The sequence below is a fragment of the Henckelia pumila genome, chromosome 1 (genome assembly GCF_033568475.1).
Source record: "Henckelia pumila isolate YLH828 chromosome 1, ASM3356847v2, whole genome shotgun sequence".
NCBI classification, from domain to species: Eukaryota; Viridiplantae; Streptophyta; class Magnoliopsida; order Lamiales; family Gesneriaceae; genus Henckelia; species Henckelia pumila.
The window spans coordinates 124,455,106-124,590,901 of record NC_133120.1 but is presented as its reverse complement, the minus strand read 5'-3'; the positions used below and the strand labels follow the sequence as shown (position 1 = coordinate 124,590,901).

The window sequence follows — 135,796 nt, the reverse complement described above, 5'->3', positions numbered from 1 at the left end:
GCAGATTCTGTTCGATCGCATATATCCAAGACTAGAAGCCTTCAAAATAGATCTTACCATTCAGAACTTAATTCATGATAATTCGAATCCATGGTATAAATTTCAAAGCAATCCAACGGTTATAGTCTTCGCAACTGCTTTTTCAAGAAGGCCACACAGAAATCATGAGAGAAAAATAACGAACTATGTTCGGCCATAAATTTTTGCGCCTACAAGAATTAAATAACTGTCTTAACCATTCAGAATTTGAGACCTGATGTTCCAAACACACGGTGTAAATTTTGTATAAATCCAACTGTTAGATTTTCCGCAATTGCTTGTGCAATCAGGACGCGCAGAAACCTTGTGAGCTATGCAGCTTGTGTTCAACGGTCAGAATCTGGTCCTACGAGTAACCAATTACGATCTCCACCGTCCATAATTTAGATCACATAACTATAAACATCCATATTAAATTTTAACTTGATCCAACGGTTCAAAGAGTCCAAGTTGTTTTCGCATTTTGGCTGATGTGTAAGAATATGTTAAAATCCGAAAATTCTTCCTTCTCTTTTCCGTTCTTCAGTCAACCATGAAGAGTAATCGTGAGTTTAGTTTTCGTTCCCACGAACGGTACCAAACTACCAATTGATGCGTTCAAAAATTTCATATCAAATAAATTACCTTGAACCGATAATCAACGAACCAATTTCTTCAATAAACCGAGTCGAATGATCCCAAAATATTTCTGTATATCATAGAAAACATGTGAGATGGCTCGCCCGGAGGCGAAGCCACTCCGACGCTCAAGTTAGTATAAAATTCAATAAAAAATGTATGGAAATTGCAAGATATAAGTATGAAAAAGACATATATGAAATGTATAGAAAAGACATATATGAGATGTGTAAGAGACATATAGAAAGCATGTAAAAACATATAGGAAGCGTATAGAAGAGTATAAAAAAACATAAAAGACATTTCGTAATAAGGGTTAGAGACTCCTTATTTATAGGAAAGAGTTTCAGTATATATAGAATTTTTAGTGCATAAGGAAACTAGATTCATGCATATCCATGCAGTACTCTAATATATCTCTAAAATATAAATAAATATATGATAGTATTTTTATCATATCATCAAAATTAATCCAAACTTTATACCTTAAAAAATCGAAAAAAATCCGTAGTTAATAAAACAAATAGTACCTATCACAAAAAAAAAAGTTGTTACTAAAATAAATATGTGTAAGCACGTAACCCGTGAACAAGACGCTAATCATTTAGTACTATAAAAGAATAAAAGTTGAATTTTAAAGAATATTTGTACATATATTAATATCTTTTTAAAAAATAAAAAAATATTAATATCATTGAGTTTTTCTTTCCCATTCTCTCTTTTTAAAAATGGTAATAGATCGGGTTTATACTCAGTTAGTGAGACAGGTTGGACCCAATTTAACGGATCTGCATACTACAAGCGGATCCAAACAGGTCATAGAATTTAATGAACCCACTCCATATTTTAACTTGTGATAATATATTTTTATTCTTTAAATATTATTAATATAATATTTGAAATAAAAAGTATTGATATATTAAATTCATTTTTTTTTGTTGAATTTATTCTAAATTATATAAATTTTGTTGGTAACTTTGTTTTGCGGAATGATTCGAAGATGACAGAAATCAGAAACGAAATGAATCAAGTTGAGCTCGTGTTGAACACGATAATATTAAGAAGTTTTTCGTCCCACTCCTGGTGATAACGATATTTGGTAAACTTTTGTCAAGATACAACACTACGACTTGTGATAATAGTACAATAAATCACAAGTTCAATAAACCAGAAATGATATGAACTCTCTATGCATAATAATAAGAAAAAAAACAAGATGAATGCAAGTGCCATTTTCAAAAAAAAAAAAAACGAATGAATCAATCAAAATGAACTTTAATATGATATTTAATGTTGTTTGTATGCAGGAACATATCGTTTCATCATTTGGTGTGTCTCTTGGGTCAACATAACCACCAAAAACCGTCAACAAGATGAAAAGACATCAGAAAAAACTCAAAAAAAAATCATACTAGTTCTTGAAACAGCACTATCGATGTTGAGGCACAACTTTTCGTGCGCTGTCTGGATTTTTATACAATATAACTCGACGCCCTGTGGTGCACTATCCTGCACGCCCTAGCTCACCCCTTGCTGCCTAGAAATGAATGCAGCCTCTTGGCGCTGAGGCGTCTCTTTTTTGGCGCCCTAGCGTGTCCCATGCTATTTTGAAGCACATGTTGTTTTCCACTATTTTCATTTCGAGTTTAGTTTGCTTAATTTCAATTCATTAAGTCTCAAAAAATTCCAAAAAAATTTAATGGATCTAAAGCCATCAGTTTCAACCCCAATTGGATCCGCAAGGTTACGGATAAGGGACGAGACTGATATTTTGTGAAACGAGACGGGTCCTAGATTTAACCAAAAATAGTTGCTCGAGCGAGGAAGCTAAACCTATACCCAACCAATCTTTTAAGGGTTTTTTTTAAAATAAATATTATAAATTTTTTAAAAAAAATTAAATAAATATAACAAAAACAAAAATGTTTAAAATGTATAATAAAATGGGGCCTCCAACCCCGTTTTATTGAGGAATCGGGGTCTCAGATCCCGACTCCTCATTTTTTTTGTTTTCAAGGAGCCGGGTTTCAAACCCAACCCCTTGATTTGTGTGATTGGCATGCTAGCCGCTAGCATTTTTTGTGTGTGTGTGTGTGTCTTTTAAACATTTTTTTATGAATATAATTTTACATAACTATCTGATAGGATCGGTTTGGGTGTGCAGAGAGGGTGACTACACATTTTAAAATATTTTGAGCTAAAATAGCTCAATTCTTGAAATATTCAAAAATGAACCGAGAACCGAAATATTATATCGAGTTCGATTTTAAACCGAGCGATAATCACTCAAAATAATCCATCTAAAAAATAAAAACTGATTTAAACAATTGAAAATTGTTTGAAAAAAATGCACGTTGAAATGATAAAAACAGTTTGGTTGAAGCATTTTATCAAACACTATGTAAGCATATTTTGGTATTTTATCAAACACATAAAATGTTTCAACAATGCAATCCAAAATAGTAGAAATAGTATAGTAAATGCGATAAATAAATAGACATGAATTTGTTTATGGATGTTCGGAGATAAAACTCATACGTCACCTCTTCTTCCCCTTGGAAGGATCCACTAGAAGATTTTAATTTATACAACCCATTTGTACAAACTCAATCTGGTTTAGAACTTACCCACTGCCTAAACAAGAACTCCTGGTCACTCGATTGTACGCATCAATCTCACAATCCACATAATATTTAATGTCTCTTATGCCAAGACTACAAACACAATCTTTAACGTCTTTGTGCTAAGACTCTCACTCAACTAATATTCCAAAGCACATATTTCGTATATGTGTGAGTGACCTCTCTTAAACTGATATTTAACAATATTAGGATGTGAAAGAGTGTTTTATAAACTTTATTTGGTGTGGAGGATTTAACTTTGAAAGATCATCTTTCTTCTTGTTCCCCACACCTCACTTTCTTGGGTTTGCTCTTATTCTAGCTTGTTTTTCTCCAAGAATCTGCCCATGCTTTTAATTCCCATCAAAAACTGTTGTTTGATCTTAAAACTTTTGTATTTATAGCCTCCAACAATGATATGAACGTTAGATTCAAGAATAAGACCATTTGGGAAGTTTCTAGATACTTTTTGGTGTTGAAACGGTCATATTTGAGTTGCTGGTAATTTTTTGAAGTTGAGATTATTTTACCGTTCATCGGTCAAGTTTGATTGATCTGGTCCGGTCCAACTTTGATCTGGTATAGTCCAACTTTGATCTTGTTTGGTCCAATTTATCTAGTTTGGTCCAACTGATCTGGTATGGTTCAATTGATATGGTATGGTCCAATTGATTATAGCTCTTGATTCACTGATTTTTGGACAAAGTGATGAATATGAAAATTGTAGCTCTTTATCTTGAATTTCCATGGAATCAAGAAAAACTCAATTTTGAGTTCGTACGAGAAAGATAAGCTCAAGATACTCAGCTATGCTAGAAATTCTGCTTTGCAGAATTTCAGTGCAAAACCATAAATTTCATCATTATTTATCAGCTTTGTAAACTCCGACTCGGACTTAGACTTGTGAATATGATTTGAAGATCATTGTCTTAGCTTTGTAACACATACTGAATCATTTCATTTGGATAAGCAAGGTGGAAGATATGACCAAAATACTAGAGTTGGTCATGTTTGATCTGGTTGCTGTATCAATTGCATTCAGCTTGATATTGCGACCATCATTTCATCTGGATAACGTCCGAACGGACTGATCTGGTCTGAAACATAACATGTAGATATTTTAGTATTCTTTCCAAATGTTTTGACCTCTAGTCATTTGATCATCGAGTTATGAGATATGTTTGAATCAATCAACTGTGCCAGAATTCCATCTTGAATAAATTTGAGTTCCAACTCAAAACTTCCAACTTTGATCCACCAACTACACACTTGATTAAATATGTTAGAAACACAATAACACGTTTTGTTATTATCAAAAAATCAAAATTACTTGTGTTTCACAATCCAACCCTATCTATATTTTGTGTAACGTGAATAGAGATGATATATCGTATCGTACCGAAAATTATATATTGTATACCATACCGAAAATTTTATAATGAAACTGTTAACATACCGATTTTTGATACATATAACTAGCATAACGATATATTGAGATTTCGGTACGGTGTCGATATATAACGTTTTATACTGTAAAAAGCTTATATTTTTTAAAATTTATAAATTTATTGTTTAAAAATATTATATATTTTTTATTTTTTATATATTACTTCAGAATTCCAGTGTACACTGAAATTTTCAAATTTCATACCGTTGGTATCGTTACGTTACTATACTGTACCAAAAATTCGATATTTTTTCATTACGATAATTTCGGTATACTGAAAATTCGGTATTTTTTTCTTCCCCTAAACATGAATAAATAGAATCAGTAACAATATTATGCCATAATTTATAGAAAACTTAAAGTTTAATTTCAAATAAATTCGTATTCGAACTCAAATTCATATTTAAAATTATTATATATCTGAAAATATCACACGATATCACATGATCATTTTAGTTTCTATTGTTTCTATAGAATATATTGAACCACATAATCAATTTTTTTTTAATAAGTATCAGTTTTTTAATATTCGAGTTTTATTATAATTAATAAAAATATATTGTTAGAACAAATTTTCAAAAAAATTGGTTAATTCACATACAACCTGAAAGAATTTTTTTTAATACAGTTCAATTTGTTTTGTTTTAAATTAAAAAATAATTAATAGGTTTTGGTCTAGTAAAAAATGAATATAATTTCTATATATAAATTTTAAATTATTATAATTTTATTTAAATAATTTATACAAAAATTAAATAGGAAAACATTGAATTTTATTTTCGAAGTCGGTTTAACCGATATTTGTAAAATAACTAAACCTAAAACAAATTAAACGATCTTCTAAAAAGAAAAAAACATTAATTAATAAAACTAAATTCTCCAACTAAATCAATTGTGCTGGTGATTTTCTTAGTCACCAATGAACTCATTGTGGTTGTTTTAATTAGCACTAAGTATTAAGTAAAATACTCAAACCAATTCAAAACTCATTATTATAACTAGCATAATCGCACACACTCCTTGCGTGTGTATACAATCATATAATATATTTAATATTGTATGGTATGTATAAATATTATTTTTTCGATAATATTAAATTTATTTCTTTTTCATTTATAAAATAATATAAAAATAAATTTAAAATTTATTTATCAATTTGTCTTATCTATAATGTTTAGTTGAGAAAAATACGGAAATTTAAAATATTGAATTTAAAAAAACAAATAAGAATAAAAGTGTAATATTTATATCACATAAGAACAATTTAGACAAATGAAAAGATGTTGTCTAAGGGGGATATTTTTTATATATAGGGAGAGATTATTAAAATTAATAAAAATAGATTTAAAAATACTTAATGCTTAAATGGTAGTCAATTATAAAATTTTATAATGAAATAAAATAATATTGTGAAATTTCAAACTAAATTGCAATTAACCATATATCATTTTTTTTAAACATATTAAACAACAAATGCTTTGATTAAAGAAAAAAAATTGGGGCATGAGAGAAACCGAGGCTTCCAAAAGGCAAAAGTAACACTCCTGTGAGACGGTCTCATCCGTGAGATGGGTTAACCTTACCCATATTTATAATAATAAGTAATATTTTTGGCATAAATTGTAATATTTTTTAATGGATAACACATACAAGAGATCCGTTTCATAAAAATAACCCTTGAGACCGTTTTATAGGAGTTTTTGCCAAAGGCAAAAGCACAAGTAAGAAGTCGGGGTCTGGGACCTGACTACTCAATAAAGCGGGGTTTAAAACCTCGTTTTATTATATATTTTTTAATATTTAAGTTTTGTTATTTTTGTTTAAAATTTTTAATTTTATAATAATTTAAATAACCCGTCTTTTAAGTATTACCATCTCTATAATCCTTTCTACATGTTTTTTTTTTTTTTTTGAAACATCCTTATTCCTTTCTACATGTTCTATTACAGACAAATATAAACAAACAATTACGCCCGCCCAAATCTCAACATAGAAGAATTGACACATATAACTTATTAATTTATTATGAGATACGGAACTTCAATTTCGAGCCGGCTAAGTTTGTGAACTTCTTTTAAGATATCATGAGACTCTGAGAGTCTGTAAAATATTATTAAATTTCTTTTCAAATATTATTTTAAAGATGCATCTATAAATTGGACATGAATATTTACATTAGTAATATTTTAAAGTTTTACTAAAATATTGTAAGATTTTGTATTCAATTTATAAAAAAAAAATTGATAAATTTTTCTGTGATGTAATTATGATGTCACTTGACATATAAACTACGTATTGTGATTAGATACGATTTTGTTAATTAAAAATCAAGAAATTTCAAATCATTTTTGAAGTCGTATATGTTGGAGAAAATTCATATAAAGTTAAATCCAGAATCATCATGTTAAATCATAAAAAATAAAGCTGTAAACTTAATCGAAAGCGTACCTTAATTCTTAACAATTGATACCGATGTAGATCTGCATGGTTTGGCCTTCCAGATCAACACGGTTTGCTTTGAGAGTTCCTTCAGTTTTCTCACGCTCTCTAACTGTCGATGGGAATAGAATAGAACAGAATGACAGTGTCGTCAACGTCGTGTGATCTGGGAACCATAACCCTATATTTATATTTTGGGATTATATTTAAGCCCATCAATCAAATAATAAATTCCACTAGTATCTACATATTAAAGGTCACACCCTATTAGATACATTAAAGCCCAAATAAACCGAAACCTTATTTAGATCACTTTTATGGGCTAACTTAATTTGACAGTCCACAATACATAATTATTTACATATAAGCCCAACGTTGGATTTATGATCCAACAATCTCCCACTGGGCTATATGTGAAACTTTATAATTATGTTTCGCAAAAAAAAAAAAAACCAAATGAGTTCAACTTCGCTGTCATTACCGAAATGTATCTACTGCTAATCTGGTCCATCAATCATACTAACATAGGATCAAAGAGGTCTTTGTCACATTCATCGTAACTCGGCCCATCAGTGGTCACATATGCCAGACAACTGAACGACATGGATTATGATGTGGATGTGTAGTATGGAAATTTCATGTAGCGTGATCTTAGCATGCCTATTTTTAACTGGTCCACCCTTAAACCTTATTGAGATCAACCATAATAGAGTCAGAGTGTGAATAAATCAAAACCTTTATTTCTGCAGAAATAACCTTCCCTTTTGTATCCATAAACCAAAAACCGAATCGCTTAAACATGTCTCTAAAAAAATTTAAAATTACAAACTCCCACAAAACCTGAATATCCTTAAATGACGAAACACACATACAAATAATGTGCACACAAAACCTTCTGGGTGATAGTCCCTTAGCAAGTGGATCCACAACTATAGAGTTTGTACCTATGTGCTTTATAGACATTATTCCCACTAAAATCTTACTTCAATAATCAAAAACTTGATTGGATGCCTTATAACACATTATAAAATCTACTGTCATGACAAAAGAGACTATAACAAGTGACTTTTTAGTACTCTTTTGTTAGATGACACCTTTTGACAGTAGATTTAAATAGTCCAACATAGTTTTCACACTATCTAAGAATCCCATAAATCAGAGTCAGTATACCCAATGATCTCAAAACCTATCTGACCTCTGATATGTGAGCATATAATTCCTTATTTTCTGTAAATTTCATAATACGTAATTGACTATTTTTCAATAGCCTACTCCTGAATTATTCAAATATTTGTACAACATCCCAGTCACGTATATAAAGACTTTACGTGTATATACCTTAGCAATACATTAGATTCTCCACTGCTAAGTCATAAAGAATCTTTTGCATTTCTTTTCTTTAAATCATTGTTAGGGCACTGATTGAGACTAAATTGTTTCCCTTAAGTAAGGGGTATAACCTGATTTACAATCTTACATCCCATATCGCTTGAGAACTTTCTCGATATAGCTTTTCTATGATAATCCTAGAATACACCGTGAGAGATCTCGATGTATTTGGATACCCAGTACAAAATAATGCATTACCAAGATCTTTCATCTCAAAATCTTAGCTAGAAATCTCTTTGTATCATGCAACTTATCTATATCATTGCCAGCGAGTAGTCTATCATTACATACAAAACTAGATAAAGATATTTACTCCCACAGACCTTATGATATATATAATCATCGACCAAATTCATCTCAAAACCGAACGAGATGATCACATGATGAAATGTAAAAATATCATTTATTAATTGAAATTCAGTACTATGTCAATATATTCCTGAAGAGTCTTTCAAAGAAACCAAAGAGAAAGACTTTTACAATTATATCCTCTTACTGTGTAAAACCTCATTAATGACAAGACGAGCCTTATTTCTTTCCATACTACCTTTTGAGTACTCATGATTTTAAATATCCATTTAGAACCAATGAACTTCACACTTTAGGCAATGAGACAAGATATCAAATGTCATTGTCTTTCATAGATTTTATCTCTTTAAATTGACATCAATCCATTTCGAGAGTTATAATTTTTCATGACTTAACCTTATTCTCTTGGAGAAATAAAATCAAATTATCTAAGACTGTATTTCTTCTATCTCGAGTGGAACTCCATAATGACGAGGTTATTGAGATGTAAGATTTTTTTTCTTTTAGAATATTTTTTGAATGAGAGATTTTCTTAAATTGTCTTACTGTATTGTGTTTTAAACAAAGTCAAAATAGAATTTTGATCAATGTCAATAACAACTGTGAGAATATTAAAATATTATTCCTTAAAGACAATTTTCATAATTTTATCTCCCCCCACAAACTCGATATCCTCAAAAACCAAGCATTTTCCTTCAAAATAATTGTGGGACCATAAAGCTTTTACCTCTTAGATCTTTAAGAATCACTTTAATCAAACTTTGTTAAGGATATATGTGAGACCTCGATTCTAAAAAACTAATCTCGGATTAAACAACAATTAAGCATACAAGATCCAAGATTAAAAGCAAAGAATTTTTTTAAAGGGGGTGCCGCGCTCGGTCGGTAGAAAACTACCGATCGGGCGCGGCCCAAACAGCAACCTGCTATTTGGTTTTCTACCGATCGGGCGCGGCCCAAACAACAACCTGTTGTTTGGCTCAAAGGGGGGTGCGCTCGGTCTGCTAAAAACTGCAGACCGAGCGCCTCCTACATAGAACACAAAATGGCAGAAGAGCTCAATTCAAACCACCCAACTCAAAATCTCATCCATTCAACATGCATAACTCACTCCAATCAACAAGCATAAACAAAAACAAGATAATTCTAGAGTTATGCAATCTTGAACTAATAGAACATGCTTCTGTCTAGCTTATTCAATACAATACAACAACACGAGTTTGAATACAATCTAAGTTCGATTACAAATACGACTTCCAAAACACCAAGTCTCACTTCTAATCGATTCAACCCTTAGCCATGCTGCCTCTGACTCGGTCCTGTCCCACCTGTCGCCAAGCACACATAAAAAGACAAGACAGCAGCCGGATAAATTCGGTGATAATACAATTCCCAATAAAAGAGACAAAACATGCATATCAATTAATATATCAACACATGATATATATATATATATATATATATATATATATATATATATATATATATACAAGACAAGCAATTCCAAAAGCATGTCTAAACTCAATTCAAATGCATAAAATGCAATGCATGTCTTTAAAAATCTGAGATTATCAAGTCTGGATAATCCCAAGGTAAAGGTTCTCTGCTCTTTTCCTCTATTGGGATCCCGAAGATGAAGTATCACACAAATCACACCGACTCTCCCCTCGAGGTGGATAGTGCATATTTCAATCTTCTAGACTCTGAAGCAACTATATAGAGTTAATTCGGTCATTGCAGTAAATCGCCTGCCAATGCGCCCTACTATAGTTCTCAGAACGTCTAACTCAAAATGAAATAAAAACCATTGACTCAATATGAATGCAAGTGCAAGGCATAGCTCATTCAATAATCCAAGTAAACATTAACATGCAAGTATGTGATTTCTCCGGAACACTCGAATCAAGTCGGATTCGAGATAAACGTTCCATTCCACTCTAAGTCGTCTTATACCTCTTCTCAAGACGTCGATGCTCCAACCTGGAAACAACAACAATATACTCATTCAAGATTCAATCAAAATTCCTAGTCGATAATAAGAGAATCGATACTATACCGACTACAATCTCTAAAATGATACAATTCCTGCAACCTCGAAAATCAACGATCTTCAAACGAATCTGCAGAAAAAAGTAATAAAGGCTCGAGATCAATATCGACAATCCAACTCGACTGAGAACGGTTCAATTCAATTCAAACCAAACTATAGCCCAAAAACTCAAACCGGTGGCAAAACGGCTATATTCTGATCAAACCGGAAACATAGACAACAGTAGTATAACGATACCCACTCATAGCAATGCTAATACAAACAAAATGGCTCAAACTCAACAAATCTCAAAACTCAAATTTTGAATAATCTTCCAAAAATCAAAACAATTCCGAACGACGCTCTATTACAAAACCGACAGAGAATAAACGATCAGAACTCTGCCAAGAACAATATACTCGCAACTTAATCGATTCTAACGACATCCAAAAAATAGAACGAATCTAATCAGAGAAAAACTTACGATAGAACAGAGCTCTCGCAGCCGTGATCGCTAAACTGCCTTTAGAAATAAATTCCAGCGGACGGATCGACCAGAAACTGAAATCACAAAGCTTGGAAAATGGTTTGGGCGCCTTCAATGGATGAGACGGCTAAAGGGGAAGAGGATGGAGTGAAGGAGAAGCTAAAACAAGCTATAAATATCTATTAAAGTCCAAAATTGTGTTTTAGTCCCTGAAATTTCCGAAATTTGCAAAATAGACCCTAATCAAAATCAAGTCGGCTCTTGAACTCTGTAATATCCGATTATCTCAAATAAGCTCAATTAAGATAAAATCAGGGCGTTACAATTCTCCTCTTCTAAGAAAAGATTTCGTCCTCGAAATCAAACACGGTTCCAACACGAACTCTGTCTCTCAAATTACTCCTTCAAGTCTGTCAATCAAAAGTCGACTCATTCTCGTCAGAAAATCCTTCTAAGCTCGGTCACAATCGAATCATCTCTGGTTTCAACTCAAGGCATAACATCTAAAGTTCGACTCGTCTGACCTGGCTGTCCGCCGTTCTGAGGATATTGAACTGAAATAAGTTGTAATCAAATAACAAAAGTCTCTTCGAAGTCTATGCCGAAAGAACGAGTGCAACGCGGATCTCTATCTAAACTGACGGACTCCGGTAAAACAAGACATCTGACGACCTCTGACAAAATATCAATCCTCTGGTCTTGACTAAAATTCATTCTATACGGAATACGGTAGCAGATTTCATCAATCAAACAACCATAAACAGATAGTAGATAAAATAAGATCAAGTCCTACGGTTCAAGACATCAGCTGTTGCATTTAATTCTTCAAATAAAGATTCGCAGTCAGAAATCTCATACAATCTAATCCTCTTCTCTGCCTCCAAATCAATTCTGTCTGCGCAAACAAATACTCCAACTCTTAAGATTAGAAAATATCACGGAAATCTCCTCATAAGACAATAGATAACAGATCCTCTAATCAATAAGATCGCTGCGAGCTCAAAGTCCAGATTCAGACCTTGAGTCTCGAGCGTCTTCAGCTGTCTCGATGGCTAGACTAGCGCGCGATTCCTCTGAATAAGAATACATCCCAAAATCTCGATAAGAAGAAGTCAAGTACTGAAAGATCATCAGTATTGAAAATCAGTATACTGGAGTGCTGATCGACCGAATTTCCATCACCAGATCATAAAATCGAGGAAGACAACTCGATCCAAAAAGAATTCAGACATCAAAGAATAGCATACAACTGCTCGGCACCACAATCTGCTAAAAGCTTCTCCAAAGCTCTGAATGATCAGTACAATTCTTAACCCAAAAAGATAAGAAATCATCGATAAGAATTCCTAGTCCCAACTAATTCTTCTGAAATATCCGGTTAATAGAAATTTAACAACACTACAGGAGTGTTCGTCAATTCGAACGACTCAACCAAAGTTAAGGAGCACGATAAACATTAAACAGATTCTTCGATAAGAAGGCAAGAGACTCACCAGTATCTATCAGTCAATAAAAATAGGAAAATCAAAATCGAACATTTACCTAATATGTCATTCTCGGGTGCAGCCTGAGTCTGTGGATCCTCAGACAGAGCAAAAACTCGTGCCTGCTGCCTGGGAAGCTAGTTTGCATACTGATTACCTTCCTGTCTATTCTGCTGCTGAGGTTGGAAAGAGTTGACAGTAGATGCTTGCCTCTGAGGCTGAGCTGACTGTCTCGAAGAACTTCCACTTTGTGCTTGCTCAGGGACACGTTGAGGACACGCTCTGGCAAAGTGCCCCACCTGGTTACAAATATAACAGCTGCCAAAAATACCTCAACACTGATCACTGGAGTGACGACCTCCGCAATTGGCACAAGACATGCCTGACTGACCCGAACTCTGTCTCGATCCATACTTCCTCGAGCCACTAGAGCTCGAAGAACTGCTTCCATGCTTCTTAAACTGTTTCCCCTTCGGAAGATAGTAATCCTTCTTATTACCTCCACTGCTACCACTGGTATCGCTTAGTCGTGTCGCGCCCAAATTAACCCAAATCAGATTAAACAATGAAAAATGTAGTAGTGAGAGTAGGGATCGTTCCCACGAGGAAATGTAAATTTAATGTGTTCTAAATAAACAAAAAAAGGGGTTTTGAGATTTGATATTTGAGATTAACTACTGAAAACTTTAAACAATTAAAAATTGATAAAATCACTAACATGCAAGAATGAAAATTAAATTGGAGAAATCAATAAGAGACGAGACTTGGTATTGGTCGACTACACCCTTGATATTCATTCATTCAATCATCGATTCCCTAAAAATAATTAATCCTATTAAATATTCGTTATTGAAAATCAAATTCCTGTTTTCCCTTAATTTTATTTAATTAGAAAACAGCATTCTAAATTAACCCTTACCAATAAATTAACCCAGATTCCAGCGATCTAGATTTAAATCCACGGTAGCATTCAAACGAGTAAAATTGACGAATCTAGACAACACAAACACCTGCAGTTGTATTTAGCCTAGTCAATAGTTGATCCTACGAATTAATAAATTCAACAGCAGAAAATATCACACGTAGTCGCTTTGCAAATTAGTTAATTCAAACAATTACGGATTTGAATTCTAATTTAGCTATAGTTTATATAAAAAAAAATCCTAAGATGGCCAGTTTAAGAAATTCACATACAAACATGAGATAGAACATATCAAATATTGATACTTAATAAAAATTAAACACTGCAAACCGAATCTCATGAATAAATTATATCAAGGTTTCGTCTCCCTTAATCAAGTATAAAAGTTTAGCTACAACGATTCATCACAAACTCAAGAAAAATTCAAAAGAAGAGAAGAAAACTTGAGAGAGAGATGAAAAATAAAACCTAGCCGCCAAGAGAGATGTCCAAGTCTGATAATTTTTCTCAAAAACGGAATTAAAAACCTAATAAAGCCTAGAGTCCAAAATAAAAGAGTTTCCAAAATTAAAATAAATATTTCCGAACAGACAAGCACGCTCGAGCGCATGAGTACGTCCGCTCGAGCGCACTAAAATATGCGATCTCGTTGTCTTGAAATTCCTTGGCCGCGCTCGATCGCGTGAATTCTTCCGCTCGAGTGCGCTAAAAATTGCTATCCCACTGCCTTGTTTCTCCAGATGCTGCGCTCGATCCTATGAGTTCGTGTGATCGAGCGCATGAAAATTCACCAACATTTTGCCTTTCTTTCTTCAAATTTATATCTCTTACATATTAAACCCGGGAGTATGTTAAGAATGTAAATGCATGCAAAAGACAAAACTAAGATAAAACATGAACAAAAACAAATAAATGCATGCAAACTACTAACAAAATAACATCAAAATATGCAAACAAAACACGACTATCAAATGCCCCCACACTTAATCCTTGCTCGCCCTCGAGCAAGTCATGCAAAAACAGAATGAAACAACAAACAAACACATAAGTAAGGACGATCATGCTTAATATAGCCTCAGAGAAAACCACTGTCATAAAATAAGTTCATAGCTACTCTCAATCATCAATGATACCCCTTCAGTCGAATGCGAACGTGTGTGTGTGTCATGTTTCCCCGGTTACATGCAACTTCAAAAGACAAAGTTTCAAGACTGTTCGCCAACCTAAAACAATTCAGTGCAAGCCTCACCATCAAGAACTATCCTCCCAATAATCCTTCAACACAACACAACTTCCTTGAGAATAATTACGCACCATCGGATTTTGCACCCGACATTTTTAAAGTCCCAATAATTACCCGCATACTTAGCTATAACTAGATAGGATTCGAATTTCAATCCCCTTATCTATAGCCCGGATGGAACTACAAACCCATTAGGTCCGCAAACTTAGCTATGAAATAATGAACAGAATTTCATTCACATTCAAGCCCGGATGGAATTAAAATGTTATTTTTTTTTTTCAAAAGATTAACCACATGTAATCCGCATACTTAGCCACAAACAAGATGAATAGAATTTCAAACATCTCGCTCGCAACCCGGATGGAGTTAATTGGTTTCCAAAAATTGTTTTTTTTTTTTCATAAAACAAAAAATTTTGAGGTGCGCCCAAGAAAGTGTATGCCATATAAAAAAAATCATCAAGATTCAAGCACTATCAAGTTCCACAAACACCTATTGTCATGCAATGGTCCAACAGACCTCCACAATATCTAATACATCGCTACACTTTACTGGTTTAACATGCGTGCTTAAAAATATTCAACAAACAACCAACGGTTTCTCATATCCAATCAAGAGTAAATTTTTTTCAAAATTCATTATTTTTCAAATACCTCGTCATAGGCTAACAATTATCATCCTATTTATGTATACGAACAAATGAATAACGACACAACAAATCACAAACTAAATGCAATAACAAAACAAAACAAATGCAACAATATGAATACATCCCCCCACACTTAAATTAAGCATTGCCCTCAATGTGTCAAAACACAAAACGCAAACAAACAACTAAACACAATGCAATGCAAAAATGTAAAACGAAACTCCCCTGGTTTAAGTGTTGACACTGTCCTCTTCAACGTCTGACAGCATCACGGAAGAATAATATTGAAACTTTGACTGTGGAGGTGGCGGCATTCGGTTTCTGAAAACAACAAAAATAAACGCAAAAACAAAATGAAAGATAAAAACTAAAGAAAAGAAAAAAAACACTGGGTTGCATCCCAATCAGCGCCTCTTTTTACAGTCTTCGGCCTGACTGAATGCTTCAGTTCATCAAGGTGGTTCATATATAGTTCCCTTGTCCACCTTCACCCACTTGCGCAGCTTTGTAGTGATATTTGGTCTTTGCTTCCTCTGCTTGGATTTCCTGGGTGCCTGCAGTTCAGATTTCAGTAGTAAAATTCTCCATAGGTCTTACAATAACTTCCTTAACTTTATCCCCATTCACAACTTTCTTGTGTTCTTGCGACAAGTTATTAATGACATCAAGATTATTAACAATACTTTCACAATCAGAGATTTGCAGGGTATCAAAAATATGAAACTTAACAACCTCCCTATCAAACTCCATAGTGAGAGTACCATTATTCACATCTATAACAGACTTTAAAGTTTTCAAAAATAGTCTTCCTAGTAAAATTGGACTATTCAAATCATTATTTTTCATATCAAACACATAAAAATCAGCAGGAAAGACCAAATTGTCAACTTGAACAAGAACATCTTCTAGCACTCCTCTTGGAAAAATTGTAGATTTATCAGCCATTTGAATAACAATTGAATTTTCAGTCAAAGGCCCTAGTTTTAAGGAAGCATACACAAAATATGGCATGACATTGATCGACGCTCCTAAATCTAGCATGGCCGTATCAAGCTGAACATTTCCTATTTTACAAGGAATTGAGAACATACCTGGATCCTTGAATTTTGTAGGTATTTTTCTTTGAATTACGACAGAGACCTGTTCTCCCAATTCAACTTTCTGACATCCCCTCAGTTTTTGTTTTCTCTTCACAGTACACAACTCTTTCAAAAATTTAGCATAGCGAGGCACTTGTTTAATGACATCTAACAGTGGAATATTTATATCACATCTACGAAAGGTTTCATACAACCCCTTAATTCCATCATCTTTTCTAGACTCTTTCAATTCTAAAGGAAAAGGGGCTACAGGTTTATACTCGAAAAAAGGAGGGAACTTACCTCTAGGTGCCTCTTCATTCTGTACTGGCTCTTTCTCTACTTCTTCATTCTTTGTCGGTACTTGCGCCACCCTTTCATGAACCTTCAACTCTCTGCTACTCCTCAAAGTTATGGTACTCACGTTCTCTCTTGGGTTCACCACAGTTTGGGATGGCAAAGCGCTGGAATGCTGTGCTTCCAACTTATTGATTGCGGTGGCGAGCTGTCCCATCTGGGTATTCAATTGCTGGATACTTGCTCGAGTTTCCTGTTGAAAAGCGGCAGTATTAGTAGCAAGATCCTTAAAAATGTTTTCTAGAAACTCGCCAGGTGTGGGAATTTGAGGATGCTGTGGTTGTTGGGGATACGGCGGCCTATAAGCTGGATTGTGCGGTGGTTCTTGAATTGCTTGCGGGTTCCCATATCTTAGGTTTGGATGATCCTTCCAACCAGGATTGTATGTGTTGGAGTATGGATCATACTTCCGTTGCGGTGGTTCGGGAAATCCTCCTGCTGCATTGAATTGCTCAGCCGATCATCCTTCTTGAAGTGTGGGACACATGTCAGTTGCATGTCCCCTTGCAATGCAAATTCCACAAACCTTCATATTTTGTCCATTCCCTACAGCCATTTGACGCACAAGAGACTTCAGATCAATCAGTGTTGTTCAAGGGAAGAAACATTTACCTCATTATTCCTTCCGGGTGCTGGATCACTCCTGATAGTGCCATATTGCTGAGAATTGGCAGCCATATTCTCGATTAAATTCCTTGCTTGGACTGGAGTTTTATCCACAAAAACTCCTCCATTGGCGGCATCTAGAATACTTCTGTCATGAGGCAACAAACCTTCATAGCATAATTGAATTAACTAATTTTCACTTATCTGGTATTGCGGACAGCTAGCACAAAGCTTCTTGAACCTCTCCCAATATTCATGCAGTGATTCCCCTGAGTATTGCTTGATTCCATAGATTTCCTTTCGGATGTTCGCAACTCTAGAGGCTGGTAAATACTTTTCCAGAAAGATTCTTTTCATCTCCGTCCACGTCGTGATAGAACCAGAGGGGAAGTAATATATCCAATCCTTAGCAGCACTCTTCAAAGAGAAAGGAAAAGCTCTCAGCTGAATCTGCTCCTCTGTCACTCCATGGGGTTTCATACTCGTGCAAACCACGTGGAATTCCATTAAGTGTTTATTCGGGTCCTTACCTGCAAGACCATGAAAAGCAGGTAGTAAGTGAATCAATCCAGATTTAAGCTCGAAAGTTGCATTATTTTCTAAAGTAGGAAAATTAATGTATAAAGGTTGTTGATTAGGATAAGGAGTGCCCAATTGTCTAAGGCTCAGGTTCGCATTAGCAGCCATCTCTTCTTCTGGAAAAGCAGCTCGAGCAGCTGCCTCTTGTTGTTGCCTACGAAGTTCTCTCCTTTGCATGTGTAAGGTCCTTTCAATCTCGGGTCGTAGAGAAAGTCTTCTTCAGCAAAATCACCTGCAAGCATGAACGAGAGGGAACTAGAAACAAAGAAAATAGAAGAGAGTAAGTTTAAACAAAATAAAACAAAAAAAAAGTAGAACATAATAAATTAAACACCGTTTCCCGGCAACAACGCCAAAATTTGGTATCGCTTAGTCGTGTCGCACCCAAATTAACCCAACTCAGATTAACCAATGAAAAATGTAGTAGTGCGAGTAGGGATCGTTCCCACGAGAAAAGATAAATTTAATGTGTTCGAAATAAACAAAAAGGGGGTTTTGAGATTTGAGATTAACTACTGAAAACTTTAAGCAATTAAAAATTGATAAAATCACTAACATGCAAGAATGAAAATTAAATTGGAGAAATCAATAAGAGACGAGACTTGGTATTGGTCGACTACACCCTTGATATTCATTCATTCAATCATCGATTCCCTAAAAATAATTAATCATATTAAATATTCGTCATTGAAAATCAAATTCCTATTTTACCTTAATTTTAGTTAATTAGAAAACAGCATTCTAAATTAACCCTTACCAATAAATTAACCCGGATTCCAGTGATCTAGATTTAAATCCACGGACCACGGTAGCATTCAAACGAGTAAAACTGACGAATCTAGACAACACAAACACCAGCAGTTGTATTTAGCCTAATCAATAGTTGATCCTAGGAATTAATAAATTCAACAGCAGAAAATATCACACGTAGTCGCTTTGCAAATTAATTAATTCAAACAATTACGGATTTGAATTCTAATTTCGCTATAGTTTATATAACAAAATCCTAAGATGGCCAGTCTAAGAAATTCATATACAAACATGAGATAGAACAGATCAAATATTGATACTTAATAAGAATTAAACACTGCAAACCGAATCTCATGAATAAATTATATCAAGGTTTCGTCTCCCTCAACCAAGTATAAGAGTTTAGCTACAACGATTCATCACAAACTCAAGAAAAATTCAAAATAAGAGAAGAAAACTTGAGAGAGAGATGGAAAATAAAACCTAGCCGCCAAGAGAGAATGTCCAAGTCTGATAATTTTTCTCAAAAACGGAATTAAAAACCTAATAAAGCCTAGAGTCCAAAATAAAAGAGTTTCCAAAATTAAAATAAATATTCCCAAACAGACAAGCGCACTCGAGCGCATGAGTACGTTCGCTCGAGCGCACTAAAATATGCGATCTAACTGTCTTGAAATTCCTTGGCCGCGCTCGATCGCGTGAATTCGTTCGCTCGAATGCGCTAAAAATTGCTATCCCACTGCCTTGTTTCTCCAGATGCTGCGCTCGATCCTATGAGTTCGTGCGATCGAGCGCATGAAAATTCACCAACATTCTGTCTTTTTTTTTTCAACTTGATATCTCCTACACATTAAACCCGGGAGTATGTTAAGTATGTAAATGCATGGAAAAGACAAAACTAAAATAAAACATGAACAAAAGCAAATAAATGCATGCAAACTACTAACAAAATAACATCAAAATATGCAAACAAAACACGACTATCAACCACCCCCATAACTCGGTGGTTGATTCTGAAATTGAAAAGATTGATTCTGATAATGAGACGGTTGGTTCTGAAACTGACTAGGCTGCTGAGACGCAACTGGAGCTCCTCTCAGTCTCCACAAACTTGCTTCAGCTCCTTTTGCATGATTCATGGCATCCGCAAAATTATCAGTCCTAGCGGTGTTTACCAATGTGAAGATATCAGGGTTCATCCCATTAATGAACTGATCAGCTTTTGCTTCTTCGTTGTCGGCAATGTGCGGTGCAAATCTCAGCAAACTATCAAATTTGGCCACATACTCCTCAATATTCAGATTCCCCTGCCTCAGATTGGCAAACTCGGATCCCTTGTCCTTTCGGTACGAAACTGGGAAAAACCGCTTATAAAACTCAGATTTAAAGAGAGTCCAAGTGATGACTATACCTCGATTCTCCATGGATCTCTTCGTCGTGATCCACCAGTTCTTAGCAACACCACGAAGCTGATGAATGACTAACCTAGTTCGGCGATCGTCAGAGTAATCAAGGGAATCGAACAACTGATCAATGTCGTCCAACCAGCTCTCACAGTCAACAGGATTCTATGTACCCAGCAACTAATGCGGGTTAAATGACTGAAACCTCTTCAGCAAGGTTTCCATAGGCGTCGCTGTGACATCCATATGATCTGTTTCTGTACTAGCTTGCTCATTCGGAGGAGTAACTGCTGGTCGTTCTCTGTTCAAAACTCTACGAGGTGCCATTTCTGATAATCAAAGGGTTAGGAAACAAAGAAAACTCAATCTCTACACTTCGGTGCCCCTACAACCTCTCAGAATTTCGAATACCATTCGATAACAAAACATTTATATCTCAAGTAGTCCATGCTTTATAAATTTAACTCACCTATTCATGTAATTCAATAATTCTCAATAATAAAGCATGCTCACATGAAATTAAATAATCGAATAAAATAACTCAAACACACGCGAGAATTCAATTTATGCGGACTCGATCTACCCCGCTCACTTCTAGTTCAACCAAGAACTTATCGCTCTGATACCACTTAATGTGAGACCTCGATTCTAATCAATTAATCTCGGATTAAACAACAATTAAGCATACAAGATCCAAGATTAAAAGCAAATATTTTTTTTAAAGGGGGTGCCGCGCTCGGTCGATAGAAAACTACCGATCGGGCGCGGCCCAAACAGCAACCTGCTATTTGGCTCAAAGGGGGGTGCGCTCGGTCTGCTAAAAACTGCAGACCGAGCGCCTCCTGCACATAACACAAAATGGCAGAAGAGCTCAATTCAAACCCAACTCAAAATCTCATCCATTCAACATGCATAACTCACTCCAATCAACAAGCATAAACCAAAACAGGATATTTCTAGAGCTATACAATCTTGAACTAATAGAACATGCTTCCGTCTAGCTTATTCAATACAATAAAACAACATGAGTTTGAATACAATCTAAGTTCGATTAAAAATACGACTTCCAAAACACCAAGTTTCACTTCTAATCGACTCAACCCTTAGCCATGCTGCCTCTGACTCGGTCCTGCCCCACCTGTCGCCAAGCACACATACAAAGACAAGACAACAGCCGGATAAATCCGGTGAGAATACAATTCTCAGTAAAAGTGACAAAACATGCATATCAATTAATATATCAACACATGATATATATATACAAGACAAGCAATTCCAAAATCATGTCTAAACTCAATTCAAATGCATAAAATGCAATGCATGTCTTAAAAAATCTGGGATTATCAAGTCTGGATAATCCCAAGGTAAAGGTTCTCTGCTCTTTTCCTCTATTGGGATCCCGAAGATGAAGTATCACACAAATCACACCGACTCTCCCCTCGAGGTGGATAGTGCATATTTCAATCCTCAAGACTCTGAAACAACTATATAAAGTTAAGTCGGTCATTGCAGTAAATCGCCTGCAAATGCCCCCTACTATAGTTCTCAGAACGTCTAACTCAAAATGAAATAAAAACCATTGCCTCAATATGAATGCATGTGCAAGGCATAGCTCATTCAATAATCCAAGTAAACATTAACATGCAAGTATGTAATTTCTCCGAAACACTCGAATCAAGTTGATTCGAGATAAACGTTCCATTCCACTCTAAGTCGTCTCATACCTCTTCTCAAGACGTCAATGCTCCAACCTGGAAACAACAACAATATACTCATTCAAGATTCAATCAAACTTCCTAGTCGATAATAAGAGAATCGATACTATACCGGCTACAATCTCTAAAATGATACAATTCCTGCAACCTTGCAAATCAACGGCCTGCAAAAGAATCTGCAAAAATAAGTAATAAGGGATCGAGATCAATATCGACAATCTAACTCGACTGAAAACGGTTCAATTCAATTCAAACCAAACTATAGCCCAAAAACTCAAACCGGCGACAAAACGGCTATATTCTGATCAAACTGGAAACACAGACATCAGTAGTATAACGATACCCACTCATAGCAATGTTAATACAACCAAAATGGCTCAAACTCAACAAATCTCAAAACTCAAATTTTGAATAATCTTCCAAAAATCAAAACAATTCCGAACGACGCTCTATTACAAAACCGACAGAGAATAAACAATCAGAACTCTGCCAAGAACAACATACTCGCAACTCAATCGATTCTAACGACATCCGAAAAATAGAACGAATCTAATCGGAGAAAAACTTGCGATAGAACGGAGCTCTCGCATCCGTGATCGCTAAACTGCCTTCAAAAATAAATTCCAGGGGACGGATCGACCGGATACTGAAATCACAATGCTTGGAAAATGGTTTGAGCGCCTTAAATGGATGAGACGGCTAAAGGGGAAGAGGATGGAGTGAAGGAGAAGCTAAAACAAGCTATACATATCTATTAAAGTCCAAAATTGCGTTTTAGTCCCTGAAATTTCCGAAATTTGTAAAATAGACTCTAATCAAAATCAAGTCGGCTCTTGAACTCTGTAATCTCCGATTATCTCAAATAAGCTCAATTAAGATAAAATCGGGGCGTTACAATATATGCTGCAGTCATTAGTGTTTTTCCATTAAGGAAATATAAGAAGTCATATCTTAAAGAATCATTTATGAACATTATAAATTATTGTTGATCATTTTAAAAAATCATATGGAAGACCCCCAAATATCCGTATTTATAAGTTCAAAGATGTCCAAATTCTTGTTGACTTCAAATCTCCTTTAATTTTTTTTTTCCATTTATACATTTAACACAAATATCAAAATATGTTAAATTTAAAGATTGAGTTTTTTGTCACACATAAGTTTCTTTATTTTCCATCCGGAAATATAACATAATATCTCATGTCACGACGTAACTGAATTCTCATTTACTGGAATTTTATCTTTGAGACTTTTAAATTTAATTGCAGGGACTCATTAAATGAAACTGTTGTATCAACCGAAGAAATATTATTGTAACAAGATGAAGAGTCATAGCCAACCAATTTTGAATCATGAAACTAAAAGAGTTGATGCCCGGCTAGCCAACTTGTGGCTAAGGGCTTTGAGAGTCTCTTATTGTAAACAATCTTTGTTTAATATAATTTACATTCATTATTGGCGTTTTCTTTATCTTTCTTCATATTGTTATATTGTGATATACTATTGTTGTTTTTATAAAGACCTTGAATATACTTTAGTGTAAGTAAGATGATATAGTGAATATAGGGAGATCACTATCATGAAACACATTTTATAGTCACTGTATATTCTAAATAGTTTCTAGTCAATTGAGCCGTCCGCAATAAGGATAAGGATCGCTCGAGATTGAGACTAGCATTTGCGATGCCGAGTACCACGTTTCATTGGTATGGAACATAGAGATGTTCAAAGCATGCAAATGGATATTCATTAGATGGATGATCGAACTACCCTATTCGGACTATCCAAGTGGTTTTCACTAATTGAGTGGATAAGTCCGCGGTTTTGGTTGTACACCATTAGTCCTTACTACTTGAAACATCATGGAGACTCTATATGCTAGTACTGTACTTTGACTCGTTTACCGACTCTATGAGGGTCATCAGGTGTCGAGATTGGGCACAGTTACAACACATATAGGAGTCAATGCTTTGTTGTCAAGGATTCACCACACGCTTACGAGTGTGGATATCCTATGCGATCTGAGAAGATATTAGTGTGATAAATATCTGGACAGAGTACACAATGTGTTTTAGGTTACTTGGTTTCCTAGTTGCACATGCGATGTCACTATTTGATCTTCAAGATGTATTGCATAGTTATCGAATCTCGAACAATTCTTGATGTACCAATGGTTGTTGATTCGATCGGGATATATGGATGAAGGGATCGTACTGTACGCTAACCAAAACCTACTGGTTCTTGCAGGCACTATCAGTGATACCTAGGGAATCATGGGGCGATGTTGCTAGGCGCTTTTACCATGATACGATAGGCAAGTCGGAAATCGTTGTTCCGAGTCACAAGGAGTTGTGAGCCCACGGCTAGCTGTATCCCTGAACTATTGAGGGTCACACAAGTAATAGATTTCTAATCCCCGTTGAGATAATTAAATTTAATGAGTTAAATTTAGCATATGAGAAGTAGGACTTTTTATTATAGAGTAGAGGGAGTGAGACTTCCTAAAAATGACATAGGGATGCCATTTTCGGAAATCACTGAATTCGGATTCAGAAAATTTATCTTGACTTCAAAATATGCAGAAAAGGATTCTATGCACAATGGTGAAATTGGTTTATCATTCTGAGTCACGATGAATTTTATATTAATTTCTGAACATGCGGGCTTTGCTTGTCAAACTTGAACTTATGACTAATGGGCCCTAAGCTGTTAGCAGCCCATGTTATAAATAAATTATTGCAGTACAGAAATTACACACAATCACTCACAAAATTTTCGAAAACCCTAGAGTTCTCTCTATGAGGTGGCCGTCCCCCTTCTCTCCTCTGTATTCGAATTTTCAGTCTGCAAATTTCGAATTTGCAGTCTGATTTAACAGATCAAATCTGTTAATTCTCTTCGTAGAAAACTTCTGATAGACTTTCTAGTGCAATCTGTCAGAGGGATTAAGAATTCTGTTTGTAGACCTAATTCAGGAGTTGATCGAGCGAGTTATCAGTTCCTGGGATATACAAGAAGAGCAGAGAAATCTGTTGGAGTCCATAACCTCATGTTGAGACTTGAGAGGTAAAATTTAATTGTTATTTTATTTTACTTGTTTGTTTTAATCGTTAGGATTTGATACCCAAGATCTGGAATCGTTCCAAATCAAAAATAAAAATTTTTAAACTTCCGCTGCTATTGGTATCACATCTGATTGATCCGAGAACGTGTTCCAACAGTGGTATCAGAGCCAGGTTGCTCTTGGATCTAACGATTAAAATTAATCGATAGTACAAAATTTTGGCCTCGATTTTTGAGAAACGAAACAAATTTTTTTTTTTGAAAAACAAATTTTAATTTTTTGGGCAACGGGCAGCGATTGTCGCTGCCCAAGGGCGGCGATGCGATCGCTGCCCAGGGCTGCCCAGGACCCACGTGGGGGCTGCCCAGCCCCACATGGTGGGCTACCCGGGAACGTCCCGGGCAGCCCGGAAAAGAAAAAAAATTAAAATTTTGATTTTTTTAAGAATTTTAAATTTATGAAATTTAAGTTTTTGGTCCAATCAAAAATTATTTTTGATTAGACCACGAGGCATCGGGTCAAATTGTTTGAGCCCGAATTTTTAAGAAAATTAATTTTTGGATAAATTTGAATTTTTGGAAAATTTATAAATTTATCCGTTAAATTGAATTTTATAAAAAATTAATAATTTTTGGTACTAATGATCATAAAATATGATTTTATGAAGATATTCGATATATGATAAAATATGATTTTATCAACTTATGAATATGTGATAAAATATAATTTTATTAGTATATGGATATGAGATAAAATATGATTTTATCTGTTTAAAGATTTTGCCACTTTAAATTGCATGTTATCCAATCATTTAATTGATTTAAATAATTAGATAAAAAGATGATCGATTGTCATGCCCAATTTTTTAGGTGTATGCTAGGTTATTTACATTTTCTTTATTATTGTTGTTGGAAATTTATTGATGGGCCTGGTTTATGGCCCAACTATGATTTGTCATATGAAATAAAAGTGGGTCTGGTTTATGGCTCGTTCCCAACCCTAAAAATGTATCCCTTTATTTGTCATAGAAATTTATTGTAAATTCACTAGAAATATTGGGAGAAATGTTGAAGATGGAGGTGGGACCAGCAAGCAATGATAAAGAATGAAAAAATGTAAATTGGAAGCTCAATGTAATAGGATTGCATTGCATACTTGCATATCACCTAGGATTGGACTTAAACTCGTGATTGGAAACCACGTGTCGATTAGATCAAGACATCGATCATCTTTTAATATTTGATATTATTGTTGTATGCATGTTTAGACTAAATTGAATGAATCCTGCAAGCATACAAATTTATTAAATGATGAGACAAATTTTTCAAAATTAAAAATCTCTCATTTTAAATATGATTTAAAACTGATATCAAGATTAACAAAAGAGAATTTAAATATTGTTTAAATGTTCCTACCTTCCATCAACGATCAATGTATGAGATGCTGCCCGCGGACATGGTCCGGCTCATATTATTGAGAGGGGGGGCCGTTCGTCGGAAAGCTGTACATTGGATCGACACATGTTGTAAGTTGGGTGGAACTCCCATGAGATTGGCTCATATTATTGGGGATCCACATGGCGACCGTTCATCACAACTTAATATTGATGGGTAATCTTGACATGTCACAAATAATGGTGTCATATTATTGGGCCCTTATTGGACATGAGGTAAAAACATGAGGTTGCTTTGGAAGCAATTGGACTCTACCTTTTTAAAATTATAATTGGCTGATTTTATTCGGGACTATAATTTGTAAATTGGGCTCCATGTTCCCACTAAAAAAAAATAGTTTTCTCGTTTTCACTAGAGGGTGGTGAAATCGTTAAAATAGTGGGAGTGTAATTCATAAAATTAATATCGCCTTATTTTATGTCTTAGTAAATTAATTAAACAATCACTGATTATTGTCTGTTTCTTTTCAGTATTTCATTATGAATTCGCGCAATCCACTATTTTCAATTCTCGAACAACACAAACTGATGGCGCAAACTATATGGAATGGTTCCGTAAGTTGAAGATTGTTTTGTCCTCGGAGAAGATTTTCTACGTGTTAGAAAAGTCTCCTCCGAAGGAAGCACCGGCTAATGTAAGTCCGGAAAAATTGACCAAACTTGATCAATGGTGGGACCATGATATCAAGGCCAAATGCTACATGCAAGCTTCAATGTCTGATGAACTCCAGAGGCGATTTGAGGATGCCGTGAATGCTGCTGACATACACATGCACCTCAAGGAACTTTTTGGGGCTCAATCTAGAGCTGAGAGATACTCCACGGTCAAGGATCTAATCACGTGCCACATGCGAGAAGTGACTTTGGTCCGTGAGCATGGGGTGCGCATGATTTGGCAAATTGAAAAATTGGTGACCCTCGAGTTGACATTGGAGCACGAATTGTGTGTAGACTTACTGCTTCTTTCACTTCCTTCGTCGTTTGATGGCTTTGTGGTGAACTTCAATATGAACAAGCTAGAGGCCACCCTTGAAGAGATGGTCAATATGCTTGTCACTTATGAGGCCACATTAAAGAAGGATAAACTGGTTCTTGGTGGGCTCCTCTTCTTCTGCTAAGAAGGGGACAAATGCAAAGGGTAAGAAGCGTTCTGCCCCACCCAAGAAAACATGGCCTAAGAAGAAGAACAAGACAAAGGCTTCAAATATGGACAAACATGAAGATGTTTGCCATCAATGCAAGAAACCCGGTCACTGGAAGCGTAACTGCAAAGAATATCTCGAGCAGTTGCGAACTGCAAAGGGTATGTTCTATATTGAAATAAATGTTTCACTTAATAATACTTCTTTGGTATTGGATACCGAATGTGGATCTTACATTTGCAATGATTTGCAGGTGATGACAAGAAATCGTAAGCTGAGGATGGGTGAGACCCAGTTAAGGCTCGGAAATGGTTCCAGAGTTGAAGCCAAAGCTGTGGGAGATGTTTATTTAATTTTGCAGAACAATTTTAATTTACTTTTGAGAGATGTTTTATTTGTTCCAGATTTGGTTAAAAACATTATTTCTATTTGTATGCTTGATAGAGATGGTTTTTCTTGCAATTTTGTGAATGAGATTTGCAATATTTACAAGAATGAATGTTTAATTGGATGTGGACAACTAGAAAACTATCTATATAACTTAAAATTAAAAGGCGTACCAATGAATTATGTTGATAAACCGGCAACAACAATCAAAAGGAAAAACGATAGTCAAAACCCGGCAAACCTATGGCATGCTAGGCTAGGTCATATTTCCTCACGAAGGATGAACAAGCTAGTGGGAGAGGGCATGTTTGATATGTCTGATATAAACTCTCTACCTACTTGTGAGTCCTGTCTGAAAGGAAAAATGACTAAAACACCTTTTAAAGGAAAGCCTGAGCGTAGTCAAAATCTATTGGATTTGATCCATACAGATGTTTGTGGCCCTTTTAGCATCGGTACTAAATATGGTCACACATATTTTATTACCTTTACTGATAATTATTCTAGGTATGGGTATTTATATTTAATGAAATATAAATTTGAATCATTTGAAAGGTTCAAAGAATTCAAGAATGAAGTAGAAAACCAGCTAAGTAAAAGTATTAAAGCACTTCGATCTGATCGAGGCGGTGAATACTTGAGTACCGAGTTTTTGGACTATCTGAAAGAAAATGGAATTCTTTGTCAGTGGACTCCTCCTGCCACACCTCAGCTTAATGGTGTAGCAGAGCGTCGTAATCGAACTCTGTTGGACATGGTTCGATCTATGATGAGCTTCACTGAACTCCCACCCTCGTTTTGGGGCTATGCACTTGAAACGGCGGTATTGTTGTTGAACAATGTCCACACTAAAGCAGTGAACAAAACTCCATATGAATTATGGACTGGCAAAACTCCTAAGTATTCGTACTTGAGGATTTGGGGTTGTCCTGCTTATGTGAATCAGACAGCGGGAGATAAGTTGGATAGTCGATCCACTTTATGTTATTTTGTAGGGTATCCAAAGAATTCGATCGGATATTATTTCTATCATCCTACTGAAACAAAAGTGTTTGTTTCTAGGAATGCCACCTTCCTTGAGAAGGAATTCTTACTTGACAAAAAGGGCAAAAATGATGGAACTCGAAGAAGTTCGAGAAGAACCCGAAATACAAAATAACGACCCCACACTTCAGGAACCATTAATTGACACGCCACCTCTTAGAAGATCTGAAAGGACTTCTAGACCTCCTATTCGATATGGTCTTCTTCTTGAAGGGGATCAAAGTGAACCCGACATTGGATGTGATCCAAGAAACTTCAAGGAAGCAATTTCTGATGCTGATTCGAATTTATGGCTTGAAGACATGCAGTCTGAAATAGACTCCATGCATGCAAATGAAGTTTGGTCTTTAGTAGATCCTCCCGATGGAATTGTTCCTATAGGGTGTAAATGGATCTACAAGAGAAAACTAGGGCCTGATGGTAAGGTACTGACCTACAAGGCACGATTGGTTGCAAAAGGTTATACTCAAAGACAAGGTTTTGACTATGATAAAACCTTTTCACCAGTCGCAATGTTCAAGTCCATAAGAATCCTAATTGCCATAGCAGCTTGGTATGACTATGAGATATGGCAAATGGATGTGAAGACTGCATTCCTTAATGAAAACATTAAGGAAGAGATCTATATGATGCAGCCCGAGGGATTCACATCCATGGGAAGCGAGCATAAGGTATGCAAGCTTCAGAGATCAATTTATGGTCTCAAACAGGCATCAAGAAGTTGGAACCAGAAATTTGATGAAACAATAAAGGACTTTGGTTTCATCAAGAACCTGGAGGAACCATTCGTGTACAAGAAAGTAGTTAAGGATGCTGTGACATTTTTAGTACTTTATGTTGATGACATCCTACTCATTGGGAATGATGTAGGAATGTTGCAGTCAACAAAGATATGGTTATCAGGTAGATTTTCGATGAAGGACTTGGGTGAGGCGTCCTATATTCTAGGAATACAGATCTATAGAGATAGATCTAAGAGAATGATAGGACTTACTCAAGCAACCTACATCGAAACCATATTAAAGATGTTCTCTATGGATGAGTCCAAGAGAGGACATCTACCTATGTGTCATGGAGTTTCTCTATCCAAGTTCATGTCTTCCAAGACTGACGAAGAGATAGAGAAAATGACGCACGTACCATATGCGTCAGCCATAGGTAGTATCATGTATGGGATGATATCTACCAGACCGGATGTAGCCTTTGCTCTGAGTGTCACGAGCAGATATCAAGCCAACCCCGGTCAAATGCATTGGAAAGCTGTGAAGGATATTCTTAAATACTTAAAGGACTAAGAGTATATTCATGGTTTATGGGGGAAGAGAATTGAAATTGGAAGGCTATACCGACTCTAGCTTCCAAAGCGACGTGGATAAATCAACCTCTGGATTTGTATTCATGCTCAATGGCGGTGCTGTCTCTTGGAAAAGTTCCAAGCAGGACACCACAGCGGATTCCACCACTGAGGCAGAGTACATTGCAGCATCAGCTGCTGCTAAAGAGGCCGTTTGGATGAGGAATTTCGTCCAAGAGTTGGGGGTCATTCCTGAAGTTGTTGGTCCAGTCCCGGTGTACTGTGACAACACTGGTGCCGTTGCTCAGGCAAAGGAACCAAGGTCTCATCAAAGATCCAAACACATACTGAGGAAATACCACATCATCTGGGAGATCGTGGAAAGAGGAGACATTACTGTCGAGAGAGTGGCCTCTGCAGACAATATCGCTGATCCACTTACTAAGCCCTTGCCAGGACCCTTGTTTGACAAACATCGCGAAGCAATGGGACTACGTAGTATGACTAGTTGGCTTTAGGGCAAGTGGAAGATTGAAAGAGTTGATGCCCCGCTAGCCAACTTGTGGCTAAGGGCTTTGAGAGTCTCTTATTGTAAACAATCTTTGTTTAATATAATTTACATTCATTATTGGTGTTTTCTTTATCTTTCTTCATATTGTTATATTGTGATATACTATTGTTGTTTTGATAAAGACCTTGAATATACTTTAGTGTAAGTAAGATGAGATAGTGAATATAGAGAGATCACTATCATGAAACACATCTTATAGTCACTGTATATTCTAAATAGTTCCTAGTCAATTGAGCCATCCGCAATAAGGATAAGGATCGCTCGAGATTGAGACTAGCATTTGCGATGCCGAGTACCACGTTTCATTGGTATGGAACATAGAGATGTTCAAAGCATGCAAATGGATATTCATTGGATGGATGATCGAACTACCCTATTCGGAATATCCAAGTGGTTTTCACTAATTGAGTGGATAAGTCCGTGGTTTTGGTTGTACATCATTAGTCCTTACTACTTGAAACATCATGGAGACTCTATATGCTAGTACTGTACTTTGACTCGTTTACCGACTCTATGAGGGTCATCAGATGTCGAGATTGGGCACAGTTACGACACATATAGGAGTCAATGCTTTGTTGTCAAGGATTCACCACACGCTTGCAAGAGTGGATATCCTATGCGATCTGAGGAGATATTAGTGTGACAAATCTCTAGCCAGAGTACACGATGTGTTTTAGGTTACTTGGTTTTCTAGTTGCACATGTGATGTCACTATTTGATCTTCAAGATGTATTGCATAGTTATCGAATCTCGAACAACTCTCGATGTACCAATGGTTGTTGATTCGATCCGGATATATGGATGAAGAGACCGTACTGTACGCTAACCAAAACCTACTGGTTCTTGCAGTCACTATCAGTGATACCTAGGAAATCATGGGGCGATGTTGCTAGGCGCTTTTACCATGATACGATAGGCAAGTCGGAAATCGTTGTTCCGAGTCACAAGGAGTTGTGAGCCCACGGCTAGCTGTATCCCTGAACTATTGAGGGTCACACAAGTAATAGATTTCTAATCCCCGTTGAGATAATTAAATTTAATGAGTTAAATTTAGCATATGAGAAGTAGGACTTTTTATTATAGAGTAGAGGGAGTGAGACTTCCTAAAAATGACATAGGGATGCCATTTTCGGAAATCACTGAATTCGGATTCAGAAAATTTATCTTGACTTCAAAATATGCAGAAAAGGATTCTATGCACAATGGTGAAATTGGTTTATCATTCTGAGTCACGATGAATTTTATATTAATTTCTGAACATGCGGGCTTTGCTTGTCAAACTTGAACTTATGACTAATGGGCCCTAAGCTGTTAGCAGCCCATGTTATAAATAAATTATTGCAGTACAGAAATTACACACAATCACTCACAAAATTTTCGAAAACCCTAGAGTTCTCTCTATGAGGTGGCCGTCCCCCTTCTCTCCTCTGTATTCGAATTTTCAGTCTGCAAATTTCGAATTTGCAGTCTGATTTAACAGATCAAATCTGTTAATTCTCTTCGTAGAAAACTTCTGATAGACTTTCTAGTGCAATCTGTCAGAGGGATTAAGAATTCTGTTTGTAGACCTAATTCAGGAGTTGATCGAGCGAGTCATCAGTTCCTGGGATATACAAGAAGAGCAGAGAAATCTGTTGGAGTCCATAACCTCAAGTTGAGACTTGAGAGGTAAAATTTAATTGTTATTTTATTTTACTTGTTTGTTTTAATCGTTAGGATTTGATACCCACGATCAGGAATCGTTCCAAATCAAAAATAAATTTTTTTAAACTTCCGCTGCTACGGGTATCACATCTGATTGATCCGAGAACGTGTTCCAACAGAAACAACCTAAATTTTTATTTTCAAATGAGCAAGAGGAATCGAATTTGCCCAAAATAAAAATAAAAATTATTCCGCCTGAAAGTCGGTACAATGAATGTTTCATATAGATTCAAATAAAACTCGGCCTTAACAATAATCTAAAATTTTCAATCATTTCAAATTTAACTGTTTTGTCATTGTACACCGATGAATCTTTCATCATCATTTGAACTTAACCAATAATAATAGCCCCGAATAGACACACTGATGTTAGCACCAAAATCTATCCACCACATGTGTTTAGACATCAAAGAAAAATTAACCTTAAAACAAACCAAATTTAAAAACATTATTTTCATGAGCCTTTTAGCTCCACATAAGAAACAACTATTACTTTTCGATTAACTCGGTTTTTTTTGTTGTTCCTTTTGAGGTGCTATATCTGCAGCTTACTTTATCTTTAATCATTTATCTTTATACCTCATTGAAAGTGAAGTTGTCAAAAATGTACAAAATTCACCCTGTCATTCTTGGAAAACCTAATTTTCAATATTTTTAAGGTGATTCTTAACTGTAATTATATCTTTTCGACATATTGCCCTAAGAATTCCTGAATGACTTATCTTAATGATCATTAGATATGCAATTTAATTTCTCCTACATTTCCATCTTCCTCCTTTCAAAAGAGGTAATCTACTTCATAAAGGTAAACTTGAATCAATCGTTATTGCAATATCTTTGATCATTATTCCAAGAACTATCAAGATGTTAACTTTTCCATCACTTGAAGTAACGAGCATCTTTGAAAGTAAGAATAAATTTGTGGACAGTAAAACTAGCAAGAATATTCAAATAATAACTGAACAAAAAAGTATCAATAAATTAAATATGCTCACAAAAATGCCCAAATAAGTAATATTAAATTCAAATAAAGGCAATCCTCATCTCAAGATACCGGACACTCCATTAATATTCCATCTTTGGACAAAATATTAACTTGTAAATGATATCTTGGTGTAGTAATCAAATGTTGATCATAAGAACATATCAAATAATAAATCTTCCTTTGGGCCGATTTATTATTCATATGTAAAACTGAATAATGATAACGTATTTATTACCACAACTGCACATATAATTCTGTTAAATAATAATCTTCCTTTGGGCCGATTAATTATTTACATAAGTTACATGTACAAACTTTTTATATTCCAAAACAAATTAATTTCCACAATAAAGGTCACTTTGGTGACATGTTGTTTCAATAAATTTATCCCAAAATATATATACCTTAAATGTTCCTTTATTCAAATTTAATATCAAAGAAAATTGACCCTTTTCTTAAAAAATAAATTTTAAGTATTTTGGTCAAATTCAATTATTTAACCATTGATCGTAAGATCAATGCCGAATGGCGGGAAAATCAGGCAATTTACTGGTCATGGGTGATCTTTTCGGGTTGGGTTCCCGTATATTCAAAAATTAAATGACCCATGTATATTAACCGATAAACTTAATCCATAGAAAATAATCAATTAATTCAAATAATGCAAACCTCATAAGGGATACCGAAAATTGATAGTAAATAACATGCCAAAAATAATAATCTTCCTTTGGGCAGATTATTATTCACATGAAAATCGAATAACTATCACTTTTTACCCTTCTAAAACGCATATGTAACTATATAAAATATTAACATTCCTTTGGGCCGATTAATACTCATAAAATTACATATACAAAACTTTTTATATTTCAAAATAAATTTATTTTAATCAACTCATTTTAAAATATATAAAAATAACCTTATCATTATTTGAATAATTGAAAATTTAAACCTTTAAGCCAAATTATCCTTAAAACCCAAAACAAAATGGGTTTATAACCGAATTAATCTTTATCCAAAATTATGTGATGGGTCATAAAATTTTCTTAAATCTAAAAATACTGTAATTTTAAAAAAAAAATTATTAAATTTTTTGAATTTTCGAAAATATACTTTAAAAAATGAAAACCCTAACCCATCTCATCTTCCTTCCTCCATGCCGCCGCCGCCGTCCTTTCCTTCGGCCAATCACCACCGACCGATGATAGACCACAGCGAGGAGACCACAACTGCACCATCACCGGTCCCGATCGTCCAGAAGAAGGTCTGAAGAATGACCTGATTTTCTCTGTTTCGCGCAAAAAATTTGGCCGCGAGTTTCCTTTGAAATCAGACCATTTTGGCAACGATTTTCGGCAAGAAACCTGTACTATGTGAGGCTCCTTAATGTGGGCAACAAAACGCCTCATCCAATTTTGCCGAAAACGGCCCATATATTGGCCGATCGGCCCTTAATCCGGTGGCTTGAAACCCTTAATTCGAATTTTTGAATTTTTCCAGTTTTTTTTAATCCGAAAATAAATAAAAACTAGACTGGAAATTTGATTTTGATTTTATGTTTTCGATTAGACCAAATCGAATATAAATTGTATTTCAATGATTTAAACATGAGTGGCTCTGATACCACTTGTTGGATAAAATCCATATAAACTTAAATCCAGAATCATCAAGTTAAATCATAAAGAATAAAACTGTAAACTTAATCGGAATCGTACCTTAATTCTTAACAATTGATACCGATGTAGATCTGCATGGTTTGGTCTTCCAGGTCAACACGATTTGCTTTGAGAGTTCCTTCAGTTCTCTCACGCTCTCTAATTATCGATGAGAATAGAATAGAACAGAATGACAGTGTCGTCAACGTCGTGTGATATGGGGACCATAACCCTATATTTATATTTTGGGATTCTATTTAAGTTCATCAATCAAATAAAAAAGCCCACTAGTATCTACACATTAAAGACCACACCATATTAGATACATTAAAGCCCAAATAAACCGAAACCTTATTTAGATCACTTTTATGGGCTAACTTAATTTGACAGTCCAAAATACATAATTATTTACATATAAGCCCAACATTGGATTTATGATCCTACAGTATAAACTTCATACGACAGAGAAATAAAAAATCAAGAAATTTCAAATAATTTTCGAATTCGTAGAAACTTCACACGACATATTCTCTTTTGGTGGTGCATGCAGTCATCGTGTTAAGATCGTAATCGTGTGTAGAGAAGAGAGTGAATACATACTTTAAAATAATATTGATAACTTGAGCTGATCTAACAGCTTTTTTTGAAAAATAATTTGCTTAAACACGATTTTGCTTGAAAAAACTGATCTGATCAAACAGAATGTTTCTTCCTCGCAAAATTGAACTGTAAAGCTTAAGGCAGATCCAATATGTAAATGCAGTAAGTAAAGATAAGGAACGAGAGATTTTTATGGAAGTTTGAAGCTAACTTCTACGCCTCCCCTTTTTCTGTTTTCAGGAGAATTTCACTAGAAGAGTTGATTTACACAACTTGTACAAATCCGATCCGATCAACCCTTGAAAGGAACTCCTAGTATCAACTTCTCAATACAGATCACTATCTGTTTGAGTTACAACTTTGAATGCAAAGTAAGATAAGCTTCAACAAGCTGGTCTAAGTGTCACAGAGTGATCTTGATCAATCAATCTAGTATAAGCAGTAAGCTTGAACTCTGTGTATTGAGATTTGATCTGCTACTTGTCTGATTGTATGAAATTCACAAAAGAAGGCTTGATAATCTTTTAAGCTTAGAATCACGAGAGCAAAAAATGTAGATCTTCGAGTATCATCGAGTATTTATAGTAGCTCCTTATGCAACGTTAAAAAATAGCCGGTATAATATTTGTATATGTTCATCCGACATTGAACCAAAAGATTACACGTGTCCTCGCACTTTTAGAAATATATTGGAGAATTTGAATCAGTGTCGAGTACGGAGACTAACGTTTATATCTCTAACAACTTCCCTTGTCTTTTAGCTTGCTAGCTTACTGCGTAGCTTTGATCTGGTGTGATTGTTTGATCTGATCTCATCTTCTTTTCATATCTGTTTAGACGAAGGCTTTTCAGGAGAAAGTTTTGTTATGGTCTTTATGTATCCAAATCGATACATTGATTAGTCTTGATATATCCAGATCGATATATTTATTTGTCTTGATACTTGGTTTTGTTCTAATTGATCTGCTCGTTAATCACCAAAATTATGAAGTCGTCTTTATCACACCGGCTCAAGTGAAGATCTGGGCTATGCTGGAATTTGTGCCTCAGAGATAAAGGAGCTATTAGTGCAATCGAGCGTTATTGAACTCAGCCATATTCGACGATCAGCTAATCGAGTTGCTCATTCTTTAGCTGCTTTTGTTTTTCTTGATTTTTTTTATCCTTTTGTTGGGTAAATGGGTCTTTTCTCGCTTGGCTTGTAAACCTTGTAATGACATACTCTTAATAAATAGATTTACAGGTTGTTTGTCAAAATAATATTAATAATATTAACGTGAATAGCGTCCATGAAAAATTTTTAAATCACTCTCCCGACTTGTCTTGTGTTGGCCCCTCCAAGCTCAAAAAAAAAAAAAAAAAAGTAATATTCATTTTGTTATATTAATTATTGATAAAATTTTAAATTGATACATGAACTATTGTAAATGTTTAAATTGATATATTATCTAATTAAAAAGTCAAGTTTACCATTAATCTAAATTGATATCGAGTCCAATTATTATTATTAAAAATTTATTAGGTACATAATTTTATTTTCAAATTAATTAATTTTAAAAATATCATGTTTATTTTAAATTATATCATGATAAATAATTGTCAACTCAAATTATTCAACAACAAATATTGTAATATATTTATGAAATAATAAAATGAACATAATAACCATTTTAGTTTTTTTGAAATCTGATATTATTCTGTTAGAATTCAAAAAAATATTCAACATTAAAATTTTAAATCACGAATAAAAAAAGAAATTTCATTGAAAAAAATATAATTCAGTTTCTCGATATACGTAATTCTAATAACTTGAAATTTCTCCACTTATATTTTTCTATTGTGCTTGAATTTAAATATAAATAAATATTAATTTATTTTATTATATTTTTATCGACATTAAATATATTTTAATCACATATATGATTTGTTTATTGAGTGTAATTATAAAATAGATGTAAAAATACTATTTTATTATATATATATAGATATATTTATTAATGTTTTAAAATATATTATATTTAAATAAATAATTTAATAGTAAAATATAAATGTATTATAACAATAGTAAGATATTTATTTCTTATAATTTTTAAATTAATATAAATTTATTTTTATGATTTTAATTGATAAAAATTACTTTGAAAAATAAAATTTGCACTTAATTGAATTTACTAAAATAATTGGACTTAAAAAAAGATTTATCAAAATATAAAATTGACTTTTTATTTGGATATCGTTCATTCAATTTTCAATAGTGTATACTTATATGAATTTTATTACAAAAAATACACACACGTATATACATCAAGAACAAAAATCACACACACGTATATAAATCAAGAGCAAAAATCACTGTTAAAACTTAAAACTGCTTTTCATAAATCTCTTTTCAAACAAATTTACCGACGGCGACGAAAATGCTGTTTCTAAAATCATCGCAACACAATGTTCTGAAATATAATGACTCTGTTTGGGCCAAATATTCATAAAATATTTTTATGAAATATTTAAAATATAGTTTTAAAAATAAATATGTATTAAAATAACTATTTTATAAACACTTTGAGCCTAATTATTATGTTTTGATTTTCATCATTACACATTCAATTTTAAAAATTACAAATAACACATTTCAAATTTTTTTTTAAAAGCTATTACCAGATAACATTTTTTAAAAATATTTTTCAAAACCTTTAAAAAAATCCCATCAAAACACATTTTAATTTATTTTTAAATTTATAAAACACTAAAAAAACTTTTTTAAAATAAACGAACGATTATTCCTCATGCATAATTAAAAACTGTTGGCATGACCCAAAAGACCTTAATTGAATGAAATACACACTCAAAAAAAAGGTCGTCAATTTGTAGATAAAATATGACTGGAACCATATATGTAACAAGACGGTATTAATTAACAAGCAACGCAACAAAACTAAAGAAGTTGCTGCCAAATCCAATTCACTCCCTCACATTATAACAAACAAGATAAAATTCAAACAGCTCTGGAAAAAAATAAAAATAAAAACAAGGGATGTAATAAAAAAGACAAGCAGAGTCACAAGACGAACCCAGGAATAGGAAAAGGTAGTCACTTAATAGTCGAGGGCACAAACCATCATCGTTTCGGTCTCCATAATTCCAAACGTGATGACTCGATTGTCCTCCCATCATTTACTAATCTGTAATATAACGTCTATTTCATTGTAGATTAAAAACCATGGATCAATCCCAGTTAGCGAACAGGCTACTTGGGACCAATATCCTTGAGGGCACAGATCTGCTCCTCTCCCATGGCGGACATAACACTCACAACAAGATCCTTCCCCTCAGAAAACCCCTCTTTAATCTGTCCGTCAGTATAAATAGAAAATAATAACTAGAGATTAAAAATAATATATTTTCTTATAACAGAAAAATTACACATAAAATTTTCAAAATGTCTTTATCTGATCCACCCCAGCACATCAAAGGTCAGTGCAGTACAAGACTTATGGTCCCAACACAAGTATTTGGTGTCAAATGTTCGATAATTGATAAAAGGAGATTTGTTAGACATCAAATAACAGCTTGAAATAAATCTAACCTGGGTAAGGAGACTGTCATCGGTTGGAAGCCTAAGGTCATCCTTAGTGTTACCATTCTCAGTGAGCAAGCTCACCTACACCATCATTTTATCAAGATATTAAACAATGTTTGCTGGCATAATAAAGTGACATAAATATTAGAAAGGTAATCACATACAAATCCATCCTCAGAGATATCAATAAGCTGGTAGTCAGTGCGATTGACGTGTGGCACCTGTAGTCCAGTATAAATCACTTTCAACATCTCTCCAGAACAAATAACAGAATCACATTAACAAAGTGAATAAGCTTACGTCACAGTTATGGGAGGAGGGGACAATATCTTCGAGCTTCTTAGAAGTAAAGATGTCAATTGCAACAAAGTGACACTTAGCATGACCGTGCTTTCCAGTTTTGGAGGTCGAAACTTCCACAACCTGACAAAAAACACGCATACCGTAAGCAATCAATAGATTACTACGGTAAGCAATCAATAGACTCCCTACATAATTACCAGATGCAAAGACATTGAAAATGACGAAAGCAATCATAACAAGTTCATGAATAACCTTAACCACAATCTCAAACCAAATTATTCCACACAAGCAAGTGTATTATTTGGTTTGTTAAATAGGGTAACAAATATTTTTCCACTCCATGTCCTAAATTGCACGAACCTATTTTCTTTTTAGAGCGTGCACTCGGAACAAAAAGTCCTCAATTTTCTAAATTGAACATCTACTTTCCTCCAAACCCCTTAATGAAGGGGCAGATGGGCTCACCCCTCAAAAGAAGGAACAAAAAGTCAAACTTTGGTTACGATTTTACCAAAAATGCAATCTTCAACATCCCCACCTCTCTAAATTTCTTATGCCAATCCCGAGATGCAAACTTAGAGGTTTTCAAAACTAGTGCTAGAAACACCGAAATTAACTTCGAGCCAAATCATACGATCATACAATTCAGAAGATCTAAAAGGTACATATCAAGTAACACAAACCAACAAAAGTGAAACTTTGCCCAAAATTGTTGTTGGAAATAAATCAGAAAATTCAAAAGCAACAGTAACAATCATAACGCCCAAATACAACAATCGACAAACAAAACTAAACAGTTCTCCCCATCAGTATACGACAACATAATTACTCAGATCTAAAAACACAAATAAAGACACGCACGGGAGCACAGCAAAATCACACACGTGAATAAAACACAATAATCACATCTTCAATTGCATAAAACGAATGAAAGAAACAAAAAAATCGAACCTTGCAAGGGCGGCCTTTGATGACTATGTAACCGTTCTTACGGATGGTTCCAGCCTGCTGAGGATACGTCTTCGATGCGCCGGCGTCGGCCTTGGACTCAAAATGATGCTCCTCGTCCGACATCCTCGGCGGCGAAGGTCAATCGGAGAAGCTAGCAGATATTTAAAGGGAGAGGAATCGGGGAGATAAAGCAGAGAGCCGGGGCTGGGGGCGAAAAAGCTGGGGTATGCTTTATATAGGGATTGTGGATGCAGGGGGATGGAGAATTTAGGGCTTTTTGGGAAGGAGGGGGATTTAGAGCCGTTGATTGAGATTGACGGATGAGATCTTTTTCTAGCTGCTCGCGTCAAAACGACGCTGTGTTTGAAGGGATATTTTAGTTTATCTATTTAAGCCGCCTCGGGCGACTTTATTTTATTCCGAAAGGCAATTTTCAGGGTGCGAACGCGTGCTGGATTGTAACGGTGGACCCCATGGTGTAGGAATGACAACGGGGCGGGTCTGGGGCGGGTTTAGCTAAACTCGGGACCGGTCCCGCCTCTCTTTGGACCCGTCTCGCCCCGCGAACTCGGCGGGTTCAATTCGGATTAGACTCGTTGGACCCGTCATAAATTAAATAATTTTTTTGATTTATTAAAATAAAAAATAAAAAGTTTAAAAATTAAAAAATATCATTAAATTTAATTTCAAATATAGATTTATAATATTTAAGACAAAAAAGAAATTATTCTCACAAGTTTAAATTTATTAACTTGTAATTAATTAATATTTACTAGCTAAAAAACATTATAATGATTTATTTTTATACTAAACATATCATAATAAAATAAATTAATTTCAATCCAATAATATACAACATTCAAATTATGGATAAAATATTAATTATTTAGTATAATAATATAATTATATATTATTAATATTACATATATATTTTATATTTATATATATACGTGAATATTTTAAATTTTTATATATATAATACTTTGGCGGGGCGGGTTTAGCCAAACCCGAAACCCGCCCCGGACCCGCTTGTGGACCCGCTTAGGCGGGTCGACAGGGCGGGTTTGATGCGGGGGCGGGTTTAAACCCGCCCCACTGCCATCCCTACCCATGCGGACCATTGAAAAGTGTCATTTATTTCATTTTAAATATTTGGAATTACAGAACTAAGGGCATTCACAGTTGGAGAAGGGGAAAAACTTCTCCCACTAACAAAGCGCCTCTTGATTGTCTTTAAATTTTTTTTATATAATTTTTTTATTATTTATATAGAGAAGGGGAAAAACTTCTCCCAATAACAAAGGGCTCAGCAAGAGCGGCTTTTGTGTTTAAATTTTTTTTATATAATTTTTTTATTATTTAAATATATATAAATATAACCGTTATTATATATATATATATTATATTTACATACAAATACTTTTCTTTTTGTTATATCCGTTGCTTTCTTTCTTTTTTTTTTAAATTTTTTTATTTAATAATAATACACATTACACACACATATTACCATTTGTTTCTGTTGTTTTTATTTTCAATTTTCATCCAACGTTAAAAAAAATTAAAATTGATTTTTTTAATTAAAACTAGTCATTAAAATTTTTCTATAAATACACAACACATTTTCATTTTTCATGCTACAATTCTGTCACACAAAATCACTAAAAGTCACTCCATCAATTTATCTAAAATGGATAAAAAAAAATTTGTGTCTTTTAGAAAATATTTGCATTCTCAAAATATCGAAGAAAATACCGCAAAAAATTATCAAAATCGTCCTAACAGCCAATTTATTGCTCCCACACAACACCCTCATAATTTTCCAAACCCTTCACAATATCCGCTTAATTTTCAAAGCTCTCAAAGCTTGCCTACTTTTCCGAGCAATATCCACCCTCAAGCTCCATTTTATGCGTGTCCACCTGAATATTGGCGAGCCCTGGCTAGTCAATTTGCAATGTCAACACCCCCTTATGCATTTTCTTCACAACAACCACCGGTCATACCTTCGAATGAATCAAGGACTACAGATGCAAACAAGAAACCCACAACACCATCCTCAATTCCAGGTTCTCAATTTTCTACTTTTTAAACACAACTAGGACTAGACAACATTGTTCTCGATAAAGATAATGAGATGGATGGAAAACGAGCACCTTGGTTAGTTGATGAAGACAAGCTCCTTGCAAAGTCATGGGTCACCATTAGCACCGACCCAATTATCGATAATGACCAGAAGGATCAAGCATTCTGGAAGCGAATTACAAACTACTACAACAAACATCGCGCTATCGGATCTAAGAAAAGAGACTGGAAGAAGGTAAAATCACATTTCTATTTATTTCATCCTTTGGTAAATGAGTTTTCTGGTGTATACAATCAAGGGCGGATCCAGGATTTCCGATATGGGGGGCCGCCTACAAGCTAGAGACAAGATTAAAAGAGAAATGAAAAATTACAGTACTAGTTATATTCAACTAATTAAGGGGTTAATTGCATGCGGACCCCCTGTGAAAGTTCTAATTGGCGTAAAACCCCCTGTGATAAATTAATAGGCTCCAAGCTTCTCGTGATTTTAAAACGTTGGCACACTTGCCCCTTTGTCTATTTTAATTAAATTCAATTATCAAATGTCTGTTATACCCTCATATATAAACAAATAATACGTTACCGTATTCAATACCAACATACAGAAGCGGGGAGTGGCGATTCTCTTATCGCGAACCCTAATTTTGAACCAGCAGAATTTTGAAGAGAAATCGAGACGTTGATGTGATTCAGATTATGGAATAGGTGAAGGTATTTTTTTCTCTTCTTTCTAGTATCATGGATTTAGCAATCGATTTTGACGTTTGGTATGGAGGTGTGTTCAAGGTAAAATTTGAAGGCGAACATCCAAGAATTTCTTATGTTGGGGGGATAAAACATCAGTTCAAGAGAGTGAACTTTGATAGGTTTAATATGAGAGATTTGCGTGCTCTTTATAAACTCTGTGGTGGTAACAAGTTGAATGTTCGATTTTATTATAGGATTCCGGGGTGGGTAATAGAACAGGGTCTGATAGAAATTAAGGGGGATAAAGAAGTCAGTGATATGTATGACTGGTATAAGGAATTAGAATTGGTAACTGTCTGGATTGAGGAGACAATGCCATTGCCTGACATGGTTTTAGACCCAGATGGAAATGTAGTTGATGCAGAGGAGTTTTTGCACTCAAATCCAGTAGGTTATATAGAATATCACAAGGAATCTGTAGCTGCCCCTAAACCAACTGAGAATGTTAGCTTAGATGATGAATCCCCTGCTGATAATACCCAAGTCCATGAGACTTTTTCTTGCTCTGGTCCGAATTTATCTGAATTTGAACCAAATCCTACTGAAAATGTTGGAGACAATGCTTCCAATCAACAACAACCTAACTTTGATGATGATTACAATGACATTCATGAAGGGATTAGTGATGGCAGTGAATTTGATGATTCTTCAGATGAAAACTATTCAATTGGAGTTGAGAAGTCAGAATCTGATGATGATTCAATAGATAAAATGTTGAAAGGTGTTATTGGGAGTGATGAAGAGGATATTTTTGCTGAAGTGGGTGTTGGATGAGAAGGGATGAGTGAGCATACGATTAGGAAAAACAACAAAGGCAAGAGCAAGGTTTGTGAGAAGAGAAAGAGAAATGAAGATTCAAATAGTGCAGCTAACTGGGCAAGTGATGATGTTGAGTAAGATGACCTCATAAGTCTTGATGGATTCGATAATGATGGCCCTAAGCATCCAACTTATAAGGAGGGGCAAAATATGAAGAATTTCAAACTTGTGGTTGGTATGAAATTCAAAAGTGCAATAGAGTTCAGGGAGGTTCTTAGAGATTGCATGGTTAGAATGGGTTATGAGTTGGTGTTGAAAAATAATGAGAAAAGTAGGATAACCGTTGTTTGTAAAAAAGGTTGTGATTGGAGGATTCATGCTTCACTGGTTCAAGGTAGGCCAACATTCCAAATCAAAACAATCAAAGGAGCTCACACTTGTGCGAGACCTCATACCAACAGATTTGCTAACTACAAGTACTTGGGCAAAAGGATTGAAAAAATTGTTAGAGATAATCCAGATATCAAGATTGATCAACTACAGAATATAATATTGAGAAAATGTGCAGTTTATGTTGGTTATTGTAAAGTTTTAAGGGCAAAGAAGGCTGCTGTTCAGAAGATAAGAGGGGTTGATGGTGTCCAGTACCAGCTACTTGGAGATTATTGTGAGACAGTGTTGAAATATAATCCAGGCAGCAAGATTATAATTAGGAGGAGAGAAGATTTTGAGCCACCAACCTTTGATAAGCTGTATTACAGTTTGCAAGCAGTGAAAGACAGTTTTTTGTCAGGGTGTAGACCCATTATTGGACTTGATGGTTGTTTTCTGAAAACAGTACATGGTGGACAACTATTAGTTGTTGTTGGTAGGGATGGTAATGACAACATGGTTTCTATTGCATTGGCTGTATTGCAAGTAGAGAACAGAGAAAACTGGACTTGGTTTATAAGGAAGTTGCTAGAAGATATAGGAGGTTTGGGTGAAGATAGATGGACTTTTATCTCAGATAGACAAAAGGGTCTTATTGAAGCTTTGAAGGATTTGGTGCCTAATTCTCAGCATAGGTATTGCTTACGACACATGTACCAAAACTTCAAAAAAAAAAATACAAGGGAGTAGAGTTGAAGGGTCTATTTTGGAAAGCTGGTACTACCGCAAACAAAAATGATTTTGATGTTCACATGAAGAAGATTTCTGAAATTGATCCGAAGATAAATGCTACATATGAGAAAGCTTGTGAATGGCTCAAAAACATTCCACCGATTCATTGGGCTAGAAGTCATTTTCCCACTGTTTGTTTGTCAGATGTAGTAGTGAACAATTTGTGTGAATCCTTCAATAGCTACATCTTGGAAGCTAGGGACAAACCAATAATAACAATGTTGGAGTGTATAAGAAATAAAATGATGAAGAGGATTCAACAGAAAAAAATTGGAATGGAGAGATATATTGGTGAGATTTGTCCCAATATAATGAGAAGAATCAATAAGAATAAAAAAATTCTCCAGCAATTTCTTTGCAATATACTGTGGGGAGAATGAATTCCAAATTCAGTGCTTGTCTTCTCAAGGAGTACTTAGTCAATATGTGGTTGATTTGAACAAGAAGACATGTACATGTGGTATGTTTCAGCTTTGTGGGTATCCTTGCGCTCATGCATGCACTGCCAACGGTGAAAATAGAAAAAAAATTGGAGGATTTTGTTGATAAATACTATGGCAAGAGTGAATATTTGAGGATTTATTCACACATGATACATGTCGTGCCTGGACAAGGTGATTAGTGCAAAACATAAAGTGAACCATTGAATGCACCAATATATAAGAGAAAGAAAGGAAGACCTCAAAGAATGAGAAGAAGAGAAGCAGATGAGGGTGGCAGTAGCATGTCTACAAGAAAGGGACTCACTCATACATGTTCAAAGTGCTTGGAGCTTGGACACAACCGAGCAACTTGTAAAAATCTAGTTCATCCAAAATAAAAAAATGTACAAGGTAAAAATCTATTCAAAAATTTCAATACCATGTTTCTCAAACATTTTGACCAAACTTTCAACTATAGGGGGTTGCTGGACAAAGAACTGAAGGCCCAGAAACACAGGCATCTGCAACACCAAGACTGCCACCAAGGAGGCCAGCAAGCCAAGTTCCAAATACAAATCCTCAGGTAACTATCAAATGCACTTGTGTTCATGTATTTATGTATATAAGTTTTAAAATTTATGGCAGAAAACACAAGAAACTGAAAGCTTTCCTCAAGCATCTTCAACAAGAGCATCAAACAACCATCCAAGGGTAAGAATACTTTTTGTATTACTATTTTCAAGATTTATATAAATACATAAATATTTTCTTATTCTTAGGACATGGAGCATGCTGCAACAAGGGTGCGGATGAGCAATTATACCAGAGGAGCCAGTACTCAATCCAGTGCAATGGACAGTCTACATAGAAATGTCAGGGCAAGTGCAAGTGCAAGTGCTAGTGATGGTGCTAATGCTAGTGCTAGTGCTAGTGCAAGTTCAAGAGCCAGAGCTAGAGCCACTGCAATTGGAAAAGATAGCTCTAAAGCAGCTGCAACCGCTACTATCCATGGTTAAACTCAAGGAAGAAGTGCAAGCTCAAGTGCAACAACTCATGTTGGAGGAAAAAATGCAAGCTCCAGTGCAAGTGCTTTAAGATGAAAAATTCAGACCTAAATCTTCTTGTTTGTCTGGAATAATTGGTAGTATAGTTTTGGAATTGAAGAATTCTGGCTAGTTTTTTATATATGTTTTGGAACAGAGGTGGATATGCTAGTTTTTTTAGATGGGATGGAAACATGATGCAAGTTTTTTTATTTTAGTTTTTGGTGTATTTTTGGTACTTTATGAATTGCGGGCTACCATTTTGATCCATGATCAAGATTGTTATATTTGGTGTCATTTTGTGTTGTTATCATTATATTATGATCCTACCATTTTAATTGAAATCTTATTTCTAAATCCAGATTAAGTTACCTTAACAAATGAAATACAAAATATTGATTACCACAATCAAACATTCTTCATTTATAGCAACAAAATATGGCAGGAATTTACTACATTACATTTATCTGCCTAATTCAAATTGACAGAAACTAAAGAGTACAAACACCATTCAAATACAATACACGCTTCACTTGAACAAGAGAACGATGAGCACCAGGAGGAAGAAAATCGCAGCAACCCAACTAACATGAACATATCCAGTGGAAAGTGAAGCACTTGTAGTGGAAAGTGAATCGTTCGTGATATCTTGCACCTTGGACAGAACTTCTGCTTCTTCAGGCTGCCTCTCAACACCATAGCTACTGTAACTTGCATCTATGTCACCAAATGATTCATCTTCACCTCCATTTGGTAGCAAAATATAGCTTTGGGGTTTACACCAACGAAAAAATTCACAATGATTCTTCGCACAACAGTAATACAACGTTCCTTTTGATTTATTTTTTTTTTTTTCTGAAATCACAACCCTAATATCGGCCAAAATCTTGCAGAAACAAGTTGGTGTGTTCGGATACCTTAAATCCAAGTTGGGCTTTGTCGTGGATTTTCTGCATCTTCTTTGAGATTGAGATTTCATTGCTACTGTCTTCAATTACTATTCCTGCTCTGATACAGCCAAACAAACCAACGACTTGTTTGTGAAAGAAAAGACAATAAAAAAATATAATAAAGGTCAATTAAGTCAGACCATGTGCAAGAAGTACCAAAATTCAATAAAAATTCGCAGCTATAACGCGTGTTCTCACACCACCAGTTGCAGGGGTGACGTGTGCCAACGTTTTAAAATCATGAGGAGCTTGGAGCCTATTAATTTATCACAGAGGGTTTTACGCCAATTAGAACTTTCACAGGGGGTGCGCATGCAATTAACCCATTAATTAATCATCAACTATATGTTTCGAACAAAATATTATAAATTATAACATCAAGACAAATATTTTTAGCAATTTCTCTATACATGTAATCAATACATTCAAAAAAAAATTAAAACATCCCTCATTTTGCTCTGAAGCCTAGATTTGTTAATATTCATGGTTGAAAATGACTTTTTTCTATAGTAATTGTAGAAACTGAAAGAGTAACCACAAACACGATATCTAAAAACAAGATCATATATCTCTATTCTTTCATATCCTCTTTTATTTATTTTAAATATTTTTTATTTACTGTTAAAATATATATTTCTATCTTCAAATATATATATATATATATATATATATATATATATAAATATGTTATTTTATTTTATACTCAATTCGTGCAACATATTTATAGTTACTTTTTTTCACACATATTAATAATTTTGGAAATGTCAATTGGTAAATAATTTTCTAAGTTTACCTTTATTTAATGAGTAGTTATATGGTGTAAAAAATTATTGAAATAATCAATATATTTATTGACAAGCCTAATTAAATATGAGCATATTCGTAAAAAATTAGAAAAAAATATTACTTATTATCGTACAAATCTATATATTTTGGACCCAAAAAAATAAAAATTGGTTTATATATGAGACAGAGAGATAGTATAATTTTAGAGAATAAATTTTAAAAATCTCAATAAATATATAAATATTTTAGATATTTGGAGTTGTCTCTTCGATTAATATTTTTCTTCCATTTTATTTGTTATTATAATATCATTTAATTTTATATAATTTTAGAGAATAAATTTTAAAAATTTCAGTAAATAAATAATTTATCATTAATTAAAACATAATAATAATAATATAGATATTTGGTGACATTAAAGAACAAAAGAGAAAAAAGAAAACAAAATCCGGAAGAAGAGAGGCAAAAAATAAAATAAAATTCAAAAGAGAGAGACTGAGAAGGAAAAAATAGAATAAAATTCAAAAGAGAGGATCAAGAATCGAACCCTTGAACCCCATGTGTGTGTTAAGGAACCTTTTACCTACAAGCTACAAGTTCTTTACGCTCATTTCTGGGGCAATGTATTTATATTAAATTTTGTAAAAATATTACTTATATAATACTAAAAAAAAATTATTTTTGGGGAGGCGATCCTATTGTGGATCCGCCTCTATATACAATAATTTGTACAATCATCGTCCGAGTGGATGGAGCGATGAGGATGTACTTTTTAGAGCTCATGAAATGTGGAAGACAAATCATAACAGTAAACCTTTCAAGAATGAACATGTATGGAGAATTCTTAGAGAGTGTGAAAATATACTCCGCAACATCATCACGCTAATAAGAAAGCTCGAACCTCTGATTCGGGGGGACATACAACCTCATCCAATCTGGATACGAGCATTGACGTAGATGACTGTGAAGTTCGTATTCGTCCGATGGGACAGAAAGCTGCAAAGATAAAGGGCAAAATGAAAGCCGTAAATGTCGAAAAATGGGAAGAGAAAATGGATCTTAGGTGGAAAAAGTTGGAAGAACTTCATATGGAAAAAATGGAACTTCAAAAAAATGAGGTGGCGACCCGAAAGGCTGAGGCCCTTCATAAGGATTATGAAATCCTTATGAAAGATACTAGTGACATGACACCGAAACAACTTAACATACATCTTAAAATATGCGCAAAGCTTAAAAGGAAGCATGGAATAGAGTAGATGTATTTTAGTTATTTTTAATATCGATTGTAATTTCTATATTTTTTTATTTACTAAAGCATTATGTAATTGAAATTTTAATTATTGATTAATGTTTAATATTTTCACTATCATATATTGAATATTATGACTTATTTGTAATAAATAACTATATAAAATAAATTGTTAGTTGTTTTTTTAATTAAACTATTTATATAAATTATGTATATAAATATATAAAATAAAATGGTAGTTGAGATATTTTAATTGAGTGTGTGATCCATAAAAAAGTTGTTTGAGTTTTTTGTTATAGTGGAGATTTGAATGAAGTTTTTTGTTTTTGTTGTGACAATTATGTGGCGGAGCGGGGACCACAAAAAAGTGGTAAGAGAGGTTTTGGCATTGGATGTCCTAATTAGAGAGTTTTTATATATTTATAAACTTTAAGAAAATATGATATAAACGATAATTGTTATTAAAAATATTTTCAAAAACTGTACCTGATGTTGAATTATCCATCTGAATATCTGATATCATATGTTGTCTCATGTACGTGATTTTTAACTTGAATATCTCACAAATTAAAAAATATAATGAACTGTGTTGTGTTGAGAGATTAACACTTCATATTAAGAATGACTTATCATCATGTAAAAGATAAATTTTGAAAATATTTCATGTGTCGCACAAATCTTGCTCAATGCAATTTATCTAACTAGCATAATTTATTGGCTATTGCGATAGTTCGAGAGTTTATCCAGTACGCACCAAAAGATAGAAGCTGCGGATTCCAACGTCATAAAAGATAAAATAGATCAAAGAGTCTAAATCTTCCAAAACCATTATTGTCAAGTTCTTAATTGTTTTTATAAGAAACCATTCTCTAATTTTTATACGAAGATGGGGAAAAAAGAAAACATTAATCAAAATTTCCAAGAGATAAGTAAACAAAGATGTGACATTCATCTTTACCTACAAAAACGTGGCATTCAAGTGAGGCTCAGGTATCACCTAATTTTAAACACTAAAATCTTGAAATTTGTCATTCGGGATATAGAAATCAAACTTCACATCAACAGAACCAGTACTCTCTTCAGTCTCTTTGTATTCAATATTTGTTATCATTCCAGTTTCATCGTCCATTTGATACTCCGACCTCACCCTTCGAACTGGCACGGTTACCGAGTAAATGGTGCCATGATCTGGATCCGTTGACACACTGAGCTAAACTTTGTCTTGTGATTCTATCTCGACAAAATCAGATAGTGAATTCACGACATTGCTTACGATATTCTGTTTTGCCACTTCACTAACGTCACATCTATCGGAGAAAAGAATCATCTTGAGACGTTGCTTAGCAATGTTGGCGTTTGAATTCTTTCTTGACGTAGTTGATGGAAATATTATCTTCCAAGCCAAGTTTATACGCTCAAAGAGGTTGAGATTAATAGCATTGAGGAGGAAGCTCTCCAACTCCTCGCTCATGGGATTTTGGGAAATCTTGTATTCTGGGAGAATTCCAAGCGGATGCTTAGAATGACAACGAAGGCTATGGCCATCAAAAGCTGAGGGAGAAGCATTGGAAGTGGAATTTAAGAACACGCTGCTATTGACCTACAATACATGTTTACAATACATGTCCTCGATATACAGATAATGATGCAATACTATGCTCAGACACAAAATTAGACTAGATACTTCAAATTCATAATATCACTTAAAAAGAATAAACCTTTGACGTTGAAACCAAATATATGCACTCCATGAAGCAGGCTAAAAATGTTCGCTAAATAGACAATTTCAAAATATAGTAAGCATTCAGCACCAGCTAATGGAATTGATCAGATGCTATCTCAAACCTGAAATATGAGAAGTCTGATTTCAACACGAAAAGGGTAGACATTTTCCACAATAATACAAGTATTCAAATTCAACCTAATTTTCAGTGCAAAACATTCAATTACGCAACAAAAATTCTTTTTTCACGTGGCAAAGTACCGTGCAGATTTTGTAATATAGTATAAACAAAAGGTTTGATTCACAATATGTATTGAACCACAACCACGACCTTTAGTTCATTTAATATTAAACAAGTTCTGAATACGGATTATCCCAGATTAGAATTCCAATACAAGCATAGTCCCCCAACAATACCAGCAATTAGCCTGTTGGAAATGCAAGAAATATCCAAGATTCAAGCATGGATATCATCAAACAACGCGGAAAAAATGAGACAAAAAGAAATAAGCTTGATTTCGGGTAAAAACCCTCCAACACAATTGATAACTAAAACTCAGTCCAACCAAAGAAAAATCTTCACCACAAAGAAGATTACAATTAAACCTTACGACCTCGTTAAACAAATGTATACTAATAATGCAAACACAAACATAAAACTATGTTTCTCGAAAAAATTATTGCCGTAATCGAGTCTCCGAAGAAATCCCCAAACTACATTTAAATAAAAATGAATATCCCCTAGCCAGAAACAACTAGAATTTCTTCGATGGAAAGAAAATTCTGGAAATGCGTGAAACCTAAGATAGCAGAAATCTGAAACAAACCTTACTAGGGGGGAAATGCGTAGAAGCGCGCAGAGAATTGAACTTGTGAGAACTCAGAGATGCAGAAACCCTAATATCTCCTGAAATCGCCATAATTTCCAGATTCTAGCTCACTCTATGGAGAAATATTTCCCAAAAGGGTTCGCTCGCCTCGATTTCAGGTGCATTCAAATCATCGCGCTTGTGGATGCTTAAAGCGACGTCGTTTCCGTTGAGTTGTTTACTTTCGTGAAATCGTTAATTTGGGTCAAATTGGTAATTTGATTATATATTTTTTGATAAATTGATTGTTAATTATATAATTTATAAATATAGTAATTACATGTTTACATTGGAGTGAGCTTTCAAAAGACTATAAATTATATATAACGATATCGTGCGTGTATAAAATGTTTCTATTACAAAAAACTTTACTTGGGGTAACTTAATGGCTATATAATATACACATACTACATTACATTTCTTATTCCACGTATTATTGAAACAGTGTAGCTTGTTTACTTTTATAAATTTATTGATATTAGCATATGATCATTTAATTACACACACACTGTGTGGGAGTGATATTTTACACGTGTGTGTCAATCAATAGAAAGGCAATTCTTCGATCTAAAAATGCACCATTCTTTTTGCTGCAGCCAACTTACAATTATGTTCCTAGAACATATTCTTTGCTAGCAAATACCAGTAAGATATCAATACCAACTCAAAACATAAACTGACGGAATATGTGTCGTTCTTATCTCAAAATCACTCAAAATTCTTCTACTGTGACACCTTCTTGAGGTATGTAATATGCATCCTTCGGCCGCGATTTCTTGACACCGGCAGTGAAGCAAACTTTTTCCCCTCTGTTGCCTTCAATCGCCACATTTGTTACCTTGACCCATACTAACACCTTCTTCTTCATGCCTTCCACACCTATGAGCTTACCCTTTAGGAGAATGCATTTGACACGCGGGGAGTATCTTACCACTGAGGAGTCCTTGAAGTTTATTTCACAAAGAAACGGCAAATGAACAGTTAGCCTTGAATTCGGCTCGTCAAATTCATAACATGCAATGTTTTGAGGGAAAAGGCCCCATGGCAATTTTTATTCTCGCAGCAGATCAGGCAAAGTTCTTGGCGGAGTCCCTGCAGAATGAGAAGGTGACAGAAGGGATGTGTTGAGCTTTTTTTTTTCAAATTTTATGCGCAAGTTTCCTAATTTTTGAGTGGTAGTCAAAATATATATTAGCATAAGAAAAAAGAGTCCCGTAGTGAAACAAAGAGCAAGGAAATATGTCCATTAAAGAATTGGAGCTTGTAACTGTGGGCTGTTTTATCCAAGGTATGTGTTTTAGTGAGTCATAATGAAGTTCAAGACGGAGCCACGATGTAGTAGAAGATGAAAAACTCTTGAAACAAATGGATGCTAAGAATGATGCTCATATTCCAAAATGAATGTGAAATCAAAGTTCTACAAACATATAATGGATATCGGATTTCGTAAGTTTTAACTCATACTGCATCGAGCAGGTTTTCGAGGCAATCTTACCATAGGTGTGACAGGAGTAAAAATTGATCTTCTTCAATGCATCAAAACTCAAAAAGTGAGATATACAAGCACTAATGGAGCCTCTCAACTTAGAAACAGTATAGAGTTCTCCAAAACATTCAAGTGCTTTAATAAAAATCATTTTTTTCCGACAGATGGGATGATGGTTAACAACACATAGTTTATCTTTGAATTTGTAAAAATTCAGAATTATAAAGTGAAACGCAATCACATCTGTGAGAAGACTCCCATTATGGTAGTTGTTGAGACTTGATAATGTGACTTATATTTACAATTGAGAGAGGATTTAAAGTGCATGTCCTGAATAAAAATAGTTTGTCAAATCATAAGCTCCAGAGAGGACCCTGAACCCAAAAACAGCCTTCTACATGAAAAGCCCCCTGAAATTATTTGAAACTCGACCATTGCTTGTGAAACCCACGTGGGGCATGACATAAATGTTATGGCTCTACAAATAACAGGTTACATGTAGAATGGTAAATAAGGTTGAAATTTTTTTTTCCATGTAGATTTGGGCTCCCCTCATTAGCTCATGCAACAAGAGAATCACAACTTCGCCGTATCTCTACTGAAAACCAGGAGTGCAAGTATATACAAAGTTTGTGATATCTACTTTAGAATCAAAAGAATTGTTGCTTATAATACAGTAAACTGACCTTTGAGCTTGTCGAATATCCATTTTGCTTTGTCCTCGACAACATTTGAAAGAATCTGCAATAACAGGCAAGTTTTCCAGTCAGATCTAAGCCGAAATGGAAAGTGAATAATAATAAAGTATTGTGTTTGTGAGGGCTTATGGAAAGAACTTCTCAACTTTTCTATAACAAAATTTTGAAAAATGTTTAAACTTCCAAGCCAAAACCAGAAAAGGTAAAAGAAATTGATATTCAAACTGTGTGTTGTGTAAAAATTCATTGACAAATATAATGAAATGTTCATAATATAAGGGTCTAACCAAACTCACTGAAACCAATTATCCCATTTTTCATTTAGAATCAAAAAGCTATTCCCTGTTTCTTTGGTTTATTTTCCACCTCTGTTCTCACAGTTTAAACACGCATGACTAGCAAAAAAAAAAGGGGTAAAAGAAAAGAGAAAACCTAGAGCAAATAAAGGGAAAAAGTTTGAACCCATTTCCAGCTTCCATAAAGTTGAATCAATAATCATTTCAACTCAAAAATATTAAACACACAAATGTAAGGAACAAAACCAACAAAAATTTATCCCTCTACTTAAATCCTGCAGGAAGCCATACGAAACAGCATATCCCATCCCTCACTAGCAATAAACAAAAAACCAACCAAGAATACATTTATCAAAGAACAAATAGATCGACAAACAACACAATTTTATTTCAGAATACCAAGACATCGGATACATTAGTAAAAGTAAACAGAGTACATACACTGAGATCTTGAGAAATGTTGTTGAACTCTTCCTTAGCTTTCTACGAAAGCCAAAAGCTTCCAGCTTTAGTGCTTCCCACTTTCACCAATGCCTTCTCCATTCTTCTTCTTATTCTCTCTGGCACAGAAAAGCTCTTGAATTTTGGTTAAAGCCCTTGATACCCAATGCAGAAAAGTGGTTTTGCTTTATGGATAGTTTAAAGAAAACCCATTATCAAAAAGCTTAGAAGCAATGGAAAACGAGGACAAAAATTCAATGCGACGCAAAAAGTAGCAGAAAATAGGAAACAACCCTACACACGACTCCCTGTAATGAGTTGGAATTCTCGGCTTATTGTGGAAATGTGGTATCGGATTCGGCTCCACTCAGATTTGAATAATTGTGTAGAAGAACGTGAAATTTGATTTAAAGAGATGGTTTTAGAAATTTTACTCAAACATCATGTGACCATGTTCTGATAATTTTACCCCAAAAATATTGTTTAAAAAATTCAAAGAGATGAGCAAATAAAGTCTGAATGCATATTTTAGGATGTTATTGGCTTGTAGAATGGATACAACCGTCAATTTGAGTCAATTTGAGTTACGTCCGTCGGATCGGTCTATCACGCCGCATAATTTAAGTGGGTTGGGTTGAAATTTGTTCAACCCAACTAAAGGTGGGCCAACTCATGCCCGTTGCGGGCCTAGATGGGTCAGCCCGCGGCGGGCCTGGGTTAGCCCGCGGGTTGTAGAATAGTTTTATTTTTATTTTAATTTTATTGTGATATATATTTTTTAAATAAAATTTGTGAATTTTTTTGTATTAATTACTTTATATAAAATTTACACAAATTAAATCAATAATTAGAAATTTTATTAATATGTTTTTATTAATATTCATGAAATGAAATGAAATTTTTAATTAATTATAATTATTTTTGTTGTAACTTTTAGAGTCAACCGATCAAAACCAATGCAACATCAGTTTATACTAATGAACAATCGATATATATAACAGCAAGATTTCGGTTGAATGATATGCAATCAAGATGATCAAGAATATAAAGAACACAATCAAGATTACGTGGTTCGGCCTTGAAGAGCCTACGTCCACGGAGAACAACAGAAGTCTTTATTGATTCAAGAAGCACACCAAGAGAGTCCTAATACAAGATATTTAAAGATAAGATTTTACAATAAAGAAAACACACGGATGATGTTTCCTTATTACACAAGGACTCTAATTCCTTCTCCTATTAGACTTCTTTATATTTCCTTTACTTGGTCTTTATAGATGATGAAACACTCCTTATTTCCTTCCACAGATCCTTACTCCAAGATCTGTGATTAACATCAAATCTGATCAACTAGATTTGATCTTATCTTTGAGAGACACATTCCTCATCAGTTCTCCACCTTGTCTCTAAAGATAATCTGCTGTCCTCATCCCCTTTCGGGTTACTTCTTTGGTACTATGTTTACTAGGTTCAAGAAATGCTTGAACTTCATTTGGGGTAACACTTTTGTCATCACGTCAGCTGGATTGTCAAGTGTTGAAATCTTTATCACCTTGATCTTGCCTCCTGTTGTGATATCTCTTACAAAATGCAGCTTTATGTCAATGTGTTTGCATCTTTCATGGAATATCTGATGTTTGGTGAGGTGTATTGCACTCTGACTATCACAATACACTGCTAAAATCTCTTGTTCCACACCGAATTCTGTCAAGATACCTTTAAGCCACATTGCTTCTTTAATGCCTTCGGTTAGTGCTATATATTGTTCTTCTGTTGTTGACAGAGCGACCACTGACTGAAGAGAAGCTTTCCAGCTTATGGTTGTGCCATATAGAGTGAACACAAAACCAGTTAGAGATTTCCTTGTGTCTAGATTTCCAGCAAAATCCGAGTCAACAAAACCAGCTAAGGGAGTTGTCAAATTGTCTTGCTGCTTGAACAAAAGTCCTATGTCTGATGATCCTTTCAAGTATCTCATCACCCATTTCAGAGCCTCCCAGTGTAGCTTTCCTGGATTAGCCATGAATCTTGATACAACACTCATTGCATATGACAGATCTGGTCTGGTACAGACCATCCCATACATCACACTACCCACTCCACTAGCATAAGGTATATCTTTCATAAGATCCCTCTCTTCATTATTTGTTGGTGATTGTTCACTTGAGAGTTTAAAATGTTGTCCCAATGGAGTAGTAACCTCTTTAGATTCATGCATCATGAACCGATGGAGTACCTTTCTGATGTATGCTCTTTGACTTAGGAATAGAGTTCCATTATTCATGTTTCTGTTTATTTCCATTCCTAACATTTTTCTGGCTCCTCAATTCTTTCATGTCAAACTCAGATTTCAACAGTCCATTAAGAGCTAGAAGTTCTGTCTTATGCTTGCTGGCAATTAGCATATCATCGACATACAACAGCAAGAACGTTCTTGATTTGTTTTCTTCTTCTTTCATGTATATACAACTATCATAACTACTTATTTTGTAGTTGATGTGTGTCATGAATTCGTCAAATCTCCTATACCATTGCCTTGGACTTTGTTTAAGGCCATATAGAGATTTCTTCAACAAGCATACCTTACGTGAATTTTCAGCAGCTGTATATCCTTGAGGTTGCTCCATGTAGATGGTTTCTTCAAGTTCTCCATGAAGAAAAAAAGTTTTAACATCGAGCTGTTCTAATTCTAAGTTTAGTTGAGTGACCAAAGCTAGCATTATTCTTATAGATGCATGTTTTACAACTAGAGAATATATTTCATTGAAATCAATTCCCTCTTGTTGTAAGAAACCCTTTGCCATCAACCTTGCTTTATATTTTAACTTAGCATGCTCTGATCCACCTTATTTAACCTTGAAGACCCATTTACACCCTACAACCCTTTGTCATGTAGGCCTTTTTACCAACTCCCAAGTGTTGTTCTTATGTAATGAATCAATCTCTTCATTCATTGCTTCCAACCACCTGTCTCTGTTCTTACAGTTCATGGCTTCCTTATAGGATGATGGTTCTTCACACTCCACTTGTTCTGATATTTTAAGAGCAAAAGAGATCATATCAGCCTCTGCATACCTTTGAGGCGGTGTGATCTATCTTCTTTTCCTATCCCTTGCCAACATGTATTGACTAATGTCCTCTTCAGTGCCAGTTTCTGTTTGAGTTTCTTCTTTTCTTTGTGCAGATTCATCTGTGTGAGTTGAGTCTTTTCCTTCATGCCTTAGGCTCTCCACCTCAACTTGTGAATCAGGGATAGTTCTTTCTGTCACTTGTATATTTTATTTTGGCAAAGAATAAGCCATTTTACTTTCATCGAAAGTGACATCTCTGGTGTTAAAACACCTAGGTCCATTCTGTTCCAAATTCCAGACTTTATAGCCCTTTACCCCTGAAGGATACCCAATGAAGATGCATCTTAAAGCTCTTGGTTCTAATTTGTCTTGTCTAAAATGTGCATATGCTAAGCATCCAAACACCTTCAGTTTTGAGTAATCAGCTGGTCTTCCATTCCACATTTCCATTAGAGTCTTAAAATTTATTACACTTGATGGGCATCTGTTAATCAAGTAACAGGCTGTTGTTACAGCCTCACCCCAAAAGGTCTTAGGAAGATAAGCACTCAAGATCATTGATCTCACTCTTTCTAGCAAAGTCCGATTCATGCGTTCTGCCAACCCATTCTGTTGTGGAGTTCTTGGTACAGTCTTGTGCCTGATTATCCCCTTTGATTTGCACAGCTCATTGAATTGTTGAAAAAAATAAAAGGCCATTGTCTGTTCTAAGATGCTTCAATCTCTTGTCTAGTTGATTTTCAGTTTGAATTAACCATTCTCTAAACTTAGAGAATGCTTCATCCTTTGATTTAAGCACATATACCCAAAGTCTCCTTGAGTAGTCATCCACAATAGTCATAAAATATCTTCCTCCTCCATGATTAGTTGTTCTAGAAGGCCCCCAAAGATCTGAACGTACATATTGAAAAGGGCTAGAGGTGTTGTGCTTTCCAGTTTCAAATTTGACCCTTTTTGCTTTGCCTAAAATGCAAGATTCACAAGTTTCCAGTCCTTGTAGTTTATCATTACACAACAGCCCTTGTTTTGATAATTCTTGCAAACCTTTCTCACTGACATGGCCGAGTCTAAGATGCAAAAGATTAGACTTATTCAGTCGATTTTCAATGTTGGAAGTTCCTCCTAACAATGTGCTTCCAATAAGAATGTATAGTGAGTTTCTTCTGATGGCTTTCATCACTACCAATGACCCTTTAATCACTTTCATGGATCCATTTTCAGATTTGAATGAATATCCATTAGATTCCAGTGTGCCTAAGGAAATTAGGTTGCGTTTAAGTTCAGGAACATATCTTACATGTTGAAGTAATCTGTCATTCCCATCATGCATCACCAATCTGATGCTGCCGATTCCTTTTACTCTACATGACTTGTTATTGCCTAACACAACTGATCCCAAGTCAAATTCTTGTAGAGTCTCAAACCATGATCTGTTAGGACACATATGAAATGTGCATCCAGAATCTAGAATCCACTCATTCTGCATTCCATGATCAGATACATTCAACACTTCGGCTGACTCATAACCATCTGATGCCACAGATGCTTCTCCATCATTCTTCTCTTTATTTTGGACGTACAACTTTCTTTATTTCAGGACAGTCATGTGAAACACTTATATTTTGTGTGCCCCTTTGATTTGGATCTGCTTCTAAAACCTTTTTGCTGTCTTTTCTCTAATCGGCCTCTTGTATTGAGACTTTCTCCTTGACCTTGGCTCTGTGGATTCATCTTCTTCTGTAGTTCCTTGGAATTTAAGGCTGACTGCACTTCTTCAAGCGTAATAGTTTGTTCCCTACCATATAACAATGCATCTCGAAAATTCTCATAAAATCTTGGAAGGGAGTTCAACAGAATCAGTGCCTTATCTTCCTCTTCCATCTTGACTTCAATGTTTTCTAAATCATCCAAGATCTTGGTCAAATCATCTATTTGATCTGAGACGCTCTTGTCATCACTGATCTTGTATGAGTACAATCTCTGCTTCATATACAATCTATTAGCCAGAGATTGAGTCATATACAAGTTCTCCAGTTTGATCCACATGGCTGCTGGTGTGTTTTCCTTAGAAACTTCACGAAGTGGTTTATCTCCTGAGCATAAGATAATTGCGCTCAGTGCCTTTGCCATGATAGTTGGTTTCTCTTTTGAGTCTCCAGCCATAGCTTCTTCTCCTTGCAGCGCTTCTACCAATCCTTGCTGAACAAGAATTGCTCGCATCTTAATTCTCCATAGCCCGAATCATTGTTACCTGTGAACTTTTTGATATCGAATTTCATTGTACCCATGTTCTTGGCTTGATTGTCGATCGTGGACTTGTTTCCCACAGACGGCGCCAATTGTTGTAACTTTTAGAGCCAACCGATCAAAACCAATGCAACACCAGTTTATACTAATGAACAATCGATATATATATAACAACAAGATTTTGGTTGAATGATATGCAATCAAGATGATCAAAAATATAAAGAACACAATCAAGATTACGTGGTTCGACCTTGAAGAGCCTACGTCCACGAAGAACAGCAGAAGTCTTTATTGATTCAAGAAGCACACCAAGAGAGTCCTAATACAAGATATTTAAAGAGAAGATTTTACAATAAAGAAAACACACGGATGATGTTTCCTTATTACACAAGGACTCTAATTCCTTCTCCTATTAGACTTCTTTATATTTCCTTTACTTGGTCTTTATAGATGATGAAACTCTCCTTATTTCCTTCCACAGATCCTTACTCCAAGATCTGTGCTTAACATCAAATCTGATCAACTAGATTTGATCTTATCTTTGAGAGACACATTTCTCATCAATTTTTATTTATTTTTATTTTTAGTGAGCCAACCCGCGGTGCGGCCCGCCTAACCCACAACCCACCTTGAGTTGGGTTGGGTTGGGTTGAGAATTTTCAGCCCATCAGGATGGTGGGCTGGCTCACCCTCGATCCGCCAAATTGTGGGTTTTTGGTGTGCCGTCTCACTCTATCATGAATTGGCCCGTATGACAGCTCTAAAAATGAAAAGTTAACCATAATATATAACTTGAAAATTTTAATCATTCTTTTTCAATAAATTGTAAATTTATATCACTTAATACTATTAAGGCTTCGCTTGGTAGGTGTATGAGATTAATAATATATAATAACATATTTCAAATATTTATATGTTACTCATAAATAAATTATATACTCAAATTTAATATAATTTCAAAATTATAAAAAATATTTTTTTTCTATTTATGTTAAACTTTATAATGATATATTAATAAATCAAATACAACCCATAATATATATGACTAAAATATATAAAATATATCGATAAAAATATAAATAAAACAAATATATTTTACTTATACCGGAAAAACTAGTAAAAAAACACGAAATTATCATAAATGTTAAATCAATTGCAAAAATTTTAGGTTATCATAATCACGCAAAAAAGACAATGAATGAGATATTTTTTATTATAAAATTTATCTTTTTATAATCTACAAATTTAATGTTAAATATTGTTCAAATTATAAAGTATAAACATATCTACACCAGAATTTGAAAAGGTAAAGTGGAGTTCTGCCAACAAGGGCATAAGTGAGTTGGTAAGGTCTGAGGTGATGTTGGAAGAAATTTCCAGCGTTGCGGGTTCGATCCTTTTATGGAGTATATTTTCTGCTGAAATATTATGGGGGTTTGCTCTGGGGGTTGGTCATGTTGCTCCCTCCCACAAGTCCCTGTCGCTCGTGCACATCCCTCGATTTAACCACCGCATTAGCCAATGAGCCTTCGACTCATGTGGGATGGAGTCCCCTTCAGGGTCAACCCTTTTAAAAGTAAAGTGGAGTTCTCTAACAAACTAAAAACAGTATAACCACACTCCGATGACATATATTTAATTTATTATATTTAAACATTTAAATATTTATTTATTATTTATATATAATTTGAGTTGATAATTATTTATCATTATATAATTTTAAATAAAATAATATTTTTAAAATTAATCAATAAAATAATATTGAAGTCGATCATCCTAAATATAATATTTGATATTATAGTTGTATGCATGTTTAGAACTAAATTGTATGAATCCCGCAAGCATACAAATGTTGATTGATGAGACGAATTTTTCAAAATTAAAAATCCCTCATTTTAAATATGATTTAAAATTGATATCAAGATTAACAAAAGGGAATTTAAATATTGTTTAAATGTTCCTACCTTCCATCAACTATCAATGTATGAGATGCTACCCGCGGGCACGATCCGGCTCATATTATTGGGGGGGCCCGTTCGTCGGAAAGCTGTACATTGAATCGACACATGTTGTAAGTTGGGTGGAACTCCCATGGGATTGACTCATATTATTGGGGATCCACATGGCGACCGTCCATCACAACTTAATATTGATGGGTTATCTTGACATGTCACAATAAACGGCATCATATTATTGGGCCCTTATTGGACATGAGGTAAAAACATGGGGATTGCTTTGGAAGCAATTGGGCTCTACCTTTTGAAAATTATGGTTGGCTGATATTATTCGGGACTATAGTTTGTCAATTGGACTCCATGTTCCCACTAAGGAAACAAGTTTCCCGTTTTCACTAGAGGGTAGTGAAATCGTTAAAATAGTGGGAGTGAAATTCATAAAATTAAATCTCGCCATATTTTATGTCTTAGTAAATTAATTAAACAATCACTGATTATTGTCTGTTTCTTTTCAGTATTTCATTACAATGAATTCGCGCAATCCACTATACTCAATTCTCGAACAAAACAAATTGACTGGCGCAAACTATACGAAATGGTTTCGTAAATTAAAGATTGTTCTAAACTCGGAGAAAATTTTCTACGTGTTAGAAAAGAATCCTCCAAAGGAAGCACCGACTAATATAAGTCCGGAAGAATTGGCAAAACTTGATCAATGGTGAGACCATGATATCAAGGCTAAATGCTATATGCAAGCTTCAATGTCTGATGAACTCCAGAGGCGATTTGAGGATGCCGTGAATGCTGCTGACATACACATGCACCTCAAGGAACTTTTTGGAGCTCAATCAAGGTCGGAGAGGTATGCCACCGTCAAAGAGCTCATGACACGCCGCATGCGAGATGGAACTTCTGTCAGTGAGCATGAGGTACACATGATTGGGCTAATTGAGAAGTTGGTAACACTCGATTTGACATTGGAGCATGAATTGAATACGGACTTATTGCTTCTTTCACTTCCTTCGTCGTTTGACGGATTTGTGATGAACTTCAATATGAACAAGATAGAGGCCACCCTTGAAGAGATGGTCAATATGCTTGTGTCTTATGAGGCCACATTAAAGAAGGAAAAACCGGTACTCTTGGTTGGCTCCTCTTCTTACTCCAAGAAGGGGCCAAGTGGAAATGGTAAGAAACGTTCTGCCCTACCCAAGAAAATTGTACCAAAGAAGAAGGGCAAGACAAAAGCTTCAAACGTGAACATATCTGGAGATGTTTGCCATCACTGCAAAAAACCCGGTCATTGGAAACGTAACTGCAAGGAATACCTCGAGCAGTTGCGAACTGCAAAGGGTATGTTTTACATTGAAATAAATGTTTCACTTAATACTACTTCTTGGGTATTGGATACCGGATGTGGATCTCACATTTGCAATGATTTGCAGGTGATGTCAAGAAGTCGTAAGCTTAGGATGGGTGAGACCCAGCTGAGGCTCGGAAATGGTTCCAGAGTTGAAGCCAAAGCAGTGGGAGACGTTTATTTAGTTTTGCAGAACGATTTTAAGTTACTTTTAAGAGATGTTTTATTTGTTCCAGATTTGATTAAAAACATTATTTCTGTTTCTATGCTTGATAGAGATGGTTTTTCTTGCAATTTTGTGAATGGGATTTGCAATATTTACAAGAATGAATGTTTAATTGGAAATTGACAACTTGAAAACGATCTATATAACTTAAAATTAAAGGACGTTCCAATTAATTATGTTGATAAACCGGTAACAACAAATAAAAGGAAAAACGATAGTCAAAACCCAGCAAACCTTTGGCATGCTAGGCTAGGTCACATTTCCTCAAGGAGGATGAACAAGCTAGTGGGAGAGTGCATGTTTGATATGTCTGATATTAACTCTCTACCTACTTGTGAGTCCTGCCTAAAAGGAAAAATGACTAAATCTCCTTTTAAAGGAAAACCTGAGCGTAGTCAAAATCTGTTGGATTTGATCCATACAGATGTTTGTGGTCCATTTAGTATTGGTACTAAATTTGGACACACCTACTTCATTACCTTTACTGATGATTTTTTTAGGTATGGGTATTTATATTTGATGAAATATAAGTCTGAAGCATTTGAAAAGTTCAAAGAATTCAAGGCTGAAGTAGAGAACAAACTAGAAAAATTATTAAAGCACTTCAATCGGATCGAGGTGGAGAATACTTAAGTACCGAGTTTTTGGACTATCTATGTAGTGACCCTGCATGGTATCACCTACTAACTGGCAACTAATAGCATGCATTAAACTTAATACAGCAAAATAACTTAACAGAGTAAAACATGCGGAAACAAAACCATAATTTACATATCAGCTTAGTAACATAATCCAGGCTTAAATCTGTAGTGATACAACCAAATCGAAAACTTAAACAGTAAACATTATACAGCTATATCGAATCCTGTTGTATAATAAAATCCTCAAGGCTCCTGCTCCCTAGTCCTGCCTTGAACTACCAGCTCCGTCCATCCTGCGACCTGTCCCATGGAATAGGGTGTCCAAGATAACAACTAGGACGTGAGCACTAACGCCCAGTACATAGACATGAGTAAACATATGTATATAATGCATGCAACATGATGACTGGTACAGGGTCATCTGAAAAATCATGCTCAAAACCGGCGCCACATGAGTGCTGCCACCGCACGGATCAACCTCTGGGTGCAACCACACTCGTCTAGTACACCAGAGTAGACAGACATAAATACCCCCGCCGTCGCGGTACTCTCAGTGATAGACTATCGAGTATAGAGCTGAGCGGCTCTATAGTCAGGTGTAACAAGGTATAGGCTCAACGTGTATATGCACATGACATATGAATATAAAAAGCGATAAATCATATATCATGCCATATAATAATGCCAAATAAATGCAACATATAAACATGTATACTCGCTGGAAATCTCAGTCAGTGTGTACGTACCTCTAGGCTAGTTCAAGTATAGTAAGATCCTAGGTTCCAAGCCTATATTCAAAAGCTCACCGTATCACTACATAAATTCTATAAGCCTTAACTAAGCTAATAAGTACTTCCAAAACTTAAACAGATTCCCGGACCATACCTTCGTCCGTAGTTAGCCCTTTGGAGTCGCTAGTCCCGGATGACTATAACCACACCTTGGTTATTCCAGAACCTCTATTATAACCGATAGGGCCCTCAAGTGTATAACTCACACTATATAACTGAAGAAGAAAACTCGGGAATTCGTATTTAGAAATGAATCTGGGAAGCCCTATTTATAGGCAAAATTCCCGGCCAGGATCGGAACTTCCGATTTCAGGATCGGAGCTTCCGATCCAGCTCATTGCATGCATGTGTGACACGTCGGGATCGGAACTTCCGATCGGGCGATCGAAGCTTCCGATCTGCTCTACGTTCAACACTTAACAAAACTCGTGGCTGAGTCATCGAGCATTGCTGGCAGCTGTAGATCGGAACGTCCGTTCCAGGATCGGAGCTTCCGATCTCTGTGCTTCCGATGAGGTTCCGAAGTGGTTGGGATCGGAGCTTCCGATCCGGCCCAAAGTCAAAAGCCCATATTCTCTTCCGAAGTCCAATAACACTCCGAAATTGATTAATTACCAACCCTTTATCATATTATTATCTTAAAATGAAATCTGGGTTACTACATTCTCCCCACCTTTAGATATTTCGTCCGCGAAATAACATCTAAAGACAAATTGAGATAACAATATGAAACATCAAACCATGTTTTATTACAACAATTGTAATTACAACTACATGGTAATAAAAAATACAAAGCAAATAACTCAGGATATTCTGCTTGCATACTACTCTCAGTTTCCCAAGTTGCTTCTTCAACGTCTCGGCGCTGCCACTGTACCATCACAAGTGGTATAGTCTTGTTCCGAAGAACTTTCTCCTTCCTGTCTAGGATACAGATTGGTCGTTCAACAAAAGATAGATCTGGCTCTAGCTGAATATCAGTAGACTGAATCACATGAGATTCATCAGCTATATAATGTCGAAGTAAAGACACATGAAAAACATTATGTATACTGGAAAGATTTGGCGGTAACGCCAAACGATATGCAACATCTCCGATCTTCTTCAGTATCTGGAAAGGCCCAATGAAACGAGGAGATAACTTGCCTTTCATACCGAATCTCATCACCTTCCTGAAAGGTGATACTCGTAAAAACACATATTCACCAGGCTCAAACTGAAGTGGCATGCGACGAATATTAGCATAGCTGGCTTGTCTATCTTGAGCAACTTTGATCCTATGCTTGATCAAATCTACCTTGTCTACAATCAGCTGCACCAATTCAGGACCCTCGACTTGTCGTTCCCCGACTTCATCCCAGAATAACGGAGTAAGACACCGTCGACCGTACAATGCCTCGAAAGGTGTCATATCGATACTACGATGATAACTGTTATTGTAGGCAAATTCGATCAAAGGTAACTGATCCTGCCAAGATAAGCCAAAATCCATGATAGAAGAACGTAGCATATCCTCCAACGTACGAATCGTCCGCTCTGACTGCCCGTCAGTCTCCGGATGATATGCAGTGCTCAAACTCAGAGTGGTACCCAACGCCTCCTGAAAACTACCCCAAAAACATGAGGTAAATCGCGGGTCTCTATCACTAACTATGCTCACTGGAATCCCATGCAATCGCACTATCTCCTGGATGTATAAACGTGTCATGCGATCATACGAATACTCCCGGTTATAAGGAATAAAATATGCTGATTTCGTCAAACGGTCAACAACGACCCAGATAGCATCACACTGACGTGAAGTCATAGGTAAGTGGGTAACAAAGTCCATAGTCACGTGCTCCCACTTACATTCGGGAATCTCAAGATTCTGCAGTAATCCACCTGGTCGTCGGTGTTCAGCCTTGACCTGTTGACAAACCAAACATCTTGAAACAAATTGATACACACTTCGCTTCATCCCTTTCCACCAGAATCGAGTTCGCAAGTCCTTATATATTTTCATGCTTCCAGGATGAACAGATAATCGACTCCTGTGAGCTTGAGAAAGAATATCGTTCCTGAGCTCCGCAACATTAGGTACAACCACTCGATTAGATAAGCACAATAAACCATCTGCCTGAAAATGAAATCCAGATGTATTAACTCCATTGGCTAAACGTGCCAAACGCTGAGTCTTAACATCAGATATTTGAGCATCTCTGATCCGAGAATACAATGCTGGCTCAGAAAAAATAGTATACAACCGAATCCCATTTCTCCCTTTCTTGTGCTTGAGCGTAAAACTCAATGAACAGCACTCTTGAATCATATGAGATATTTCATTAGTCTGAAGTGCAGAAAGTCTCACCTGCCGACTCAAGGCATCAGCAGTAAGATTGGCAGAACCTGGATGATATTTGATTTCACAATCATAATCTTTCAGAAGATCCATCCAGCGTCTCTGTCGCATATTCAACTCCGCCTGAGTGAATAAATACTTCAAACTCTTGTGATCCGTGAATATCTCAAATTTCTCGCCATAAAGATAATGCCTCCAAATCTTGAGCGCAAATACAATGGCGGCTAACTCGAGATCATGCACTGGATAATTACTCTCATGCGTCTTCAACTGTCGAGAAGCATAGGCAATAACATGTCCATGCTGTGTCAGAACACATCCTAACCCCTGACCAGAGGCATCAGTATAGACAACATAACCTCCTGATCCAGAAGATAGAGCTAGCACAGGTGCAGTAGTAAGACGTCTACGCAGCTCGTGAAATGACTCCTCACATTCCGAGGACCATATGAAGGAAACATCTTTCCGAGTAATCTGAGTCAAAGGCCTGGCCAACTGTGAAAAATTCTCGATGAACCGACGGTAATATCCAGTTAGACCCAAGAAACTACGAATCTCAGCAACCGTCATCGGACGAGACCAGTTCAGCACTGCCTCTATCTTACTAGGATCAACAGATATCCCTTCATTAGAAATCACATGACCGAGAAACACTACCCGATCAAGCCAAAATTCACACTTGCTCAATTTCGCATACAGCTGCTTATCTCGTAACATCTGTAAAACAATCCTTAGATGCTGTGCATGCTCATCCTTGTCATGAGAGTAGACAAGAATATCATCAATGAAGACGATGACAAATCTATCCAGATACTCTCGAAATATCAGATTCATCAGATTCATAAAGACTGCCGGTGCATTCGTCAAACCGAATGGCATCACCAGAAATTCATAATTCCCGTATCTGGTCCTGAAAGCAGTCGTAGATATATCTGAGTCTCGTACCCGCATCTGATGGTATCCAGATCTCAGATCTATCTTTGAGTAAACAGAAGTACCCTGTAATTGATCGAACAGATCATCAATCCGCGACAAAGGATACTTATTCTTGATGGTGACACGATTCAACTGTCTGTATTCAATACATAATCGCATCGATCCATCCTTCTTTTTGACAAATAAAACAGGTGCTCCCCACGGAAAAACACTCGGACGAATATATCCCTTATCAAGCAGATCCTGTAACTGCTGTTTCAATTCCCTCATCTCTGACGGTGCCAGACGATAAGGTGCTCGGGATATAGGCGTAGTTCCTGGTACTAAATCAATACCAAATTCAACCTCTCGCACCGGAGGAAAACCAGGAATCTCATCAGGGAATACATCAGGAAACTCGCTGACAACCGGTAACTGATCAATACCCGTACTACTCGTGGACATATCAACTGCATAGATGAGGTAGCCCTCCCCACCTGACTCCAAGACATGACATGCCTTCAGAGCCGAAACAAGTGGCATCGGAGGTTGCGCACCCTCACCATAAAAAAACCAGCTATCACCCTCAACCGGATGAAACTGTACCAGAAGCTGATAACAATCCACAGTAGTGTGAAACTAGTTGGCTTTAGGGCAAGTGGGAGATTGAAAGAGTGGGTGCCCGGTTAGCCAACTTGTGGCTAAAGGCTTTTATGACTCTATATATAAACAATCTTTGTTTAATATAATTTACATTAATTAATGGCATTTTCTTTATCTTTCTTCATATTGTTATATTGTGATATACTATTGTTGTTTTGATAAAGACCTTGAATATACTATAGTGTAAGTAAAATGAGATAGTGAATAAAGAGAGATCACTATTATGAAACACATCTTATAGTCAATGTATATTCTAAACAGTTCCTAGTCAATTGAGTCATCCGCTAATAAGGATAAGGATTGCTCGAGATTGAGACTAGCATTTGTGATGCCAAGTACCACGTTTCATTGGTAATGGACATGAAGATGTTCAAAGCATGCAAATGGATATTCATATGATGAATGATCGAACTACCCTATTCGGACTTTTCAAGTGGTTATTATTATTTGAGTGGATAAGTCCGCGGTTTTGGTTGTACACCATTAGTCCTTACTACTTGAAACATCATTGAGACTCTATATGCTAGTACTGTACTTTGACTCGTTTACCGACTCTATGGGGGGTCATCAGGTGTCGGGATTGGGTACAGTTACGACACATATAGGAGTCGATGCTTTGTTGTCAAGGATTCACCACACGCATGCGAGTGTGGATATCCTATGCGATCTGAGGAGATATTAGTGTGACAAATCTCTGGCCAGAGTACTCGATGTGATTTAGGTTACTTGGTTTCCTAGTAGCACATGCGATGTCACTATTTGATCTTCAAGATGCATTGCATAGTTATCGAATCTCGAACGACTCTCGATGTACCAATGGTTGTTGATTCGATCGGGATATATGAATGAAGGGACTTTACTGTACGCTAACCAAAACTTACTGGTTCTTGCAGGCACTATCAGTGATACCTAGGGAATCATGGGGCGATGTTGCTAGACGCTCTTACCATGATTCGTTGGGTAAGTCGAAAATCGTTGTTCTGAGTCACAAGGAGTTGTGAGCCCGCGACTAGCTGTATCCCTGAACCATTGAGGGTCACACAAGTAATGGATTACTAAACCCCGTTGAGATAGTTAAATTTAAAGAGTTAAATTTAATAAAAGAGAAGTTGGACTTCTTAACTAAAGAGAGTGGAATTTCCTAAAATAACATAGGGATGGACATTTTTGGAAATCACTGAATTCGGATTCAGAAAAAATTATCTTGACTTTAAAAGGTGCAGAAATGGTTTCTGTGCACATTGGTGAAATCGGTTTATCAATCGGAGTCATGATGAATTTTATATTAATTTCTATAATAACGGGATTGGCTTGTTGGGCTTAAGTTATGGATTGTGGGCACAAGGAGTTAGTGTCCTAATACAATTATAACTTAATCCAGTCTAGAAATTATATATAAATACACGTGTAGGGTTCGAAAATATCACTTTTTCTCATCTTGGATTTTCGAAAACACATATATTATTTTAAGGGAAATTTTCGAATTCTCCTACTATTTTTTGAGAAAATTCAGTCTGTGATTTTTCCGAAAAGTCACTTTCTGAATTGACAGATCAAATTTGTTTATTCTCTACGATAAACATCTGATTGATTTCTAGTGCAATCAATCAGAGGGTTTCTATTTTCTATTCGTGGACCTGATTCCGGAGATTGATCGAGCGATTCATCGGTTCCCGGGATTTACAACAAGAGCAGATTAAATCTGTTGGAGTCCATAATCAAGCCTTAGCTTGAAGAGGTAAAAATATTTAATTGTGATTTTTTATTTTTACTTGCAATATTTTAATCATTTGGTTTTGATACCCACGATATGGAATCGTTCCATATCGAAAAATAAAATTTTTAAACTTTCGCTGCTCCGGGTATCACATACGTGTGATCAGATAACACGTGTTCCAACATAATCTAATAGGAATTTTGGTAGGTAATCCTCATGGACAGAATTAAGAAAAGTCCGGATAAAAAAATCATGGCGAGAGGATGAGTTTTTTTTTTTTTGGGGAACTTGATAGAACCAAGTAAGATAATTAAGTAAATTGGGTTCAACTAATAGATATATGCCAATAAAGAAACTTTTTATGGAGATTAATTGTATCAAAATTATTTTTGGGTTTAAATAAGATCGGATACAAAATAATTTATTAGTCTCTAAAAAAAATATATTCATCTTTCTGAAGTTATTTCCCCCCTCTCAACTAACCTATTAAATTGATTTTTATTTTCATCTTGCCCAAAAGTTTAGATATTGTATCTGTCTATACCATATTTTGTATACATTTTTATTTTTGTTTTCTTTCGCCTCTGATTATACATTTTGAGTAACACTTCTATTTTGCCAAGTTATCATTCATCTTGATTCAATAAGTCCGTTTGACAATATAGTCTTTTTTAGTTTTCATGTTACAGTCTACATAAATCATTTCAGTTTTATCTCTGATATTCATATCAAAATTTTATAATTTCTGACTTGCATTTTTTTTAGAATATATCCCTTTTGAATGTTATTATTTTACACAACCATGTTATCCAGTCATATGATAAACTTTATATGATTATCAGCCTCACATATTTGCTAATATATTCTTTCACTCATAGTCTAGATAACCCAATATTTTTTTATTATTAAATATATTTATCATCCTAATTTTATTTGTTTGATTGGATTATTCTGGCATTTTGTTTGAGCTACAAAGTTTTGTAGATCGATTTTCAACTAGATTTATCTCCTCACAATTGACTACATTTTTTACGTAGCTGATTCAGTTGTTTAACCTATATGGTTAATTTTGTTTTTGATAATTCACTTGTCCGAGCTTTTCAGAGTCACTGCACATCTACATGGTAAAATCCACAACGCACTTCTATTATCCAAATTATTTTACTTAGTTTCCATAATCATATTGGTTATACTAAGTTAAATTAATTTTTATTTTTTTTTCTATCGTTAATTTGTTTCAAATATCAAAATCCTTGGTTTATGATAAAATAATCATAAATACAATCAATATTCTATTATTATTATTATTATTATTCCATGATGGAAAATCTATTCAATTCCCTTCCATCATTGTCACTTCTGAAAACTAAGGTTCGAAAGTGTAGACTAGAATCCATTAATATTTTAAGGGGATATTATGAAATTAGGATATATATTAGAATTATAGTTGTATTTCAATTTAGAATTTAAAAAATACGTAAATCATGGTTTTATTTAGTTTAAGTTAATATCATAGTTTTCCAATAAAAAAGTACCTATAAGGACGAATGTTAGTCCAATTAGGTAACGAGATCGATCAAGAATATGATCCAACAAATATTAAGTTCCAACCTCGTATCAACCTCAAATCAAGATTTGATATATTACAAAATTTGGAATAGTTTCCAACAAGAGATGGATTCCATGGTCAATATTCGTTTTATATCAATGACAATTCAATAGGAAGACGGGATACATTTAGGCCATCGAGATTATACTACTATCACGAGCCTTAGATTTCGACGCAATTGGAATGAAATGAAGAAATACTTCATTAATTGTTGCTGAATGTCAAATGTGTGGACAAAGAAAATTAGAATTCAAAGACTCGAAGAACTTCTTCAACAACTAGAACTCATGAGATGGAAATGAGAAAATATTTCCATGACCTTATAGTACTAAATCATGGGTGATCGTTGATAGACTCATAAAATTCGTGCATCATCACATGAATTTATTCTAGACAATTTGGCTACCCTATACATGGACAATATGGTGCCATTATGAGGAATCATGACAGACATACTATCTTATAGAGATCTAAGTCAAATTCTTGAAATTGGACCACTTGTGATTAAAGAAGACTTGAACGAAGCTGAAGTATGAAGAAATTCCAATTCGAATTGTGGATAAAAAAGACCAAGTAATGAGGCGACGGACCATTCTCTACGTCAAAGTGCAGTGGTTTAATCATTCCGAAAGAGAAGCCACGTGGAAACTCGAAGAGAAGATGCGGAAACAGGATTATTATCTTTTTTAAGGCAATTCAACTCAAGTTTCAAAGACGAAACTCTCAATAAGGAGGGTGGGATCGATGTGAAGACTCAAATTTCAGCAGCTCAAATTCAAAATTCAAGAGGCAATAATCAGCTGAAAGCCAAGAGTTATAACAACCAAAAAGCCAAGAGTTGTAACAACCAAAACAAAAGGGGAATGATGGCTGTTAAGTGGATTTATTGACCATGAATGGGAGGTCTTTCAGCTGCCATTTCCCAGCCTATAAATAATGGATCAAGCTGATGGAAAAGCATGCAATTCAAGCACCACAATCCCACACATCCATCTGCCTTTTTCGAGCACCAAAACTGAGTGAAACTCTGCCCAAGGTCGAGATCCAGCAGTAGCCAAACTCTATTTATTTTCGAGCACAACTTGGTTCCTGTTTCGGAGAAGTTTTCTATCCAATACTCGAGCCGACTTACTGCCTATGTTCCAGCAAACTTTCTATCCAAGTTTGGAGCAATCACCTATAGCAGCCAAAGCCAGAAAGTTGTCTGAGGTTGATCCAAGAAGCAGCTCCAAAGTCGATCAAGGAGCTGCATTTTTCTGTTCGAAACCAAGCATCTTAGTCCCCTAAGGTTGAGCAGATTCTGACCTTCACTTCAGTTTGATATTTATTCGAGTTCGAGGTTTCCAACAACACCTACCCCTACACGATTTTTTTGGAAAGCAATTACTGTAATTGGGCTTCATATTTCTGTTTCGTGATATAAGTCTTTATACTTATATACAAATCTTGTGTGAGTTAATTTTTTCTAAAATAATTACATATGCTTTTGAAAATTTCGATCGGCATGATACGTATATCCGTTTCATTTTGATATGCTATTTTGAATTCGTTGGCTATTCATTATATTATTCGAAGCATGTTAGAGTTATTTGGATTGTACTGTTAAGAGTCGATTTAGAAATGGTTAAAGAATTTTCTATGATTTGATTTGATATGGCCCTGATGCGGTGGGTTATAATAATTGTTCATTTGGCCACGCCCCTTAGAGGAGTAACATATAGGAGACTGATCAGTAAACCATGGAAAATGAGATAATTATCTGTAACGACCCACGTCCTTCCACCGCATCCCTCCCCAGCCTATAGCATGGGCTCGGACCGCATGGTTCGACGGGCATCGCACTTCATGACCTCCCCACTCCTGGCAGTGGGTTTTATGTCCTCCCCAACACTTGAACCTTGCACCTCCAGGACTAGCCCAATTGGTACCAACACTTTAAGAATCTTTGTACTTATCCTGGAGGTGCAAGGTTCAAGTGTTGGGGAGGGCATAAAACCCACTGCCAGGAGTGGGGAGGTTATGAAGTGCGATGCCCGTCGAACCATGCGGTCCGAGCCCATGTTATAGGCCGAGGAGGGATGCGGTGAAAAGACGTGGGTCGTTACATAAAAGGACGCCCTTTTTTGTAACGACCCACGTCCTTCCACCGCATCCCTCCCCAGCCTATAGCATGGGCTCGGACCGCATGGTTCGACGGGCATCGCACTCATGACCTCCCCACTCCTGGCAGTGGGTTTTTTGCCCTCCCCAGGGATTGAACCTTGCACCTCTAGGCTTAAGTACAAGTTCTTATCATCTTTGGTACCAATTGAGCTACCCTTTTTTGTAACGACCCACGTCCTTCCACCGCATCCCTCCCCAGCCTATAGCATGGGCTCGGACCGCATGGTTTGACGGGCATCGCACTCATGACCTCCCCACTCCTGGCAGTGGGTTTTTGCCCTCCCTAGGGATAAAACCTTGCATCTCCAGGCTTAAGTACAAGTTCTTATCATCTCTGGTATCAATTGAGCTAAGCCTAGAGGTGCAAGGTTCTATCCCTGGGGAGGGCAAAAACCCACTGCCAGGAGTGGGGAGGTCATGAGTGCGATGCCCGTCGAACCATGCAGTCCGAGCCCATGCTATAGGCTGGGGAGGGATGCGGTGAAGGACGTGGGTCGTTACATTATCAGTTTAATGTTTGCTTCGTATTTGTGTCAGATTTAGCATGCTTAATTTGTTTCGAGATTATAATATGTACATGTGTATATTTTGGTGTTTATCATGTCCGATCGGCCCCCACCTGCTGAGTGTTTACCAAAACACTCACTCATTTACCTTCCTCCCCAGATAATGAAGAAGATCAGCTAGAAGAGGATCATGAACAACAACTGTTTTGGGATTGGTGATTAAGTTGAGACACGAAGAATTAAGAATTTATTTCAGTTTTATTTCTTACTACGTTATCGCTTCTGCACTCTCTGTCAAAACAGTTATAGTTTGTGAAATAGACTGGTTTTTGAAAAATAGTTTATGGTTTGTGAAATACACTGGTTTTTGGAAAGTTTTGTACTATGAAACTTGTTGTTTTAATGTTAAATTGTTAAACAATGTCAATGTCAACTAGACCCGATTTTGAGGTGTGACAAGTGTTAAAGAAAAATTTATATTTTAGTATTTTCAATGACGATCTCGTGTCGATAAGTTTCAATGATTTTAAATTGTGATCTTTTTAATTGATTATTTCATTTGATACTTTATGTTTGGTTTTCACGAATGTTTTATAAATTATTTTTCCGCACTAAGTTTATTTTTTGGCACTCGTTTTTCGTCTATATTTTTAAGATTTTAAGTTGTATGTTCAGATTTGCTCTTTTAGTAGTAGTTTCTGGTGTGTCCGTAAGAGAGAACCAGTCATTGTCTGTAGAGTTGCATCTTAATTCATCTAAATGTATAAAAATACGGGACGTCACACAAATTGGATCGGATATCTATCTTACAAAATTGGCATGTGAGATCGACTAAAATAAGTTTATGTGTTAATTATGGACATTTTCTTAATATTTCTTTTTTCTTATTTAATAAATAAAATAAGCTCATAAGCACATTTAATGAATGTTTCATGCATCAAAGTATCAAACTAATCCCTTGAAAATAATGTGTAAAATAATTTTTTTTTCACGTGTAGATAACACATGAGCGATGCCTAAATTATCAAAGATGACGTTTAGGTGAGAGAATTTGGATCTGAAAGGTATTTGAATAGGAATTTTTGAAATTACTTCATTAAGGGGTATTTGAAATTCAATCAAATGAATCAAAAAAATAACTAGTTACGATTTGAAATATATTATCAAGTAGATTTTGTCAAACAAATAAATGCAACTTAAGATTATATATGGAATGATGAATTTAATTTGGATGAAAAACTTTGATTTGATGAATGTATTTCAAATGGCAATTTTGAGTGTATTAGAAACTCATCACAATCACTCTCGAAATTGATTAACTTGATATATAGCGACTTCAAAATTTTACCTAAATTTTGATAATCTAAACAAGTTAGTGAATTTAAAGTCGTAATCGATCCCATCACGAGTTGAATTAAATTTGTTAAAATAAAATTTCAATTTTGGAGTGCATTTTGCAAATTTCATCACCATCATCGTTCACCAGTTTGTTTTCAAGTTCATTTATATAACTTTCAAGAACTATATGTGAGACACCCCAAGAATGAACATATGAAGCGTTGAGACATTAACGAGTGTCTCAACTATGAATAGTCTAGCACATAACGTTGGGTTTGGACTCATCATGTTCAGGAATAAACACTTGGAGCGTTGAGACATTAATGAGTGGCCTAACTATAGACAAGTTCACACATAATGGTGGATATGAGTCTGACTCTAATATCACGTTAAGATTGTGAACTTATATATATCTAATTCAAACTCAAAAAGTTAGTTAAAAAAAGAGGATTATCCAATTCTATTTATATTATTTCTAAAAAATCTATCTAACCTACGTCCACGACATTCATTTTTGTCATATGGTGGGTAATGCGTATCATGAGACAAATGTGAATTTTGCCCACAGGGACATAGGCGAGTTGGTAAGGACTGAGGTGACGTGGAAAGAAATTTCACAGCGTTGCGGATTCGATCCTCGTATAGAGCATATTTCCTGCTGAAATATTGTGGGGGTATGCTCTGGGGATTGGGTCATGTGCTCTTCCTTCAGGTCCCTGCCGCTCGTGCACATCCCTCGATTTACCCTCCGCATGAGCCAATGGGCCTCTGACTCATGTGAAATGGGGTCCCCTTCGGAGTCAACCCTTTTTTTTAAAGATAAATGGGAATTTTGGTGATCCATCATCCTTTTACCTTATCCACTTCTTTGTCTATCGTACATTTTATCTTATACTAGCATCCGAGCACACACTTTGCGTGTGTAAAAATCTTGTGTGATATAATATATAAATATTATATATTTATTTTATTTTAAATATTTGATTTGAAAAAACAAAGATAGTGAGAAAAGATGGTGAGAGATGAAGATAGTGGGTTAAATCGTTTGATTTGAAAAAATAAAGATAGTGGGAGAAGATAGTGGGAGATAAAGATAGTGAGGTTGAATTGTTTTTGTCCATTTTATCCAACAACAATGAAAAGACAAAGGTATTTTCGAGGGCATATTATAATGGTGTCATCATTTGCATAACAAAACAGTTTTTAAAGGATAGAGAAGTATTTTAATATAGTAAAGATTTTATTTATTTTTTCTGCTGTAACATCACCTTTGATTATAGTAATGACGTCAGAAAAAGACAAATGAGGCGATCCCTCGAGTCTTGATAATTAAACGTCATAAATGGAATGCCTTTGCATCAACGTACAAATAAAAAAAAACTCTAAAAAGTATATATATTACTTTGTTACATTTGAACATTAAAATAAAATAATAACGTTACCAAATATATTTTTCCCAAAAATATTGAGCATGTTGAAAATTATCAACAATATTCATATAACATACTCGTTTCCGGAAATTCGGAGACATGCAGCATGCTACATGCACACATATACATATATATGTTAGAATATTATGTAATAAAGTTTATGTAGAGCAGATAGTTGAAACATGAAAGACCGTTCACACGAAGTTTGACCTTCTAACTTATATTTTGATCCGTTCATCAATGGTTGCCAAGTCTTTTAAGTTAAAATCATTTTCACCTAATATTTTTTGGAGATCGCTATATGATAAATATTAATAATCAATGTTCTAAAAATCGTTTGGCGGTAAGTAGACGGTCACTAACCGTCTAGCGTCTATACGTTTAGGCAGCCGCTTAGACAGAGCCTAGGAGGGTTTTTTTTAGGCTAAATATCTGATTATTCTAGTCCGATCCATCTTAAAATTTCTCCAATAATTCGTCTTTATCGAATTCATCTGCTTAAGTGGTGTTTTTTAGTTTAAATATCTAACTATTTTTGTTCAACTTAATATTTTTTTAATAATTTTTCTTTATCGAATTCAAATTGAAATACATGACATATTTTTCATCTTTATCTGCCACAAATTGATGGGCAAATATGTCAAATAATATTTTTTTTTAAAAGTAAAATAAAAAAGTTATATATATATTGAGCTAGGCGGATTTTGAGACGTCTAGGTGGTGATTAGATGATTTAGACGGTCAATTAATGCAATAATTCCCAGAAACTTCAACTGTTTAAAAATTGAGACGATAGGAAATATCTAGCACCACCTGTTAAAACACTGCTGATAATCAGCCCTTCAAAATTAATCAAGATTCCGCAAAAATACACAAAAGAGACAAACATTCGGATCCCAACGGAATTTTAATTTGGAGTTCCATGGTGGGGCAGTTGGAGGGCAAATCTGTCATAGGACTTCGTAGGATGGCATTTTGGGGGATTCAAGTAGGGATAAAGGAGATTTAGGTAATTTGCAAACCAAAGATTCGTGGATGTGAATCGACCTCGGGATTTGAAAAGGAAACAGTAGCCGAAATGTTGGGAGTTGTGTACGGAATGGGAAAAAATGTCCCATCCATCTTGGCCCATGTTTACTTTTACGGAATTACGCTTCTACCCTTGAGGCATGCATACTTAAGTTGAATAAAATAAGAGATTACTTCATTTAATATTTAAATTACTTTTTTTCCTCGTATATTCTAATTTATTTATTTAAACAAAAAAAAAATTATCATTGAACTCGTTACAATCTCTCTTTCACACGATTCACGTGCGCCCTTTAACAGAGTAGATTTTAGGTTCCTTATATTTTAATAGAAATATATGGAATACCGATTGAAACATACGCACTTGAACACTTGTATGAATGCATACATATGTAATAAATGAATAACATCGAACGTCATTTATTTATATTTTTAGATATCGTTTGGTTTGTTAGATAAGATAAATAACATAGAGATAAGTAATATAATTTAATAAAAAATAAATAAAAATGATAATTAAAATATTATTTGATTTGATTGATAGATTATAGTTTATTTGATTTGATTGATTAAATTTTAACTAAAATGATAAAATTATAATTTTGTCCTTTTAAAAATTAAAAAAGTATGAATAATATTATTTATAAAGGATAATATAGTAATTTAAATTTGATGTAAAATAATTAATTAATGATTTGATTGATGTAAGATAAAAAAATTAGTAGATGGATAAATAATATGATAAAAAAAACGTGAAATTGGATAAGATAAGTTATACATAGATTATTAATATGCAAAGCAAACGGACCCTTTTGTTACACACGATGTTTGATATCAAAGAGCAAAGATCCAAAACATTGTATTTTTTACACAAATCGTTGGGTTTTTTTTATTTTTAATTTAAAAAAATAAACATATTTCAAAATTAAGGTGTGCCACATTGGATTGCAAGAATACTTGCAATCTTGCAATCCGCTGTGGCTAAGAGTGTATGCTGCAATTATTTGCAGCATCCACTCATGCTGGCAGCGGCACATTTTGTTTTTTAATTAGTTATATAATTAATTATATTTTGTAAAATTATTATTTATTTAATATTAGTATGATAAATTTTTCTCAAAAATTTAAATTTTAATTCTAATTTTCAAATTTGATGACAGGGCTGAAAAATTATTTAAAAAACAAAACAAAAAATTTACGTTAAAAAAATTAGATTGATTAAATAAATTTTTTTATTAGATATATTTATTAAAAAAATTAGTTAACCTAAATAAACATATTTTCATTAAATTTATTTTATATTATATTTTTAAATATAAATTATATTTTTAACTTAAATTTTGGGTAGCAAAGTTATATATTTATTTTAATTAGTTTGAATTTATGAAAGTCCCTCGGTTCTTTGGATAAACTTAGAATAGTTAATTCAAATTTACTTGGGCCGAATTGATGCAAAAATGCTATTAAAAAATTTCTCAACCCGAACTCAAGACGAAATGAAATCATTTCGAAAATTGCGAATTTGAACCGACCCAAATAGGGATGTAAACGAGCCGAGCCGAGCTTTTGAGTGTTCAAGCTCGGCTCCTTTATAAACGAGCCGAGCCCGAGCTTATTTAACGAATATATTCATGGCTCACGAGCTTATTCGAGCTTTTATCGAGCCTAAACGAGCTTAATATATTTAAACTATAAATTTAAATATTCATTAAATTAATTAAAAACTAAATTATATATTTGAAAAAATATAATATTATTATTAAAATTTGTAAATTTATTCTAATAAATTAATTTTTATAGATTTTTCAATATTTTTCATAAGTAAAGTGTAAATTTATAAATTATAAATCAATACTATTATTTTTTCGTCTAAGAGATTACTTACGAGCTTGTAACGAGCCTGTTAACGAGCATGTTCACGAGCTAACGAGCATAATATTGTAAAGCTCGAGCTTGACTTGTTTGCCTTAACGAGCCTCATTAAACGAGCCCGAACGAGCTTTTAACGAGCCGAGACCCGAACAGTTCGCGAACTGTTCGTCTCATTTACATCCCTAGACCCAAATATATCCGAATTAATCATCTAGGTCTATCCATAACTGAAGGATTTGCAGATATCCAAACGAATTAAAATAAGTCAATAACTCCGCTAACCAATTGTTTAATAAAAAAATTATGTTAAAAAATGATATACTTTTTTTTTTATAAATATGTTTATTTAGTTTTATTAAATAAAATTTATATTAAAAAATATGAAATAAAATAAATTTATCAAAATATGTTTATTTAGGTTAAATAATTTTTCTATAAATATAACTTATTACAAACAAATTTATTTTATATAATAATTTTTAATTTAAATTTATTTAATAAACCTAAATAAACATATTTATATAAATTATTTTATATCATATTTTTTAATATTAATTTTTTTGTTTTATTAAAAATTTGTTTAGCGGAGTTATTGACTTATTTTAATTCGTTTGGATATCTGCAAGTCCTTTAGTTCTATGGATAGACCTAGAGGATTAATTTAGATATATTCTGGTCGGTTCGAGTTCATAATTTCTGAGATGATTTTGTTTCGACTCGAGTTCGGGTTGAAAAATTTTCTAATAGCATTTTTGCATCAATTCGACCCGAATTGATATGAATTAACTCCTCTAAATTTATTCGCAGAACCGATGGACCTCCACAAATCCAAATGAGTTAAAATAAATATATAACTTTGCTAACCAAAATTTAAGTTAAAAAAAGAATTTATATTTTAAAAATATAATATAAAATAAATTTAATGAAAATATGTTTATTTAGATTAACTAATATTTTTATAAATATATCTGATCAAAAAAATTTATTTAATCAATCTAATTTTTTTAACCATAAATTTTTTGTTTTGTTTTTTAATAATTTCTCAGCCCGGTCATCAAATTCAAAAATTAAAATTAAAATTTTTGAGAAAAAAATTATCATACTAATACTAAATAAATAATAATTTTACAAAATATAATTAATTATATAACTAATTTAAAAACAAAAAAGACGAAAAAAATAAAATAAAATTTGCACATATGGACTTGCAATTTGCAAGTCACATGTGCTATGCTGGTAGCGTCCGTTGCGAGCACGAGCGGACACTGCAAATAATTGCAGCGTCCGATCTTAGCCACATCGGATTACAGTATTCTTGTAATTCGCTGGGGCACACCTTAATTTTGAAATAAGTTTATTTTTTAAAATTAAAAATAAAAAAAAACCCCAAATCGTTTGATATTACAAAATCAAAATAGTAGTTTTAACTAAGCGTTTTATCTATGAGTGTATACCCCCGACGTACGTACAAACGCATGCGCACACACACTCACACATATATAATAGCAATATTGGCACACACATTGCGTGTGTAAAGAAAAATGTGATAAAACGTTTGCGTGTAATTTAATACGTCTTTCATATAATGTTCCAAAAATAAATTTCAAGCTGCAAAATAAGATACCTAAAATACTTAAAACACATATATACACATCATAAACTTAAACTTCTTTCACGATCGCATGTATAGATTTTTGTTGTGTGAACCTAGCTATAGTCCTTATAGAAACGGAATCGTTGTTGCTACATAAATTCAATGTTATGATATTATAATTTCTAGCAAAATAATAGATTAAAACATTAACATACTCGCATGTAGTACGAATATTAAATTTGCAAGATAAAAGATTCGTGAAAAGTAATTCTCACCAATTTAAAAAGAAACTTGAGAACATAAATTAGGCTACCAATAAGAAGAAAACATCAAATCAGGTAGTCATCAGCCTTATCCAAAAACTTGGAACGAAGAAACTACGAAAGAGAAGCACACAAAAAATATTAAAATTTGTAGATAAAGTCAAATCATGGCGAAACTAAAAATAATAAGAATTTTATTTTAAACTAAATAATATTTATAGTATCTAGCAATTCTGAAAAATATACAAATAAATTTTTATTTATAAGTTAGCTTCAACTTTGCGCAATCATTACAAATTTTAATTTAAACTAGCAAGATTTCGAACTAACATGATATATTAATATGCTCATCAATCCAGATTTCAATTTAAAACACAATAAAGTTCAATTTGAAAATAAAAAATGCATAAATATATTATAAATATTAATTAAGCCAATTATGACCAATGTTTGACAAACAAATTCAATCTATAAAAACAAAAAAATATATATACATAACCACTCATCAAATAAAAAAAGGACCAAAATATCACCTAAATGTCACAACCAAAAGAGTGTTAATTAATAAACCTGGGCAACAAAATTGTGAGCAATCCACAAAATCATTCGCTTTGTAAGAACCTAAAACTAAAGCAAGTTTTAAGCCAAGAAGAGGTTGAATAAATAAAAGAAAAAAAATTTAGAATATAATTCGATTTAAACACAGTTGCATGTCATATCTACATTTAAATACACTGCAATCATTATTTCCCTCCAAAAATACACAAACAATTACACTTTATATATATATTTTAAATAAGATAAAATTTCACTCTCTCTGCATTACAAATAAAAACATAATTTTATAAATCATACAAAGTATTGCATCATAGATAGTACTTTGAAATTATTTAAAGGTAAATTTGTCTAATTGTCTCTCCGTGCAACTGCATCACACATAAATTTTCAAATTGCGTATATAAAAAATACTTTAATAATAAAAGTTACTAAATTTTTAACGAAAATATAATTAGTTTAATAATAAAATATAAAAACATTTTTCACAATGTACTTTATGTAGAGTAAAAATTTATGGTAAAAAGTAAAAACTACAAAACTCAAAATATATCAAACTCTACACTTTATAATATTTTTCTCTCAGATTTTTTTACACAAATGGAGAGACCTATTTATAGATCTCATTTGGAGATTAGTCCAAAAATTAAAACATCATCATCTACATAATCACACACTAATTTTCAACATTTTACAACTCAATATTCAATATTCAATATTCAACATAATAATAATATATTTTTCAACACTCCCCCTTGTGATGATGATCGTGATATGATGACTGTCTTCATTACGTGTTTTATACTGCCTCGTTAAAAACCTTACTAGAAAAAACCCAGTGGGATAAAAACCATAGCAAGGGAAAAAGAGTGCAGCCACGTAAACTCCCCCTCATGTTAACACAAGTGATTCTTCACATATTCCGTAGATTGCGCATCCCAATGTTATATATATGCTTTCTGAATATTGTCGTAGGAAGTGCCTTTGTGAAGAGATCTGATGAGTTCTCACTTGATTGAATGTAACAGATATCAATATCTTTGTTCTTCTCAAGTTCTTGAGTGTAGGCAAAGAACTTTGGAGGGATATGTTTGGTTATGTCACTTTTGATGTATCATTCTTTCATTTGAGCAATACATGCAGCATTATCTTCATACAACGTCACAGGCTTCTTGTCTACTGATAATCCACAAGAAATTTGGATATGTTGTGTCATTGATTTTAGCCAAACACATTCACGGCTTGCTTCATGTAGCGCAATAATCTCAGCGTGATTTGATGAAGTTGTTACGAGTATTTGTTTCTGTGAACGCCAAGAAATTGTGGTGCCTCCACAAGTAAATACATATCCGGTTTGGAAACGTGCCTTATGTGGATCAGATAAATATCCAGCATCAGCATAACAAATGATACTTTGATTGATGTCTTTTGAGTACAAAAGTCCCAAATCTGTTGTTCCTCGTAGATAACGAAATATATGTTTAATTCCGTTCCAGTGCCTCTTTGTTGGATATGAACTGAATCTTGCCAATAAATTTACAGCAAAATATATATCAGGTCTAGTGCAATTTGCAAGATACATAAGGGCACCAATGACACTTTAGATATGGTACTTCTGGACCAAGAATAACTTCATCATCTTCACATGGACGAAATTGATCCTTTTCTATGTTTAATGATCTTACAACCATTGGAGTACTTAATGGATTTGATTTATCCATATTAAAACGTTTAAGGATCTTTTCTGTATAATTTTTCTGGTGAACAAAAATTCCACATTCTTTTTGTTCGATTTGCAAACCCAGACAGTACTTGGTTTTTCCAAGATCCTTCATTTCGAATTCTTCCTTCAAGTACATCATAACTTCTTGAATTTCTTTATTCGTTCCAATGATGTTAAAATCATCAACATATACAACAATAATTACACATCCGGATCTTGTTTTCTTGATAAAAACACAAGGGCATATTGGATCATTTACATATCCATTTTTCATCAAGTGCTCACTTAGCCGATTATACCACATTCGGTCGGATTGCTTCAACCCATATAATGATCTTTGCAATTTTACAGAATAAAATTCTCTGGGTTTTGAACTTTGTGCTTTAGGCATCTTAAAACTTTCAGGGATTTTCATGTTTATATCACTATCAAGTGATCCGTATAAGTAAGCTGTAACAACATCCATAAGACACATTTCCAAATTTTCAGACAAAACCAAACTAATCAAATATCGAAACGTAATTGCATTCATAACAGGAGAATACGTTTCTTCATAATCAATTCCAGGTCTTTGAGAAAAATCTTGTGCAACAAGTCTAGCTTTATATCTTACTATTTAATTTTTCTCATTTTGCTTTCGAATAAAAACCCATTTGTATCCAACAGGTTTTACACCTTCAGGTGTGAGGACTATAGGTTCAAAAATATTGCATTTATTTAGCGAATCTAATTCAACCTGGATGTCATCTTTTCATTTGGGCCAATCATGAAGAGTTTTACATTCACCAAAAGATTTTGGTTCATGATCCTCATTTTCATTTATGATATCACAAGCCACATTATAAGAAAATATCTCATCAATATCTTCTATATCTTTTCGGTTCCATATTTTTCCAGTATTAATATAATTGATAGATATTTCACGATTCTCGTCAGTTTGTGGTTCTGACAGAACATTTTTATCATCAGGTGTTTCTTCTGGGACACTATTTTCTATTTTATGATCATCGTGTTTCTCTATGCCTTTTCTTTTCCGAGGATTTTTATCCTTGGAACCGACTGGCCTTCCACGATTCAAGCATTTTATGACATCATGAGTATCTTTAATTTGTTTCTTTGGAATTTTAATTCGAGTCGGGGCATTTACAACATGTATATATGATTGTGTTACCCCTTTTGTGTCTGCAAATGCATCTGACATTTGATTTGCAATTCTTTGCAAGTTCACAATTTGTTGTACATTTTTCTCACATTTTTTGATCCTTGGATCCAAATGTAACAATGATGGTACATACCATGTGATTTTTTTTTCGATGTGTTTCTTTTCTCCCCCTAACATTGGAAAGATTTCTTCATTAAAATGACAATCAGCAAAACGTGCTGTAAACACAGCGCATGTCTGAGGCTCAAGATATCGAATGATTGATGAGCTATCATAACCAATATAAATACTGATTTTTCTTTGAGGACACATTTTTTATCGTTGAGGTGGTGCAATAGGCACATACACCATACATCAAAAAATACTCAGATGAGAAATATTTGGTTCTTTAACAAATGCAAGCTGCAATGGGAAGAATTTATGATATGAAGTTGGTCTGATGCAAATTAATGCTGCAACATGTAAAATTGCATGTCCCCATATAGAAATAGGGAGTTTTGTTCTCATAATCATTGGTCTAGCAATCAGTTGTAGATGTTTAATCAATGATTCAGCTAATCCATTCTGTGTATGAACATGAGCAACAAGATGTTTAACAGTAATTCCCATTGACATACAATAGTCATTGAAAGTTTGAAAAGTAAATTCTCCAGCATTATCAAGTTTTATTTTCTTGATTGTAAAATCGGGAAATTGATTCTGCAATTTTATTATTTGAGCAATTAATCTTGCAAATGTCACATTCCGAGTTGACAATAAGCATACATGTGACCATCTGCTAGAAGCATCGATCAATACCATAAAATATCAAAATTGTCCACATGGTGGATGAATTGGCCACAAATATCACCCTTAATACGTTCAAGAAATATGGGTGATTCTGTTTGGATTTTATCTGGCGATGGTCTTATAATAAGTTTTTCAAGAGAACATGCTTTACATTGAAACTTATTATTCTGAAAGATCTTCTGGTTTTTCAATGGATGACCATGTTTATTTTCAATAATTTTTCGCATCATTATTGAACCAGGATGTCCCAATCGATCATGCCAATTGGTTAATATTGAAGAACTATTAACCACCATATTTGATTTGATTGGCCTTATATGTGTATAATGCAATCCAGTAGGGAGCATTGATAATTTTTCAATCACATATTGTTTTCCTGATTTATATGTGGTAAAGACACATATATTTCTGATTTCCATCAGTTATCGTCTCAGTATCATACCCATGAGAATATATGTCATTAAAACTCAACAAATTTCTTCTTGATCCTGGTGAATATAAAGCATCATTTATCAAAAATTTTGTACCATTAGATAACAAAAAATGTGCTTTTCCACAACCTTCAATCAAGTCTACAGGATATTGTACTCACCATTGTTTTTGTTGGTTTTAATTCCAAGAAATATCTTTTATCTCGGAGAATAGTGTGCGTTGTACCACTATCGGGTATGCAAACTTCCATGAGATTATTTCCTTATTTAGCTTTGCTCATACCGTTTTCCATTTTGAACTTCAAAAGAAATTATGCAATAAAGAAAATCAAGGATAATATATATATATGCAAAATATAGCATGTTTCATAAGAATGCATGAAAAATATAGCATGTTACATTCCAGTCCCACCAATATATTAATCAATGTTCTTGAAATCATTTGAAAAATCAGCGGCATTGAAATAAGTTGAACCTCTTAAATGGTCTGTTTTCAACAAAATTAGTTTTTTTTTCTTTTTCCTTTATCGATATTTTATAGAGCTTGCATAGGTGCTCAGGGGTACGTGACCAATGTCCTGGAGTGCCACATCTATAACAAGCACTCTCATATCTTTTTGAGTGATTTTATTTTCACTCATATTTTTATGCTGCTTTTTGGTGGGTGATTCGTGACGTTCTTTTGAGATGAATTATTGAAATAACTATCTCGATTATTTTCATATCCACGGTCGTGACCACGACCGCGATAATTTCTACGTCCACGTTCATGACCACATCCTCGACCTCGACCTCGACCTCGACCAAAATCTAGTTTATGCCTTTGATTTTGGTTTTCATTTTTACTTACGACATTTGCTTCTGGAAATGTCGTAGATACATTGGGTCCGGATTGATGATTTTTCCTTAAAAATTCTTTGTTCTTTTCTAGTAATATCGAGAGCAGCGAATTTAAGCTTTGTCAAATTTGACATGGTGTTACTAGAAAAATAACAATGCATTTTATTAGTTCATTTCCATTAATATGACAATAGAAAATAATGGATAAACGACGAGTACAAGTATGTTTAAAAATAGATAAAAAGTGCGTGGTGGATAATCGCCGGTGAGTACAAGACTCGTGAGCATGATGATCATAGCCGTTATGAAAAATATCCTTATAAATGCCATCATCTTCATCTTCGAAAAATCGAGGAGAAATTATTTTGAGAGAAAGAAAGAATTTTGGTGTGATTGAAAATGAGTTTGAGTGATCATATTTATAGGGCAAAAACTAGCCGTTTATTACCGTTTGTGACCGTTGGGGGTAAGAAAAAATTGATTATCTATTGAATAAAAATTTGTGATAATCATTTGATGCATATAATGATATTCACAATTCAATAATTATGTATATCATATCACATTATTATAAGGTCGGTGTCATAGACATCTTTTTATATAATAATATGAGATTATACGTATATGGTTAGTATATAAATACACAATAATATATATTATATCACGTTATTATAAGGTCGGTGTCATAGACAATCTTTTATATAATAACATGAAATTATATATTAATATAGTTAGTATATATATTTTAAATATATATCATATCACGTTATTATAAGGTCAGTGTCATAGACAACCTTTTATATAATAACATGAAATTATATATTAATATATATTCATAGTAAAAATATGTAAACAGTAAAATAGTTGAATATTTTTGTCTTCTCCTTGTGTTTTGGAGCGTCGGAAATTATAGAGAACATTCGAGCGATCGTGTTGATAACGTGTTGTGAAAAAGTAAAAATTTATGGTAAAAAGTAAAAACTCCAAAACTCAAAATATATCAAACTCTACACTTTATAATATTTTTTTTTCAACTCAATTGTGATTTTTTAGACAAATGGAGTGACCTATTTATAGATCTCATTTGAAGATTAATACAAAAATTAAAACATCATCTACATCATCACACACTAATTTTTAACATTTTACAACTCAATATTCAATATTCAACATAATAATAATAATAATGATAATAATAATAATAATAATAATAATTTTTTTCAACACTTTAATTATTTTATTAAAATTAAAATGTGGGCTCATTATTAATTTCCGTCTGCCTAGTTGCAAAACCCATAAAAATTTTCCTTTTTCTTCTTAACGCATGACATGCAAGTGTTGTAAGCAGAACTATTCAAAGTGATATTTGTATTGTTCTTCCAACAGCTACAAATATTGTACCATGATATTTATTATAAAATTGTTTATAAATTATGACAAAAATAATTTAAAATGACAGTAATTTTTTTATGGTATTAATATATCATATGCCTTCTTTTAGTGATAAAGATATTACGTGGTGAGCTTTTAGAGCGAGGCTTCACCGATTAATCCAAAATTCCCAAAAAGTTTTTTGGGAACAGTTCCAGCTTGACGAAAGATAAAATATAAAAAAAATGAATTTATAAATTTAATCGATGAAACAATATTAAGATATTATTATTATTAGTAAGAGAACAAATTAATTAAGCCAACTGGCTCCCATTAGTTTTAATTATCTTCTAGAGTTTTTTGTTTTGTTGCTTGTTTCACGACTGCCTTGGTGCCTCCCTTGGGAGTCAAATTTTTATGGTAAGATACATAATGATTTTCAAATGATTTATGAAAATATATGTATGTGACGTCGGTTATCGCATACGACTTTCAACAACTTAATTGCTACTTGCATTCTTTCAATCTTCAATATTTTGGTGGAAATGAAAGTGAGAAAAATTTATTTATTTAAAATATGTGTAAGCCTCTGTCAAAAAAATATATATATTTGTAAGCCCATAAAAAAGAGAAAGAGCATAAAATTTTATACCGAGCTTCGTATATGAGGCATCAAGTCAGTGTTGTTGGTTGTATACGACATTTAACAACTTGCTGCTTGCACCCTTTCAATCTTCGATCTCCACTGTCCCTCTGATCCAATATTTTCTTAAAGCTTTATTTCTAAATCGATCAATTTAAAACAATCACTATAAACAATATCTTTTCATTATTCTAAACCCATCTAAATTACGGCAAGAAAAAGATGGACTCAGAAGTTACATGTAACTTGCAAGTGCAATCGAACATAAATCTGTAGCCGAGAAAATTTAGAGCTGTTGATAGAGGCAATAATAAGCACCACAATTAAAGAAGAAATGGTTTAATAAAAACGGGAGGTGAAAATCTTCTTGTTGGTTTTGTTTTACATTTTATATGCAACCACGATCAACACGAAGAGTGGTGGCCGAGTGATGGTTCCTTTTTATCCAATTATTATTTTTCTAAAAAAAAAATTGTCATACCAAAATGTACCAAATACCATTTTGTTTTGTTTTTTTGTTTTGAAGTTTGCCATACTAATCGTACCAATTAGTTTTTATATTACCTTCTTTCTTTTTACTAGCAACTGCGCGCGTGTGCAATAAAAAAATATAACAAACATGTTTAGATATAACTCAATACGTGTCCATAATGTAAATTTAATGCCGTCCAATTTGATCGGTTTTCATTACAGTTTCAACATAATGGATTGAAACCGAGGAAAACAACCGAAGAACAACATAATATATTATGCTGGATGGCCAAGTACATGAAGCGCTGAACATAAATGTACTTATGCTAGATTGGCATAATGATTGTATGCTCAGTATAAAATTATGTGTGTGTATATTTGTTGAATAAGTATGATCAGTATGAAATTATGTGTGTGTGTATATGCCCAGTGGACACAAATATCGGGATTGATTTTGAACTTATGTGTGTGAGCATAAATCTACTTATGTTGAACTACAAACTCCACAACAAATCTCAGTACAATCATTAGCATACTCAATTGAAATTATTAAAATACAATAAATTTTAATCCTTTACCTGAAGAACATCATTGGACACTAAAATGGACAGCAGGATGTACTTATATCCGCGCAGGTTTTTGCAATATTAGCTTAGCAACCAAATATCAGCAAGTTGGAAACTGTTTCCTCAGCATCTTTATGATAAAAAACTTTGTGCCTTCATTGTTGCATAAAATCCAAGTCATTATATTATAATTTATAGCAAAATAATAGAGGAAAATCATTAATTAACATACTCATGTGCCAATAGTAAAATGGCAAGAAAAATGTTCATGAAATGATGGCATATAGTATGAAGAAATGATTTAAGAAAAAAATATTCCATCTCTGCTTAGGCTATGTTCATTCATCTCTTTGCTTTGTTCGTATATGTGCTGTAATCTGTAAAGTTTGCTGCTAGTGATATGAACTCGTACTGTACATTGCAGAGATGGAGAGGCGTAAGAAAGAGGACGGAGAGCGAAAGGCAAAGTTGGATGAAATTGCCAAAAAACAAAGGCAACAGGAGTTGGAGTTGGAGGAGAAAGAAAGGATGTGGAGAGAAGAGCTCCTAAGGGGGTCAGCTCCCATTCTCTAAAAAACCGAGCCCCCGCCATATCGCATCCAGTCGACGCAGCACCTGCTGAAGTTGCAATAGCACCATCACCATCACCATCACCATCACATGAAGTATATGTCCCCAGGTTAGAAGGGCAGAAAGTGGGGGCCAGGCCCCATCTCTTGAAACAGCTAGGTGGTCTAGTGGCCGCATAGTGGATGACCGAGCACCTCAATCTGGTTATCGGTGGCGGGATGAACGTAAACCATCTTTTGGTGGCGGTGCACCAAGGTCCATTTGGTCAAGTTCTAGAACTCGTGGAGAACATTGAGTTTATTCATTTTATGTTATTGTAGTCAAGTATGCAGCAGAATGTTGGTTTGAAGCCACATTCTGCTTAATTCTCTCTTAGCAAACATGAAGAAATGATTTAGGAAAAAATATTCCATCTCTGCTTAGTTCTCTCTTAGTAATCAAGATAAGTAAATGTAGAGTCTCTAATATACGAAAACTTAGGATTAAGAGACAAAAAAAAAAAAAGCACACAATAACATTAAAATTTATAGATGTATTCAAATCATGGCAAATTACAAAGTAATAAACTAAATAATAGTCATGGTATATATTTACCAAAAACATACGAATAATTTTATGAATTTCTAAACTAGCTTCAACTTTGCGTAATCTAATTAAAGGTTAAGCAAACAATTTAAAATTAGTTTGAGATTTCGAACTAATAACATAATATCATTCGAAATTTCAATTTGAAATATAATAAAGTTCAATTTGAAAATAACAATCGCATAAATATTGGACTTACTATAAAGTTTAAGCCATTGACAAATGTTCGACAAACAAATTCCATATTTGACAACCAAAAGATGTTAAAACCAACTCAACCAAACAAAAAAGAAAGAAGGACAACAAAAATCACCTAAATATCAAAAGCGAAAGAGTGTCAACCTCATTGATAAAGTTTGGAACAACCCACAAAAGCAATCGCTTGTTAAGAAGCATCTACACTAAAAATTCTAAAACTAAAGTAAGCTATTAATCTTCACACACGATTTAATCCATGAAGAGATTGAATAAATAAAGAAAAAAGTGAGAATATAATTTGATATAGAAGACAATAAAGTATAAGATCAAACCTTTCTTATGCTTTTAAGACATCGAGTAGGTAGTCGGCTTTACAACTTGGCATTGGCTCCCTCTTATATTTCAACTTGTATTTTTTTCCCTAAACTCGACAACTGCTTCCATATGACATTATCTATGCAAAATCCACCATCAGAAGACCTAGAACTTCACCGATCAAATAAAAATCCTATCAAAATTAGAATTTATGGTTGTCAAAGAAGCTGAAGAAGAGATCTGCTTGTTCCGAAACTAAACGCTACTTTTAAACACAAAGAAAATGGAATTCAGAAAAATCTTATTCTCACCAGGAATTAAACCAAACAATGTATACTCTGCAACCACCGTTGAGCTCGATTGTTCATTCCACCACTCAAGAAACTTTTTTCATCCTCTAACAAAATGTGTTGCAGCCAGACGGCCCCTAATTTTCCCGTAATAAAAAAAGCACGGTAAATGAATTAGTTAATTAAAAATGGTAATTGTAAATTATATGTTGTAATATATATCATATTTGCTCTAACAAAACAAATAATAATATTCCAATTGAATCAAGCATCTGCAACCTCGGCACGTCAGTAATATTTGAGAACATCACGTCATTGATTTATTTCTTATTATGAAGAAATGGAAATTTGCTGATTCAACATATATAAAAACAAAATAAATAAGAAAATTTTTATGGCAATTTCCTGATTCAACATTTATGAACACAAAATAAATATGAAAATTTTTAATTTTTTGAAATTCAATTAACATGTTTACCCTAGAATTTTGATCAGAAAAGAGAGTAGAAGAACGCACCAAACAAATGAAATTGGTTTGCTGTAGAGATTGGTTTGCCGTAGAGATTGACCCACGAGTAGTTGAACAAAATTGGAGAGTTTCTTCTTTGTGTAGACGATTTTCGGAATTGTCGTATGATTTTTTGCGGATTTCAGAAATGATTGTGTAGAAGTAGAAGTAAATAACCGATCCCACGATCTGATAACACGATCTGAGAAGAAGAAGGAGATGGAGTTTTTATTTGTTTTCGGTCATACCATAGTGAGGGTCTTAGCAAGCGTGAGGATTTAATTGGTTGGGCCGTACCAAATTTACCAAGCGGTTTTTATATGAGGCTGAGACTTTAAAAAATAAAAAGAGATAAAACTAGCTACCGACGCACACGCGACGTATTGTACAAGATAATTGTTGTTTGTGTAGATACATAAATATTTATAGATTTATTATTGAAGTTTCTATCAATTGTTCACTTACACTAACCAGAAAATAAAGGTATAGAAAATAGCAAAGATGTACAGAATTGATGGAAATATTATGTCAATCTGAAAAACATAATAATTCCACATAATATTAAATCGGTAATGATTATATAACTAATACTATAAGGCTATGTTTGGTAGCCTTGATTATGACAATATTCACTAATTATCCCGTGTTTGGTACCGTTTTAGAATATTTTTCGAAAACCAAGGGCCCGTTATTATCTACTGTATCATTTGGAAAATGTCTGACTATAATCCACGTGCTACCCCTTGTATTATTAAGCCCAACTTGTACAGTGTTGGAGATTACCCTTCCTTGGACACATCTACCCTTCGCCCTAAAAAAAGAATTTCTCACAGCTCACAACCTCACAACATTCATTTCTCCATGGCTGTCGCACCTTTGTTCTACGCGAAGGTATGGCGTCACTCATTCTCCATGGCAGACCCAACTATGTTCATTGCGATTGTAGGACACTCGTTCTTCATGGTTTACGCAGCGTTGTTCTTCACGAAGGCCGTGGGTTGAATGTTTCAGTATCCGAATCGCCTTGGGCCAAGACATCATCCCTTTTCTCAAAAAATATTTTCAAATGTATATTATATTTAAAATGTGGTGCGAAATACGAACCCCAAAAATCGATTTCGAGCTCCCAGAATTGTTCAACTTTCATCTTTGGTAATTAACTAATTCATCCATTTTTTAAAACGTCTAGCATTTGGGTATTAGTTTAAAATAATTTATCGTCATATATTTACAAATGGACTCTTCTTCACTGATTTGTAGTTTTTTGGATTTGTCGAGCGAGCTTCAGAAGCAATGGCTGGTAATGAAAATGTTGACTAGTCAGATAGGGGTAAAAGTGTCAAAAAAATATTGAACACATTTTTATCACTACATAAAAAAATACTACCAAACAAAAATAAATTTATCATTACTTAAAACTTATCCTTTACTTTCTCATAAATAATACAAACATTATTAATCTCATCACATCTATCAAACGTAGCCTAAAATAATTTACATACAGAAAATCAATAGGAATGATTACATCATCATTCGACATCCATTAACACCACAAAATTATAACTCGTTGTCCAAATTCTTATTTGATGTCTGAAATGTCCCTCCATCATGTCTCCAGAATAGGAAAATCTCTTCCCATGTTAACTTTTGTAACTATTTTTTAAGCTAAAGTTCGATGATCAAATATTGAACTTGAAATCAATGTTGAGGGACCGAAAAAAAATTAGCGATAACCCTAGGCGAGGAACCATCGATGGTGGTGGCATTCCAGTGGCTGATCTGGAGCCTCAGGACAAAGATCGGCCATCATATGTTACTGCTTTTTTGGCTTCTTCTCCTAGAACTCTGAGGAAAAGTTTTTTGGATGGAGGGGAGGCTGCTCTTCCATGCAAACCGATGATCATGTATAAGAACAAACCGGCGATTTTTTTCTCGGAGGAGGAAACAACCGATATGGAGAAGGCCTTTCCACATGCGCTGATTGGGAAATTTTCAGGGGGTTGGCCGACCAGAGATCGCACGCTTCAAGATTTTGCAGCAGTAGGGTTTTCGGGCCCTTATATCGTGAAGTTTCTCCGCCCGGGTTATTTTTTCATTGATTTTAAGTTAGAGGAGGATATGGCCAGATTCTGGGGAAAGGGGTGATGGTTCCTGCAGGGACACTTGATGCGAGTGTTTAAATGGTATCCTAAATTTGACTATCAAAAGGAGAGTTCGATAGTACCGGTATGGGTAAGATTTCCTGATCTACCGATTTCTTTGTTTGATAAGAGACATTTATATTCAGTGGCTAGCTTGGTTGGGAAACCGTTAATAATGGACGAGCTTACTTCTAAATCAGAGAGGCTGACTCTCGCTCGGGTATGTGTGGAAATTGACTTGTTAAAGCCTCGTCATGATAATATTTTTATTGGGCTTGGTGATACAATTATACAGCAGAGAGTTATCTATGAATCTATTCCTAAGTATTGTTCGGATTGTTGTCATGTCGGCCATGGAGTTGAGGAATGTTATGTTAATGGACGAGTTCCTCGGCCGACTCCCAAAACTAAAAAACCAGCAGACCTTCGAAAGGTGATCCTGGAGAAAAGGGATAGAGATGCAGATGCATTGGAACAGAATAATGAGCTGGGCTCGAAAGTTGCAGTGGAGAGAGCAGACACTAACCGGATGGTTTGGAAGCAGGTGAGTTCGAAGGGGAAGGAGAAAGTGGTGGATGTTCTAGCTGAGAGAAGTCCCGTGAATCTACGGGGTTTCCCTAGTTCAAATCGCTTTGATCCGCTTCTTGCCAATATGGATGAAGATTTGGTGATAGAAGAAACACAATTTGATCACGAACAAAATCGAGATAGGGACTAGAAAGGTGTGGCAAGGGGACAATGGGTGAATGGTTTTTTTATTGAAGAAGGATTGAAGGGTGTTGATGAGCATTCTTCGGTTGAATCTGGTTCCGATGATCATGGCTTTATTTCTAATGATACGTGCAGAGTTTTTAACGATCCCTCCCTGCAGAACTTGGCGGATAAAGTACAGGTATCTTCACTCGAGAATGGCAGTGATGGTCCTGAATTTGAAATAGGTGCACATCAAGATTCGGTTGTTCAGGGAGATGGGGCTGTTTTGGTGCAGCAGCAGACTCGGGTGGAAACAGAAGCGACAAATTACTCTGAAGATATTGTTGACGATAGCGGAGTGTCTAAATGTATCACTATTATTGAACCTCTGCCAGATGAATCTCAATTTGAAGAAAGAGCAAACTCTGTTAAACGAGGGCGTGGGAGACCCCCGAAGAGAACGAGATCTGTTCCGGCTTTAGGATCTCGAGAAAATTTAAACAAGCTTGCTACTATTCCAGATATTTCTCAATGATTGGTACAATCTGGAATATTAGGGGTATTGGAAATAAGTCAGCTCAGAGACGGATTAAGTTTCTGAAAGATTCTTACAATCTGTTGTTTTTAGCGATTCTTGAACCTATGCATCTGCTTGATCAAGAATGGTTAAATAAGAAGTTCGGTTTCTCGTCAGTTATTGCTAATTTGAATAATAAGATTTGGTTCTACACTACTGCTGATATTGCGGTTTCAGTGGAGCTCGATCATGAGCAGTTTTTACTCTTGCATCTTTCATCTGCTTTGTTTCCTTCAGATATCTATTTGTCTATTGTTTATGCTAAGTGTAACAGAGTTCTGAGGAGGGATTTATGGGAGAATTTACTTGAGTGTAATCCTCAAGATGGGTGTCCTTGGATTGTTGGGGGAGATTTTAATATTATTGCGAACCCGTTGGATCAATCTTCGGGGTTGGTCAATCATTCCGGGGGTATGCATGAATTCTCGAATTTCATAATTTCCTCTGGTTTGGTGGATGCAGGGTTTGTGGGATCGAGATTTACTTGGACGAACACTAGGATCTGGAAACGGTTGGATCATGTTCTTATTTCTTCATCTTGGGCCAATTATTCGAATTCTATCAAAGTTGAGCATCTTCATCGGGGCACTTCGGATCATTGCCCATTGCTCATTTCGGCACCTTTCATTCCTAAACCTGTGAGTTCATTTAGATTTCAGAATATGTGGTTTCTTCATTATGGTTTTTTGCAGACGGTCCGCCTTAACTGGAATAACCCTTGTGTTGAGAAGGGTCTTATTCGATTGGTTGTTAAGTTGAAAAGGCTTAAACACCACCTCAAGTGGTGGAATCAGGAGGTAGTGTTCGGGAACATCCATGATAAAGTGAGGGATCTTGATTTGGTGGCAGCCCAAGCAGAAGAAATTTATGATTCGGTTAACTCAGAAGAGAATAGGGTTGCCTTGTCTCTGGCTCAAGCCAATCTCTCTCTCTGTTTAGCTATGGAGGAGGCGTTCTGGAAACAAAAAGCATCTGCTCAATGGATGGTGGATGGTGAAAAAAATTCGAAACTTTTTCACAATATGGTCAATCGACGTAGAGCCAGGAACACGATTTTCAGGATCTGGGATGAGGGGGTTGCGTTGGAAACTCCTTCGAGTATTAGGGAGTCTGGAGTGAGGTTCTTTGAGAATTTGCTTACTGGTGATCCGACTGTTCCTAGTAAGCCGTCCTTTGATCACATACCAGTGCTGATAGATGAGGCTGATAATTTTCCGATGTTAGCTCCTATCTCTGAGAAGGAAGTGTTTGATAGTGTGTGTTCTTTACATGAGGATAGTGCTGCGGGACCTGATGGGTTCTCAGCAGGTTTTTATCGTTAGTGCTGGGATATTATTAAGGAGGATTTGATCGAGGCCATCAGAGATTTTTGGGTGGGAGCTCCTCTCCCCAGGAGTTTCAGTGCTACTACAATAATCCTGATTCCTAAAAATGAAGTTGCGCAGAGATGGTCTGAATTCAGGCCGATTAGCTTATGCAATGTGAGTAATAAGATTATCACTAAACTCATTACTCTTCCCCTCAGCCGCATCCTGCCCAAAATTATCTCCCATTATCAGAGTGGATTTGTTGCAGGCAGACTGATTTCAAGTAATATTTTGCTGGCTCAGGAAATGGTCAATAACATCAATTATCCAATCAGAGGTGGGAATATAATTATGAAGTTGGATATGGCCAAAGCATATGACAGAATACAGTGGGAATTTTTGATTCATGTGCTTCGTGCTTTTGGGTTTTCAGATGGGGTCTGTCATCACATCTTGCGATGTATTAATAATATCTGGTTTTCCATTAACATTAATGGCACCTTGTTGGGATTTTTTCCATCGAACAGAGACCTAAGACAAGGAGATCCTCTATCTCCGCTTCTATTTGTTATAGCGGCTGAATATCTTTCCAGGGGATTGGATAATTTATTTGCTCGGCACAGAAGTCTGAACTATCGCATTGGTCGGCCTTTTTGCCTATCTCACTTGGCCTATGCAGATGATATCATTATCTTTTCTAATGGCTCAATTCCTGGAATTCGAACTCTCAGAGATTTTTTGCATCATTACGAGCAGTGTTCTGGGCAGCTCATTAATAATGCCAAGAGTGTTATTTTAACGTCTAAAAATTGTTCGAGGGATAAAATTGGGCGCTACTTCTCTATTACTGGTTTCGAGGAAGGATCACTGCCTCTGCGGTATTTGGGTGTGCCTCTCTACCTGGGGCATTGACCGGCTAAATCGGTGTGATATAAATCTACTGGCAAGCGTACTAGGTCAAGTAATAGTAAAGTGGACAGAGAGTCCAAGTATCGATCCCACAGGGACTGCAGTCAATTCTCAAGAATTAATTATTTTACTTAATCTAGACAAAATAATAGAAGGATTTTGAATTAAATAAAATAAGAATATAAAATAAAAACTGATTAAGAAATAAGAATAAAAATAACTGAAGATAAAAATAATTAAGACAAAGACAACCAAGACACACGTAGGTACCGAACAAATCACGTAACATGTAGTCGATTCAGGACTCAGATTTAATTTTAATTCACGGGAATTCTCCTAATTTGTTCAAAGGTCTATTTCTAGAACAATCAAACCTATTCAAATATTGATGAACTAATCTTTCGTAATTCTAATCAAATTTGAATGCATTAAATATTTGTGAAAATTCAGTTTACACCTAAACCGCACACTGAAACCGAATTCTATTTCTAGTCGGTTTTACAATATGTTAATTATCAGAGTGATCAAAATCAAAACCTCCTCTGTCGATTTGGAATTGATTAACATGCAAGCAAACAGTTGATCAGACTATTCACAAGACAAATATAAATCTGACAATCAATAAAATAAAATCAACTCTAAAAAATCCCAAACAAACATCCAAGTTTTCTACATGAATTTGTTCGGCCCAATCACGCCGTCTTGGTTGAAAATAAACTACTCAATAATTAAAAATAATAATTCAAAAATAAAAATAAAAATAAGAAAAGAAAAGAGAAATCTTCTCTCCCAAGCCTTGTAGTCGCCTCTCTTGCGTTGTCTGCGCTCTGGAGCTTCCCAAAAACTCAAAAATAAGTTATATTTTGTATATATATGGTCCGGAACGCCTACCAGTTAGTTTCCTCCCAAAAAAAGGATTTTTCGGAACACATATGACCCCAGGTCACGCGCACGTGCGCAGCAGTGCAAAACAGAAGCCTGAACGTCGGACTCGCGCGCGCGCGAGCTTGATTCTCGCGCGCGCGCAGTATAAAAAATCTGCATCGAGCGATAATTTTCAAAAATTCATATCTCGAGATCTAGCCGTCGGATTGAGCTGAAATTTGGACAGCAGTTTCAAAACATCTTGAAATTTAATCTGATTGATGGAGATCAGATTTGGAGCTTTCTAAAATTAAATATGATTTTTTGAACAAAGCTGATCCGTAATTCACTCTTCAAAAATATATTTTCCTACAAAATTAACCCAAGGAGTGAAATACATACACATGCACTAAAACAGATAAAAACACATAAAAATAATATGAATGCTCACAAAATAGACATAAATATATCATAAACTAATGCATACAAAATGCACTTATCAGGCATCGTAAGAGTTCTTATTTTAATTATATTATTGTCAATGCTCGGAAGAAGCTTCAAGGATGGGAGATGCAAAATCTTTCCTATGGGAGTCGGTTGGTGTTGATAAAAAGCGTGCTTTGTTCTATGCCGATTTACTTATTTCATGTTCTACAGCCGCCTGGAACAGTTCTGCATAGCTTCGAAATGTTGTGTGCAAAATTTTTATGGGGTTCGAAAATTGGGATGCAGACTACTCATTGGATTTCTTGGGAGAAGATATGTCATCCGATTTCTAAAGGTGGGCTGGGTATTCGTAGACTCAAGGACACAGTTACTGCTTTTTCCATTAAACTTTGGTTTAGGTTCAGGACTGTGGATTCGCTTTGAAGCAGGTTCTTACTTCAGAAATATTGTAGGACTGATCCTCCAGCAGCAGTGCGCATTATGCAAAACATTTCTGCATCTTGGCGTAGGATGATGAAGATTAGGAATCATGCAGAATCGAAAATTGGTTGGAGAATTGGAGATGGGGACATTAGCTTTTGGTTCGATACTTGGTATCCGGATGGCCCATTATCTTCTCTGGTTCCTATCCAGGGACATCCGAACAGACTGGTCAGTTGGTTCATGGATGATAGAAATTGGAATCTTGGTCGTCTTCTTCTTGTGCTTCCTCAGGAGGTAGCTTTTCGTGTTTTGGAAGTTCCTATCCAACGTGAGGCTAAGGACAATGCTATCTGGAAAAGTTCTATTAATGGGAGATTTTCTATTAAATCTGCTTGGGAATTGGTACGTAACAGGAAGACATATGTTAGCTGGTTCAAAGGTTGTTGGTCCAAACTTTTAAGGCCTTCAATTTTTATTTTCTGTTGGAGATGGTATTAAAAAAGAATACCCGTTGATGATATAATTATGGCTCGAGGAATTTCTTTAGCTTCGGTTTGTCAATGTTGTCAATCTCAGGAATCTTTTGACCATCTATTTTTCTCGAGTGGCCTTGCTCAGACGGTTTGGAATTATTTTGCTCGACTTTTTGGTGTTATGCATCATTGTAATTTTGGTAATTGGAAGGTGGCTGAAGATTGGCGTAAGGATGGTCATGCTAGGGAACTTATTCCATTTCTGATTATTTGGTTCATCTGGAAGGCGAGGAATGATCATAAGCATAGGGGTGTTCGCACCCATCCGGCCAGAATTATCAAGCAGATTCAAGAGTTTCTTGTTTCTCTTGGCCGTGTAGGGATCTTGAAGGTTGGGCATTGGCGTGGATACCATGATGTGGCTTGTTCGTTGGGTCTTAATTTCATAATCACTCGAACTGCTTATATTCGAGTGGTTTGGTGGATTCCGCCTTTGATCGGGCATTTCAAATTGAATTCCGATGGTTGTTCGAAAGGTGGAGGGGAGTCTGGGATAGGTGGGATTGTCAGAAATCATGTTGGTATGCCTATCATAGCTTATCATGATGCTATTGGTTATGGGAATAATACGAGAGCTGAATTGTTGGCCATTCTGAAGGGGCTTCAGATTTGTCAGTTATATAATTTGTTTTCTTTGTGGCTTGAAGTTGACTCTATGATAGCGCTCTCAATTATTGATGCAGACAACACCTGCTGGGAATTCAGTTTCATTCTAACCCAAATTCAAGGGATACTTAATTCTTCAATGGTGAGGAAGTCTCATGTGTACAGAGAAGCTAATGCGGCGGCAGAAGAATTGGCTAATCTGGGATTGGCCAAGGGGTCTGCAATTTTATGGCCAGGGGATATTCAAGGGTTGCTAAGAGGAATTTGCAGGTTAGAAAGATTCAGTCTGCCTTATATTCGAGTTAGCTAGATCTTATTGTTTTTTTTGTAATTGTTTTGAATTCTTGTAATTCTTGAGAGGTTTTGGTCTAGTCCCTTTCTCTTGTATTTCTTTTTTTTTTTTTCTAATAAACGGGTAGGGGGTCCGCTTAACCCCCCGTCACAACAGACGATTTTTTGGAAAAAAAATATATTGAACTTGAACAATCAAAACTTTGGATTATTTGAATCTATATCTCTGAAATAAAAAACATTCAAATTAATAAACACATTTTAACTCCTTCAATCAATGTTATACGACATGGGACATCTGCAACAAATAGAAGTGATCATTGAAAATTTAACAAAGAATTATAAATCAATATTTATATAACTTAAAAAATAAAAATAAAAAAATAAGTTCTAGGAAATTTATTAAAGCCTCTAATTTATAAAGGAAAACAGATTTCATACCAAAAACTTAAAACTTCAAATTTGATTTTCTTCTACTGATTTTAAGGCTTTGAAGAAGCCTTGAAAATAGAATTCAAAATCTACACTGGTCCCCGAGTTTTCCAACCTCTTCCCCTCGTTTTTAAATTATGGACACTAAGATAAATTTATTTAAAACTTTGGATGAAGAAAGAAAATTTATTATGAAGCCTTTTTATTTTTTAAAGAAACTGTCAAAAAGTATGAATATTACAAATACTGAAGGAAAATAATTAGAGGATTGAGATTTATATAATAACATGATTAATAAAAATAAGGAAAAACTGCAATTTTTGTCCTGTATGTTTATCATTTTGCGATTTTGATCCTCTATGTTTTCATATTTCAGTTTTAGTCCTGCATATTTTGATTTTTGACAATTTCAATCTTTTTTCTTCAAAAATGTTTACGTGACACTGTACATGTCAGCTCCACATCAGCACTGCATCGGTGCCACATCAGAAAAAGTACTAAAACTGCCAAAAAAATAAAGATAACGGAGTAAAACTGAAATCTGAAAATATAGATGATCGAAATCGCAAAGTGACAAACATACCGGACCAAAAAAACAATTTTCCCTAAAAATAAAAACCAACTAAATATGTTCTATAATTGGTGTGTGCTTGTTTGTCGGCAACCTTGGAGGCTCCGAGCGATGGTATATTGCTGAAGAGGTGAAGAAGGTGTGGTTGAGGTGATAACATAAAGGATTGTGATTTTGAGGTGGGTGAGAATCGGGGGAAGGGAACACTACTTGTAGGAAAATTTTGGAAACCCATGAAAAAAATGCGGAAAGAAAATTAGATTTACAATTAAAGGAAAAATGAAATTCTGAATGGTAATTGCTGCCACGTGAAATAACAATAGTTAAAAAAAAAAGTGTGCCTACAATTTTGAATTTGGGTGCAAAACTGGAAGAAAATTTTGATGTCCTCACACCATATCAATTTTTTTTTTTCTAAATGACTTAACTACTATAAAATAATAGAGATTCATCAAAAATGAAAAAGATGCACAAAAAAGCGTAACTATCAAGAGAAAGCCCACCCTAGTTATGCCCCAATTCAATACACTATGAATCAAATTTCACATGCATGATGTAAGTTATTCATCAAAATATATACGGTAAGATATTTAAAAAAACTTAAAATAAAAAAATCAAGATTCCACATTTTTTTTTGAAAAGAGATTCCACACTTTCTAGCTTCACATAAGATATAAGAAAAAACTATATTAACATAAACAACAATCAACCTCAAAACTCCGGTTCAAAATATGTTCGATGTAATGTTTTGCTGTTATAACAAAAAATACTCTGCTCCAAAACTCCAATTCATAATAGTTCTGATTAAAGTATATAATTCAATGAATGTTCCATATATAATAACCTTTTGTAATAAGCAGAACAATAATCATACTTTAATATTTATCATTGATGTATAAAACAAAAATCATGTTTTGTTGATTTTTCTGGTTTACAGTTGATTTTTCTGTTTTATAAAAAACATTAAAATATAATTATTGTCCTACTTATTTATATTAATAAATATTATTTCCTAATATTATAAGAGTATCTACAAAATCATTATACCCGTGTTTCAATTGTAACACAGAATGAATTAAAAAATATATTACATTATTTGGATGATCCACTCAATTAATTTTCATTTTATTCCAAATTCATTAAACACACCTAAAACGACTAACATGCACATACAATAAGAGTTTGAAAGAAATTTTATAGTATGTTAGCCTAGTCATAAATCTTAGCAAAATCATTTTTTTTTCTTTTTGATACATTCTATCGAACAGTTAATGAGAATTCTTAATTTTAGCAAATGTATATATAAAATAAAATGTAACAATCCTCTCTTGCAAATAAAAATCAACCGCTAATTAAACATGGTACTTTAAAAAATTATTACCCTCATTCATTAAAAAAAGTTAAGCCACCTATTATAATGCACCATCGCAATATAAAGGGAAATTTAGAGAACTTACATAAAGTTGGATCATTTCCACAGCCTTCTCGGCTTCTTGCACAATAATCTTTGTAACAAACTCAAACCCTCCACTTGGTGATTCTCCCTATTGTATATAACCTACAAGTAGGTTGTAGTTAGTGAATGGATAGAAAAAGAGCAGTGAAATACAATGCGAATTCTAAACACCGTCATGCATTTTCCTACCTCGTGAATTGACTTGATGGTACCAAAAAACTAATAGTAATTACAAAGTATTGTACTTTAGCATTCGACTATACATAACTTGGCCCTTTTTTAATTAGAAGTGAAATATATGATTTGTCCTCATTGACCGTTTGAAGATATTTATTTTACAGAGGCCAATAAAATGTCTTATTATAATCCAGCCTACTATTTTAATTTACCACAGTATGAGTTACCATATTAAAAGTTTAAGAAAATATGAAGGCAATTACTTCTCTACAGGCTCCCAAGGGAAGTGTTCAATTTGCCGATAAGAGGCTTCCGCATTATAGCAATGCATCAAATATTAAGATTAACTAAAATGAATGGCAACATTTCTATCAATACTAAGCAGAAAACACATAATCCAAATAATTAATATCATCTTCTTGTGTTTTACTTGTCTAAAGACTCTAAACATTTTTAAGGAACACATGAATATAGTCATGCTCAACTGCAAAAATATACTACAATCAGTTTTCTATTCTATTACAGTGTCTCTTATCCTAGAAATGAACCCAAATTCCATTCATTATAACAAATAATAGGAATTCCAAATCAAATCACTCCATTGTCAATTAAAAAATGTCACGTGATGGATTTTCTGAGCACAAAACACACGAGTAATCATTTGAGTTCACATACTCAAATTACAGTGCTTACATTAATCATTTGACGAAAACCACCAGAAATAAGATATACATCTTTATTCGTGTCTTTAAGGTTCTTCACGAATGCATCAATTCTAGGAGAATGTCTAAACAACCACATGAAATTCTAGAAGGACTAAGACATCACCCGTAAACGACATTGTTTGGTTTGATATATTATTAATCTATGTATAACTTATCTCAATCAATTTCGCTTTATTTTCGTCATATTATTTATCTATTTTTTAATTAATAATTTTACATCGATTAAATCAAATAAATTATAATCTATCCGTCAAATCAAATAATGTATTAACTAATTTTTCTTATTTATTTTTAATTTACATTATATTACGTACTTATCCATGGATTACTTATCCTATCACTCAAACCAAACGGTGAGGTGAGAACAACACATTAAAATCTACAAATTATATAAAGCCAAGTTTGTTTAGGAGAAAAACTCCGAGATGTTTCCAGGATTTAATTAGTTATCACCTATTAAAAAACACACAAAATTTAAAATTTGAGCGAGAAACTCGACCTAGAGAAGGAGGAGGCTTATTTTTATTCATGATGGATGAATTAACACCGAAATACCGAATGCCTCATCCACTGCCGTGTACAACAATCTTCTGAAAAAAAGAAATGAAAGGAGAAACGTGATATGGTAAGCATGGAAGTTAAAAGGTCTTGGAGAGGAAAAGAAAACTGATTGACGGTTCTCAGAGAATAGTAGGGACGGTTAACCTACTTTGCGAGACAATAAAGGAGGAAGTTTTCCTTTTTTCACATGGTTTTTAACCCTCTTTATTTAGAGGGTATTATTGGAAAACAGAAAAAACCATACCAACGTACCAAAAAATCAGTAAGAGGCCCTCACTTTTAATAATATAGTAAAAAATATAGTAAAAGATAGAAAGAGATAGTAAGAGATATGTATGTATATAACGATGACCAAATATTGATAATATTATTATTTTACCTTAAAATGTAATAGGTTATTTGTGGCCCTCTTTAATTTTTAGTTATTTTTTTTATTGAGTAAAATTCATTTTGATACACGAACTATCGATGAAATGTCAAATTGATACATGAATTATTAAAAATGACTTAATTGGTATATGATCCAACTAAAAAGTCATTTTTATTCTTTAGTAAAATTCTTTTAAGACCAATTATTTTAAAAAAACTCAACTAAGTGCATATTTTATTCTTCAAAATAATTTTTATTGTACAAGCGTAAAAATAAATTTATATTAATTTTAAAATTATAAGAAATAAATATCTCACTATTTTTATAACATATTTATATTTACTCATTAATAAATTATTTATTCAAATATAATATATTTTTAAAATATTAATAAATATATAATAGAATGGTATTTTTTATATATAAATTAAATAATGATCTATTTTTTTATATAAAAATGATATATATATATATTAATAAAATTATACCTAATAAATAAATCATATACACGACTAAAATATATTTAATATTGATAAAAATATAATAAAATATATATTATTTATTTATATTTAAATTTAAGAATGAGTAAAAAATATAAACTTACAATAGGTGAGATTTTTTTCTATGAGAGTTGTATTTTCATTATCTAAATCTTTAGTGTTGAATATTTTTTTGAATTCTCAACTGAACAATATCAGATTTCGAAAAACTGAAATCGTGATTATGTTTGATTCAACAGTTTAAAAACAATATCAACGGACTCTGGTGATATATTTATTTTATTATATTTTCATCAATATATTACAATATTTGTTGTTATATAATATAAATTAAAAATTATTTATCATGATATAATTTTAAATAAATATTATATTTTTAAAATAAATCAATAAATAACCTTGAAAATAAAATTATATACCTAATCAAATTTTAATAATAGTAATTGGACTTAATATCAATTTAGAACAAGGGTAAACTTGAATTTTTATTCTGACAATGCAATTAAACCATTTACAATAGTTTATATACTAATTTGATATTTTATCAATAATTCGTGTACAAAAATAAATATTAATCTTTTTTTATCTATTTATTTGGAAAAAAAAGGTACACTCCATCTCAGGGGAACTTTTTTTTTTTTTTTAATAAAAAAAATGCATACGAGGGTCATTTTTCAAGTTTTTTTTTTTTTTTTGTTATTTTTCGTTGAAAAGTAAATAAAATTCATTGTAATAAATTTGCCCAAGGTATGAAGAATCATCAAAGGACATACTAGGCATTTACAAAAGAAAAGAAAGTGTGTTCATCAAGAACCAAATAAAACTCAATGCAAAATAATAAAATATTGTAAAATTTGAAAATCATATCAAATAATTTTTTAAAAGAAAACTTTGTTCATACCAAAAAAAAAAGTCATATATTTTGAACATTCATATATTTCCCACAAAAATATTCAACGTAAATAAATGGCGGAACATCATAATATTAAATAATTAACAAAAAACAAAGTTTGTTCTAAAAAAATAAATTAATCGTGAGATAAATGAGAGAAATACTTTTTCTTGTTAACTTCTGGAGTGAAATTGGACCGTGTGTAGTCTGTACTATGTCACATGGATGGACCAAAATGTGGCCAGATGGTTCATTCTTTATGCCTGTCTCAGTATGGTCCAAATATTCACGTACACACAAATTCAAAAAATAATAATAAATAAATAAATCATGTAAATTATATTAATTATAATTTGAAAAATAAGATAAGAATTAAATAATTAAGCATATTTTAATAACGTTCTCTGTAAATTTATCCTCTTTTCTTAATTATAATATATTTATATTTATAGTTGGAAATAAGTTCTTGGGCCAAAGGTCGGGGTTTAATTTTCATTCTAATAAATTGGGCTTATATTCTGTATGTTATAAATAAAAAAAATTCAGCAACGTGTAATAAATAAGATAATCTTTTGTTTTTTGAGGTCAAATAGAGCCATTTTAATTTATTCAAAAAGCAACGCATCACGTTATACAAAATCATCAATATAATTTGGTGAACTCGACCAAGTACAAGGATCAACATACAAACAAGATTCCTGTGCCAAGGTATGAGCAACCTCATTTGTTAATTGACTAACAAAAACAATGGGAAAAGAAGTTTTTTGCAATAACAATCGACAATCCTCCACAACGAAACCAATTCAAACGGGTCGTTTTTCGAAGAATTGAGTGAGAAATAAGGAACGTGAAAATAAACCAATGTGTGTGATATAAAAGAAAGAGAAATGAATGTGTTTGAGATTTGGGTGAGAAATAAGGAACGTGAAAATGTGGAAAAGTGAGGTGATGGAAAGTTGGGTGATGGTAGTTTAGATATTTTTAAAAACAAACCAAGACACCAATTAGTTATTCTAGTATGCTCACCTTTAATAAATAGTAAAAGATTTTTGAATAATTTTTTTATATATAAGGTAGGTTTTCTGTCACGATCTCACGGATCTATATCTGTGAGACGAGTCAATCGAACAATATTTTGAGTGAAACGTAATATTTTTGATATAAAAGTAATATTTTCTCATGAATCGGATCAGACCGGATAAAAAATTATCTTAAAAAATTGATCGGTGAGACGATGTTATGAGTTTTGTGTGATATATATTTATATATATATATATATATATATATACAATTTTGCTATCCTGCCCACTCACCGTGCCCACCTATCCTGCCCACCCACCGTGCCCACCATGAGGTGACACTCAACTATTGGACGCACAATTCATCACATCCAATAGTTGAGTGTCACCTCATGGTGGGCACATTAAGTGGGCACGGTGGGTGGGCAACATAGCAAAACTCTATATATATATATATATATATATATAATGTACCCACCATGAGGTGGCACTCAACTATTGGACGCACAATTCATCACATCCAATAGTTGAGTGCCACCTCATGGTGGGCACATTAGGCGGGCACGGTGAGTAAGCAGGATAGCAAAATTATATATATATATATATATATATATATATATATATATAACTCCACTTTAAATCACATGATTTCTAAAGTTTATATATATATATGATCAAAATGGACTTTATTACCATAATAATCTCAAATTTGGATTAGTGCAAATACACGAACTGAACTTAATGAGATTGAATCTAGTTTGTTCCAGTTGTTAGGTAAGAAAGATTCCTACATTTTCTCATTTTATTATTACATATATGATAATAATGACTAGACATGGTGGGAACCACCATGATGGTCTAAGGTCACAAGTAATATAAATATATTTTATGCAACAAAATAAAAATATCAAAGTATGATTAAAACATAATTGACTAACAAAATATATAACACGCCAAAGTTTAGATTTGTGCTTAATCAAATGATAGTGACATGCAAATGCATGCCTTTATCCATGAAGTTAATTTCTTATATATATATATATATCCCTTTTATTTTTAAAGAACAAAAATCCAAATATTTTTTAAAAATAAAACGGCAACGCCTCTATTTCTAATATATTTCGTACAATCAATCACACCATTAATTAGGTTTTATTTTTGGTAGAAGTGGACCATATATATACTTGTTTCATTAGTTGAAACCAACGCAAAATTGTGGAAATTTATTTTTATAAAATGAACACTTATAAATGTGAAATTATTTGAGACTACTATAATTGAAAATTTCAGAGACATGATTTATAGAACGGTAGCATTACTTGTCCCGATCTACATAAGTTCAAGTTAAGTCAAATATTGACATAATTCATGGTTTAAAAATTACGTAGAAGGCATAAAATCAAGGCAAATTGTATGTACTATCTCTGTAAAATATCGATAAAGTATAAAATCTCTATCCAAAAAGTCTTCTCAAACTTTTTATATATATATATATATATATATATATATGTTAAAGTCATATCTATCCAATTTACTAGAGATTTAAGACCCAAATTATGTTTCATCGAGAGTTTTTCTCCTGATGCATTCTCGACCATTGCTATGCATGAGTCTCACATGAATTACATGTTAAGCCCATGCATATAATAATTTTCACCCCAACCGGTGTACTACACCAGGTGGAAACTGATAGATTTTTCCGAGATTTAATTTACACTTTTTTTTTATGAAATTGGGTTTAAAAAGAGCGTTGATTTCATGTCGAGGGTTATGTACGTATGTTTTTGGAATTTAAGAGAAGATTAAATGTTACTTGACCCATAAAATCATGTCAAGAGTAGACTAACATTAACTTAATAAATGCATGAATTCCAAGCATGTAGGCTCTCACAAGTGAGCTAGCTTCCCCTCATTATACGAATGTTGTCTGAATAAAGCTGCAAAGTTAAAAAAGTTAGCCTGCTGGAAACACAACTCTGTTCACTCACATTATGGCAAAAACATTCTATGTGAATCCAACAATAAATCAATTAAACAACAGTGTATCACTGACCATACTGAAATTACCTAGCTAGGGTTCATCAATTTGGAAGGAAAATCTAACATAGTTAGTTCAACATAAGAAAACGATCAAACACGTTATTTTGATTTTGATTTTGATTTTGATACTACTTATATATATAGGTAGTGTTTGGAGAGCTTTTAGAAAGTAATTCTCAACTTTTCCTTCATAAAATTTCATAAACTTTCAAAATTTTGTGAAGGAAAAGTTTAGAAGTGATTCCTAACTAAAAGTTCTCCCAAATACTATTATAATCCAACTCTTGCTGCTTGTCGAAAAGTATTCCAATTGTGTAGCTCGAATATTTTAAATTTTACAACAATACTACTTTTGAATTGCTTTTCCGACGAGAAAAGTTGATTCTACCCAATATATACACGAAACGATTGCTCCCACTATGTTCTATCTTTTAATTTTTATCAGTGTCGTGTCATTTCTATCTTCTTAATTAGGTTCATAATTAGCTTGTGCGTGATATTAAATTAAGCCAAATAACAAAATAATAATCTTTTTTTTTCATAGAGAAATTGATATGTGGTGAACAAATTTATTTATTTTTTAAATTATAAATAATTTGTCGGTATGGATTAAATTCTCACTCATAACTTGAGAAAAATTGGATTTTAATTAAATGTTTTAGCTGTCATGAATTTGTAGTCAATGTTGTGTGGATGAGCTTTTTTAAAAGTATATAGTTGGAATAATTGTATCTTCAAATGGACCCAACCCCTGATGTTGATCAGTGTATCTTTTTGGAATGATAAGGAAGGGTAGTTATGGAATTATACTCCAAATTTTTAACTAGTCTGGCTCTATTGAATATAATTTCATCTTAAAATTAAATTAGTAATTAATTGTGATGTTGAATTTCGTAGGAGTTAGTTACAATCAATAGGTTAGGTCATGCCAATTATGTCCACTAGTCCATAACAAAATATCTACCGATCTATAGATCAATCGTTTGTTTGTTTTTGTTTTTGTTTTTGTTTTTGTTTTTAAAATTAATTATAAAAAATGGATTAAAATTTCGAGTGCATTATTTCGTTTTTTTTGAGGTTCCAAGAATGAAAGATTTTGGGTTTGAGTCTATTTGGATTAAGATTATGGAAATATAATAAATTAATAATTTTATTTTCAATATATTTTGATTTTGGATAAATTAAAAATTGTAGCGAAAATTGACCTGGGCAGCAAATTGTTTGAAGTTTGAAGATCCAGGAAAGCTCTTTGTCGTACCATTTTCACCCAAAAAAGTACAGATTTAATACAGAACTTTATGCCATATTTATTCTGATCTAATAATGCATGCCTTGTGCCAGCATTGAATTTTAGGAAAAATATTTTTTCATCCATTAACTTATTCAATTTTTTATTTTGGTCTATCAACTTAATTTTTAAAATTTGGTTTTGATACACTAAAATTTATATTTAGGCTATTTTGGTCCAACCACAGACGTGACACCGAAAAATACTGACGTGATATCGGAAAATGATAAAGTGTCAAGCTGTCATGTCATCAATTGGACAAAAATCACCGAAAATTAAAAGTTAGTGTATCAAAACCAAACTTTGAAAAGTTAGTAGACCAAAATAAAAAATAAACAGTTAATGGACAAAAAAAAACATTTCCCTGAATTTTATCAGTTTAATGTTTTTTTTTTTTTGAAATTTACATTCATTTCCATTTTCCCTTTAATATATGTACATTTTTTTGAACGTTTATAAAATATTGACATGAATGGATTTAGGGGTGTTCAAACTTCGGATAAAACCGAAAAAACCGAAAATCCAAACCGGAAAAACCAAACTCCGAACCGAACCGAACTGAAAATCGAAATTTGAAATTCGGATATAAATGTAAAAACGAAATTTATTTGGTTCGGTTTCGGATTTATATATCTCAAAACCGAACCGACCGAAAAAACCGAAATTTTATTAAATTAATAATTATATATATATAATTGTTTATATTATATATTTTATGACATGATAACTAGTGAATAAATAATCATTTTTAATAATTTTTAGTTAATTATTGTTTATTTAAGTCATTTAGACTTTGAATTTAAATATTTTACAAAAAAATTCATTTAAAAGATAACATATGATATTTTAAGATATATTTATAATATTAATTAAAATAATTATATCAAAACCGAAATAACCGAACCGATTTAGTAAAAAACCAAACCAAACCGAAGAAAAACGGTTTGGATATCGGATTATATATTTCTGAAATCGAAAACCGAAAAAACGGAAATAAAAAACCGAAAACCGGACCAAACCGACCGATGAACACCCCTAAATGGATTAATAATGTGTCAACCGTCCAATTAAAGTAAAAATCACGTATTAATAATCTTTGCCTTTTATTGTTGTTGTTGGTTTTCAAGTCAATATGATGTTTTGAGGCTAATCGCACGACCTACTGTTAAAAGTCTAAAATAACACTAAAGAATGTTGATAAGTTAATATATATTTCATTTTTTTCAAATCAATGACATATTACCCTTGTACCTAAAAAAACTCAAATACATTTACTCAGAGTGATCACAGTGTGGTTTAATCATTTTTTGTTTATGTGCATAAAATTGAAAACGAATTACCATGTATGATCCTTGAAATGTAATTATTCGAATAAATTTAGATATGCGATTTTGAACGATTTCGATCGATTAATCTTTATATAAACATTACTAGATCAAATAATTAACACATTATAGCTCTAAAAAAATAATTAACACATAATAGTATATGAGATTGATATGTTTCTCTATAACAGAAGATGTTATTATATATCTTACTATATTATTACCGTAGAGATCCTTTAATTAACTAATTTTCAATTAATTTATGAAATTCGAGATGAAATTACGATTATATCATAACTTAATTCCTAACAAAATCAAAATTATTAGACAAATTAATCATTTTATATGATATCATTTTTTAGCCATTAGATGTTCTTATTTATCAAAATGATACTCGCTATCTTTGTTTGTATTTTTAAAATTTTAGATTAGATAGAATATCTAATTCATCATGTGAGTTCTTAAAATGACATGCAAATTAATTAACATAAATAACTTATGTATGGTCAAAATTGTGATCATACTATATTAGTTAGGATCATAATATTTTATTTTTATTACACATGTTACAAATTTTTTTTTTTTATCTTGGATTTAAGTATATATTATACAATTAACATAGTTATGTATATTTCTTGATTTTATCACCAATTAAATCTAATAAGTTTAAATTATTTTAAACAAATAACATCAAATTAGTTTTGAAGATAATTTATTTAATTTTTTTAGAAAAAAAAATATAATCAATACGTGAATAAAAAATATTTCAATTTAGAATTTTATCAAATTTTTATTTGATTTTGAAATTTTAATGAATGGAAATAAAATTAAAAATAATTTCAAAATTAAACATTAAGTATGAGATAATTAAATCGATTAATTATATGTGTAATTTTATCTAATATTGAATGATTAATTTGATTTAATCATATGCACTTTCGATCGAAGTGTTGGAAAACTGGCGGTCAGATCAATCACGATTGATACCCGGTGCAGCGGAAGTTTAAAAATTTTGTTATGGAACAATTCCATAGTGTGGGTATCAACCGTTCAACGATTAAATTATAAGTGTGTAAAATTCAAATAACAATTAATTAAATTTTACCTTCAATCTCGAAGCGAGATTATTGGACACCAACAGAATTAATCTGCTCTTGTTGTCTCTCCCTGGAACCGATGAACTCCTTCAATCAGGTCCACGAATGGGGTTTAAATCCCTCTGATAGATTGCACTAGAAAATCTATCAGAAGTTTTTCTGCGAAGAGATTAAACGAATCTGATTCGTTATTCCTGACTGCAATTCAAAATCACAGACCGAAATTTTCTCGGGCAGAGGGGGAGGGGTCGGCCGAATGCTTTGAGAGAGAGGAGGGTTTCGAAATTTTGCTCTCAAAATTATGACCTATTGTGTGTAATTTCTGTACTGCAATAACTTATTTATAATGCAGGCCACTAACACCTTAGGGCCCATTAGTCATAAGTTGAGGTCCGACAAGCAAAGCCCGCATGTTCAGAAATTAATATAAAATTCATCGTGACTCCGATTGATAAACCGATTTTACCAATGTGCACAGAAACCATTTCTGCACATTTTAAAGTCAAGATAAATTTTCCTGAATCCGAATTCAGTGGTTTCCAAAAATGTCCATCCCTATGTCATTTTAGGAAATCCTACTCCCTTACTCTTATTTAAGAAGTCCAACTCCTTAGTTCATTAAATTTAACTCTTTAAATTTAACTATCTCAACGGGGATTAAAACTCCATTACACTGTGTGACCCTCAATGGTTCAGGGATACAGCTAGCCGTGGGCTCACAACTCCTTGTGACTCGGAACAACACTTTCCGACTTGCCCAACGAATCATGGTAAAGCGCCTAGCAACATCGCCCCATGATTCCCTAGGTATCACTGATAGTGCCTACAAGAACCAGTAGATTTTGGTTAGCGTACAGTACGGTCCCTTCATCCAAATATCCCGATCGAATCAACAACCATTGGTATATCGAGAGTCGCTCAAGATTCGATAACTATGCAATACATCTTGAAGATCAAATTAGTGACATCGCATGTGCTACTAAGAAACCATTTCTTAAATCACATCAAGTACTCTGGCCAGAGATTTGTCACACTAATATCTCCTCAGATCGCATAGGATATCCACACTCGCAAGTATGTGGTGAATCCTTGACAACAATGCATCGACTCCTATATGTGTCGTAACTGTACCCAATCTCGACACCTGATGACCCCCATAGAGTCGGTAAACGAGTCAAAGCACAACACTAGCATATAGAGTCTCCATGATGTTTCAAGTCGTAAGGACTAATGGTGTACAACCAAAACCGCGGACTTTTTCCACTCGATAAGTGATAACCACTTGGAAAGTACGGATAGGGTAGTTCGATTATTCATCCTATGAATATCCATTTGCATGCTTCGAACATCTCTATGTTCCCTACCAATGAAACGTGGTACTCCGCATCGCAAATGCTAGTCTCAAACTCGAGCGATCCTTATCCTTATTATCGGACGGCTCAATCGACTAGGAACAGTTTAGAATATACAGTGACTATAAGATGTATTTCATGATAGACATCTCCATGTTCTACCACATCTTACATACACTATGGTATATTCAAGGTCTTTATCAAAACAACAATAGTATATCACAATATAACAATATGAAGTAATATAAAGTCATTGCCATTAATAAAAGTGTAAATTACATTAAACAAAAGATTGTTTTTACAAAGAGTCATCAAAGCCCATAGCCACAAGTTGGCTCACTGGGCACCTACTCTTTCACGAAGTTGATATATAAATATAAAAATATTAAAAATTTCACTTAAAAGTGAAATTATATAATATTTGATTACATGTACTGTTATTAAAATATTAAAAATATTTTTATATAATAATAAGACTAATATTTTGTTGGAACACAAGTAATTTTGATATTGACGAAACTGCACGAGCAAAACTACACAAGTAAACTGCAGTTGTCCATGGGCAAAACTGAAGAAGAAGACTGAACAAACTGTCGAGCAAAACTGCATGAAGTAAACCAAGTTGACATTGACCAAAGCCAAACTGAAATCATTAAGCAGTCGAGTCAAACTGAGTCCACTTAGTAAAATGCATTCAGTTTAGAGAACTAAACTGAATTAGTTTCTTTCAAGGCCAAACTGTTCAGAAAGCCAAACTGCTTCAACAAAGCCAAACCAAATTACCCAGACTAAACAAGTGAGCAACTGAACCATCCAAGCGACTGCGTGATCAAGACTGAATCAATCTAACTCTTATGGATAGAATTTTCCGTACACAGCTGACGTCGCAAAACCAGAGCATAACAATGTACTATCATGTCAGAGAATGTACGAGGAAAATACAAGATAACAACCTCATTTGAATTTGAAAGAGTCGTTGCCTCAAGAAATGCTTAAATAAAGCATCCGGCTCCTTAGAAAAGAACTCACACACATATTCAAGCAATCAAAGGTAAACTGAACAAAACTTATTTCAGAGGAATACATCAACAAGACGAATAACACAAGCACGCATATTAAAGCATCAGATCAGTGAAGATCACATGTGCTTAAGTGTTGAGTTGTAATACAAGTATTGTATTTTTGTTTATCAGTTGAGGTGCTGCAAACCTCGTTGTAACAAGAATCAGTCGAGGGCTGAGTTCTTGAGTCTAAGAATTTTGAGATAGGCAGTAGAGTGTAAGTCATAGTCTTGGATTAGGCTGTTGTAAAGGGTTGTAATAGTCAGTCTTCTAGACTGAATTCTTCCGAGGTAAAAGAAGGGGTGACGTAGAAGATTTAGCTCCGAACATCCAGAAACAAACACTTGCGTATTTTATTTCTTTTTTTACTTACAGTCGAGTACTCTCACTCACTCAGTGCTCAAATCAAGTCATTTGATCATAAGTTCTAATCTATTAATTGACATCATTCCACACATAATATTTGTTTGTCAATTAACATCGACATACGTGAAAAAATAGTTCAGTTGACCAACCTCAACTGAACTCAACTTGGAAGAATTCAGGAGTTAACTGCTACAGTGCAATTCAGTTTGGGAAATTAGCATTCACACGGGTGCAAACGAGTCGAGCCGAGTCGAGCCGAGTCGAGTATCATACTACTCGAGCTCGAGCTCAACTTTTATTTGTTTACTCGAGCTCGAGTTCAAGCTCGATCGAGTAACTAATTTTATACTCGAACTCGACTCGTGTATATTTCGAGTTACTCAAGCTCGAGCTCGAGCTCGAAAAATAAATAAATAAATAAATATAAATAAATAAATATGAATAAATCAATATATTATATTATATTATATTATATTATATTATATTATATTATATTATATTATATTATATTATATTATCGAGTAGCTCGCGAGCTACTCGAACACAAATATTTAATACTCGAGCTCGAGCTCGATTTATGTTCGAGCTACTCGAGCTCGAGCTCGGTTTGAGTTTTGACCGAGCTGCTCATGATTATCTTGACTCGTTTGCACCCCTAAATCACAACCAAACCGATCCTATCGAGAAAGTAGTTTTTGTCACCCCAACTATTCCTTTCATACTTAATATGATGAAGAACACTTGATGGCTAAAGTAGATCAAAAGAACAAAAGAAAACCAAGAACAAAGTAAAATCATACTGATATCAAATTTGATTTGGATATATTCAAAAATCTTATGGATCTCTCTTTTAACATACTCGTTGATCAGAAAAGATAAGAGAGAATAGATCATATCAAATCCATAATCAGACAAAATAAGAGCAACACCAGACCAGATCAAAGCTACGCAGCAAAGTTGTTAGACTAAACGACAAGAAAATTTGTTGGAAATACAAATGTTATCCTCAGTACTCGTAAAGATTCAAATTGATCTACTATATTTGGAAAGGTACGAAGACACGTGTCATATTCTGGTTCAATGTCGGATGAAACAGAGAAAACATTCACTGGCTATTTATTTTTGAACGTTGAGGAAAGAGCATCTATAAATACAGGATGATATTCAGAGATCATCAAATTTTGCTCTTGCAATTCTGAACTTAAGGATTATCAAGCTTGTATTTGTGAATTTCCCTCAGTCAGACAAGTAGCAGACCAAAGTTTTATACACAGAGTTCAAGCTTATTGCTTGTACCAGATAGATTGATCAAGATCACTCTGTGATACTTAGACCATCTTGTTGAAGCCTATTTTAATTTGTCTTCAAAATTGTAACTCAGACAGATAGTGATCTGTATTGAGAAGTTGATACTAGGAGTTCCTTTCAAGGGTTGATCAGATCGGATTTGTATAAGTTGTTGTGTAAATCAAACTCTTCTAGTGAAAATCTTTTTGAAAATAAAATAAGGGGAGACGTAAAAGTTTTAGCTTCGAACTTCAATAAAAAATCTTTTGTTCCAAATCTTTACTTACTGCACTTAGTTATTCGATCTGACTTAAGCCTTCCAGTTCAATTCTGCAAGGACAATTTTTCGTCTGATCAGATCAGTTCTTTCGAGCAAACTTGTGTTTAAGCAAAATATTTTCAAATCAGGTTGTTGAGTCAGCTCAAGTTATCAAAATATTTTTAAGTGTAAATTCACCCCCCTCTACACACGTCTTTCGATCCTAACAAGTGGTATACGAGCGGGTTTACTTGCTTAAACTTGATATGTTCTTGATAAGCTATGACATCATTTAACAAAATTCCTATGTTCCCTAAGGTAGATTATGATGATTGGAAAATTTGCATGCAGACACATCTGTTTGTTCAAGACGATGATATGTGATACATTATCACAGATGGACCAATCATGAAAGCAAACAATGTAGTTGATATCACTGAGGGTGCACCTCAAATGATTGAGAAACCCAAACCAAAATGGACAACATAGGACAAAAAAAAAAAAGCAAACTTGTATAATGTGGCAAGAGACATACTATACAAAACTTTGGATAAGAATATGTTTAGCAAGATCAAACTTGCACTTCATTAAAAGAAATATGGGAAAAACTCACACAAATGTGTGAAAGAAATGATCAAACAAATGAAAACAAACTTATGGTGGAAATCCAAAAAATGTGATAGTATCAAAATGAAGCCCGGAGAAACAATGAATGAGTTTGATGAAAGATTTATCAGCATAATGATTGAGATGAATTCCTTGGGCAAAAGCTACAGTAACGGAGAAGTGGCTCTAAAAGTTATGAGAGTCTTGCCTTGAAAATGAGATGTTAAAACAATCGCAATGAGAATATCTAAGGATCTCAACAATATCGAGTTACATGATCTGTTCGCAGATCTCAAAGCTTATGACTTTGAGTTAGGAGTAAGAATTCACGAAGAACCATATACTCCACAAGTTACTAAGGCTCTGACAGCAGCAGAGAAAAAATCCACTATCAAGACTGCAGATCAACTCAGTAGTGATGCTATGTCACTATTTGTCAAGAAATTTGGAAAGTACATGAGAAAAAAACCACAAAAATTTCAAGAGCACAAATAATTAAAGTTTAAGACGGAAATAACCAACCAATGATGATCAAGTTTGCTATAACTGTGGCAAGAAAGGACACTTCATAGCTGAATGCACAAAAACAAAGAAGGATTAGAAGAAGACACCGCACAAGAAATTCACCAGAGAAGAAAGAAAAAACTACAGAATAAAGGAGCAAAAAGCACTAATGGAAGAAGAAAGCAGATACTGAGTCATTTTGCTCAGAAACTTCTTCAAATGAGAGTGATGATGAAACTGTCAAATGCTTAATGGAAGGAGATAATTCAGAAATCCCAGATAATGGCAATGTATTTGATTTTACTTCAGATGAATTTACTAGAGAAGATCTCTAATCGAGCAAATACTACCACATAAAATCAACTCAAATATGTTTATCAATTAAGTTCGAATAAATCGCAATGCACGAGTCAAGTAATAATATAGTGTACATGAGTACGAGTATCGTCCCACAGAGATTGATGTTTGACAAAATTACCTCAAGTATGATTCTTTAATTAATTATAACGATAGATGGAGAATAAATTAATAAAATAAAATAAAAATAAGAATTAAAATCAAAACAATAAAGTAAGCTCAGAAAATAAATAAACGATTGTTAGGATCTCGGTTCACCTACCCCTTTATTCTCTAATGATTGAATTTTAATTCTAAAATCATGATTTTGACGTAATTTCCTAATCTATCAATATACTCTCTCGAGATTTATTAATCTAATTAACAAATTGTAATAACCAAGTCTCCTTGCGTTATTTAACAATTGCAATTGCATTAACGATTTATGGAATCATCTAGCTTTCGACTGGTGGACTATGACTATCAACATGTATCCAACCTCATATCTCTATGCAAGTTGTAGATACATGGATTATATTACCCTTTCATGTCATAAAATCTCCTCTCGGTATCAATTATAACACATAAAATCAATAAGAATTTGATCAAACTCCAAAATGGCAATAAACACAATAATATAATCAAGAACGCTTAAAAACCAAATTCAATCTTCAATAATAAATCAAAACATAGTTTTGTGGGTAGGATCCCCTAAATCCCAACAAATAGAAAGTAATCTAAGAAGAAAAGAAGGAAATCTCTTCTCTTGAGTTGTTGTTCTTCCTTGAGTTCTTCACGTTCTTCACCCGCTTGATGGCTGTCGTATCTCCGTTTCTGATGTGTTTTGAAAACCTTATAACGTCAGAATTTTTCCTATTTATAGTGCCCAAGAGTCCTTTCCTTTTAAAAACGCCCGAAATACAATATTTCCAAACTACACGGGAGCGCTCGGTCTGCAAAATTCTACCGCCCGAGCGCTGGGAATTCGCCAACTTTCTGCCCATTTTTTTCAGTGGGCGCTCGGTCTGTTCTTTTCTGCAGGCGCCCCCTGTTTCTTTCAGCGCGCGACATTTATGAAAAATTCATAACTTAAGTTTTAACCGTCGGATTGAGCTAAAATTTTGACAGCATCTTCAAAACATCTTGAAATTTAATTTGGACGGTGACGATTTGATTTGAAGCTCTCGAAAATTAAATTTGAATTTTTGACCAAGTCTGCTTCGTAATTCATTCTTCAAAAACCTATTTTCCTACAAAATTAACCCGGAGAGTGAAATACACACATATGCACTAAAACACATAAAAACAATATGAATGCACACAAAATAGATATAAAAATATCACAAACTAATGCATAAAAAATGCACTTATCAATCTCATCACTGCTTTAAATTAAATGGTTATTGAGTATCGAAGACTATCTCATGAGTTTGAGGAAAACAAAACAGATGGAAAGAGCACAACAGATAAGTAAGATCAAATGGACTCTACTGAGTATATTAAATCATTAAATCAGACAGTCTAAAAGCTCAAATAAATATGTTAATGACCGAAAATACAAACATGAGAAGTGAACTCCAAGTTATTCTATTTGAGAATCAAAGGTTGACAAACTTAGTAAATACTTGGAACAAGTCTTATGTTTCATTAGATAAACTGACTGAAATGCAGAAGCAAGCTAGTGATAAAACTGGCCTAGGCTTCAACAGTGGTTTATCTGAAACAAATACTCAGTCATGTCTGGATATGAACAGTTCAAAATATATGAAATTTGTTAGATCCAGCACGATATAGGAACACCTTGAGCCTGGATTTGTTGTTAGACCTTCAATAAATCAACAGATCAAACTTTTTCATAAAGGTTTGTGCTATGTTGAGCCTGAAAGTTCACAGTCTAGAATGACTAAGACCATACCAAATAGGTTTGGATATGGTCAAGAAAGACAGAACTTTATGACAACAAAACATGGAGCGTATTTAAAAAACAAACATACTCCAAAGAGGTATTGGAAGCCTGGTAGCACTTATCGTGTCACGCCCAAATTACCCAACTCAAGCAGATAATCACTGAAAATGTAGTAGTGTGAGTAGGGATCGTTCCCACGAGGAAAGGTAAATTCAATGTGTTCTAAATAAAATAAATGGGGGTTTTGGAGTTTGGATTACCTACTAAAAACTTTAAGCAATCAAAATTTACTAGCATGCAAAATTTAAATAAAAGACTGGAAAAATTCAATAAGAGACGAGACTTGGTATCGGTCGATTACACCCTTGATATTCATTCATTCAATCATCGATTCTCTAAAATAATTAATCTTATTAAATATTCGTCATTGAAAATTCAATTCCTGTTTCACCGTAATATTAGTTAATTAGAAAACAACATTCTTAACTAACCCTTACCAATGGACCAACCCGATAACAGCAATCTAGATTTAAATCCACTGCAGCATTCAAACTAGTAAAACTGACGAAACTAGACAACACAACACCAACGGTTATATTTAGCCTATCCAATAATTGACCCTACGAGATAATAAATTCAACAGCAGAAATTATCACACGTAGTTGCTTCGCAAATTAGGTTATTCAAAAAATTACGGATTTGAATTCTAACTTAGTTATCGCTTGCAATACAAAATCCTAAGATGGTCAATCCTAAAATCTCGCATACAAACATAAAATAAAACAGATCAAAAATTGATACTTAATAAAGATTAAACCACTACAAATAAAATCTCATAAATGAAATATAACAAGGGTTCGTCTCCCTCAACCAAGTAAAAAAGTTTAGCTACAACGATTCATAGCAAAATTCACAAAATTCAAAGAAAAAGAAGAAAACTAAAATTAAGAATTCAAGAAGAAAACCTAGCCTCCAATGTATCTCCACAAGTCTGATAATAATCATCTAAAACGGAATAATAGTCTAATAAAGGCTAGGAACTAAATTAACAAAGTTTTCAAAAATATATTTTTTTTCCGGAATCACGACGCCCGCTCGATCTGCAACATTCTGCGGATCGAGCGGCGTGAAAATGCGTAACTCTCTGCCTCGCGTAAAAAGGGTCTCGCTCAATCGGTAAACATCTGCGGATCGAGCGAGAGAGAAGTTCCATCCTACTGTCCTCAAAATATAAACGCTCGCTCGATCCGCAGAATGTTGCAGATCGAGCGAGAGAACATTTCCAGAAATTTACTTGAATTTCCCTTGCTTCAAATCTCCATTCCTCCGAGGTTCCATCTTAGTCCGCAAAATAAGCGACCTAACCACAAAAAACAAGAATCCCATCATGCAAACACAGAAAATGCAATACGAACAAAATGCTAAAATAAAACATGCAACTAATGCAAAACAACAACAAAAATGATACTAACAAATGCAACAAAAACACAACTATCAAATACCCCCACAATTAATCCTTGCTCGCCCTCGAGCAAGTTATGCAAAAACAAAATGAAACAGAACAAACATGTAAGCAAGGATGAATCACATAATTCATAGCCCCAGAGAAAACCATTTTCATCTAAAATAAACTCATAACAACTCTCAATTATCAATGATACACCTACAGTCGAATGCAAACGTGTGTGTGTGCCATGTTACCCCAGTTACATGCAACTTCAAAAGAACAAAGTTTCAAGACTGTTCGCCGAGCTATAACAATTCAGTGTAAGCTACACCATCAAGAACTCTCCTCCCAACAATCCTTCAACACAACACAACTGCCTTGAGAATAATTACGCACATCCGGATTTTGCACCCGGTATTGCTTTAGCCCCAATAATTACCCGCATACTTAGCTATAACTAAGACAGGATTAGAATTTCAATCCCCTCGTCTATAGCCCGGATGGAGAATCAACCCCATTTTATCCTTATACTTAGCCTTGAATTTGATTTTTTTAGGATTAGGATTTCAATCCTTTTCAGGCCCGGATGGAGTTGTAAATTTTTTTTTATTTTTTTCTAGGTGCGCCCAAGATCATTTATGTCATATCAAAGAAATCATCAAGATTCAAACACTATCAAGTTCCACAAACACCTATTGTAGTGCAATGGTCCAACAGACATCCATAATATCTAATACATCGCTACACTTTACTGGTTAAACATGCGTGCTTAAGAATATTCAACAAACAACCTACGGTTTCTCATATCCAATCAAGAGTAAAATTTTTTTTTTTTAAAAAAAATTCATAATTTTTCAACTATCTCATCATAGGCTAATGAATTCATCCTCAACTCATGCAGTTGGATAACACAAACGAAAATAACAACAATACGATGCATAAACAACACAAGAAAATGTAACAATGAAACAAAATGCATGTAATGCAACCCCCCACACTTAAACAACACATTGTACTCAATGCAAAAACAAAAGAAAAACACAACCAAACAACGAAACAGAATGAAATGCAAGAACGCAAATGGGACTCCCCTGGTTCACAGGTCTGCGGCATCTTCCTCTTCAGCCTCCGGATGAAGGAAAAGGGCGGCGTATTGGAATGGGAAAGGTGGTGGATACGGCAGAGCGGCTGGCACGGCATTTGGATCAAGACCATGGTGGATTGTCAGATTGCGCAACAAAGAATCCAAAGCCTGCGAATTATGCGCCGCCACTGTATTGTATGCATTCTGATGTTGGGCGAAAGCCGTGAGTTCGTGGATGGCATCAGCTTGAGATCGCCGAGGAGGAGGAGGTGGCCTTGGCTGGGCTTGCGGTGGTGGTTGAAAGTGACCATCCTGCAGAAAATGCTTGACACGGTGCGCCCTCTTTGCTTCGATGAAAGCGGAGTCGAGTGGTCGCTGAGGTGACAACCACTCTTCATCATTCCGAACTGAAATGCCGGCGCGTAAGCATAAAAAGGAGATGATCATGGGGAAATAGAGACCCACGGTGACATTATGGATGGACTTTTGGATCTCGCTATGAAGAACCCGCCCCACATTAATGGGTGCTCCGACTTCCAGCGCATAAAGAATGGTGGCGCGCTCTAAACTGACGTCGCTTGAATGCAAGATCGGCATCAGACGCCGAATCACAAAAGCATACCATGTTGCAGGAATGACACGCAATAACCGCTCCTTGAAGTTCAAAATAGAAGTTGGATTGACCCATGTAGCACCGGGGTACGCTAGTTGTTCAAGTAATTCATCCAAATGCAGGCCGTTTTGCAGGCTTTGGTAGAGCGAGTCGTCCACCTCCGGTATTTCCAATAAAGCATTCAGCTCATGGGGCAGAAAAGAGATTAGTTTCCCCCGAACAAATGCCTTGCTATCTGTTTGTTCAGCTGCATTTGCATAGAATTTGCGGACAAGCGGCACTACAGCTGGCGGAGGATCCTCGCAGAATTTTGTCCACCCACGCTCAAGAATAGTCTGGACAATATCTGGATAGGCCAATTTTTCTTCAAAACCACGTTCAGGGATGGGTGAATGACTTACCTTGGCGTCGAAGTACCGATGACGAGCGGTGTCATTGACAAAGTGGCCGACGAACTCGGCATAAATACGATCAGCAGCCTGAGAAGAGGATTCGCCTTGGTGTCGGGTGCGTTTGGGCCCCATTGATAGTAGGGAGATGAGAGTAAAAGTGGTAGGTGCAATTCGTCGAACACCTTGCGTGCGAAGAATAGTCCAGCAACCTGTTTGAAGAACACAAGATCAACAATGAAGAACTACGTCTGGGAGATGCCTAAGGAGAAAAGCTCGACGAAAATAACCCACGACGACAAAAAATTGAGGATGGTGACCGGCGGTGGACTTGAGGTTCGACCGAAGAGAGGCCGGAGAAGATGATCGGAGAAGATGGCGTCCGAAGAGTTGTGGTGGAACTTCCGAGAGATTTTCCTGCGAATTAAAAGATGGAAATATGAAATTAGGGAGAAAAATTAGCTAAAAACGAAAGGTGGGCTTTTAGGGAGACACAAGAGAGAAAAGAGAGAATAAGAAGGAAAGAAAGAAAGGAAGGGGAAGGGAGCCGGCGTGTTTATTAAGGAAAAAGTGCTCTCGCTCGATCCGCAAGATGTTGCGGATCGAGCGAGACAAATTATGCAACTCACTGTCCCGACTAAAAATGCTCTCGCTCGATCCGCAAGACAACAAAAATTAAATTTTTTTGGATTTTTCAAAATTTTTGAAAAACAAGAAACAACATAAACATAAAATTAAGACTAAAGAAAGTAAAAGAAATAAAAACGAGTAGAAGTAAAAAGGAAAGAAACACTGGGTTGCCTCCCAGTCAGCGCTAAATTTGCAGTCAGTCTATAGCTCAACTGCATGCCGTGATTTATTCGACATTTGGCGGAGCATCGAAAGTGATATCGTGCTCTTCCACTCCGAAGTTCATGTGGACTCCTTCATAATAGTGCTTAAGCCGGTGGCCATTCACCTTGAAAGTTTTGGATGTGTCCAAACTTTGAATTTCGACTGAACCATGAGGAAAGACGTTAGTGACAACAAAAAGGTCCATTCCAACGCAAACGTAACTTACCTGGAAACAACCGAAGTCGTGAATGATATAGCAGAACTTTCTGACCGACTTTGAAGTTCCGTCGAGAGATCATCTTGTCATGGAATGCCTTTGTTTTGTCTTTGTAAATTTTAGAGCTGGCATAAGCATCATTGCGGATCTCTTCCAATTCTTGCAACTGCAGCTTTCGATGTTCGCCGCTCTCATCCATCTGCATGTTGAAATTCTTTATAGCCCAATAGGCTCTATGCTCCAATTCGACTGGCAGATGACAGGCTTTCCCAAAAATTAACCGATATGGTGACATTCCAATTGGTGTTTTGAACGCAGTTCTATAAGCCCACAAGGCGTCATCCAATCGCAAGCTCCAATCCTTTCTCTTAGGATTCACGGTCTTCTCTAGGATAGATTTGATTTCTCTGTTGGATACCTCAGCTTTACCGTTGGATTGTGGATGATATGCCGTGGAAATCCTATGCGTCACATGATATTTCTTCAGTAGACTCGCCACGGTTCGGTTGCAGAAGTGTGTGCCTCTATCACTGATGAGGGCTCTAGGAATTCCAAACCTAGAGAAAATGTGATGCTTGATAAAATCTGCAACAACTTGAGAATCGTCAGTACGGGTGGCCTTTGCTTCCACCCATTTCGAGACATAATCCACAGCAAGTAATATATAAATATAACCATGTGAATTCGGAAAGGGTCCCATGAAGTCGATGCACCAAACATCAAATATCTCACAAACTAGAATAGGTTGTTGGGGCATCTCCTTTCGTTGGGAGATGTTACCTGTCTTTTGGCATTGGGCGCACGACTTACAGAACAGGTAGGCGTCTCGAAATAAGGAGGGCCAGAAGAATCCACTGTCCAACACCTTCCTTGATGTCCTTCTTGGTCCAAAGTGGCCACCACATGCATAGAAATGACAAAACGTGAGAATAGGGATTACCTCGCTCGCGGGAACGCATCGTCGTATAACTTGATCAGCGCAGTGCTTACACAAATATGGATCATCCCACACATAATACTTCGCATCACTTCTCACTTTGTCTCTTTGCGCCTTAGAAAATTCAGAGGGGAAACCATTAGTAACTAAATAATTCACAATATTTGCGTACCATGGTAATTCGGTGGTCGTCGAGAACAGCTGTTCATCAGGAAATTCGTCACGCAAATTCAGCTCCTCATCAATATGAACTAGACGACTCAAGTGATCAGCAACCAGATTCTTGGCCCCTCTTTTGTCTTTGATTTCTATATCGAATTCATTCATTAGAAGTATCCATCGGATCAGCCTTGGTTTTGCCTCTTTCTTCGCCATCAGAAAACGAAGAGCTGCATGGTCAGAATAAACAATAACCTTAGCACCAAGTAAATATGAACGAAACTTATCTAAAGCAAAAACTAATGCTAAAAGCTCCTTTTCAGTAGTGGAGTAGTTTCGTTGGGCATCGTTCAGAATGCGCGAAGCGTAGTAGATAGCATGCGATGCTTTCCCAACTTTCTGGCCTAAGACAGCGCCGACGGCATAGTCACTGGCGTCACACATAATCTCAAAGGGCTTGCTCCAATCCGGTGGTTGGATTATTGGTGCAGATGTCAAGGAGTTCTTTAATTTGTCAAAGGATGATTTGCATGACTCATCAAACTCAAATGACACATCTTTTTGTAATAGCCTGCACATGGGGGATGCGATCTTGGCGAAATCTTGAATATACCTCCTATAAAAACCTGCATGGCCAAGAAAAAAACACACTTCCCGCACACATGTGGGGTAAGGTAGAGATTGAATGATATCAATTTTAGCTCTATCTACCTCTATCCCCTTTGATGACACAACATGACCCAAAACCACACCTTGCCCAACAATAAAATGACATTTTTCAGAATTCAAAACGAGGTTGGTTTCGACACACCTCTTAAGGACAAGTGCAAGGTTAGATAGACAGTTTTCAAAGGAATCACCATAGACAGTGAAGTCATCCATAAAAACTTCTAAGATATGCTCAACAAAGTCTGAAAAAATACTAACCATACACCATTGGAAAGTGGCCGGTGCGTTGCAAAGTCCAAAGGGCATCCATCGATAAGCAAAAGTGCCAAACGGGCATGTGAATGTCGTTTTTTCCTGATCCTCTGGCGGGATAGCAATCTGAAAATAACCAGAATATCCATCAAGAAAACAATAGTAAGGATGACACGCTAACCTTTCAATCATTTGATCAATAAAGGGTAAAGGAAAGTGGTCCTTTCGGGTTCCGGCATTCAGCTTCCTATAGTCAATACAAACCCTCCACCCATTTTGAATACGGGTGGGAACCATCTCGTCATCCTTATTCTTCACAACGGTGATTCCGGTTTTCTTGGGTACCACTTGGACCGGACTGGCCCACTGACTGTCAGAAATTGTGTAGATAACCCCAACTTCAAGTAGCTTCAGAATCTCAGCCTTTACCACCTCCATCATCGGTGGATTCAGTTTGTGTTGTGGCTGACGTGAGGGGTTTGCTCCTTCCTCCATCAGAATTTGGTGCATGCATGTCGACGGGCTAATTCCATTAATGTCTGCTATGGTCCACCCAATAGCAGTCTTGTGCTCTTGTAACACCTTGACTAATCGCTCCTCTTGATCAACTTCCAAGCTGTTGGAGATGATAACCGGTAATGTTTCTCCTTTACCAAGGAAAACATACTTTAGATGGTTTGGAAGTGTCTTCAATTCGACCTCTGGTGCCTGCAAAACAGATGGAAGACGCCTGGTATTAGAAACTGGCAAAGCTAAGTAAGAGACATTACCTGACTGAGGTAGCTCAGGCGAACTATTCAGAAGTTTCTCAATCTCTTCTATTTCTTGATTGCATCGAATTCCATCTTCCGTCTGCATAATGGGTGCTGTAATAGCCACCTCTAGATCATCTTTCCCTGCATGCTCACAATACTCTTGTGCCAAGAAATCCACAATATCAACAGAAAACATGCAATCATCACTATCAGGGAATTTCATGGCATCATAAATATTAAATTTTACAACCTCGCCATCGAATTCCATAGTAAGTGTGCCACTGTGAACATCAATTTTCGTCATGAAAGTTTTCAAAAATGGTCTGCCTAACAAAATAGGACTATTATGATCACCATTTTCCATGTCTAGCACATAAAAATCTGCAGGGAACACTAATTCATTTACTTTCACCAACACATCTTCTACTACTCCCCTAGGGTATGCATTAGACCTGTCCGCTAACTGTATGACAATTCCAGTTTTGTTCAATGGGCCAAGTTTTAAGGATGCATATATAGAATAAGGCATAACATTAATTGATGCTCCTAGATCTAGCATGGCCTTCTCAAGTCTAACATTCCCTATAGTGCATGAGATAGAAAACATACCTGGATCCTTACATTTTGCGGGTAGTTTCCTTTGGATCACTGCAGATACATTCTCACCAAGTTCCACTTTTTGACAGCCCTTCAATGTCTGCTTCCTCTTTGCTGCGCACAACTCCTTCAAAAACTTTGCGTATCGAGGTACCTGCTTAATCGCATCTAGCAATGGAATATTGACCTCACATCTACGAAAAGTTTCATAGAGCTCCTTAATCCCCTCACATTTTCTAGAGTCCTTAAGTGCTAAGGAAAAAGGGACAACAGGCTTATATTCAGATAAAGGAGGAAACTTACCTCTTGGCGAATCATCCTTGGATGATTTTTCTTCACTTACCTTTTGCTCTTCTTCTTCTTTCAGCTTCTCTTTGGGCTCAACCTCAACTTCTTTCTCCTTCATTTTCAACTCCTTCCCATTCCTTAAAGTTATCGCACTTGCGTTCTCTCTTGGATTCACCACAGTTTGAGATGGCAAACTGCTGGAATTTTGTGATTCCATCTTGTTGATTGCTGTAGCTAGCTGTCCCATTTGAGTGGTTAAGTTTTGTATACTTGCCCGGGTGTCCTGTTGAAAAGATGCATTGTTAGTGGCAAGTTCCTTAACTATATTTTCGAGAAACTCACCTGGAGTTGGTATCTGAGGTCTCTGCTGTTGCTGTTGAGGGTACGACGGCCTATAAGTTTGATTATGTGGTGGTGCTTGAAGCCCCGATTGACTTGCTTGAGGATTCCCATATCTTAGATTTGGATGATCCTTCCAACCAGGATTGAATGTGTTGGAATAAGGATCATACTTCCGTTGTGGTGGTCCAGGAAATCCGCCAGTAGCGTTTACCTGTTTAACTGAGTCCTCTTGAAGTGTAGGACACATATCAGTGGCGTGTCCTATTGCAGCGCATATGCCACATGCCTTCGCAGTCTGTCCATTCCCTACAGCCATCTGACGCACAAGAGTCGTCAATTCAATTAATTGCTGTTCAAGGGAAGAAACATTTACCTCGTTGTTCTTCCTTGGTGGATGATCATTCCTTATGGTGCCAAATTGTTGAGAATTGGCAGCCATATTTTCAATCAAATTCCGTGCTTGTACCGGCATTTTGTCCATGAAAACACCTCCACTCGCCGCATCCAACATGCTCCTGTCATGAGGCAACAAACCTTCATAGCATAATTGAATCAACTGGTTTTCACTTATCTGGTGTTGCGGACAACTAGCGCAAAGCTTCTTGAACCGCTCCCAATATTCGTGCAGTGATTCCCCTGAATATTGCTTGATGCCATAAATTTCTTTCCGGATGTTCGCAGCTCGAGAGGCTGGAAAAAATTTATCCAGAAAGATCCTTTTCATCTCCGTCCACGTGGTGATAGAGCCAGAGGGCAAGTAGTATAGTCAATCCTTAGCAGCACTCTTCAAAGAGAAAGGAAAGGCCCTCAGTTGAATCTGCTCCTCCGTCACTCCATGGGGTTTCATACTAGTGCAAACCACGTGGAATTCCATCAAGTGTTTGTTCGGGTCTTCACCTGCAAGACCATGAAAAGCAGGTAGTAAGTGAATTAAACCAGATTTAAGTTCAAAAGTAGCATTATTTTCTAATGTTGGAAAAGTAATGCATAGAGGTTGTTGATTGGGATCAGGAGTGCCCAATTGTCTGAGACTCAGGTTAGCATTAGCAGCCATCTCTTCTTCTGGAAAAGCAGCTCGAGCAGCGGCTTCTTGTTGTTGCCTACGGAGTTCTCGCCTTCGCCTATGCAAAGTTCTTTCGATCTCTGGATCGTAGAAAAAATCCTCTTCAACAAGATCACCTGAAAGCATGAACTAGAGAAAGCTAGAACCAGAGAAAAGAAAAAAAAAAGTGAGAATAACAGAATAAAGCAAAATAAAACAAAATAAAAGAACACAAAAAAATTAACACCGTTCCCCGACAACGGCGCCAAAATTTGGTAGCGCTTATCGTGTCACGCCCAAATTACCCAACTCAAGCAGATAATCACTGAAAATGTAGTAGTGTGAGTAGGGATCGTTCCCACGAGGAAAGGTAAATTCAATGTGTTCTAAATAAAATAAATGGGGGTTTTGGAGTTTGGATTAACTACTAAAAACTTTAAGCAATCAAAATTTACTAGCATGCAAAATTTAAATAAAAGACTGGAGAAATTCAATAAGAGACGAGACTTGGTATCGGTCGACTACACCCTTGATATTCATTCATTCAATCATCGATTCTCTAAAATAATTAATCTTATTAAATATTCGTCATTGAAAATTCAATTCCTGTTTCACCGTAATATTAGTTAATTAGAAAACAGCATTCTTAACTAACCCTTACCAATGGACCAACCCGATAACAGCAATCTAGATTTAAATCCACTGCAGCATTCAAACTAGTAAAACTGACGAAACTAGACAACACAACACCAGCGGTTATATTTAGCCTATCCAATAATTGACCCTACGAGATAATAAATTCAACAACAGAAATTATCACACGTAGTTGCTTCGCAAATTAGGTTATTGAAACAATTACGGATTTGAATTCTAACTTAGCTATCGCTTGCAATACAAAATCCTAAGATGGCCAATCCTAAAATCTCGCATACAAACATAAAATAAAACAGATCAAAAATTGATACTTAATAAAGATTAAACCACTACAAATCAAATCTCATAAATGAAATATACCAAGGGTTCGTCTCCCTCAACCAAGTAAAAGAGTTTAGCTACAACGATTCATAGCAAAATTCACAAAATTCAAAGAAAAAGAAGAAAACTAAAATTAAGAATTCAAGAAGAAAACCTAGCCTCCAATGTATCTCCACAAGTCTGATAATAATCCTCTAAAACGGAATAATAGTCTAATAAATGCTAGGAACTAAATTAACAAAGTTTCCAAAAATATATTTTTTTTCGGGAATCATGACGCCCGCTCGATCTGCAACATTCTGCGGATCAAGCGGCGTGAAAATGCGTAACTCTTTGCCTCGCGTAAAAAGGGTCTCGCTCGATCGGTAAACATCTGCGGATCGAGCGAGAGAGAAGTTCCATCCTACTGTCCTCAAAATATAAACGCTCGCTCGATCCGCAGAATGTTGCAGATCGAGCGAGAGAACATTTCCAGAAATTTACTTGAATTTCCCTTGCTTCAAATCTCCGTTCCTCCGAGGTTCCATCTTAGTCCGCAAAATAAGCGACCTAACCACAAAAAACAAGAATCCCATCATGCAAACACAGAAAATGAAATACAAACAAAATGCTAAAATAAAACATGCAACTAATTCAAAACAACAACAAAAATGATACTAACAAATGCAACAAAAACACAACTATCAAAGCCTAACATGAACAATAAGTCTGACTATTACACTAGACACCCACAACACAATGCACAAAAAGTATCAGCTAGATCACTTACTCTTGAGAGCTTGTATAATGGAAAATCTGTAAAGATAATTCAAGTATGGATTCCCAAGAGATTAATCCAGCGTGGACCCAAGTAGATATGGGTACCAAAATTATTTTTATCTTTGATTTTAGGATAAAATAAGTGAGCTGATAAAACAATCAGTCTGGTACTTGGACAGTGGCTGTTCCAGACATATGACAGGAGAAATCAAGCTGTTGTCTGAATTTTCACAAGGCCCAGGATCTAAGATCACATTTGGAGACAATTCAAATAGTATACTATGGGTAAGGATAATCTTATCCATGGTAACATTATTATTAAAGACGTTCTGCTAATATAAAATTTAAAGTATAATCTGATTAGTTCAAACCATTGTAGAAAACCTCGATTTATTCCCAATATGCAAAATTATGATTAGTACAACGCCTCAACAAATTTTATACCTTTCCCATGATTCATATAGCTATTCTGAATCATGCTGATGAAAGGTGCTTATCTCAATATTCAGTTGGGTGGACTTGGAAGGTGGAAAGTATTTTGCCAGAAACTTCACTGTAATTTCCTCCCAAGTAGTTATGCTTCCTAGCGGCAATGACTGCAACCAACTCCTTGCCTGATCCCCGAGAGAAAAAGAAAACAAGCGTAAACGTATAATATATCCTCATGAACACCATTCATTTTTACCGTATCAGTTATTTCCAGGAAAGTGCGTAGGTGTAGGTGAGGATCAGCAGTTTCACTCCCATTGAACTGGTTCTGTTGAACCATGTTGATCAATGCCGGCTTCAGTTCAAAATTGTTTGCATTTACGTCCCTCGAGCGATTCCAGAATAGTGAGCCTGGATCGTCGGCCGAAAGTGATCTCTAATTGGCACCAAAGGAGTTTGATTCACATTCTCTTTAGCCATTCTATCAACTTCTTCTCTTCTTGCTCTTCTCAAAGCACGTGCAGTTCGCTCGATCTCCGGATCAAAAAGTAAGGAATTCACACTTTGAGATATTCGCATGAACTGCAATTAAAAATAAGAAAAAATAAATTAGTATTTTAAAATAAAATAAATAAAAGCTTTAAATTAAAACTTAGACTAATTGGTAACAATAATAAACAAAATCAAAATTTACTCCTCGGAAACGGCGCTAAAATACTTGTT

The 135,796-nt window shown here is 34.6% G+C and overlaps 3 protein-coding genes, 2 long non-coding RNA genes and 2 pseudogenes across 6 annotated transcripts; 2 read left to right on the top strand and 5 right to left on the bottom strand.

Annotated features, from left to right (window-relative positions):
• Positions 1-21,337: 21,337 nt before the first annotated feature.
• LOC140864960 (uncharacterized) lies at positions 21,338-22,336 on the bottom strand. Its single transcript, XR_012144446.1, has 3 exons — positions 22,278-22,336; positions 22,175-22,201; positions 21,338-21,588 (listed from the first exon to the last, which is right to left on the bottom strand). It is a non-coding gene; the product is annotated as an uncharacterized lncRNA (long non-coding RNA).
• Positions 22,337-38,959: 16,623 nt separating this feature from the next.
• On the bottom strand, positions 38,960-41,120 carry LOC140875761 (eukaryotic translation initiation factor 5A-2). The gene is made up of 5 exons (XM_073279548.1): positions 40,899-41,120; positions 39,945-40,067; positions 39,809-39,865; positions 39,651-39,725; positions 38,960-39,413 (listed from the first exon to the last, which is right to left on the bottom strand). Exons 1-5 carry the CDS (start codon positions 41,019-41,021, stop codon positions 39,312-39,314), a joined length of 480 nt encoding a protein of 159 aa, XP_073135649.1. The 5' UTR covers positions 41,022-41,120; the 3' UTR covers positions 38,960-39,311.
• Positions 41,121-44,699: 3,579 nt separating this feature from the next.
• Positions 44,700-46,275, top strand: LOC140873935 (uncharacterized). The gene is made up of 2 exons (XM_073277217.1): positions 44,700-45,556; positions 46,125-46,275. The coding sequence occupies exons 1-2, from the start codon at positions 44,700-44,702 to the stop codon at positions 46,273-46,275; spliced, it is 1,008 nt and encodes a 335-aa protein (XP_073133318.1).
• Positions 46,276-50,947: 4,672 nt separating this feature from the next.
• LOC140875271 (cell division topological specificity factor homolog, chloroplastic-like) lies at positions 50,948-52,824 on the bottom strand (annotated as a pseudogene).
• A 429-nt stretch (positions 52,825-53,253) lies between these two features.
• On the bottom strand, positions 53,254-56,044 carry LOC140875187 (uncharacterized protein At5g01610-like; annotated as a pseudogene).
• A 35,542-nt stretch (positions 56,045-91,586) lies between these two features.
• On the bottom strand, positions 91,587-94,631 carry LOC140875473 (uncharacterized). 2 transcript variants are annotated; one of them, XR_012148464.1, is made up of 4 exons: positions 94,374-94,631; positions 93,878-93,993; positions 93,584-93,759; positions 91,587-92,051 (listed from the first exon to the last, which is right to left on the bottom strand). It is a non-coding gene; the product is annotated as an uncharacterized lncRNA (long non-coding RNA). The 2 variants fall into 2 exon arrangements; XR_012148463.1 differs by having other exon boundaries at positions 93,584-93,737.
• A 3,098-nt stretch (positions 94,632-97,729) lies between these two features.
• Positions 97,730-103,174, top strand: LOC140873934 (uncharacterized). Its single transcript, XM_073277216.1, has 4 exons — positions 97,730-99,083; positions 99,516-99,960; positions 101,731-102,127; positions 102,302-103,174. The coding sequence occupies exons 1-4, from the start codon at positions 97,730-97,732 to the stop codon at positions 103,172-103,174; spliced, it is 3,069 nt and encodes a 1,022-aa protein (XP_073133317.1).
• Positions 103,175-135,796: the final 32,622 nt, after the last annotated feature.

Coding starts and splice junctions, on each gene's coding strand:
- LOC140875761 (XM_073279548.1), bottom strand. CDS start 41,021: ATGTCGGACGAGGAGCATCATTTTGAGTCCAAGGCCGACGCCGGCGCA. Junction 39,866..39,944: donor CCTCCTCCCATAACTGTGAC/GTAAGCTTATTC, acceptor ACTGGACTACAG/GTGCCACACGTCAATCGCAC. Junction 39,726..39,808: donor ATATCTCTGAGGATGGATTT/GTATGTGATTAC, acceptor ATGATGGTGTAG/GTGAGCTTGCTCACTGAGAA.
- LOC140873935 (XM_073277217.1), top strand. CDS start 44,700: ATGAAGAATTTCAAACTTGTGGTTGGTATGAAATTCAAAAGTGCAATA. Junction 45,557..46,124: donor GTGCCTAATTCTCAGCATAG/GTATTGCTTACG, acceptor GGTATGTTTCAG/CTTTGTGGGTATCCTTGCGC.
- LOC140873934 (XM_073277216.1), top strand. CDS start 97,730: ATGATTGGTACAATCTGGAATATTAGGGGTATTGGAAATAAGTCAGCT. Junction 99,961..101,730: donor GAAGGATCACTGCCTCTGCG/GTATTTGGGTGT, acceptor GCTTTGAAGCAG/GTTCTTACTTCAGAAATATT. Junction 102,128..102,301: donor TTAAATCTGCTTGGGAATTG/GTACGTAACAGG, acceptor TGTCAATCTCAG/GAATCTTTTGACCATCTATT.